The following is a 137,464-nucleotide window of genomic DNA, read 5'->3' on the forward strand; positions in this document are numbered from 1 at the left end:
AAAATTAGACATAGGTTAAGTTATCTGGATTTCATTTTGCCCAAAAGAATATAAAAATGTCTTCTTTTTCTAATGCATTTATGCAAGTGAGAGCTTTCGTTCTGATACAGTTTTCTGAAACAAATTATTTTATAAACTGTTTCAGATCAGAAGATTTTTAGTCTGTGAATGAGAGCATGAATGTGAAAGGAAGACGGGTTAGTACAAGCAGAATGTTGGGCTGAGGTCCTGACACTTTCTCTTCCCTTCTCTGAGCATTTGTTTCTCTTTGGGGCTGTCTCTATGTCATCTAGAAAGGTAGTGATTTGAAATCACAAATATTCGTTGACAATTCCATATAGGAGGCTGAAAAAAATAAAAGGATTTCATTGTTATGATGATTTTACAGAGAAGCATTCTATGAAGCAGTGATTCAAAGAAACGGCTGTATTCTCATATATGTGGTCGTTCAAATAATGTATCAGATTTCCTTTAAGTGAGGACATAGGCGGACAGGAATGCTAGTAAATTCCAGGGGAATAAACACTATTCGGTGATTTCTAATACTGCTGCTTTTATTTTTCAACATTTAACAAACACCAGTCTGGCTTAATTCTGGCATGATCCCAACCTTGAGAACGTCGAATTCAAATGAACACAGAATCGTCTCAGAGACATGGCTAAGCCATCTTCATACCCATGACATTTTGGACTGAAGATCTGTCAGAACACCTCCCAAACATTAACCGATAAAAATCGCAACCTCCTTCAGGAACCGGTTTCAGAAGAGAAAATTAAAACCTTTTGAGCTGTATCCACTTACTGTCTACTCTGAGAAAACAACCCATTGTTCTGCTGTACAAATGACTAATTTGACTAATTTTTTCCCCTGACTTGGCAGAATCTTTTATTGAACTGATTGAAATGACCAGATGTTTTGGCAGCTTATGTAGACATAATCTAAGAAACTCAGTAATTGACTTAAGTAAACGTATCAGGATGTGGACTGGCAATAGAATTGGGGATTCTCTGTTCTGTGATGACTTCAAATCCCTTTTTAAAAGGAAGGCTGCTTGTGTAGTTGAAATGCACAACAGAGATTGGCACCATCTCATTCATTTACTTTAGTAATTTATAGCCTATGTAGATCTGAGCAACTCTGTAACTTTCAGAAAAAAAGCAAGGAAAAGCTTCAGCATTAGAGAGCTATAAAAATTGTCTGTGAGGCTGTCTGCTCAAGTGAAATGAAATACTTCTCTGCATAAGAATCCCCAGATGAAAAGATTGAAGCAGAATTTCATTTGACTCAAATTATCTAGAAAATGATACAGTTGCTTGCCTTAAGTTTTTGAGTGTTTTTTTGAGAAACTATTTAATACCAGAATTTTCCATTTTATTTTTTGATTCTCCATTTTGCTTTGAGCACACTTCTGTGTTATAATCTCTACTGATAATTAAAAATATTCATCATAAATAACTCACTAAGGTCAACTTTCTCTTAAAAGCCTATAACCAAAAGAAATATTTTAAATTGTGGTTTATTCCTTAGAAAAGGAAACAGTCTAATGAAAAAAGAAAAAAAAAAGGAAACAGTCTACACGTCTTTCTGTGTCCAAAAGTCTGCCAACCTGGGAAGACCACAGGGCAGACAGAAAACAAATGTCAAACTTTGGGCTGGACAATTCACTTGGCCTCAGGTTTTTTGTTTTTTTTTTTAAGAGTGTTTTTTCCCCTCTCCTCTAAGATTAAGGATTCCTCCTGAATTTGTTTAGGAAACAAGGTTTTTTAATATCTCTTATTTCCCCCTTTTCCTGTTTTTTCCTACTCATTTATTCCTATATTCTAAAAAATGTATAGAACCTGGGCTCTGGCAACTGTGCACACTCACCTCCTCTACACTTAGAACTAAGTGGGTGATTAGCACCTGTGTCCAGGAGTCCAAGCAACTTCCTCTTCCTTACCAGCTTGGAGAGCAGAGGCCATTACGTTCTGATTGGCACTCTGCACCCAGTGTTCTTGGTAAATATTGTTCTGTAAGAGCATAATAACAAACCCGCCAGCAAGTTAATCATTTGAGCATTGTTTTCCCTTCATGTGGTCAGAGGCAGACTGGCTCCACAAGTCTTTCCCTGTGCTGGCTGACACAGGAACCTTCCTGTCCTTGATAACAGCCTATGCCAACAACCAAACGACTGATCGCTCTCTTTGAAATCTGGCCTCTCTGGGTTGGTTGCTGGCTGGCCCTTTATTAGGGCAGATTACAGAGAATTCACATGAAACCTAACTGAGGCCTGCTTGAGGCAGAGGAGAGAATAAAAATACTTTATGAGATGATTTGGGTAAGCTGTCACCCAGTGGGTGCAGGATCTTAGCATTGTTTTGTGCAGACGGAAAACAACAACGATCAATGAGCCAGTCTCTTGTGAAGTGCTGGTTAGGATGATTGACACCTACAGATGTGCTGAGTCTGGGCTGCAGGTGCCAGATGTTGAGTAGCACTCAGGGACGCTTGGTGGCCAGCGCCATTCCCCTCAGTTAACGACAGTCCCTTACTCTTATACCGGTCCCTCCCACTCTTCATTTCTTGGTTGATCCTAGGTTCTGAACATTGAACAAAAGCCCAAACCAGATGTATATGAAACTGCAGTGGCTCTGACTCTTTTTAAAATATGCAATTGTATTTTGTGATGGTTTTTTAGCCTAATCCTTGCTGTTTATCTATTAAAAAAATTTTTTTTTGGCTACTTCACAAGGCGTGTGGGATCTTAGTTCCCTGACCGGGGATCTAACTTGCACTCCCCCTGCATTGGAAGCTTGGAGTCTTAACCACTGAACTGCCAGGGAAATCCCTTTGTGATTTAAAATATATATATATATATATATTATATACTATATATATATATTAGTTCATTTATTTATTTTTGGTTGCACTGGGTCTTCACTGATGCACAAAAGCTTTAATCTCGTTGCAGTGCGTGGGGGCTACTGTTTCCTGGGGTGAGCGGGCTGCTTATTGCAGCGGCTTCTCTTGTTGCCAGCCACAAGCTGTAGGGTGCGTGGGCCTCAGTAGCTGCAGCTCCCAGGTTCTAGAGCACAGGTTCAACGTTTATGGCACATGGACTTAGTTGCCCCGAGGCCTGTGGTGTCTTCCCAGATCAGGGATCAAACCCATATCTCATATATTGGCAGGAGGATTCGTTACCACTCACTGAGCTTCCAGGGAAGCCCTGTGATGGTTTTTGAAAGCAAATTGCTTCCTAGGTTCTGGACATTGAACAAAAAACCAACCAAAGGCTCAGATGCTTTTTGAAAAATGCAGTTGTATTGTGTGATGGTTTTTGAAAGTGAATAGTGTATTTTATAGAACTCAGAGTAAAGGCAGTGGGAGCACCGACTTCTCATAAATTAGCACAGTGCCTACAGTCCTCCATGGAACCCTCCAGCAAAAGTGAGTTGGCTATCATCATCCCACGTTGCGGGTGCAGACCAGAGGTCAGGGAGATTACTAACTGATTGGGCTGTGAATGGAACACACATTTGCCTGACTCAAAAGTTCTTTCCACTTACCCCAGGCTCAGAGCACTGCTCCCTAACATATTGAAAAATGATTCTCCTCTCTTGTGGCAGCTTCCTCATGAGTGAGGGATATTATTTCCAAAAAAAGAACAAATCAAAAGCAGTGGTGTCCCAAACATCAATATCCATTTCTACAACATTATGAAAAACATAGGAGTGCTTAAATTTTATTTTCCTGGCTATATCCAATGGGATAATTGAGAAAAATAGGCAGAAACAAGACTGTTTAGCCTGGATGGAAGGGAAGGTTGGGGGAGAATGGATACATGTATATGTATGACTGGGTCCCTTTGCCGTCCACCTAAAATTATAACAACATTGCTAGGCAGATATATTCCAATATAAAATAAAAAGTTAAAAAAAAAGAAAAAGAAAGAAGACTGTTTAATGTTAGGATAGAGCAATTTAAAAAGGAAATAATCAACAAATGTTTTTTGAACTTTTTGTTTTATATTGGAGTATAGCTGATTCACAATGTTGTGATTGTTTCAGGTGGACAGCAAAGGGACCCAGCCATACACATATGTGCATCCATTCTCCCCCAAACTTCCCTCCCACCCAGGCTCCCACATAACATTGAGCAGAGTTCCCTGTGCTATACAGTAGGTCCTCAAAACAAGTGTGTGTGTGTGTGTGTGTGTGTGTGTGTGTGTGTGTGTTTTAATTTTTAAACCTGTATACCAAGCTTCTAAAAATTTGGAAACATTTGGATGATTCACTGCATTTTCACTTTTCACATAAATGTTAGGTGCCCTGTAGATACAGCAATCGTCTTTTTTTTTTTTTTCAGTTTAAAAACTTTTCCACCAGAAAGATGTTTCGAGAAAGAAGGACCTATTCAGACATTTCCAAGCCCATTTGTCAAGTGCATTGCATTTGTACCCTCTCTTAAAAAGATGCTTTACAGAGTATGAGAGCAGTTTTTGTAAATTAATATCATCATTAAAAATAAGCTGGCTTTCTTGTCTGCCTCCTTTGACTTCTTGTGCAAGACTGCTGGGCCGGGCTCTGCAGGCAGCAGTTTTGGCATGGCCCTGGAGCCCAGGGGAATATTAACTTACAAGGCTTTCCCTATTTTGCTTTTACATGTCTGAAACTATTTCAAAACTTAGCGACTGAAATACAAGTTATTAAACACACTTTACTGGAGTGTAAGGAGTGCTTTCGCTCCCCTCTCCCTACTTGGAGAAAAGACGATGGGGAATGAATTCGTTTACTCAGAAGGCTTATTTATGCACTGGCCACTTCGGTATCTACCTTGACACATTGCCCAAGGTTATAAAATGATAGTTACACAAAAAATGAAGCTGAGTTCATTTACCTAGGGTTAGCTCCTAGAGGCAATTTAAATGCCACCCTAGGATTTTTAAATACCATTTTGTTTTATTAAATTTTCATGTATTCTGGTTGAGTAGAGACACTGGGTGTCAGCTGAAATGGGAAAGAGCAGGTCTTTGGTTTCTAGTTGTCAAAACCTTAAACTTTACACAGGTGTCTTTGCCCCTTCTTTCTGGCTGGCCCTATCCCCAGGAATCAGGCGCCAGATGGGGGAGGGGAGCTGAGCTCCTGAAGCCTCCTGGGGGTGTGCATTATTATCCCCTTCCCTGCCTGCCTGAGCAAGAATGGCTGGGTACAGACGGGTCTGTTTCTCTCCGTGTGTGTTCCTCCCGGTAGAGGGGCAGACACCGCTGGGGCACCGTCGTCACAGGAGGCTGGGAAGTGTCTGTGGGTCTCCAGCAGCTGGAAAAGGTTTGAGGCTCTTTGGCAGATGTTTGCTGTTCCAGCCACTTCATTAATGTTGGAAACTAAACCCCGGACTATTTCTGACCAAAGCCCCACTTTGTGATTGACAGCTGGGGTGTGCTTCCTTCTACCGAAGCCCTTTACAATCTGAGATCAGGAGAAGGGGAGTGAAAAGAGAGAGATGAGAGCAAAATGGGAGCTGGGCTAGATGCCATTGCTGAAAAATCAAAACTACAAAGGAAAGAGAGATGGATTTAAGGAGAAAGACAAATTCAGTACAACCAGTGAAGATTCTGAAGTCCCACCAAGTTCTCGAGTCTTAGACACATTATACAATGATACAAACTTTCATGCATTAACTTATTCATGACATGTACTGAGAACCTACTATGTGCCAGGTGCTATGCTGGTCTTGGTGATATAAGATGAATTGTTCAGTGGGTGACACTAACACAGAGAAGACACTAATTCGGTAAAGAAACCCCTAAGATAGGAACAGCAACCCCAGTCTTGAGAAGTGGGGGATATTTTTCCAGAGGAGGTGACATATGAGATGGGCCCTGAATTACTTTTTCAGGCAGAGAACGAGGGAGGGGATGGGGTGCCTTGGGCATTCTCATTGAAGGCAAGAGCTGTAAAAAGGCACGGATCATGAAATGCCAACCTTGTGAAATAGATAGTATGATGGTCACGTACAAATGAAAAAACAGGCTTGTCTTTGATTATAAGTAACACAGAACTGCAGGCTCCAGACTCCAATATCCGGCATCCCTCTCCACTCTACTTGGAGACTTGTGCCCTCAGACCCCTTCTGAGATTTCTTGCGTCTGTGGTAGAAAATAGAAAAGACGGAAAGCCCAAGAATTATTACTTAATTTATTATGTAGCTATTTGAATACGCTGCAGATTTCCAATCGCAGGACCAGTTGCGGGAGAGTCTGGGCGAACGTTGTGCAGTGCTCGTGTGCACGCTGAGAGGAACGCGGGCTAGAGGGCGCGGAGGGCAGAGGCGAGGCCGGTTCCCCCCAGAACCGGCGGCTGGGGCTTTGGCGCAGTCCGGTCCCACGAGCCACCCGCAGCCGTCCGGGCGGCAGAGCGGCGATGCAGGAGCACAGGGAAGCGGCTTCAGATGCGTGTCTGAAGAGAGGGGGAGGGAGAGGACAAGAAGGAGCAAGGAAAGGAAGAGAGGAAAGAAAGAAAAAGAAATCAGGCTGGCAGATGGGGAGAAGGGGAAAAGCGGGAGTTCGATCGAGCAGAGGAGGCCCGAAGGCCTGGGAACAGTGGGGGAAGGAGAAATGGGCGCAAGCGGAGGAAAGGGACGGTGGCGGTGCAAGGGCCAGGAAGAGCCGGCGAGGGGAGGACCGGGCAAGAGGTGGAGGAAAAGACAGGGGCCAAAGGGCGCGCGCGTTCCGTGAAGGCCCAACAGAGGGTTCAAGTGGTTAACGCTCGATCCCTCTCCAGGGTCGCTGGGTGCGATGCAGAGGCCCACCCCACAGCACGCCGCGCCCTCCGCTCCCACCAAACAGTTTCTCGTCGCTGCAGACAACGCTGCACTTTCCAGCAGGAAATTTAGCTCCGCACCCAACAATGTCCTCTGCTTCAACGCCGTACCCCCTGGGACTGTCCCCAGCTCGTGGCGCAGCGTGTTCTGAAGGCGCCGGGCGGCGCTGCCCAGACTGAGCCCGGAGCATCCTCGGCCAGGCTTGGGGCAGAGGACAGGCCGCGGAACCCGCCACCACGGCCGGGGGCGCACCGGGGCCCAGCAGGGCGACCTCCAGGCCTTGCGGCGGGACGCGCGCCGCACCCGGACACATGGCTGCAGCTCCCGCGGGCCCTCGAGCTGTCTCTCCGGGGGAGAGAAGAATGAGCATAAGGAGATATGAGAATAAACGAAAATCGTACTAAATGCAGGGAAGGGGCGGAGGGGAGCCAGGGTGCACGCAAACACTTTGGGAATGAAGTTCCTCAAAGGCGCGTAGCGGGCCATGTCTAATGTAAGGCTATAATTCGGTTTATTACTACTTTTTTTCTAAGTGCCTCGTTATTAGTTCTCCAGGCGTGGCCCTTCCCTCGGAGTCGAACCACTCGCCCAGGCGCGCGCGTTCACTTGCTTTGCCGCGACTCCGGCTCCGGGACAAGCAGCTCCGCGGGGAGCCCGCCGCGATCGAGACCGCGAGATCTCACCAGCCCCAAACTCGGTCTCGGCGAAGGCCATTCGCATCTGTAATTCTTAATACTCCTTACGGCCCCGCGCAAACCCATTTCCAGACTAAATCGCGAGGAACTGGCAGCACCAACAGTTTCTGCCGAGCGCGGGCGCGCGGGGAGGATGCCGGCAGCACTGTCAGTCCGGGTGCCTAGGCTGGGTGGGGTCCCCTTGCCCAACAATTTCAACTGAAAGCAAAACTTCGTTCAGCTACTAATTGGAGCAGACTCGGAAGTTAGGCACCCAGGAGGCAAAAGACAAAACATTTCATGAACGCGTGTCCTCGAGAGTCCCCGAACCCTGCGCGTTGCCAGGGACCTGGGGGAGGAACGCTGCGGTGCCCGAGTATTCGGCGCCAGGAGCCACCGCCGGGCCGGCTGCCCGAGGACCGGCCGCACCGGCAGTCACTCTCCGCTGGCCCTCCTGGAGACGAAAAAAGGTTTATAAACAGAGTTAAAGAATAAAAATAAAAACACACACGCACACACATGTTTTTACTGATTTCTTTTTTTTTTTTTTAAGTTTACTGGTGGGATAACGGACAGCGCTAGGGTCATTGATGGCTTGGGATCTCCGTGGAACCATTAAGTTCGCGATCCCAGCGCACACTCCGGGTGCTGGAGCGCGCGGGCTGGGCGCGGGCTGCGAGCCTAAGGAACGCGAGGGGATGCCGTAGTCCTCGGGAAACGGCCTCCGGAAGTCCAGGTGGAGAGGGAAGAAGGCAACCAGATGCTGGGGGTCGCCGATTCTGGGGGTCGCCGATTCTGGGGTCCGCAGTCTCGGGAGCCACGGCGAGGTCTCCACTTCTTTCTAGTAACAGACCAGGAGGTGCCGGCCGGCTGGGTGCTGGCGATGGGAGCGGGACCGGGAGCGCAGCATGCCCAGAGCGTCGGGCTCGGCGGGGGCCGCGGCCAGCTGAGGCCTGGCCGGCAGGCGGGGGCGGCGCGCGCTCCCCTCACCGCGCGCACACACGGGCGCGCACACTGCACACACACCTGGAGCTCGTCCCGGGAAGGGGGTGGGGAGGAAAGCCAAAGCAAGTGTCTTAAAATAGGCAGGCAGAAGAGCGCTAGACGCTGAGAGGCGGGAGGAGGCGATCGCGAGCGGCAGGCACTAGGCGCGCAGGTCCGCGCCGGGTTGCACAGGAGGGCTGGGCGGGGTGGGCGCCGACGCCCCTCGGCGGCCAGCCCTCGGCGCAGCTCCGCACCCTGTCCCGCAGGAAGCGCGCGCTGATTGACAGCTGCGATGTCCCCAAAAGGCTCCGCGAAGATGCTGATCCGCGGGTGGGTCTAGACGCGCGGCCGGCGCGCCCGGTGCCGCCTCCCCTCCGCACGCCTCCTGAGCCCCGCCGCCTCCCGGCCGCGGAGGAGCCGGGCCGAGGCCCCCGCCGGCGTGCCAGCCCCACGGCCCCGGCTGGTGGGCGCTCGCCCGGGCTCACCATGCACTGCCACGCGGAGCTGAGGCTGAGCTCGCCCGGCCAACTCAAAGCAGCCAGGCGGCGCTACAAGACTTTCATGATCGACGAGATCCTCTCCAAGGAGACCTGCGATTACTTTGAGAAACTTTCCCTCTACTCCGTGTGCCCGTCACTGGTCGTGCGACCCAAGCCTCTGCATTCCTGTACCGGTAAGACGGCCTGCGGGGGCGCAGTGGGGTGCGGCAGCTTTGGCACCAGGGTCGGGCGCTTGACCACCTCTGTTCTCGCACCCGAGGGCGAGAGGAAGGAACCCGGGAATTCTGGGCCCCTGCAAGGGAACTAGGCTTCGCGGCTAGCATGGCAGAGGCCTCTGCAAGTTGGGGAAAGGCCCCGCAAGGTGTCGATGGCCAGGTTGGAAACGCAGTCACGGCAGCGCGCCCCCGAGAAACCGTGGCTCCGCAGCGCCCTGGGATCCGCCGGCAGGAGAACCTTCCTTCTTCCCAGCGCCGCTGTGGTTTTCCGGCAGAAAAGGCTTGTTTTCGGGCACAGAAGGCAACCCCCTGACCTGGTTCAGCGCCTAAATCACAGTTTCTCACCTGAGTTAACTCGTCCAACCCCCTCCTGTCTCCAGTGAGAATTTTACATGTAAATCAGTAGTATCCTGAGGTTCCCAGAAAAATCGTGAATCCGCTGAAGTTTGCTTTAAAGGATCGCCTTCTGGGAAAGTAGTACTTCTGGGGAAGAAGTGTGGCGTTGTGCGCCAAACACAACCCCCTGAGTTCTAAGCGAGTGAGAAACAATGCTCACAATAAAAACGGTCCTCAGGTCTGGTTTCCTTTCTCCATAAGAGCTAAGACCCTTGGGAAAGATAAAGAGCACTTAATAAATATATTTTAAAAGTCGTAGGTTTATATAGAAAATAAAACTTTACATTAAGAGAAGCTCCAAGTTTCATAGTACCCTGGTATTATAATTATAAAATCATTATAATTTGGATTTGGACTATCCAAACGTGGGTGTAGCAAAAAAAAATTTTTTTTAATCAAAAAAAAAACCTGTTGACTGTGCTTCAACTTAAGGTAAAAAGTTTAGTTTTTTCAAACTGGAAGACTCTTTGAAGTTATGTTTGTTGCATGGGTGATATGAAATAAATGAATTTAATTGTACTAACATTGAAAAAGTAAAGGGAAGTGTTAGCAGTGGTTTTCAAAGACAATTTTGTAATGTTCGGGCCAACTGCTGGTACACAATGCTTGGAATACTACATTTTCTGGTGGCTCCATTGACAGGCTCTTTAGGGAAATCAGTAAATCAGTGTGTGAATAGATAAAGTTCTTTCACAACCAAGTTGTTGCTACATGTGTTTGGTAATAAATGAATATTCTATTCAGTTACTCCTTTGTAAAATACAATTTGTCTGTAAGGTGAAGTTAGGTCTGATAGCCCAGAGCAAGACTTGAAATACTGAATTTCAAAAGCCAAGAAATTTATGAAACAAGAAATGAAGAAGAAATTTTAGAAACAAGACAGATATGGTTGATGTTGATGTTTTTACTTTTGTGTGTCTGCTGTGCGTTAGCCCTGGGATGACTCGTCCACATAGATCTTGAATGAAGAGAGGAGGTAGGCTGAACCTTATTTTGAGTATGAAGAATCATTTCCTGAAAAAACTCAAATCCCTTAAAGGAAAAAGAGAGGATCTGTTTTAATCATAAATCTCCATGAACCCTGCAAAGACATTGCATACCTGGGGGTCCCTAGGACAAAGCAGAACAGCTTCTCCTAAGCACCTTGGCATAGGCTGATGCCTGCAAACTTTTTAGTGACTTTGTACCATGAGTTGACTGGAAGGCAGCTTTTCCTGGCTTTTAGCAGTCACAGAGTTGGATCATAGAAGAAATCATGCCATAAAAAGAGTAATAAATAGCCTCCAAAAACAATGATCCAGTCATCAGTCAAGGCTGAGTAAGTTCTATGTTTTATTGAACCTTGTGCGGGACATAAATCAGAGGAAAATACAGTGATTCATATGTACTTTTGTGAGTGTTAAGAGTGAATTGCACATATTTCACAAACTAAACGTTTTGCTCAGTCTTGTGCTCTTGAAGTTCTTTGATGGTTTGTTGGGAAGCATGGTTGTTGGCACTGACATTCTTTCCCTATCGTTCCCGCGCTTGATTTCTTTAGGTTGTTCTTTTGAAACGTGTGTTATGATTTTGCTCTAGTTGAGATTTAAAATATAGAAACTGGGATTGGCCAGTGGAATTAAACTCAAGAAAACTGGCTACAATAGTCCATCCTTTCAGATCATAAGCTTTCAGTGGGTTTACGATTACAGTTAAAGCCTTACATGTATTAGATCATGGGAATACCATTAACGACTTCTCAAAGGCTTTGCAAATACCACGCTTTGAAAGTTTTGCTTTTAACAGTAATATTCAGGTTCACAAATCTTAAGATTGGATGAACTTAATTTTTTTTTGAACTTAATTTTTATTAATTGAAAAAAACAGCAATAAGTTGCTGGCATCCATAATGAAACTATATATACATATATATATGTATATATAGGATAGAAATAAGTACCTTAGCACTTTGGTGGAACCAATGAATAAAATATTCAAATCAAGTGAAAGGCATAATTTGGAATTAAAGTTACTGAACTGTCTCATCCTTTGGTTTTGCTGTTTTAAGGTTTAAATAACTAAGAGAAATGAGCTTTGTCAGATAAAATAATGAAAACTAAGATAGGAAAGTGACCACCCTCCACAATAAGTACATAAAATTGTAGAGAAAAAACTACAGTGTTTTAAAAGCCTCTACATAATTAAACAATCTGTGTTGTTTAGATTTAGCAATCCAAATGTCAGTTTATGATACCGATCTCCTTAGGCAGAAGAGCATGTATTCAAGTAAACTGAGAAATGGAAACATTTTTCATCAGGCAGATAATCGCCTGACAGTAATTTATTATTAGATACTTTAACCTTGATGGACTACTCATCTTCAAAAAAACTTATTTGTTTGAACAGGTCTTTTCTTATTAAAATATAGTAATTTTAGTTTTAGGACGCAATCTCTAAACGGATTTAAGTTTCCTAATGGATCTCTTACATCATATAATAGATATTGAGTGAAGCAATCCTTTTCTTAAAGCCAAAATAAAGGAATATTTGTCATTAAATTTAAAATGAAATAACTTAAAGAGAGTCTCCATTTGAAAAAAAATTGTTATTCTGACCATTGATGAATGTGGAACATGTTTAGAATTGAGTTTAGAACATGTTGTTCATATTTTAAAATCTGATAACAGTAATCTTTATTCAGAGGGGAACGATATTGTCGTTTAGAAGCCAGTGATGATCTCTCATAAGTATTAGAATGTTGACAGTGATTGAAGCGCAATATGACTTGTAGTGTATGATATCATGTTTAACTTTCTGGTGCCTTGTTTTATTTTTCTGGTTGTGATGACTGTTTCTTGGTGGGAGAGTTGCTTGAACTGGCTTCTCAGGACAGAACATTGCAGAGGTATCGTCACGGTTCCTTTGGAAGAATCTCTTTCAGTTTGATCTTTAGAAATGGGCAGGGTTTCTAAATTTGAGGAGTGTTTGGAAAAAATGAGTAACTTGAATCACAAAAACGAGTTGTTACAATTTACCCTAAGAGTTTTCATATGAGGATACTGAGAAACCAATGCACTGTGCATAATTACATATAGCATTATAATTATTGAGATTTATAACCTAGAATTACCCTAGGTCTTGGACATGCACATTTAGGGGGAGCTGACTATGATATTTGAACATTTTACAACCCGTGACCGCTACATGATTTTTAGTGATCTTACTGAAACCTATAGTTTAATTCCTTTTCTCTTCTCTGGGTTCTGTTGACTGTCTCCGGGACCTCCAGTGGCCAGTCTTATAGAGCTGACTGGTGAGTTTTAGAGCTGGAAGGAAACATACCAATCACAGACCAAGCTTCCCAAGTAGACATACTTTTATTTTTTGCAAAGTCCCCAAACTCCCCTCCCATCCAGGCTGCCACAATATGGAGAAGAGTTTCATGTAATGTATGGCTGAGACCCTTCACTTCACCCGAAGCTATCACAACATTGTCTGTTAATTGATTATACCCAGTACAAAATTAAAAGTTAAAAAAAAAGTGCTGTGGTCACATCATCAACATATGACAGCTTAGACGTACTTTCAGCCCGCACCAAACACTGCTGCCTTTCATATTAGGGTACTCAGAACTCAGGAAGATTTTTCCAATTCATTTACACACCCAGGATAAATCCACACAGTCACACCCAAGAGACAGTCAACCAGTCAATTAAAAGGGGCATGTGGGGAAGGGTGTTTATCTTAGGAGGTGGCTTTGAGAACATTTTATTCTTTGGTGGGTCTAAGAGAAACAAGTTCTTTTGGGTGGTGTCCTTGGGTTCATTTTTTTATCATAAAGATTGAGTGTCATCCTGGTTAAGAATGAAATGAGGTGTGGACATGTGTGATGACTTCTTTGGGACTTAGGGAGCTGGCCGCTGCTTCATGAGTTGGCTCCAGTGAGTCCCTAGATTGTAGCTCAGTTTTTTAAAATTAGAGCCCAAAACCCATTGGATATTGGGAGCCTGGCTCCTGGGCCCTGAAATGTTGATGGAAAAATGCAAACTGTGGGTTTGGAAAATGGTCTTTATCAACAGGCATTTGTATTTCTGCCAGAGGCAAATGGGCTTTTATTAGCAATTACTCATCTCTGTCTTTCCTGTTCCCATTCTCAGGGTAAATAAACTGAGGAATGCATGGGGTAGAGGACTCAGAGTCAGAATATATTTGGAGCGGAGCTCTTTTTGGATACTGAGTTTGGGATCCTCAGCTGTCGTCTCTTTCCTCTTTAAATTTTATAATGCCTCTGCAAAATAGAGAGGCTAAGGGGATTCCTTAGGAGTCAGTTTTAAGGAGTTTATTAGCAGTTTCTTCTCTGGTTCTGCTTTTTCTAATAGGAAATGGGAAAATGATTCCAAATTTAGCAAGTTAAAAATGCCTTTCCAAAAGTCTATAATCTTCAGTATCATTTAACTCAGTAATTTAATTCAACAAATATTTACACTTGGTTGGTGATGGCAGTCCCATTATTTTTAAGTTTATTTTAAGTCTTGACTAACAGTGGGGATATTTTAAACCTTTCTCTGAAGCACCTGTAGAGCCACTGCCTACTTTGTGGTCCTCTGAAGTCTGTTCGGGCAATTTAGAATTGTGGACATTAAGGGCATAGTAACCCACTCCAGTATTCTTGCCTGGAGAATCTCATGGACAGGGGAGACTGGCAGGGTTGCAGAGAGTCAGAGATGACTGAACTTCATGACTGAAGCAACTGAGCATGCATGCATGACAATTAAATCCTTTTGCTTACCATCTGGAATTTTCTTTTTGAAGTACACCTGAAGGGTATTATCAGCACCAAAATTGTCACATTAACCTCCTTAAATGCAACTCAACTGACACTGCATATATAATAAATCTTTTATGAAACCAGTTTCCTACAGTGTCAGTTGTACCTCTGGGTTGAAAATAGAATTTGTGATCCCAGCGTAGCCCGTATACAGTTGCTCGGCGGAAATCTAAATGAAAAGATTGTTACATTTTTACATCCAAGAAATCTATGTGGAAAGCAGTAAGGATGGTAAGATGTTGTTGAGATTGTAAAGAGAGATGAAAATGAAAGAAGAGATGGAATAGGGAAAAATAAAAAGAGTAGGTTTCTTTGAAACTCTTGAAGCCACTTGATTCCACCTTGTATGTAGCACAGTGTCCTTCAGGATGACCGTAGGGATGACACAAAGGTGGCTTCTAAGATTCTTCTGTCCCTGCGTGGAGAGGAAATGACCAACGCTGATTTTACTTAGACACCTCCCTGGGGTGTCTCCCTCAGGGGAGAGCCTGGCGCCAGTGCCCTGCCTGGCATTTAGGCCTCACGGTGCAGGACTGAGCCCGGGTGAACCCAGAGCATTTTTAGATGCTGTTTGCACTTTGTTTTGAGGTCAGAAGGAAGGGGTGGAAGTTAGGCAGGGCACGGACCAGAAGCGCCCTCCTTTGTAGGAGCCTGGGGACTTTGGTGTTGGAGCCTACAGGCTGCACTCACCACTCATCCATCCAGAGTGAAGACACTTTGGGTCCCCTGGCGACACCGTTGCTGACCTCTTAGCTGGAATATGATTAGAGGTCGTGGGGCTTTGGTTAGATGGATAGATAGAGGCCTCATTCTGCATTCTCTTGGGGAGTGTCAGTGTCCATTCTGATCTTGAGACGGTGGAGTTTTTCTCATGGACCCCTGACTCTGCTAGATTCACCCCCTTCTAACCCAGAACTTGCCAAAACCAACAGGTGCTCTCTGGCCTGCTGCGAATCACTGGGCTGCAGGTCTTTTGGGAACAGTACGACAAAGAGGAGGAAGGAGAGAAAGACAAATAGAGAACCTTTGGGTAGAGACTTCCCATGTGAGGCAAAGGCCCTCCGTCCCACCTGGCATGCCTGCCTCCGTTTCAGCTGCTGTGATGTTGGAATGGTTGTTTCTCCTTCCGTAACACAGATGACGGGATTAGAACTGGCCTTAGGATTGATCAAGAATGGGGTTCAGACCAGGACCGTGTACCAACTTAGTGATATTAATAAAATCAGAAATACTCTTGGTCCAGGAGGAGAGCTGTTTGTTTGTTTTTCACCAGAAATGCCTTGCAAACCCTCAGAATTTAATTTATTTTTATTGCAGTTTAATAACAGTTAGAAAAAGAAATGTCTTGTTAAAATGAATGCTCTAAATAAAAACAAGGTTAATTTTCCATTACAGTGTCTAATTACTTATCATCACCAGGGCATTTTTATATGGCGATTTAACTTCTTGGAAGCAGAAACTTGGCACACATTTAGGGAAGAAAGCAATACACCCAGATAGATATCAGAAGAGGGTCTAATTATATTTGGGCTGGAGTTGACACTTACACATGATTGCTCTGCCGAAGGCAGGAGGAGGGTCACTGAGGAAAGTCTCTGGTTTCTTGAGTGCTGGTGGAAACTGAATCTGGAGGGAGAGATGAGGTGCCAGTCACCTGTTGAAGCTGATGTCAGGACTTCTTGATCGGCCTGGAGGTCAGCTGTAAACGCTCCCTGACTCCCCTGGCAGAGTTCATGAGGATGAATGTGGCCCTTCTCCAAGGAGAAGCCAAGATGCAACTGAGCAGAAGCCAACCTGGGAGGCTCTTGGCACAAAATTAAATATGTTAAGAGTCTGAGCAGAGAGGCTTACGTGATTCCTTTTTATTGCATCTCTCTAGCTCACCACCATACCCTTAGAAACATGTGCTTCTGGATAGCAGGGATAGATAAGTATTTTCACAGAGTGCTTGCCACCGAGGTGATGTCAGTGTACTTTTGGTCACTATTATAAAAAACACTTCTCTGTTTGATATGTGATAGGATGATTGTCTTTTTGCTGTTCTTATGTGAGGGACGTCATGGAGGCATCTCATGAAGTCAAGGCTGTGCTTCCATCCCAGGAACACCAACAGGTCTCTAGCACTGACTTACCTGCTGGCTTCTACCACCACCTGCCCCCCTCCCTTTTCATGCAGGTACTTGAAATTCAGGATCATGGTCCTTCTGCAGACAAGATCACAGTCGCTTGTGGATTGGAGGATGTGTCACTTTGATGTTTCGTTTAAGCTGTCTGGGAGAATCAGCACTGCACACGTTCCTCATAGAAACTTGTAAACAACAGAATCTTATTATGTTCTTGTATCTAGGGGAAGTCGGAGTAAGAGATGCTCAGAGTCCCCTTCCTGGGTCCTGCAACATTTATCCCAAAGGAGTTGTGAACTGGGGAGGAAGGCTACAAATGCATACTCTAAACCTCATTCTTCATCTTCATCACAATAATGGAAATAGTGACTTGTTTTGAGGCTCTATGTGTAACAGGCACTGGACTCAGTGCTTTTTGATCTGCTTCCGATTGTTCCTAAGAGATGTTATCTCTACTTTTCTGATAGGAGGCTGAGAAATTAAGTCACTTTCCCAAAGTCACAGAATATATAAACATCTCTTCCAGACCAATTAAGAAAAAAAATGCAAGTAGGACTTCCCTGGTGGCGCAGTGGATGAGAATCTGCCTACCAATGCAGATAGGGGACTGGGTTCAATCCCTGGTCTGGGAAGATCCCACATGCCAGAGAACAGCTAAGCCCATGTGCCATGACTACTGAAGCCCAAGCTCTAGAGCCCATGCTCCGCAACAAGAGAAGCCACTGCAATGAGAAGCGCTTGCCCAGCTAGAGAGTAGCTCCTGCTCGCTGCTACCAGAGAAAAGCCCACAAAAAGTAACAAAGACCCAGCTCAGCCCAAAATAAATTTAAAAAGACAGCTTAAAAAAGGAAAAAATGCAAGTAGAAAAATTGGCAATTCATAGAAATGAAGATCTATGTCCAGTGAACATGAAAAGGACTTTCCTGGTAATCAAGAAAACACAAATGAAAACGAGGTACCGTTTCATACCCATCGGACAAGCGAGCATGAAAGAGTCTGATGCTATCGCTAGATGAGAAGGGTGCAGAACAATAGGCACTCTCATCCCCTGATGGTGGAAGTGTTGTTTGGTACAATTACTTTGGAAGCCATGTGGCAGCACCTGAAACTGCACATATGCACAGAAGCCCTTGATCTGGCACTTCCACCTCTGTTTACGCCCTAGATCACTGCATGTGGGCAACGGGATGCTGGGAGAGGAATGTTCATGTCTCTGTTGTTTATGCTAATGAAAAATCTCAAGCAGTTTAACTGCCTTCAGAGGAAAAAAATCATATGTATTGTATTCATGCAGTTAAATTCATGCAATAATGAAAATGAATGTGTGTGTGTGTGTGTGTGTTCGCGTATGCTCACTTGTGTCCAGCTCTTTACAACGCCATGGACTGTGGCCCGTCAGGCTCCTCTGTCCATGAAATTTTCCAGGCAAGAATACTGGAGTGGGTTGCCATTTCCTTCTCTGGGGTATCTTCCCGACCTAGGAATCGAAACCTCGTCTCCTGTCTCCTGCATTGCTGGGTGGATTCTTTCCTACTGTGCCACTAAGGAAACCCAAAAATGGATGACCCAGACCTAACTGTATGAAGATAGATAAGATTTAGAATTACAAGGCTGAGGAAGAACAAGCTGTAGGTTGACACCATGTATATAATGCTGGAAAATGTGTAGACTGATACTGTTATATTGTTTAGGAAAGCAGGTGCATGGGATTGGGAGGGCTACACACAGATTTTTTATTTTCCTGTGTAGTAATTTATTTATTAAGGAAAAGAAAAGGCCTAATGTCAGTATAGCCAGGCATAAATATTGGACAAAGTTGGTCACGGGCACAAAAATGTTCCTTACATTATTTTGTGGACTTTTCTGCATGTTTGAAAATTTTTATAGTATAAACTTTGAAAATGATAGTACAGAAGACTCCACATATTCATACACCTCTTGGTCTTGGGGACTTCTGATGGTTTTCTTCATTGCTTTCTATCCTGAAACAGAAACTTTTAAATACAAGCTTCCTGTATTCATACTCACAGTAGGGAAAGAACTTTATAATTAGACCTGTGTGTGTGCTCACCCTGAAACAACCAAAGCAGCTTCTGAAATTGGGTTTTGGATCTCACTTACCTACCCTGGCTGGATGGGGATGTCATTTATCACCAAGATAACTGCTGTTCCCCCAAGTAATGCTTTGGCATCTGAATAAATGGGCTGAGTTGGGCTTGGAGACAGGAGGGAATTGCTGATGAACTGTGTGTTTATTTTCCCTAAATACCCGTCAGTGATCATGAGAGCAAGAGTCGTGAGGTTCTTTTCCCCTCTTTCTTAATGATGTTTCAAAATCCAAGTAAATTGCCTTTGATTGCATCCTGCTTTGCTGTTTATCTGCTCAAATGATATGCCACCCTTAGCTTTTGACCAGTGGTCATTGCTATTAACAGTTTAACTTAAAATTTGTCTAGGGACATTGGTGAATATCAAATAATCAAAAACTGTTTTAAAAAACATAGCTTCTTGTATATTTTTGAGATTAGTTGTTTGTCAGTTGCTTCATTTGCTATTATTTTCTCCCATTCTGAAGGCTGTCTTTTCACCTTGCTGATAGTTTCCTTTGATGTGCAGAAGCTTTTAAGGTTAATTAGGTCCCATTTGTTTGTTTTTGCTTTTATTTCTGATATTCTGGGAGGTGGGTCATAGAGGATCCTGCTGTGATGTATGTCAGAGAGTGTTTTGCCTATGTTCTCCTCTAGGAGTTTTATAGTTTCTGGTCTTATGTTTAGATCTTTAATCCATTTTGAGTTTATTTTTGTGTATGGTGTTAGAAAGTGTTCTAGTTTCATTCTTTTACAAGTGGTTGACCAGTTTTCCCAGCACCACTTGTTAAAGAGATTGTCTTTAATCCATTGTATATTCTTGCCTCCTTTGTCAAAGATAAGGTGTCCATATGTGCGTGGATTTATCTCTGGGCTTTCTATTTTGTTCCATTGATCAATATTTCTGTCTTTGTGCCAGTACCATACTGTCTTGATAACTGTGGCTTTGTAGTAGAGCCTGAAGTCAGGTAGGTTGATTCCTCCAGTTCCATTCTTCTTTCTCAAGATCGCTTTGGCTATTCGAGGTTTTTTGTATTTCCATACAAATTGTGAAATTATTTGTTCTAGCTCTGTGAAGAATACTGTTGGTAGCTTGATAGGGATTGCATTGAATCTATAGATTGCTTTGGGTAGTATACTCATTTTCACTATATTGATTCTTCCAATCCATGAACATGGTATATTTCTCCATCTATTAGTGTCCTCTTTGATTTCTTTCACCAGTGTTTTATAGTTTTCTATATATAGGTCTTTAGTTTCTTTAGGTAGATATATTCCTAAGTATTTTATTCTTTCCGTTGCAATGGTGAATGGAATTGTTTCCTTAATTTCTCTTTCTGTTTTCTCATTATTAGTGTATAGGAATGCAAGGGATTTCTGTGTGTTGATTTTATATCCTGCAACTTTACTATAGTCATTGATTAGTTCTAGTAATTTTCTGGTGGAGTCTTTAGGGTTTTCTATGTAGAGGATCATGTCATCTGCAAATAGTGAGAGTTTTACTTCTTCTTTTCCAATTTGCAACTCCTACAGCTCAACTCCAGAAAAATAAATGACCCAATCAAAAAATGGGCCAAAGAACTAAATAGACATTTCTCCAAAGAAGACATACAGATGGCTAACAAACACATGAAAAGATGCTCAACATCACTCATTATCAGAGAAATGCAAATCAAGACCACTATGAGGTACCATTTCACACCAGTCAGAATGGCTGCGATCCAAAAGTCTACAAATAATAAATGTTGGAGAGGGTGTGGAGGAAAGGGAACCCTCTTACACTGTTGGTGGGAATGCAAACTAGTACAGCCACTATGGAGAACAGTGTGGAGATTCCTTAAAAAACTGGAAATAGAACTGCCTTATGATCTAGCAATCCCACTGCTGGGCATACACACTGAGGAAACCAGAAGGGAAAGAGACACGTGTACCCCAATGTTCATCGCAGCACTGTTTATAATAGCCAGGACATGGAAGCAACCTAGATGTCCATCAGCAGGTGAATGGATAAGAAAGCTGTGGTACATATACACAATGGAGTATTACTCAGCCATTAAAAAGAATACATTTGAATCAGTTCTAATGAGATGGATGAAACTGGAGCCTATTATACAGAGTGAAGTAAGCCAGAAGGAAAAACACCAATACAGTATACTAACACATATATATGGAATTTAGAAGGATGATAACAATAACCCTGTGTACGAAACAGCAAGGGTGACGCTGATGTATGGAACAGTCTTATGGACCCTGTGGGAGAGGGAGAGGGTGGGAAGATTTGGGAGAATGGCATTGAAACATGTAAAGTATCATGTATGAAACGAGATGCCAGTCCAGGTTCAATGAACGATACTGGATGCTTGGGGCTAGTGCACTGGGACGACCCAGAGGGATGGTGTGGGGAGGGAGGAGGGAGGAGGGTTCAGGATGGGGAGCACATGTATACCTGTGATGGATTCATTTTGATATTTGGCAAAACTAATACAATTATGTAAAGTTTAAAAATAAAATAAAATTAAAAAAAAAACAAAAACATAGCTTCTTAGCTGGGAACAATCCTGTGGATGTTGGCACATAAGCTGGTGAGTTCTCTTTATAGTCTATAACCATGATTTGATTTTAAAACTTTGATGTGTGGTGTCAGGGATTGTTAGGAAGGAATGAGAACTATTACCATGGTAATCACACAGAGAGCTGTCTGTTAGGGGTGATGGATGGTCGTATTGTGGTTTGGAGAGGTTAACCTGGACCACATTACTTTCCAGTGACAACTGTGATGGCAGGTGCTTTGTTCAGCCTCTCTTAACAGCCCACAAATTCTTCTTTTCTCTGCAGAATAGTTGCAATGTATAAATGTTGCTTTAAGGTACTGTGACAAAACCCTGACATTTTGGGAGCTCTATCTTTCTATGTCCCTTCAGAGGGAATGTACTCCTTGGTGTGAATGAAACAGTCTGTACAGTCAAGAGTTTGCCAAAGCATTTCTCCTTCCAAAACCACCCCTCTGTCCAAAGTAAGGTACAGAGTGCATGAGTGCTCAGTCATGTTTGACTCTTTGCTACCCCGTGGACTGTAGCTGGCCAGGCTCCTCTGTCCATGGGATTCTCCAGGCAATAATACTGGAGTGGGTTGCCATTTCCTCCTCCAGGAGATCTTCCAGCCCCAGGGATCATACCTGGGTTTCCCTACATATCCTCCATTGGCAGGCAGATTCTTTACCAACTGCACCAGCTGGGAAGCCTCTCTCCAAAATCCATATATAAATGGAGAAGCAAATAGATCAAAGCATCCAGAGCCCACATCTCATCCCTACCGTCCATAGCCAGGGTCGCTGTGCTGTCTTTGGTACTTGGCAGTGTGGCGAGGTCTGCAGGAATTAATGACCACATCTGGAGGGTGGTGGCCAAATTGCACATGACTGAAAGGCCGGTGGATCTAGCAGACCTGCTGCCAGTGGACAGACTTTCAGGGCTACAGGAGCGAGGCCTTCTGCATTTGATCTTATCTGTATGGAAGCACAGAATGGCTTCGGTGAGAAGAATAGATTGAAACTTCATTTTTGCCACACTCTGTCCCCTTCCTGGGTTTCTCTAGTGAAATCTTATTCCTTCAAGATGGACTTACCAGGCTTGAGGCTCTGAACGGAGTGAATACTATCGAGAAACACACTCCATGGGCTGTGTGCGGCTGTCCAAGGAAGATAAAATGCAAGTCTTGCTCCTGCTGCCCTGACTGCCCATTTACTGGCAGCAAATCTGACGGCTCCACCTTTGATCTTCTCTTTGGAATGACTTGGGAAAGGACAAGCAAGGATTTGGTGTATTTATGGTAACTTTGAACAAGTTTCACTGACAGAGGGGATATATCTCACTAAGGTTCCAACCCAAGTTCTTTCTTTGTCACCACTGAACATTTGATTGAAATAATTTGTAACTTTCCCCAGAGGAGATTTTTTTAGGGAGAGAATGTTGTTAATTTTGTTATCCCTGGATATCATGGCAACTCATTATTGCTCTTAGCATGTTAAGACAGCTGTGTGTCTTGGAAGCATGCTCTCAATCCTCAGTTGGGAGGACGGCAGAAAGGAATGTCCTACTGGAGGGCTGGATTTTTTTTTTTTTTTAACTGGGACATTGAGCCTGGGCAGTTAGCTGCATAAACAAAATGTGTTTCACTTTTCAGAGAACGGGAAAGTAAAAATAATAACAATTATAAATGGTAACTGTGAGCCATTTGTAGAGGAGCCAACTGTGCTCCTCTATACTGAGTAATTTAACCATAAGTGGATACTCTATAGGAAGTAGTTATGGTTATCACTGTTTTTCAGAGGAGGACAGTATTAGTAAAACTCAGAGAGGTGAAGAAAATCATAACACGATCCCGTGAGGAAGTGGCAGAGTTGAGACTGGAATTCAGGTCTGTCTCTTTCAATATCAAGTTCCATCCTGTGATAATATGTTGTTGTTGTTCAGTCACTAAGTCGTGTCTGCCTCTTTGAGACCCCATGGACTGCAGCATGCCAGGCTTGCCTGTTCTTCACTATTTCCTGGAGTTTGCTCGGTGATGCTATCTAACCATCTCATTGTCTGTCGCCCCCTTCCCCTTTTGCCTTCAATCTCTCTCAGCATCAGGGCCTTTTCCAATGAGTCTGCTCTTTGTATTAGGTGGCCAGCTTCAGCATCAGTCCTTCCAATGAATATTCAGGGTTGATTTCCTTTAGGACTGACCGTTTTGATCTCCTTGCAGTCCAAGGGATTCTCAAGAGTCTTCTCCAGTGCCACAATTCGAAAGCATCAGTTCTTTGGCACTCTGCCTTCTTTATGGTCCAACTCTCACATCCATACATGACTACTGGAAAAATCATAGCTTTGAATCTACAGACATTTGTCAGCATAATGATGTCTCTGCTTTTTAATATGCTGTCTAGGTGTGTCATAGCTTTCCTTCCAAGGAGCAAGCGTCTTTCAATTTCTTGGCTGCAGTCACCGTCTGCAGTGATTTTGGAGCCCAAGAAAATAAAACCCATCACCTTTTTTGAGATCATACAAAGGTGTGTCAATTAGGAGTCAAGTATATCTTCTTGCATGGAGGCACCATGCTCTGTGTAAGGAAAGGTCCAGTGAATGCCGGCTCCCTAAGGATTTATTTTGAATGTATTAACTCCTTTACACATGTATTATACAAATGTATTTATGATCATTTCACATGTTTCTGAACAATTCCAGATGAATCTTAAGCAGCAGTGCCTTCTTTGGAGGACGTGAGTGGTGGGCAGATTTTGGGCCTGCAGCCGTCTGGCTGGGTCACCCTGAACTCATGTCATTATTTCTGGACATTAGTGTTCCCTGCCCAGGGATCAAACTGACACCCCCTGCATCAAAAGTGCAGAGTCTTAACCACTGGACACCAGGGAAGCCCCTGGAAGCTTCTTCTTCTGGATAAAGCTTTTCTGTGGGAGTCCAGAGTAGAATTCCCAGGCATGCCTGTGTTCATTCATTTATTCATTCTTGTGAACCAGAGAGAAAGTACTGAACGATGGAATGCTAGCCAATTGCCTTGAGAGTTAAGATTTTGAGTATTTTTTGTGAAATATTCATTATTAAGTTCAATGGGGAAAAAAAAAATCTGGGACTTCCCTGCTAGTCCAGTGGCATCTGCCTTGAAATGCAGGCCTGGTTTGATCCCTGGTTGGGGAACTAACATCCCACATGCCGAGGGGCAACTAAGCCTGGGCAGTATTACTGAGCCAAGAGAAATTCAAAGTGAGAGAAAAAAATCTGGCCATTTTTTTGGCATCGCTTAAAACAAAAGAATAAAAGATTAATTTCTTTCATATTTTATCCAGTCGGGTTGGGGTGAGTTCTGGGAATCTCCATTTTGAAAAAGAGATTGTAATGAAAAGTCAAGTTTGGGAATCACTGTAGTAGATGGTAACTTAAGGATGAGATTGAGGTAATTTATATCCATGACTCAAATATATGAAGCTGTTGAGCAGAATGATCCTACTGGATGGATTTTGAGTCAGATGGTCCTGGATTTGTTTGTGTTTTATTATTGGTGTGACCTTAGGCAAGTCATTTAGTCTTTCTGACACTCAATTTCCTCATCTGTAAAAGGAAGATAGTAATAGCTACCTAATAGGGTTAGTCATATAGGTTAAATGAGATAATGTGTATAAAGCACTTAGCATTAGTTCCTGGCACGTAAGTACTTGGTAATTGATAGCTTCTATTACAACTAATTATCTTATAATAATAACCTCATCTTGGTTGGCTGAAGCACAGCCATTTAGAGAATGATTACTATTCCTGGTGAATGAAACTCAAGAAAAATTAAATATCCTTTAAAAACCACTTCACTCTAGGGCATTCTTGTGGGTTATGTCATTGTACTGGCTGCCTTGTAAGTCCTCTGCAACCTGGGTGGTCTGTGAGCTGTTGAAGTCTTCATGAGTAGGTATGTTTCATTCTCTCCACCATTCTGGTTTATAGTGTGAATTTAGAATTTTGTGAATTCATACATGAGTGGCACAAACAAGTCAAACACTACAGCATCACAAAATGTGCTTTGTTACTTTACTTTTTACAAGAATTGCTCGGGATTCATTTACACCTAGGAAATATTTCATCATACATCTATGCATCTCAAGAACTGTTTTAGAAAAGTGGCAGAATTTCTCAGCATGTTTTTTTTTTTCCTTTGAAGAATAGAGTTAGGAAAAGTCTTTTCTTTTGAAAGAGAATATGTGTTTTTATTTTCTTATCTCAAAGTACTAAGAGAAGGAAAGAAATGCAGTTGATATCTTTCTTTCTGATTGGTAGTGTGGAAAAAGGTGGCAGGTTGGGGGTAATCCTTGTCTTCCTATATTTTTGAATCTGTGATTCAGAGGGAGTTCTAAAGGAAACCCCTGTATTACAGCTTTCGGTTGCTCATGGGGGTCTTTTATGATTGCCTTCTGATCAGTAATGATGACCATTGTATAGAAGGGGCTCAATGCACAGGGTTTGCATGGATTTTTCCTGGAATTGTGTTTCTTAACTACTCACTGGTATCTTAGGAAGCCAAGTATCTGCCAATGAAACTAACTGGTGGATCCCCTTCATAGGGTGAGAAGATTCCCATGGGCTGAAGGAAGTTACAGTGACCAGGGCAGCAGCTCTGTCCAACTATTTATAGTGGCGGTTCCTGCAGACAGTTTCTAGTGACATCATCCAGGTTCAGAGGGGGTGGGGACTGGCTGGAAGCAGGTGGGATAGGAAGGAGGAGGTGCCTTGGGTGGTATTAATTTGTGGAGAGAATGCCAAAGTGGTCCCTTAAGCTCCTCAGAACCCTTGTAGAAATAGGACTCAGTTGGAGATAAGGATCTTTCTCCCCTCTCTTTATGTTTACTTTTGAAGACCATTATTTTTTTATTTATTTGGCGTGCTGTGCCTTACTTGTGGCATGTGGGATGTAGTTCCCCAACCAGGGATTGAACCTGTGCCCCCTGCTTTGGGAACGAGGAGTCTTAATCATTGGACGACCAGGGAAGTCCCTATTTTCATGATTTTTTTAAACCTTTTATTTTATATTGGAGGATAGCCGATCAACAATATTGTGATAGTTTCAGGTGGATAACAAAGAGATATGGATCTATGGCAGCCTGTTGAGAATACTCTGTTCCCGGTGAATTTGGAGAAGCAGTGTTTCTACTCTGGTGGGAGGGGAGCAGGCAGGGATAGGTCGGGGGTGAGAAAGAATGAGGGGGGTGGGGAGAGAGGAGTCAGCGGAAGGCTTAAACAGGCTATTCTCCTGACGTGTGGATCCTTATGTGCTTGTTCAGCACTTGTTGTCCAGATTTGAAAATGAGAATGGGACATTTCATTTGGGAAATTGCCCTGTGAGTACGTGCTGCTTCTCAGAGGCGTAACTCAGAACTGACAGCAGCGATGACTTGGGGTTGGGCCAGGACTTGCTCAGCCACATAGGTTGCCTCATTATCATATATATTATGATAATATATATTAATGATGCATTAAAGAGTTTCACCATCCTGGGTCATGGAAGATACTATTATCCCATTAGGATGCAGTAATAGTGCTCTTGCAGTGCTCTGCAGGAGATGTGTGTACTCGAGATGAGCAGGCAACGGGGGCACAGAGTTCAAGGTGGAATTGCTCTCAGAAAGCCTCCCCTAGGACTTCCCTGGTGGTTGAGTGGCTAAGCCTCCACACTCCCAATCAGGAGGCTGGGGTTTGATCCCTGGTCAGGAAACTAGATTCCAAATGCAGAAACTAAGAGTTCACGTGCCGCAACTACAAGATCCTGCATGCTGCAACAAAGACCAAAGAGCCTGCGTGCCATAACTAAGACCCAATAAACATAAAATTTTTTAAAAAAGAGAACCTCCTCTGGGGCCCCCTCTCTCTGGGTTCATTCTGGGTCGGCTCAGTGCTTCAGTTTCTGCATTGATAAGACAGACCTGCCTCCCCGGTGTGTGGGCAAGAGTGGTTGATTAAGGATTATTAACTTAATGCCCTGAGAAGATCAAGGTGCAATGAACAAGCACAGTCTCCACGTGAGGGCAGCTGTTCAGTGTCAGGATCATTCTGCTTTTCCTAAATGGCTGGACCCCAGAGAGGCCAAACCTGGACCAACACCTGTCTTCCTGTTGTCATGAGCTCATGATGGCTTTTACACCTGTGCACAAAAGTCAGAAGAACAATATTCCATGACGTGTGAAAGTTATATCAGGTCCAGGTATCAGTGTCTATGAAGTTTTACTGGGGACAGCCATTCCCCTTTGTATACATACGGAGTCCTTTTGACGGAGAAAGTGTGGTCCACAGGATCTAAAATATTTACTATCCTGGCCCTTCGCGGGAAGAGTTTGCAGACCCTTGAATGAGACTGTTGGAAACAGGGTCCCTCGGCTGTGAAATGAAGTTGTTACCGATCCACATATGGGATGTCCTTCTAGGCTACAGCCTGATGCCTCACACACCAGGCTTGTGTAGTCATCTTGAAATGTGTGGAGGCCAGAAAGTGGGAGCTTAGTGGGGAATTTTACACAGACTCTCTGAACTTGGGATCAGGCTCTTAGCTCTATGGAGACATTTCCATGCCTTTCTAGAAATAACACTAGATTATTTTCTGCACAGAGACAGGGGTCAAAAATACTTCCAGGAAAGTGGTTGGGATTCCACTGAACTGGGGAGACTTTTCTTTATAGTTCTAAAGAGGAAATCTTTAGATTTCCCAGAGGAAATATGAGAATGACGACTGATGAGAGGCTGGGAGCAGCAAAATTACTGGCCTTTTTCCGTTTGAGGTTTGAGTGACTTTTATATGCTTCTTCTCTGACTTTAATTTGTTGCCTGGCCCTTGAAGTAATAGTAATAATAATAAACATTGTGCAATCACGGTAGCACAACCCCACCTGGAAGGGTGTGTATCACTGGATGAAGTGCATAATTGCTGTGGTCCTTTCTGCTGTGGTTTCCACACACATCTGTGTGTGTCCATCGGAACCATCAGCTCACCAGGGTCAGGGCTGCCAGGCCTCTCTGGAGGGACCAAGCGTGATTCTCTCGGTGCCTTGTCCCATCCTTGTTTTGTCTGAGCACTTGAGTTCCAGTGAGGCTTCTGGGTTCCAAAGCAACCGTGAAGTGTTAGGGGAAGTGGGAGACTGAAATTAACCTGATGAGGCGCTAACTTCCTATTTGTGTTGGGTTGTTCCAGCCACCAGCCTGAGAATCCTTTAGGTTTAACCCTTGCCACTGGGATGGAGTGGAGAGTGTGAGGGCAAGTGGAAGGCAGAGTAACTTCAGAGGAGAAAGTGGTTGATGTTGCAGGTAAAATTCTACCTGGAAGAGAAGTATGTGTGGGAGCACTTCATCAGACTTTCTTACACCAAATCAGAGGTGAAGTCACAAAGCAACAATAATAACAATAATAAACAAAAGAACTGTAAAAACAAATACGCATGATAGCAGACACTTACGTAATTGTTCCTATATACCAGGCACTGCTCTGATGACTTATGTGAATTAACTTATTTAATTCCTAATGCAATCATATGAGACTTTTTTTTTTCTTTTTTTTGGAAGTAAAGTTGAATTACAGCATTGTTTTAATTACTGCTGTACAGCAAAGTGATCAGTTATATGTATACTGTTTTTCATAGTCTTTTACATTATGGTTTATCAGAGGATATTGAATGTAATTTCCTGTGCAGACTAGTTCTCTTATAATCCCTGTTTCACTTGCAGCTGAGAAATGAAGCCTAGAATGTGGGAGAGGGTAGAAGCAATGACTCTCCCTCCTAATTGCTATTTTCAGGCCTCATTGCATTTGAGACACTATTATTCTTCCTGTTTAATAGTCGTGTCTGACCCTTGGGACCCCGTGGACTGTAGCCCACCAGGCTTCTCTATGCATGGGATTTTCTAGGCAAGAGTACTGAAGTGGGCTGCCATTTCCTTCTCCAGCGGATCTTCCCAACCTGGGGATAGATCCCTTGTCTCCTGCATCACAGGCAGATTCTACCAACTGAGCCACAGAGAAAGCACCTAATAGAGGAGGAAGCAGATAGAACGAAGTAGGGAGATAGACCTCTTCCTGGGTGGGAGATTATGGGAGAGAAGAGGAGAAACAGCAGGATTCTAGGTTGTATAGAGAGTGACTACATTAAGGGATAATCTCTGAGATCTATGATGCTAATATAGAAAGACAAAAACTCTACTCAAAAAATATGTGAGAAAAAAAAAATATGTGAGGGAAGGCAGAGGAGAAATCAAAACCTGTCACGCATAGAGAACTGTGTTGCCTCATTTGGAGCTTAAACACCTGTGCTGGGTACAAAGTAGGTCTTCAGCAATATTTAAATTTATTTTTCTTTGATTACAACCAATTTGACTTTCCCTTACCTAGTTCTTTATTTCTAGGCAATAAAAACACCCCTAGAGTGATGAGGACATGTTTTTTTGCCCTCAAGGAGCAGTAAAGTTCTTACACAGCTGGAGCCCTAGGGAATGTCTGGATACCCAAATATGCCAGGTGTGCCAGTGATGGACGAAATTCACTATTTTATCCATTATGCTTCACTTCCTTAGGTATTGTTCCAGGGTGAGTACGATTTAAGTAAATTTCACCTGATTGTTGGATGCCAAGGTGGGAAAGGAGGGGTGGGATGGATTGGGAGATATATACACCACTATGGATAAAGTAGATAAGTAATGAGAAGCTACACTATAGCACAAGGAGCTCTACTCAGTGCTCTGTGGCGCCCTAAATGGGAAGGAAATCCCAAAAGGGGGATATATGTGTATGTATAACTGATTCACTTTACTGCACAGCAGAAAATAACACAACATTGTAAAGTGACTATACTCCAATAAAAACTTTAAATAAATAAATGTCACCTGATTATAAATATTGTTAATATAAATATCAGGTAGATAAAAATATTTATATAAGATATGTAGGATAGAAAAATAACAATACAGAGGGGTAGATGAGGGAGGGACTGCAAATTTGAGATTAACAGATGCAAATTATTATATAGAGAATGGATAAACAAGGTCCTACTGTATAGCATAGGGAACTCTATTTAGTATTTTGTGGTAAACCATCATGGAAAAGAATATGAAAAAAGAATATATATATATACACACACATAACTGAATCACTGTTGCACAGCATAAATTAATACAACATTTAAATCAACTACACTTCTATAAAAAAGAGTAATGGTGAATAGCTGTGTACCTGCCACTCGGTTTAAGACAAAGGGCATTTTGTCTTAGGCTGCCTATGCTCTGGCCTGACACTGTCCTCAGCGCTTTGCCCATTAAGGACCCCGTATCTCAGCTCGCTATGCACACCTTGTGGTTTTCTGCAGTCTTACCATGTATTTGATGGTTCAGCTAGTAAAGAACCAGCCTGCCAATTCAGGAGATGCAAGAGATGCAAGTTCGATTTCTGGATCTGGACAAAGTGAAAGTGAAGTCACTCAGTCGTGTCAGACTCTTTGCGACCCCATGGACTGTAGCCTACCAGGCTCCTCCGTCCATGGGATTTTCCAGGCAAGAGTACTGGAGTGGGTTGCCATTTCCTTCTCCAGGAGATCTTCCCAACCCAGGGATTGAACCCGGGTCTCCTGTATTGTAGGCAGACACTTTACCATCTATCTGGACATGGAAATGACAACTCGATCCAGTATTCTTGCTTGGAAAATCCCATAGACAGAGGAGCCTGGTGGGCTACAGACCATGGGATCTCAAGAGTTGGACACAACTGAGTGTGCACACACGCACATCATATATTTATATCTCTTAATCCCTTTAGTTTGACTGTATATTTATTTTTTTTTTCTTGGAAGAATTTCCTCTTCCCTTTTTATTTAAATGTAAACTGCAAAATAAAATCACCGAGTCAGTTGATTGATTATTCATCAGAGACTTGTGACAGGTCAAGAAATCAATTATTTATCATTTTAATTGTGAGAGAATGGTCCATGGAAAGAATAAAATAAAATTGTTAAGAGAAGTACTGTTGGGTTTCATACCCACCATTCCCTTTCAAATTACAAGTTTTACAGTTAAACCACAGTGCAATTAAAATGTGAATGGACTGATTGCACAAAGAGTCCATCATCTCTTAATCACATATTGATTAGCTCTGCTGGTTTTTGAACTTGTTATAAATGTATTTTTGTGACTTGTTTTCTCATATAACATCCAAGATTTGGAATCATGTAGATTCCAAGAATCACCTATGCTGTGTGTAGCTGCAGTTCACTCATGTTTGTTACTGTATAGAATCCAGTATATAAATATTATATGTTTATCCACTCCATTGACTTTTGCATTGTTTCCAGTTCTTATTACCAATATTGCTGCTTGAATATTATTGCTAAAGTCTTCTTTAAAAAACAATGACCAGGAAGACTCATTTAATTTTTTTTATTATTAAAAAAATAGTCTTAGAGCTTAATGAAAATTATAATGTTTGTTCTTTGCACAGATAAATGTAGTTTCCATTTGGGGGCACATATTACATATTACATGGGTTTATTTTTAGTTGCTTTTGGGGTTAATTTTTTTCCTGAATTGATAATGATCTGTGTATTTTATTTGATAAACAAATCGAAGCATTGACTGTAAAAAAAACTGCCCCATTTTACAGGAAAGGCTTTGTAAATATTTTGATAAACAAGTTTGAAAATAGTAGTTAAATTAGAATGTGAAGGACTTTCTTCTCTAAATTAAACAGGATATAAACTTTTGTCATCCAGAGCAACAAACAAACAATGTTTCATTATGTAGCTCAGAGGGTCATTGCCCCCTTCTTTTATTTGGAGACTAGAAAAGAAATTTTTAACGTTTTCCAACTTAAAAAGATAGGACTGAAAATACTTGTGAAATCACTGCTAGAATTGTGCACAGGCACAGAGATTTAACTGGAGAAGGATTTAGAGTTCACTCTGCTTTTTTTTTTGGACTAGAAGGAAAACCAAAGCCCCGAATAATTAGATGACTTCACCACCATCACAGCAAGGCTCTAGTCTTTTAGATAGGATTTCTCTAAAACAGTGTTGTGAGCTATAATTTCATTTTGAAATTAGAAGCCACAGCTTCTTTTCTTTTTAAATTTATTGACCATCTTCTGTGCTTTTTTTTTCTTTAAGCTTTTGGCTGTGCAGCAAGGCACGGGGGATCTTACTTCCCTCACCAGGGGTTGAACCTGCGTGCCTGAAAGTGAAAGTGCAGTCGCTCAGTCGTGTCCGATTCTTTCGGACCCCATGGACTGTAGCCTACCAGGCTCCTCTGTCCATGGGATTTTCCAGGCAATAGTACTGGAGTGGATTGCCCTTTCCTTCTCCAGGGGATCTTCCCAACCCAGGGATTGAACCGGGTTCTCCAGCATTGTAGACAGACGCTTTACCGTCTGAGCCATCAGGGAAGTCCTGTGCCGCGTGCATTGGCAGCAAGATCATTTGAATCAGGCTGCAATCGCAGGCAGTGGATACCGGGTGTTTGGGGCTGGGTGTGAGGCTTTTTTGTGTTTCTGGACTCGCCCCTGCCCTCCTGTCACTCCCTCCAGCGCCCCACGGAGCCCCACCCTCTGCCCCATCCTGAAATAGCCGTAATTCAGCGGGAGGGGGGCGGGAATTGCTGGTGAGCCCTGCATTTGCCCCGGGGTGGCTTTTGATTTCCTTTCCCTTTCTGGAGAATCTGAAAGCTTAAAATCTGTTTAAAGAACCTGGACTGGTAGGAATGTAACAGAGCCTGGCGGCCACCGTGGAGACTGAGGGTCCAGCCCGGCTCCGCTGTTGGTGACTCTGGACCAGCCACCGTCCTTTCCTGGGTCTCTCCTTTTCGAGTGTGAAGCAGGTATAATAGTACTAATACTGCTTTTTTGAGCTGAATCTCCATCATTTTATACAAATAATTTCACCTCTGAAATACATTTGAGGAAAAAAAAAAAAAAAAACAACAACCCCACATATTTCCTTATGTTTTTACATCAAAACCAGGAACACATTTGCAAGAGGCCAGAGTGCTAGTGGTTGGTTGCTGGGCTCACGACCTGTCCAGCCTGGTCACACACCAGTGCCCTCCTCTTGCACTCCAGCAGCACTGACACAGTGGGGATATTATACCGAAACTGTCACTGTCCCTCCTGTGGGGCTCTGAGCTTCCATCAGAGGCAAGGTTTGTGCTTCATTCTTCTTTGTGCTTCTGGCATCTAACATATTAGTGGCGCATGGTAGGTACTAAGCTTCCCAGCTAGTGAAAAAGAATTAGCCTGCCAGTGCAGGAGATGCAAGAGTCGAGGGTTAGATCCCTGGGTTGGGAAGATCCCCTGGAGAAGGAAATAGCAACCCATTCCAGTGTTCTTGCTTGGGGATTCCCATGGACAGAGGAGCTGGACCATGGGGTCGCAAAGAGTTGGACATGACTGGGCAACTGAACAACAGCACCAAACTGTTGAGAATTGTCTGTCCCTGGTGTTTCTTTACAGGAACTTGTTTTTTCCCTTATCATTTTCTTGTCCACACTTTCGGGCATGTGAGATCTTAGTTCCCTGGCCAAGGATTGAACCCATACTGCCTGCGTTGGAAGTGCAGAAGTCTTAACTTCTGAGCGGCCAGGGAAGCCCCTACAGAAATCTTTCTTACTATATTTAATGGGTTTCTCTCTCACTCAGCCTTCCCTGCTTCCTCCACACAATTGACTTTTTTACCCGGTCTGGGGACCACCCAGATCCTACACATGCAGTTTTCACACATTGCTGCTCCTCCGTACACCCCCTTTTTTTGGGGTGGGGTCTAAAAATTTATAATATGTAGCTTGCCACACTTAGCTAATAGGCTTTATTATCTGGAATGATCTGCTTCAGCGTGAGAATCCTTAAATTGAAGGCTTTATTTGTCTATTTTACTGTGTCTGCTGTTTTTTTTTTTTTTAATTCTCTTAGTTCACCCTAATTGTACTTCACCATGAGGGATAACGGTTCATTTCAAGTTAATCTACGAGACTAAAGTGTAGCCTATTTGATGGCAGACCGGAGTTAAATGGCAGCTGTTAAGCAGTGCATAGCAACTCCTCACAAGGGCTTAAACATGAAAAAGCAATCGGAGTAATAGAATATGCTGGAATTTGATGAGGACACTGAATGCTACAGGACAGGGGACATGAACTTGCAGTTGCAGACAATGACCATGCTTCCAAAGCGAGAGCTCCTGAGCCCTTCAGCCCCATGGTGCCCCCAAGAAGGGCTGCTGGGGTTACCAGCAAGTTTCCCGTGTAGCTCCCTGGACCTTTATGCTCTGTCGTCACACACCACCCGTTCCTTTCTTCCTTCAAGTTCCCTGTGATAGAGACATACAGACTTGCCCCCTTCATGAAACCATAAGGCTGATGATCAAACCAATTGCAAAACCTTTTAAAACTTTCAGAGATGAAAAGTGGTAAGAAATGGAAAGAAGTCACCCAGTGCACGTAACTGGCATTCAACATTTTTTTCATGAAAGAATCTAGTCTAAGTTAGTGGCTATCAAAAAATGCCCTAGTTGAAAGTATTTTAAGAGTGTGGACGCCCTAGGCGGGTGGGAGGGAGACCCAAGAAGGAGGGGATATATGTATACTTATAGCTGATTCACATTGTTGTACAGCAGAAACTAACAGCATTGTAAAGCAGTTATACTCCAATTTAAAAATAAATTTAAATAAAGAGTGTGGGTCCATTTGGAAATAAAAATTATTAATAAGCTCTCTTGCCTTTTTTTTGTGCACAGGAAATTTTGTCGATGGTTGTTATTTTTTGGATTTTATATAAACTTAGATTCCGAACAAGTTTATCAAAAACTTAGTGTCTCCATTGAAAACCTTAGTGAATTCAATCTAACCCTTAATTGATGGAGTGATCCATACTTAACTTTCTGGCTAAAACAAAAAAATCTAATAGCACTTATTGTTTCAAGTAGAGTTCATTAAAAACAAAACAGGTGTTGTGCTAAGACCGTGGTTATGATGGGGACAGAGCCTCAGAGCTCTGCCCCTGTGGTTGTGGGAGAAATATGCAGAGGAATAAATGTGGAGTCACCAGCGCAACGAGACATGGCACGTTCCATGATGGGGAAGGTCTGTGTGCGGAGGGGCGTCTAACCCAGGCTGGGATGGCGTAGCAGTTACGGAAGGCAGCATTAAGATGAAACTGCGGGATGAAGGAGCAGGCTGAAAGCGGTGCCCCAGCAGAGGCAGGACATTGCTAAACTGAGTTCGTGTTCCTGAATGCTGTAATAAATGTAGTTGAGCTTTTTTTTTTTTTTTGATGGTTGAAGATCTTATGACCTTCAGGGTAATTATTATTTTTTTTTAGTATTTTTAAAATTGAAGTATAGTTGATTTATAATGCTGTGTTAATTTCTGCTGTATAGTCAAGTGATTCGGTTACACATGTTTATACATTCTCTTTTATATTCTTTTTTGTTACAGTTTATCACATGATATTGAATATAATTTCCTGTGTTGTACAGTAAAACCTTGTTGTTTATCTGTCTAAATATACTTGTTTGCATCTGCTAAACCCAAGAATAATATTTTAATCATCAGTGTTTATATAATATTGCAGATGAAATTGTATCAAATGTAGTAATATTAATGACAACATGGTCTGAAATGCATCTTGAGAAGCTGTATTTTAAAAATAAAACTCAATACTACTGTGGTAAGACTATGAAAACCATTAGGGTGAATTGTGTGTTCTTGAATCATGACTTATTGTTGCTTCATAAATCTATTTTTTCCCCCCTTTTCATCATTTTCCCCTTGGAAGGTCAGAATATTTTTCATGTTTCTTGATGAAGTTAGGACTTTGTGTTTTACCAGGAATGGAGGTTCACTGATGTACTGGGTTTACTTTTAATTTTATAATGAGCCCCTGGAGTGACAGGGGTAAGCTGTTTCACTTCTTTTGAACTCTTTTTCCTTTAGAACAGAAACAGTATGCTCATTAGTCAAGTGCTTGGAGATTCTTAAATATCAAATAGGAAACTTAGGAAAATGTAAAGTATGATTCTCTACATATAAATGTGTTTGCCTGTTCTAAGCAGATGTATGATAAATGTGTCCTGAAGTAAGTCTGATTGAGAATTTAACCATTTATAGTTCATTGTAAAGCATTGGAATCCTAGTTGCAGCAGGTGAAAAGAAAAAAACTCGCTGATAATTCTATTGGACTTTGAGAGAGTCGTGTGAGAGTATTCCTTGGGCAAACCACGCAGCTGTGGGATCTTAGTTCCCTGACTGGGGATTGAACCCCGGCCCTTGGCAGTGAAAGCATAGGTGTGTGAATATTTTTGATTCTGCTCCACTCATCATTTGGTTAGCTCAGTTCATCAGAATCTGCATGGGAGTTCAGGAGATATGTTAGCTTGGTTTGTGCAGGATACAGCTCAGCACCATTTGCAAAAGCTGAGTCTGAGTTCTAATACTTGCTTTACAGAACCTCAAGAGAGCCCAGTGACCATGCTGGGGTTTGTGAGAGAAGGGGCTGTGTAGCTATGAGTTTCCTTATCCTCAGAGGCTTAGGATAACTGTGTTTTGTTCCTTGATAATATAGTGGCTCGGAGAAAACCATTTCTGACTACTTTACCTCCCTAACTTATTTTGGGATTACAGTTCAACTCTAGGGATATTTTCAGAAAGAGAAAAAAAATGTAGCCACTTTTTCCCATAGCTCTTCTTTTTTTTTTTAAATCATTTAGAAAGTATAGTTACATTTCCTCATACTCATTTCAAGCTATTACCAACTTCTTTCTCTTTCTATTCTATCTTCTTTAAAAAATTTATCTTTAATTGAAGTACAGTTGCTTTACAATGTTCAGTAGCTCTTCAAGGAACATCATACAGACCACTTGGCAGTCCGTGGATCAGCTCATGTCCACCTAGTAGAGTGGTCCATCAGTATTGCATTTATAGGGGCTTCCCTGGCAGCTCAGACGGTAAAGAATCTGCCTGCAATTCGGGAGACTTAGGTTCAATCCCAGGGTCAAAGATCCCCTGGAGAAGGGAATGACTACCCACTCTAATATTCTTGCCTGGAGAATTCCAGGGACAGAAGAGCCTGGTGGGCTACCATCCCTGGGGTCACAAAAGAGTCGGATGCGACTGAGTGACTGCCACTTTCTCGTTTTTCTTGATTGCATTCATAACACTTAGGGGTTTGGCGCTGTAGGCTCTCCTGAAGTAGAGTTAATTAGGCAGCTTAGTTTTGAGATTATGGTTCTCATGGGAAGACTTGCAGATCGACTGGAGCGGCAGAGTGGGAGGACCAGTGGTTCTAGAGAGCCACGAGAACAGATTAGACTGTAAGCCAGCTGCTGCTTGTCCCAAGCCTGGAGAGTCTTTGATTAGAACTGTAGGCCTATAGACCTGAAAGGTACTGAGGCTGCTCATCTTAAGGACCTTTGTTTGGCGTAGGAGAAACAGGTGTGTGTCAGCTCAGACAACATTCTTGGAGCACCCACTCTTTGCCAGGTTGAGGGAGCAGCTACAATGATGAATTATCCCCTCAAAGAGCTTACTGAGCAGTAAAGGGCTGCAAACATAAGTCAATTTAAATACTCCGTGGAGGCACCGTGGGAGCACAAAGGAAGAGATTCAGCCCTGTCCCTGTAGGAGGCAGCAGGAAGGGCTGGGGAAGGCTTTATGGATGAGAAAACCTAAACTGAATCTTAAAGGATGAAAAGAATTAGCCAGGGGAATGAGAAACCTGGGGTGAGGCTAACAGCATCCTGGGAAGAGGGGAAATAGAACCAAAGATGAGGCAGCTTGGGATAGCATGTGTCTGGGAGCTGCGGGCAGCTCAACAGTAATAGGAGGTAAAGTGCAGAGAGCAAGTGCTGAGAGGTGGGGTGGGAAAGGACCACACCATAGAGGTTTTGTTCTGTACACTCTGGAGAGTCCCTACCTGGCTCTAAGCAGGAGAAGAGCAATCGAGTTTGGGTTTGGGGAGAATCACTATGGGGGATGGCTTTGCAGGAACAAGACTGAACACAGGAGGACCAGTTAGGAGGTTCTTGCCATCACCAGGGAAAAGATGATGGACTAGGACAGTTCCCATTGTCAGGCGGCTCAAGTGGTAAGAAATCTGCCTGCCAATGCAGGAGACGCAGGTTCAATTCCTTGGTTGGAAAGATCCCCTGGAGGAGAAAATGGCAACCCACTAGTATTCTTACCTGGAGAATTCCATGGACAGAGGAGCCTGGGGGGCTGCAGTCCATGGGGTCGCAAAGAGTCGGACACGACTGAGCACACGTGAACGCACACGGGACAGTGGTAGGATTGGACCAAGGATGGAGCCTTAATGGGCAGGAGAAAATTAGGAACCTAAGCAAAACCCCAAAGAGAGAAAAGAAAAAATCAGCAAAGAGTGTCAAGAAGAGGATTTCAGAAGCAATGGGTGATGGAAGCTACTAAATGTAGCTGAGGGATCCAGTTGGCTAAAGACTGAGAAGTGTCCAAAGTGGTGGTCTGTGACACAGCAGTACCAGTAGTATCTGGGGGCTGGCTACAAGAGCAAACTCATGGCCCACACGAGAGACATGGATGTAGAGATGGCTGTTGACGATCTGGACAGATCATCTTTATTGGAGTGGCTGGGACAGGATCAACACTGCAGACAATTTGGGAGTTAATATAAAATGAGAAAGTGGAGCTAATATTGTCTTGAAAGAAACTTGACCGAGACAGAAAAGTGAGTTTGTTAGAGACAGGTGTAAGTCAACAAGGCACATTTCTGGAGCTTCCCTGGTGGTCCAGTGGTCACAACTCTGTGCTTTCAGTGCAGGGGGAACGGGTTTGATACCTGGTCAGGGAACTAAGATCCCGCATGCCACACAGCATGGCCAAAATAAAATAAAATAAAATTATATGTTAAAAAAAAGAAGACACATTTCTTAGCATGGCTAAGACTTGAGCACCTGTTTTTGTTTTGTTGTTTTTCCTGTCTAAAGGAAAGTAGGAAGATTGAGGTTTATGATAAGGAGGTGGCTAAAGAAAAAAAAAATATGTAGAAGACTTACATATCCTTTCATAACCGTGTAAGAACAAATGTAAATTACTGTATAGTGGGATTGAAAGAAATGGCTGTTGCCTTGGGGTTGTGAGGCATGGGGTTTAATTCTGGCTCTGTTTTTCAAGGTTTCTTTGAGAAATCTTGTGTATGAATAATAATACATTGTAGGAGCCTCCCTGGCAGTCTAGTGGCTAAGACTGTGAGCTCCCAATTTGTGGGGCCTGAGTTCAATCCCTGGTCAGGGAACTAGATCCCACATGCTGCAGCTAAGAGTTCAAATGCTGCAGCTAAGACCTGGTGCAGTCAAAGGAATAAACAGATAAAAATAAATATTTAAAAATCCCATATGTTTAAAAAATAGTACATTGTGTATTAATAATAGCCCACAGCTATTTATGGCAGGGACCTGGTTAGAATTCCAAGTCCCTTACCATTAAGTGTGTAAACATGAGCAAATCATCTAGACATTCTTAGCGTTTGTTTCCTCGTTTCTAGAAAAGGCAAAATAATATCCACTATTGTGAGTTAATGTGGTGATTAAATGAGAAAGTGTGTATGTAAACTCTACGGTGTCCCCTATTAGCATAGACAGGATAAGTACTCAACAACTGTTTGAAGGAATGACTAAGAGAATTGATGTAAAAATCAGCACGTGACTAGGCAGGCTGTTTAATATTGGAATGTTGCAATTTCCCCATCTGTGGAAAAGGGCTAATAATAGCACCCTTTCATTTATAGAATTTTATTAAGAGAAAAAGGAGCCATTTATGAAACAGTTGTATGAAATTTAATGCTTCAGAAGTTAAAGGAAACATTTCACAGTACTGACGATTAACTGATTGGCTATCTTTTTCTGTGTCAGTTTCCTTGTAAATCCTCTAAAGGAGAAATTAGTCAAGTAATCAGTCAATCAGCGATCATTCATGCGTATGTGCATAGTCGCTAAGTCGTGTCTGACTCTTTGCAGCCCCATGGACTGTAGCCCGCCAGGCTCCTCTGTCCTCCAGGCAGAAATACTGGAGTGGGTTGGCATTTCCTTCTCCAGGCAGCAATGACTCATTGAATGTCTAATGTATGTAAGAGAACATTCTAGACACTGAAGGAGAGCCACAATAAACCAACAACAAAAGTCCAGGAGGAGCTTCAAGTCTAACAAAAGACATGATGTTCCAGGGTAGAAGTGATTCTAGCCGTGTCAGGAGCTCAAACAGTTCACGGTCAGGAACTTGTTCAGAAGAGGAGAGCATTTGCAAGTCACTTCTTTTTGTGGATGCACTATGTTTGGAGAAATGGCAGCTGCTAAGACCAGTGGTGCCCTTGGAATAATCCCATTCCTTGAGCTGCAGTAGTCTCCCTGGCAGCTTTGCGACTTCAAGGAACTCTGACCCCAGCGGCTTCCTTGGCCTCTACATTTCTTACTCGGGAACGAGCTCATTTGGAATGGTGGTCACTGATTACTCTGAAATTTCTTCCTTTCCACTGCTTTTTATATACAGACTAGGTGGTGGGAGAAATAGAAGAGGACGTACAAGGCAGGGTTGTGAACTTCGTGTTCATCATGGAAACTGGGTGACTGCTGCTTTGTCTTCTTGGACATCCTTGAAGGCTGTGTGAAATTTGCATCTGCCTGGAGATGTTATGGCCAGTTCATCTGTGAGGCTGCTTCTGCTTTCTCAAGCTTTGGCTTCCCGGTGGCAGCCTCCACTCTTGGACCACCATTTCTCAGTATACTCCCCACCCTGAACCTTTGGTCACAGTGCTCACTCAGCATGAGTATTTCCCAAGCTGCTGGTGACTGTGGAGGGCACAGTACTACTAGCACATGAGGTTCCATCTTATGTTTCCTGTATGACCAGTTGGCATGTTGTGTTGTAGAGCTGATGTGGAGTGGTGGGTGCCGGGAGGTGAAAGCAGTAATAGAGCCTCCACCCGTTTCTTGCTGAGATCTATCTCGATTGCTTCCATTGCAAGTGGATTTGGATGCAATGGAAATTTGTACTTTTCTGTAGGCAAAGAAAGGTCAGTAGGAGCAAGGACTGCATCAGAACAAGCAATGGGATGCTGAACCAAGGATCATTTCTTTTTTTGAGGTTTCCCTGGTGGCTGAGTGGTAAAGAATCCACCTGCAATGCAGGAGACCCGGGTTCGATCCCTGGGTCCTGAAGATCCCCTGGAGAAGGGAATGGTAACCCACTCCAGTATTCTTGCCTGGGAAATCCCATGGACAGAAGAGCCTGGCGGGCTGCAGTCCATGGGGTTGCGAAGAGTCAGACACGACTAAGTGACAAACACTGATTTACAATGTGTTAATTTCTGCTGTACAGCAAAGTGACTCAGTTATGCACATATATACATTATTTTTCAAATTCTTTTCCATTATGATTTATCCCAAGATATTGAATATAGTTCCCTGTACTATATAGTAGGACTTTGTTGTTTATCCATCCTACATATACTAGTTTGCACCTGCTAATCCCAAACTCCCACTCCATCCTTGGCAGCTACGTATCTGCAGGAACCCATTCTAAATAAGGATTTGATCAAAACTTCTGTGAGAGAGAATCCAGTGTCCATTTCACCCTGAGATTTTCCAGAAGGAGCATTATTGAGACCCAAAGGCACACCTGCCGACACAGCCATTTTTGTTACAGTTCTGTCTGCTATTGCCACATCCTTATGTAAACCCAGATCGGAGAGGTCATCGTGGGAGGCTGCAGGCTGACATGGGGGAACAATGCCCCCATTCACAGGGTACAAGGGCGGGCCTGTCTCCTGTGCCAAGCAAAATGGTGCCCAGGATAGATGTCACTCTTCTAATCTTGTTTCAGGTGATTAGAACCAATTAAGAGGGTGACACATAGCAGAGACGGAGAAGGAAAACACAGAGGGTGTCAGTTGGTTTCTCTTGGCCCAAGAGAGAGAGCAAGCATTTGCATCTGCCTGCTTCACAAGTGCCCTTGTAAACTGTTGGACACCTTTAGCTTGTCTGCTGACCTTTCCGGGCTCTTCTCCCCCTTGGTTCCTGAAACAGCAGAGTTGCTACCTGCTCAGTGAGAGTCATTTAGTCTTAAAGAATCTGGTGGGAAATGCTTTTCTCTTTGGAGAGCCTACTGTTATTGCATGCTTCCTTCCCAGGAGCACACAGAGCCTGTCCATTTGGTGCAAACCGTGGAGGGAGGAGGCCAACAGGTGCCATTGGGGGAGCATTCTGGTCCATTCGGGGGGCACCAGGCTTGTTTTGATCTTCACTCAGATGGGAGGCTTTAGCGGGATCCCCTCTTGGGCTAGGAAGGGGACTCTTTGATCTTGCTTTGCCTAATAGGCAGAACCCTCTTCTCTGTTTCCTCTAAGGACAAAAATAAACAGAGAAGCTGAGTTTGTGGACAGCTGCATAAACATGCAATTTGGAAGTATGCAAAAAATATGTGGGTTATATATACATTCGTACACATATCCTCTTGATCTGGTCTTGCATCCTTGTGACCATCGCTGGATCTGAGATTTTCATCGGATGCAGTAAAATCCAGTCCCTTAATGCTTCGAGGAGTTTAAGGACTCAGAGCACTTGGGAAGAAGCATTTCTCTCCCTTGGACATGCAGCAGTTCTAAGACATTCCAACTGTAATCATTTCAAGTGTAATAAGACAGCCCTCCTTAACATGTCAAAAGCAGGCTACTCACACTGTAGACGGCAGGTAACTTGATTGTGTAGTAGAGGCAATAAGTTTACACTTAGACAACAGAGTCTGCAAGTCTGAGGCCAAATTCATCTTCTTTTCTGTGCCCCTCCCTCCCAAAGAGGTCTTTCTTCTGACACTTATCACTTATTTAATGGGACCACCATTTGCCTGCTCACAGGCACAAAACCCTGGAGTGACCTAGTCTCCTTTGCTCTCAACCTCCAATCAGTCTCCATAAACGTTCTCTATTAGTCTGTCTCTTCATTGACAGAGTTCAGGTCATTGACCTGATCAGAACTAATGCAACAGTTTCCTAACTGATAGTATAGCTTTACATTTAATGACATACATAAAATATTTCGGATAATAATATGATAAGATGTGGAAAGCTCATACACTTTAGATGCTTGGGAGAACAGAGAAGAGACATTGACATTCAAGAGACGGCAGTGATTAAATGTTTAGAAACGTTTCACTATTTAGTGCTGGTCTCTAGTTATTTTCCATGGCTTTTCCTCCCTGACCAGTCCTGCAAGTTTTTGTCTTTGTACCCGTGTCACAATGCTCCCTCTGCCTAGAATGCTGGCGTTCATTTTTTCCTTCTGCCGATCAAAATCCTCTCTGTTAATCAGAGTGGCTCATAGCTATGTCCTTCCTGAACATTCCAGGCAGAAATCTTCACTCCCTTGACTGGATTTCCAGAATTCTTATATGCTTTATTCCACTTTTAATTGAATACCTTGCTTTCTAGTTTCCTGTGTATATTTCTTACCTGTCTCCTTACTAGATTATGGATTCCTGGACCAAAGTGGGGTTTATTTTATTTACTGTGTTTTTTCTTAATTGAAGTCTAGTTGATTTGCAATATTGTATTAGTTTCAGATGTAGGGCAAAGTAATTTGATATTTTTTCAAATTATTTTCCATTATAGGCTATTATACTGAATATAGTTCCCTGTGCTATATAGTATATCCTTGTTGCTTATCTGGTTTATGTATAGCAGTGTGTATTAGTGGTCTTCCATATTCCTAATACACACCTCCTCTCCCTCCCTTTTCCCTTTGGTAACTATGTTTGTTTTGGATGTCTGTGAGTCCCTTTCTGTTTCATATAATGTATGAAAGTGAGTGAAGTCTCTCAGTCATGTCCGACTCTTTGGGACCTCAGGGACTATAGCCTACCAGGCTCCTCCATCCATCCATGGGATTTACTAGGCAAGAATACTGGAGTGGGTTGCCATTTCCTTCTCCAGGGGAATCTTCCCAATCCAGGGATTGAACCTGGGTCTCCCACATTGTAGGCAGACGCTTTTACTGTCTGAGCCACCAGGGAAGTCCATATAATATATAATGTATAGGGTAATTTATGTTATTTTTTTTAGATTCCACATGTAAGTGATATTATATAATATTTATCTTTCTCTTTCTGACTTCCTTCACTTAGTATGATAATCTCTAGGTCCATCCATTTGCTGCAGATGGCATTACTTCATTCTTTCTATAGCTCAGTAATATCCCACTGTATATATGTACCACACCTTAAACTAGTCATCTGTTGTGGGATGTTTTTTCCCCTCAAACATATTTGTTACCTGCAGAGCATAGCATGGTGCCCTGCATAAGGTAACCCCTAAACAAATACTTTAAAAAGCAGATGGATGGTACCAACCATGATATCCACACATTTATCTAATATTCCTTGGGTGGGGGGAAGGGATAAATTAGGAGACTGGGGTTGACATATACACAGTTCTATATATAAAATAGATAACTGTTAATAATAGGACCTGAATACTGTATTCACAGAAAACTCTGCTCAGTATTCTGTAATGACCTATGTGGAAAAAGAATCTAAAAAAGAATGGTTATATGTATAACTGATTCACTTTTCTGTACAGCAGAAACTAACACAAAGTTGTAAACCAATTATAATCCAATAAGAATTAATTTAAAATTAAAATAAAAAATAATATTTTTATGCCCATCATTTTGTGCCTTTGTGCCCATGATTTCTTTTCCTAACCTTATTGAGACCAGGCTTTTTCTCCAGGAACTCATAGCCTGATTCAATTAGCAATTCTTGACAGAACATTATTTCTAATTACCCTGATCCCATCACCCTCTCCTGGAGAGTCAAATCTCACTTAAAGGATGCTTTCAACAATTGGGCCCAGTGCTCTGTGAGATTGGTCTTTAGCGATTCAAACTGTAATCAACTCACATCCCCCCTTTCACCCATACCTGCTCCACAGACAGCTGTTAAATCATGTTTTCCATGTTATATCTGTTTAATTAATTTATTCATTCGGTAAACTTTGCTCCTGCTCAGTTGCTTCAGTTGTGTCCAACTCTTTGCGACCTCGTGGACTGTAGCCTACCTCTGTCCATGGGATTCTCCAGGCAAGAATACTGGAGTGGGTTGCCATGCCCTCCTCCAGGAGATCTTCCCAACCCAGGGATCGAACCCTCGACTGTGTCTCCTGAACTGGTACGTGGATTCTTTACCCGCTGAGCCACTGGGAAGCCCAGTAAACTTTGAGTATCTATTAAATGCTCAGTACTCTACCAGATGCTGTCTCTAAGATTTAATTCTGGACTTAGACGCAGTTTTGAAATTGAGCTCAGGGACTTCCCTGTGTGGTCCAGAGATGAAGAATCCACCTCCCAATGCAGGGGACACAGGTTCGATCCCTGGTCTGAGAAGAGCTCACATGCTGCAAAACATTAAGCCCATGTGCCACAATTACTGAAGCCCTCGCTCTAGATCCCGTGCTCTGCAACAGGAGAAACCACGGCAACAAGAAGCCTGTGCATTGCAGCTAGAGAGTAGCCCCCTTCACCACAACTAGGGAAAGAAAGCCTACGTGCAGCAGTGAAGACCTGGAGCAGCCAAAAATACAAAATAAAAATACTGATAAATAAATAAAATTTCTTTGAAAAGAAATTGAACTCAGTCTAGTAGGAAAGACATACATAAATAGAAATTACCCACAGAGTGTGACAGTGCTGTGACAGAAATGTGTTTTTGTTATATAGTCACAAGCCTCTTCCCTGGTGGCTCAGTGGTAAAGACTCTGCCTGCAGTGCAGGAATCTTGGGTTCAATCCCTGAGTTGGGCAGATCCCCTGGAGGAGGGCATGGAGACCCACTCCAGTATTTTTGCCTGGAGAATTCCATGGACAGGGCAGCCTGGTGGGCTACAGTCCATGGAGTCACAAAGAGTCGGACACGACTGAATGACTAACACATACACATACAGTCACAGAGGAGGGATATTCCCTGGAAGGGAAGAAGGTGGGGAGAGGGCAGAGAAGGATTCCTGGGGATTTGGTAATTCTGTGAAAGCTTGGAGCAGTAAAAAAGAAAAAAAAAAGTAACTTAACCAGGGGAAGGAGAACAGGGCAAATAGGACAACCTTTGCGAGTGTGTGTGTGTGCAGGGGCGGGGGGTGGCTGAGAATGCCTGAGAGTATTCGGAGGACCGACCAGAACAGGGTCTGTGATGAGTGAGGAAGCTGCAGAGGTGGGCAGGTTTTGCATGCCTTGCTAGAGAGATTGGATTTTGTCTGAAAAGCTACTGAAGGATTTATTTATGTCTGTGGAATTTAGCCCATGCCAAGCTTTACAAATTCTGATAACATCATGCAGCGCGTTACTTTTTTGTGGCATGAGAGGACGGTTTGGTAAGAATACTTTTTCTGTTTCCAGATAAATTTTGGATAAAAACATTGGAAAAGGCATACTAACACATGGACAGAGGCCCCTGACATGAAGGTAGCCATTCAACAGCATTGAGTATGGGTGGTCAGCGAACAGCTGCAGGGCTTACAAAACCTGCTCACTGTCCTGACCTGGCCCTTCCTGTCTCCCCAGACTCCTGCTCTGCTTCGTGCACGTCCTCTCAGCTGTCCCTGGGATGCGCTAAGCTTTTCCCTGTTCTGGTCCTTTGCCTCAGCCATTCTGCATCCTGATACACTCATTCTTTCTATGGCTGGTTCTCCTCAACCTTGAGATTTCTTCTAAAAGGTCTTTTCAGAGGCTATATCTCAGACTTCTTAATCCCAAACCCCACCTGGATATTTTCCATCATTCCATCTGAACACTTCTTGCATATACTTAATACAAGTATGCTTATATATTTGTTAACTTTCTACCATATTATTTATTCATCTTCTGTCTCTTTCTCTAGACTGTAAGCTTTCTTTTTTAATTTATTTATTTTTGATGGAAGGATAATTGCTTTACAATATTGTGTTGGTTTCTGCCATTCATCAACATGAATCAGACATAGGTATACATGTGTCCCCTCCCTCTTGAGCCTCCTTCCCACCTCCCACGCCTTCCCACCCCTCTAGGTTGTTACAGAGCCCCAGTTTGAGTTCCCTGAGTCATATAGCAAATAGGCTGTAATCTTTCTGAGAGGAGAGACCAGGTCTCTCTGTCTACCACAGGTGCTCAGGAAATATTTAGGTGCTATTAAATGTGGAGGTTTCTGTGTGAACACCCATCAAATATGGTGGAACATGAACCCTAGGATATGGGCAATGACCTTTGCTGACCTCAGGCTGACCAAAGGGGAATCTAATCACTATCCAAAATCCACGGTGATGGCCATATTATAGATGAGGCTAAATTATAGCAAGATTCTTTCCAAGTATATTCTTGGACAGTCTCAAAGTAGGTCTGTGATTCAGGGGATGTCACAACCTTTCTGCTTATGCTATGGTGACCCTCCCTGTAAAAGTGAGTCTATAAAGAAAGTCGGGGGGACTTCCCTAGTGGTTCAGTGGTAAAGAATCCTTCTGCCAATGCAGGAGACAAGGGTTCAATCCCTGATCTGGGAAGATCCCACATGCTACTGGAGCAACTAAGCCCATGTGCTACAACTATTCAGCCTGTGCTCTGGAGTACATGAGTTGCAACTACAGAAGCCTGTGCACCCTAAAGCCCATGCTTCATAACAAAGAGAAGCCACTGCAGTAAGCCCACATGCCACAAGTAGAGAATAGCCACTGCTCACTGCAACTAGAGAAAGCCAGTGCAAAGCAAAAAGCCAGTGCAAAGCCAGTGCAGCCAAAATAAATAAATATGATTTTAAAAAAGGCAGTGAGTAGATATAAATGAGAATAATATGGACATGATGAAGTTATGCTCAATAACTTGCCTTTTAAATATGGCAGAGCCATGTTGACATGGAGATTCAGTAATGGAATTCTGGGATGATGAGCTACATGAAATCAGGAGTAGAATTGCCATGAGGCTCCTATAAGGCAGAGTTCAGAGAAAAGAGGTTTATTCACTTAGAGACAGGAAGACTGGGAGGCTTCATGATAGTTTGTGAGCGTGTCAATCAGTAAATCAACAAGCATTTGTTGACTTACAGTTTGAACTTGGTGATAAGTTGCTTTTCAACCCTGGCTGCGCAACAGACTCCTCACAGCCCACCTCAGGCCATTTAAATCAGAACCTCTAGGGGTGGGGCCTGGGAATGAATATTTTTAAAAGCTCCCAAGATCATTTTAATTTGCAACTGGGATTGAGATTTACAGGCATGGAGTCTCTTTGGAAGATAATCAGATGTGTAATACGACTCCTGTCCTTAAGGGGCTTGATTGGAGCTTGAAATTTAACAATGACAACTCAAGTGATAACACAAAGCCTGTGCCAAGTGAGTAGTTTGTAACATGTGTAGATGAGGTTAGAGTAGGGACATATTTTTGTACTTGGGATACTTCAGTTCAGTTCAGTTCAGTCGCTCAGTCGTGTCCGACTCTTTGCAACCCCATGAATCGCAGCACACCAGGCCTCCCTGTCCATCACCAACTCCCAGAGTTCACTCAGACTCACGTCCATCGAGTCAGTGATGCCATCCAGCCATCTCATCCTCTGTCATCCACTTCTCCTCCTGCCCCCAATCCCTCCCAGCATCAGAGTCTTTTCCAATGAGTCAACTCTTCGCGTGAGGTGGCCAAAGTGTTGGAGTTTCAGCTTTAGCATCAGTCCTTCCAAAGAAATCCCAGGGCTGATCTCCTTCAGAATGGACTGTTGGATCTCCTTGCAGTCCAAGAGATTCTCAAGAGTCTTCTCTAACACCACAGTTCAAAAGCATCAATTCTTCAGCACTCAGCTTTCTTCACAGTCCAACTCTCACATCCATACATGACCACAGGAAAAGCCATAGCCTTGACTAGACGGACCTTTGTTGGCAAAGTAATGTCTCTGCTTTTGAATATGCTATCTAGGTTGGTCATAACTTTCCTTTCAAGGAATAAACGTCTTTTAATTTCACGGCTGCAGTCAGGGACAATTAATTAAATATCAGTTATGTACCCAGCCTTGGAATAAATTCTGAAGGCGATACAGAGGAGAATAACACACAAGAAACATCTGTTTCATATAGAGGAAAACAGAATTAACAACTTTGAAAAAACCAGAATGGTATTTGCTATGGTAAATTATGATTGGGAATTTAAGTGCATTAAGATATTGAAAAGGAATTCCCTGGTGGTTCAGTGGTTAGGACTTGGTGCCTTCACTGTGTGATGCAGGTTCAATCCCTGGTCAGGGAACTAAGATCCTGCAAGCTGTGCATTGTACCCCCGCTGCACCTCCCTCACCTCCCCCACCAAGAAAAGTATTGAAGAGATACAATTAAACATATTTGGAGAAAGTTTCTAGTTGGAGGTAGAATTTGAGTTTTGCCTTAGAGAACTGCAAATAATTTAATTCTACAATTTAAAGAGGACATACTTCTTCTTCCCAGGCAGCATGGTATGCACTTTGCAGGAATTATCTCATTCAGTGATCACAGTATACTTCTGAACTATGTTATTATTATCTCTCTTTTGCAGGTGGCAAAACTAAGGCTTATTGAAGAAGACATTTGTCAAAGGCCACACAAGGTATAAAGTGGTAGAGTTAAATTCAAAACCAGGGCTGTGTGGCCCTTGGACTGGGCTTGAACTCATGTCTATAAGACCAGCATGAGCAGAGAGGGAAGGCCAGGGTAGGCAAAGTACATTTCTTGCATGTTGAGTAAGTAGCAGGTGAGGTTGAGTAGACCTTTGATTGAAAAAGTGAGTTGGGGCCCAGTTCAGTTTATCAGAGATTTTGATGTCCATTTCATGGAATGTAACTTTATATAGATCTCTCAGCAGGTGAATAGATAAAGAAGATGAGGTACATTTACACAATGGAGTACTACTCAGTCATAAAAAAGAATGAAATAGGAATTTCCCTGGCAAGCCAGTGGTTAAGACTCTGCCTCCCAATATAGGGTGTGTGTGTTCAAGCCCTGGTCGGGGAGCCACATGCCTCATGGCCAAAAAACCAAAACCATAAATCAGAAGCAATACCGTAACAAATTCAATAAAGATTTTAAAAATGGTCCATGTCAAAAAATATCTTGAAAAAAAAAAAAAGAATGAAATAATTCCACTTGCAACAACATGGTTGAACCTAGAGATGATCATACCAAGTGAAGTAAGTCAGAAGGAGAAAGGCAAATACCATATGATAAAACTTATATGTAGAATCTAAAATATGATACAGATGAACTGTTTTACCAAACAGAAACTGACTCACAGACATAGAAAACTGACTTGTGGTTGTCTGGGAGAAGGGGGCAGGAGAGGGTTGGATTGGGAATTTGAGGTCAGCAGATGCAACTATTATATACAGGATGGATAAAAATCAATGTCCCGCTATACAACAGGGGGAGCTATTTTCAGTATTTTATATATTATATATATATAACTATTTTCATATATTATATATATATATATATATATATATATCTGAATCGCTTTGCTATACAACAGAAATTAACACAACATTTTAAGTCAACTATACTTCAGTAAGGGCTTCCCAGGTGGCACAGTGGTAAAGAATCCACCTGCCAATGCAGGAGACACAAGAGATGCTAGTTCAATTCCTGGATAGGGAATATTCCCTAGAGTAGGAAATGGCAACCCACTCCAATATTCTTATCTGGGAAATCCCGTGGACAGAGGAGCCTGGTAATCTACAGTCCATGGGGTTGCAATAGAGTTGGACATGACTGAGCTACTGAGCACACACACACATACATACTTCAATAAAATAAATTTTAAAAAATGTCTCAGAAGTCAAGGCATGAAGGCCGAAGGGCCTGAACAAGGTCAGTGACAGAGGGACAAGGAAGCATTCGATTTGGGGCACCTTAGAGAGGAATATCTGTTCTTCATGTCCAAAGATGGCAGAGCATGTGGGATTGGACAATAAGTACCTTGGGGCTTATTTTGGCTTGATTTGAGTTTGAATTTCCTTACATTACATTAAAGAAAGGTAGGGAGACGTTCAAGGTCAGGAGGGGCGGCGGTGAGGAGATACCGCTTCTCCAAGGTAAGGAGCAACGGCTGCACTTTGCTGGAGCAGCCGTGAAGAGATACCCCATGCCCAAGGTAAGAGAAACCCAAGTCAGACGGTAGGTGTTGCAAGAGGGCATCATAGGGCAGACACACTGAAACCATACTCACAGAAAACTAGTCAATCTAATCACACAGACGACAGCTTTGTCCTGATGGAACGTGGTCCACTGGAGAAGGGAATGGCAAAAAACTTCAGTATTCTTGCCTTGAGAACCCCATGAACAGTACGAAAAGGCAAAATGATAGGATACTGAAAGAGGAACTCCCCAGGTCAGTAGGTGCCCAATTTGCTACTGGAAATCAGTGGAGAAACAACTCCAGAAAGAATGACGGGATGGAGCCAAAGCAAAAACAGTACCCAGCTGTGGATGTGACTGGTGATAGAAGCAAGGTCTGATGCTGTAAAGAGCAATATTGCATCAGATCAGATCAGATCAGTCGCTCAGTCGTGTCCGACTCTTTGCGACCCCATGAATCGCAGCATGCCAGGCCTCCCTGTCCATCACCTGGAATGTTAGGTCCATGGATCAAGGCGAATTGGAAGTGGTCAAACAGGAGATGGCAAGAGTGAACGTCGACATTCTAGGAATCAGCAAACTAAAATGGACTGGAATGGGTGAATTTAACTCAGATGACCATTATATCTACTACTGTGGGCAGGAATCCCTTAGAAGAAATGGAGTAGCCATCATGGTCAACAAAAGAGTCCAAAATGCAGTACTTGGATGCAATCTCAAAAATGACAGAATGATCTCTGTTCGTTTCCAAGGCGAACCATTCAATATCACAGTAATCCAAGTCTATGTCCCAACCAGTAACGCTGAAGAAGCTGAAGTTGAATGGTTCTATGAAGACCTACAAGACCTTTTAGAACTAACACCCCAAAAAGATGTCCTTTTCATTATAGGGGACTGGAATGCAAAAGTAGGAAGTCGAGAAACACCTGAAGTAACAGGCAAATTTGGTCTTGGAATATGGAATGAAGCAGGGCAAAGGCTAATAGAGTTTTGCCGAGACAACGCACTGGTCATAGCATACACCCTCTTCCAATAACATGAGAAGACTCTACACATGGACATCACCAGATAGTCAATACCGAAATCAGATTGATTATATTCTTTGCAGCCAAAAATGGAGAAGCTCTATACAGTCAGCAAAAATAAGACTGGGAGCTGACTGTGGCTCAGATCATGAACTCCTTATTGCCAAATTCAGACTGAAATTGAAGAAAGTAGGGAAAACCACCAGACCATTCAGGTATGACCTAAATCAAATCCCTTATGATTATACAGTGGAAGTGAGAAATAGATTTAAGGGCCTAGATCTGATAGATAGAGTGCCTGATGGATGGAGGTTCGTGACATTGTACAGGAGACAGGGATCAAGACCCCCATGGAAAAGAAATGCAAAAAGCAAAATGGCTGTCTGGGGAGGCCTTACAAATAGCTGTGAAAAGAAGAGAAGCAAAAAGCAAAGGAGAAAAGGAAAGATATAAGCATCTGAATGCAGAGTTCCAATGAATAGCAAGGAGAGATAAGAAAGCCTTCCTCAGTGATAAATGCAAAGAAATAGAGGAAAACAACAGAATGGGAAAGACTAGAGATCTCTTCAAGAAAATTAGAGATACCAAGGGAACATTTCATGCAAAGATGGGCTCGATAAAGGACAGAAATGGTATGGACCTAACAGAAGCAGAAGATATTAAGAAGAGGTGGCAAGAATACACAGAAGAACTGTACAAAAAGATCTTCATGACCCAGATAATCATGATGGTGTAATCACTGACCTAGAGCCAGACATCCTGGAATGTGAAGTCAAGTGGGCCTTAGAAAGCATCACTACGAACAATGCTAGTGGAGGTGATGGAATTTCAGTTGAGCTATTTCAAATCCTGAAAGATGATGCTGTGAAAGTGCTGCACTCAATATGTCAGCAAATTTGGAAAACTCAGCAGTGGCCACAGGACTGGAAAAGGTCAGTTTTCATTCCAATCCCTAAGAAAGGCAGTGCCAAAGAATGCTCAAACTACCGCACAATTGCACTCATCTCACACGCTAGTAAAGTGATGCTCAAAATTCTGCAAGTCAGGCTTCAGCAGTACGTGAACCATGAACTTTTCCAGATGTTCAAGCTGATTTTAGAAAAGGCAGAGGACCCAGAGATCAAATTGCCAACATCCGCTGGATCATGGAAAGAGCAAGAGAATTCCAGAAAAACATCTGTTTCTGCTTTATTGACTATACCAAAGCCTTTGACTGTGTGGATCACAATAAACTGTGGAAAATTCTGAAAGAGATGGGAATCCCAGACCACATGACCTGCCTCTTGAGAAATCTATATGCAGGTCAGGAAGCAACAGTTAGAACTGGACATGGAACAACAGACTGGTTCCAAATAGGAAAAGGAGAATGTCAAGGCTGTATATTGTCACCCTGCTTATTTAACTTATATGCAGAGTACATTATGAGAAACGCTGGGCTGGAAGAAGCACGAGCTGGAATCAAGATTGCCAGGAGAAATATCAATCATCTCAGATATGCAGATGACACCACCCTTATGGCAGAAAGTGAAGAGGAACTAAAAAGCCTCTTGATGAAGGTGAAAGAGGAGAGTGAAAAAGTTGGCTTAAAGCTCAACATTCAGAAAACGAAGATCATGGCCTCTGGTCCCATCACTTCATGGGAAATAGATGGGGAAACAGTGGAAACAGTGTCAGACTTTATTTTTGGGGGCTCCAAAATCACTGCAGATGGTGATTGCAGCCATGAAATTAAAAGATGCTTACTTCTTGGAAGGAAAGTTATGACCAACCTAGATAGCACATTCAAAAGCAGAGACATTACTTTGCCAACAAAGGTCTGTCTAGTCAGGGCTATGGTTTTTCCAGTGGTCATGTATGGATGTGAGAGTTGGACTGTGAAGAAAGCTGAGTGCTGAAGAATTGATGCTTTTGAGGTGTGGTGTTGGAAAAGACTCTTGAGCGTCCCTTGGACTGCAAGGAGAACCAACCAGTCCATTTTAAAGATCAATCCTGGGATTTCTTTGGATGGAATGATGCTAAAGCTGAAACTCCAGTACTTTGGCCACCTCATGCGAAGAGTTGACTCATTGGAAAAGACTCTGACGCTGGGAGGGATTGGGGGCAGGAGGAGAAGGGGACGACAGAGGATGAGATAGCTGGATGGCATCATTGATTCGATGGACGTGAGTCTGAGTGAACTCCGGGAGCTGGTGGTGGACAAGGAGGCCTGGTGTGCTGCGATTCATGGGGTCCCAAAGAGTTGGACACGACTGAGCGATTGAACTGAACTGAACTGAGGGAGATTTTGGAGTTGAGCATGTCTCTCCTTCTTTTAAGAAAGAGGCCAATGGCAATTTTTCTGAAATTGTTTAACTTTTATCTAAATTAGCTGTAGCCTGTAAGGATTGAATGACCTTTGATTCAGTTCAGCCCTGGATATTATTTAATGTAGGCCCTGAGACTAAGGACTAAGCTACTTCACGTGGCTTATCTTAGAGCTTCTGAGATAAAGGAATTACGTAAGTTCAACCTTTCCTTCTGATGTAGAACTGGTAATATTTTCTCAGTGAGCCAGTAAGCCTTAGTTCTCATTTCCCCTGTTTTCTTTAGTATTAATTACAGGTCCCGGGTTGTATAAGATCTTTCCTTAATAACCCAAGAGTTTACCAAATGAGATCTTCTCCAAGTCTTGGATGGGAAGCCTTTCCAGATCTTATCTTGGGCTTCCCTGATGCTGTACTGACACCTGTGTCTTCAAGTGCTGTGCTTGCACTGCCTGGGGTGACAGCAGGGAGAAGCAGGGGACAGTTCCGAGTCTGCCTGGAGCTCTCTGCTCTTGCTGTCCTGTGCTAGCGTAGGAAAGACTCTATGCCTTGATGACTGGGATCCTGGTTGTGAGAAAATACTAGGTGAGCCAGGAGCGTTATTACTAATGATTTTCACAAGGGCCGAAGTGTTTGGGCCAAAAATAATTAGAGTGAGCAATAGAGCTACCAGAAGAGCAACCAAATAATGAGATGGCAATTAATGAACCGGCTCATTGTTCTTTTTGGCTCCAGGACATTAAGCCTTTCATTTTGTCATGATGACTAGTAGTAATATTGTTCATTTATACCTTTATTTAATAGTTATTGTATCCCTTTATTTGATAGTTATTTTACTTTTCATTTCTTTTAGTTTTAATCTTAATTTAATATCAAATCTTTTATTTTATTAATTTATTTGGCCGCACCGGGTCTTAGTCACAGTATTCGGACTCTTACTTGGACCATGTGGGATTGAGTTCCCTGACCAGGGATCGAACCCAGGTCCCCTGCGTTGGGAGCGTGGAGTCTTAACCACTGGACTACCAGGGAAGTCCCAAGTCTTTTATTTTAATTAAAAAATTAGATTCCATCCCTCATACCCACCCCAACATAAACCTTATGAGCAAGAATGCTTTTGGTGCTTTGTAACTTTCTGATTTCCTTCCCTGTGATAGGCCCCATAATAAAGGTCCCCAGTAAGTGTTTTGGTGTGTCGATAATGATCCACTCCAGTATTCTTGCCTGGGCAAGAGATCCCATGGGCAGAGAAGCCTGGCGGGCTACAGTCCATGGAGTTGCAAACGAGTCAGGCACAACTGAGCAACTGAGCATGCTGTACACTGGACCTCCCTTTAGGTATCCATTTCCTCCTCCCTTTAGATCCAGAAGTATCGGGAAAAGCCTTTCACCTTACTTTCATAGCCAGGCCTCCAGGATGCCATGGAAACTGCCAGCACACAACTGACCCAGGCATCAAGCTTCCCCTCCTACGACTGCCTGCCCAGAGATTCCAGACAAGCAATGCTAGGTGCTCCCCGGAGCCCATTTGTCCTAATTTGTATATTAAGTGCTTCTCCTATCACCTTCGGTGTTTCTCCCTTCTCCTCCAGAAAGACCAGATTGCTTGCAAACCATTTCTCAGACCACAGAACACTGAGTCGTGGAAACTTTGGGCTTCTTTCCATAACTAAAGTGTTCAAAGAGTTGTAAGCCGAGGACTGATCCTGTCCTTTATTGCACAAGTTATGTTTGCACAAGACATTTATCAAGATTTGGTTGAACAAATTCCTCTCCCCCAACCCTAACTTTTCTTTGTTCTCCTCCTTCTGAAGAAAAGAGGTCAATAGGCCACTTTAGATCTTCTCTGAAGCCTTAGCTGACCCTTGCTGGTTCTGAAGTAAAAGTGTGGCTTAAGACCCACTAATTTCCCTGAATCTTTCAAAGATTCTGTTTCTGGAGGCCCCTTCTTCCAAGGTCCAAACTCCCCTGTGCTCTTCTCTCCCTTTTTTGGCTTCTCAGAGTTCACACCCAGAGAGACCCATTGGTTTCAGAGATGTGGATTTTTAAGAAATCTTCTGGTCCCTCCCCCTTTAAAAAAAGATTTATTTATTTAGCTAGATCCTCTAGAGGAGGGCATGACAACCCACTCCAGTATTCTTGCCTAGAGAATCCAATGGAAAGAAGAGTCTGGCGGGCTATAGTTCATGGGGTTGCAAAGAACTGGACACCATTGAGCGACTAAGCACACACACATCTATTTATTTATTGGCTGTGCTGGGTCTTCGTTGCTGTGCAGGCTTTTCTCTAGTTGCAGATAGTAGGGGCTACTCTTTGTGGTGGTTTCTTTTGTTGCAGATGAGCTTTAGGGCATGTGGGCTTCAGTAGTTGTGGCTCCCCGCTCTAGAGCACAGGCTCAATAACTGGCACATGGGCTTAGTTCCCAAGGCATGTGGGATCTTCCTGGACCCAGGGATTGAACGTGTGTCCCCTACATTGACAGGCAGATTCTTTACCACTGAGTCACCAGGGAAGCCCAGAAATCTCCTGTCCTTTGTTTCATCTTTGTCTTGTGTGGGAAAGGTTGGATTAGATGGGCTGGCTGACCTCCATGTAGACACTCTGTTGGGTCTGCAGGTGGGTTCAGGGCTGAGGCTGCCATGGAGGGTAAGGCTAGGGTGTGCTTTTTTGAAATTTCATTTGTTTTTTATTTTTTGGCCATACCTCTCATCGTGTGGGAATCTTAGTTCCCCTACCAGGGATCAAACCCTCGTCCCCTATGTTGGAAGTGCAGAGCCTTAACCACTGGACCACCAGGAAAGTCCTGGAGGTGCTTTTTTGATCCTTATGCCTGACTCTGAGTTGGGTCTCTTGTATGTCATACTTGGGATCCATGCTGTGTGTGGATTCTGAGATTGTTTACCGGCCTTGACAAGAGGTGACATTGATAGTGGCTGTGGGGAGAGTAGGGTGTGGCTGGGGTGGAGGTGGGAACGCTGGTTATGAAAGACTAGCAAACATTAGTGTGTGGACAGTGGGAGGAGCCACGTGGGGGATGGAAAAGTTTGGCAGGACAGGCTCTTCCTACATGAACTTTCTCAGAAATTCCTTAGCAGAAACGAGCTGGCTTGGTGCTTCTGAAGGAAGCTATAATGGCTGTGTATCTCTGACTGTAATGCCCAAAGAGTTTTGAAACTCAGGATTATAGAGATTCTTGCTGGTTAAGAATAAGAAGAAATTGTGTTGCCCATGACCTGTACTTGGAGTTGGTGTGTTCGTGCTGATTATTTCCCATTTGAACTCTGATGAGCCAGGTGCCCTCATCAGTTAAGTGAGCAGGATAACAGGTGTCACCACGAGTCTGTATTTAATTGCTACCTTAGAAAAGTGACAGCCTGAGCGTGACTCTAATAACTTCACTATAGGCCTAAAAATATAAAAGACTAACTGCGGTTCTTCATCTTCTCTGTGAATGGATGTTTGCCACTGAGATCCTGGTGCGGTGTAGATTGGTATGAGGCTATTTTGGGAGGCTTTTGCAGTGTCCAGGGAGTTCATCCAACCAGGGTCTTTATCTGTACTTTAAATGACATGACCACACTCCTGCCTCTGCCAGCCCTCTAATGAGCTGTGGGGTAGTGATGTGGATGCAACAGACCAGCGAGGGACCCCGCTGTCTTCCGACTCTCTCAGCTCCGCTCCCAGGCCTGAGAAGATGCTTCCTGGGGCAGCTCTCAGCTTAGCTCTCAGATGTGTGATGAGAGAGGGAAGGTGGGTTCTGGCCTGAAATAAGGACCCAGGGATGCTGGGCACAGGGCCTGCGGGGTTGGACCGTTGGAAGAGAGCTCGTGCCTACAGGACACACTGTGTGTTCAGCTCTTCTCACTGGGGCCCGAGTTGCTTTGGTCAAAAACTCTCTTTTCTGTGCTGAATCTAAAGAGTGGAGATGAATCTTTTTTTGACTGTTGAAGCTACTGCAGAGTCCCGTTGAGTCTGAGCTAGTAGTTAGTTATGCTTCATGTGGGAACTGGTTTCTGTCATGTTGAAGGCAGGAAGGGGAGAAGTTCTGGGAAGGACTGTGCTTGTCTGGGGGTCCCTGTCCGATGATAACTCTTAGTCTATAGGTGTATTGCCCTTTTCAGTTTAGCATAGTATATATATAGTGGTATAATAGTATAAAATAGTATATGTAAGTGAAGTACATCAATGATTACATTGACATTTGTATAATTTTTCATTTTCTGATTAAATTTCAAAATCTTATTCTAGTATTCATCTCATAGGCAGAAGAGACCCTAAATTAGTATATATATAGCCTTATTTTATTTATTAATTTATTTTGTTGAAATATAGTGGATTTGCAATGTTGTATTAATTTCTGCTATACAACAAAGTGATTCAGTTATACATATATATCCATTCTTTTTAAAAAATATTCTTTTCCATTATGGTTTGTCTCGGGGTATTGAATTATATATCTTTATTTTAAAAATTTGTCCCTTTGTAAATCAACTCTACTTCAATTGAAAAAATTCTGTGCTTTGAGATATCTTGGTAGAATTCTACACTGCAGTTTATTGACCTTATTTTTTTTCTGTTAATAATTGACAATTTTTGAACCAGTAGTCCTGAGCTTAGAATCTAGTGAGAAGTAGGGTTTATCTGTGCTTGTACAACTTTTCTACAGCAATTGTTAACACATTCCCAGCTCTGGAAATAAATTTGACTAATTGGGAGAAGCAGTGTTGATGTATATCTCTAGAAATAAGAGTTGCAAGTTCTATAAAAATGCCTCTCTGCTTCTCACATGGTCAGTAGGGAAATGGCTCATGGAAAATGAGAAAATACCTGGGTATCTGGCTACAAATCTGAGTTTCTTGCCATGTGTGTGGCTTGGCTCAGTTCTTTGGTCTTGGTAATAGGCTCATTATTGCCATGTTAGATGGATTTCAGTATGTCATACTTTGTTTCCATCCAAGCTGTTCCCCAGGAAACACAACTGTTTGTCCTCTTTTTCTTGTTGGACTAAAACCATGGCACCATCTTTCTTCCAGGCAGACCAGTCTATCCAAATAGGACCTCCTATGTCTTTCAGAAATCTGTGAGCTTTGCTGGTTTTTCTGTATGTGGAATGTACACAGCTTTTTTTTGGTGTCTGTGTTTCTGTAGATTTAAATTTTCTACACTGAAACATGTTGCTTCCTACTGGGAAAAAAAATTAATGTGATTTAAGAAGAAACAAAAGATGATATCCTTTTTTTTCTTTTGGAGAGGGGGAATGGGGCACTGAGTCATGAAAATTATGGAGCCTTGAGATAAGAATTAACTATTTGGATGTCATGTGAGCCAACATGTATGCCCCATGCTAAGTCACTTTGGTTGTTTCTGACCCTTTGAGACCTAATGGACTGTAGCCTTCCAGGCTCCTCTGACCGTGCAGTTCTCCAGGCAAGAATACTTGAGTGGGTGGCCATGCCCTTCTCCTGGGGATTTTCCCCGTCCAGGGATCGAACCCACGTCTCTTACATCTTCTGCATTGGCAGGTGTATTCTTTACCATAGTGTTACCTGGGAAGCCCATGTGAGTCAATATTAGTGCCTAATTCACAAGCACACCCTGGAAGAGGCAGAGGTTTAACTGTGCTTGAATGTGCATCAACTGTCTGGAACAATAGAATGCCATAAGGGAAAGTCCCTGGTAAGGTGTATTTTAGGATTTTGAAAGGTAGCATGATATAATAACGAGCATGGCCATGAATCAAATTTCTGTACAGATTCCAGATATTTGCCCTCATCATCAGATAATCTTTGTGAGGAGTAAAAGAGATATGCGTGTGCGAAGTTTAGCCCGTGGTGGTGCCAATAAACTCTCCTCCCTTTGTCCCCTCCATCTGCCCATCACCTTGAGGTTATGGGTGGAATTTAAGGGATGTGAGGTTGACTTAGCATCTGTTAAGCATCTCTTCTTTTGGAGAGATTGGGTTATTATTTTTTTCTTATGAACAAATCGATGTCAATGTTTCGGGCCATTGAGCTTTAATATAGTCAGAGATCTACACTTATTTCCACCTTTCTCTTAAATATCTACTAGGATGTTTAGGAAAAATTTCCAAGCAGAAGTCTTTCAGACTGGCTGTTAAAAATATCAGATTATTAGCTGTTAATCTCTAATATGTTCAAACTTCCTAAAAACTGGACCACATGATTACAGCCATTCCAGAAAACAGTATGGAAGTTCCTAAAAAATGAAAGATAGATCATATGATGTGATAATTTCACTTCTGGATATGTATCCAAAGAAAGTAAAATCACTGTCTTAAAGAGACACCTGTGCCCTCGTGCTCAGTGCCACGTTATTCATGACGGTCAAGACATGGAGACAGCCTAAGTATTCGTTGACATATAAATAAAGAAAATACGAGATAAACATTCTCTATGCAGTGAAATATTACTCAGTCTTGAAAAAGGAGGAAAGCCTGCCACTGTGACAACATAGATGAACCTGGAGGACATCACGCTGAGTGAAATGTCAGACAAAGACAAATACAGCATGAACTCCTTTAGAGGTGAAGTCTAAAATAGTAGGACTGAGAATTCCCTGGTGGTCCAGTGGTTAGTTTCCACTGCAGGGGTACAGTTTCCATCCCTGGTCTGGGAGCTAAGATCCACCCACATGCTACACTGTGTGGCAAAAAAAAACAAAAACAAAAAACAACTATATAACTCATAGAATAGAAACAGAGAAAAGATTTTTAGGGAGCTAGATTGCAGAATAAAAGCATTAACCATTAAAATAAATAGACTATATGAACGAGGAAGAATTAGTGTCTGAAGCCAAAAGTACTCAGCACTCTGGCAGGCTCTTGCCTAGAAAGGCAATACATGACGTGAAAAAAGTGACGTTAAAAGAACATTTGTCTCTTCAATGGACATGAGTCTGAGCAAACTCCGGGAGATAGTGAAGGACAGGGAAGCCTGGCGTGCTACAGTCCATGGACTCACATAGAGTCAGACACGACTTAGCGACTAGACAACAATAACAAACTGGAGGTCTGGGCTCTGGTCCTAGTTCAGACATCGACTTTGTGTGACTTTATCCCGTCAAAGGCTGGGTTAGGAAAAACTACTCTCTGTGTTTTGTTATTCAATGTGTCATTCCCTATAAATCAAATAGCGTCGAAGTCTTAATTGTGCGTGGTGAGATTAATTCAAAGATAGTCTTTTGCCTTTATAGTTAAAATCTGGATCACCTATGAGGCTATCAGATGAGTAAATAATTCATCAGTCCACTCCCTTGTGAACGGACAAGATTTAGTGGTTCTGGGGAAGTTTACGTGAGGGCATTAATACTCTTGCTCTTAGCTCACTCATTAACTGCAGCTAATATTTATTTAGTTGATGCCATTTGCGAAGCATGGGAAGTACATCGTGGGAAAGGAAGTATAAGACAAAGACTTCACAATCGAGTTGACGAATGTAAGAGACTCCGTATGTCCGAGTGTGGTTATTGCTCGTAAAGTCGTTGTATCTTGGTACTCAAAAGGACCCTAGAAACCACCCAACTCCCCTAACTACTGATGAGGAAAACTCAGAGAAAGAGAGACCTCATCGTGGACTGAGGCCAAGGCGAGGGGAATGGCGTTGTTGAGTAGAGTTGGATCTTAGACAGGATGGGGCTCAGTGCAGGGAGCATCTTGCTGTAGGAACAACTCTCTTTGGTCCAGTTGACCAGTTAGTTACCATGGTCCACATGATTCACATTCAGTGTGTTGCAGGATTTTATTGCTGTTTTCTCTTATTACCTACAAGAGCAAGACTCAAGCATGAGTAAATATTGATATCTGTTGTATAATTTTCTCACTACTGTTTGGGGGTACGCTGGCTGCCATTTGATCTTAACTCCTTGAACAAAAGAGAAAAGGAGAGGAATTGTTTCATTCTAACAAGAGCCTTCCACCAAACAACAGAGTTCTGTCCCTCTCTTTTCAATTAGTAGATTCCTCTCAAGTTTGAGTGCATTTTGCAACACAGTTATGTATCTGCATAAGCTTCAAAAGTACACTTTTATCAGAAAATAATGGGGCACCAGGAAGAGGAGATTTAACCATTGAAATCACATGACTATCTGCATGACATCAAGGAATCTTGATGGAGATGCCTGCATTATGCTGGTTATCACAGTAGAGAGAGATGTGCTAGTCATTGACTGTACTGGGGGCTTACCGGGCACTGGTTTGAGAGGCCTCCAGTTTAATGTTTTGCCTTCATGTTCCAGGGTATCCCAGGTGAGTAATGCTTTACAGTGGTAAAGCATTCACCTGCCAATGCAGAAGACATGGGTTTGATCCTTGGGTTGGGAAGATCCCTTGGCGTAGGAAATGGCAACCCGCTCCAATATTCTTACCTGGAGAATCCCATGGATAGAGGAGCCTAGTAGGCTACAGTCCAGGGGGTGGAAAAGAGTCAGACATGACTGAGTACACACACAGAGAATGCATAGGGAGAGGAGGAAAACTAAATTGGACTTAGAAAATTACATTTTGGCATGAGATGCTCAGTGTTTGGTGGCTGCTTCTCCTCCTGGGTAGTCAAGAGCTTGCCTGGGCCCCACAGGACCACTGACAGAAAGCAATCTTCAGTGGCTTCTCCTTGGCACTGCCCAGGGTCCTAGCACAATATGTATTTTCCCAGTCTGCCTGGTGGAGATTCCTATACCATGAAGATAGGTCTGGAATATCAGAGAAGGGGAGAAATTTTCAAAACTTACGTCAAGAGATTTCCTAGTGACTAAGCTTATTGAAAGTGGATCCTTCTTGAAATTCTCTGGTCATTTCCACTGACCCTGTATTCCTACTTGTGCTGCTTGCTTCTTACACTGCAGTGTCTCTGGTTTATTGGTCCTATTTCCTTTCCCAGCTCCATTGATGAAGATGTACCCCAAGGCCCAGTCCTTCATCCCCTGATGGTCTTAAATCTTTGTTCTTGGGAGATGAATTCTACTTTCAACCCTTCAGTTATGTGCTGACCAAAGGTTAGTGCCTTGTTGAGGAAAAAACTCTATGAGAAACTGACTGAAAGCTAGTGAGACCAAAGCACAGGAGTGAGAAGACTGTCCCACGATTCAGAAAGCGGGCAAGGTCCAGATCCTGCAGGGCCCTCACGGGCCTTGGTGAATAGTTTGGGTTTAGTTTTAAATTCAGTGGAGATCTGAGGAACAGTTTTATCCATGAAAGTAACATGTTTAAATTTGCATTTTAATTCATTCTGGCAGTTGCTATCACAATGACCCACGTACAGCAGCTTGGGTTATAGCTTGGTAATAACAGAGGTGGAAAGAGTTGCTGTCATTCACTTGCTAAGTCATGCCTGACTCTTTGCGACCCCACGGACTGCAACCTTCCAGGCTTCCCTGTCCTTTACTATCTCCTGGAGTTTGCTCAGATTCATGTCCGTTGTGTTGGTGATGCTATCTAAACCATTCCATCCTCTGCCACTCCGTTCTCCTTTTGCCTTCATTGTTTCACAGCATCAGGGTCTTTTCCAGTGAGTCAGCTCTTCAACTCTTATTCTATGTAAAATCCATAGACTCATCTCCGAGTCCTGCAGCAAAAATGAGTTTATGACCATGCATGCCTGCCAGGAATCATATGTCAAAATCAGTGTATGATTTTACCTCAAACTAAATAAGCCTCTGCAAGCCATGTCTCTTCTAATGAAACACTGTCACGGGACAGAGGCAGAGGCTCTCTGCTCCCAGCAGTTCTGCTGCAGTATTGAATCTTCCAGCATCTTCTCTGTTTGCCCTCCTCTCTCTTCCCAATCTAGTGCTTCTCCAGATCCTGTGGGTTCTTCCTAGACAGTGATTCTGAAATCTGTTCCTTCCTTCCCTCTCAGAACCCAAGCTCCTCCTTTTTTCATGACCAGCCACTGTACACTCTAGAGTGCAGAAATCCATCCTGAATTCCCATGAGTCTTCTGCCATCCAGCATTTGCCATACGCTTCTTTGTCTACTTATTAACTTTTATTGTAATGCCTCATGTCTCCAGTGAGATAATTAGCTTCGATAGGCTTCACAGATGATGGTGACAGTGAACCAGAGGGCCCCTCCTGGTCAGTTTTGTGTAGCCTCTATCCCTGTGACAACAGAACCTTAACTGGAAATGACAGTGTACAAGAGACAAGACAAAGGGGGATTAGGTTAGCACAGAAAGCAGGATTAATGTTTGTTTTTTCGATTGTTTTCTTGGCCGTGTCACAAGGCCTGTGGGATTCTAGTTCCTTTACCAGGGATTGAACCCGTGCTCCCTGCAGTGGAAGCACGAAGTCTTAACCACTGGACTGCCTGTGAAGTCCCAGGATTATGATTTCTTTGGAAATAGAAGCATCTCTGAAATTTGGAAAGGTAGTACTTTTTTGACTGTTGGAAAAAAAAAAAGACTACCTTTTTTTGGTATAGTTCTTCATTTTTTACAAAATTGTTTTATACTCATTATCCATTGCTATCTTTCAACAAGCTTGGGAGAAGTATTATTAGTGTCATTTTTAGGAAAGAAAGCTGAAGGTTGGAAGGATGGTTTGACCAAGACCACAGACCCCAAATGTGTCAGAACAATGTCTCCAGTCTTCTAATACCAGGTAAAATCAGTTCAGGTCAGGCATGGCATTTTCACTGGGAAGATGCACTTAAAATTTTTTTTTAATTTTTATTTGAAGGATAATTTCTGTACAATATTGCTTTGGTTTTTGCCATACATCAACCTGAATTAGCCATAGGTATACCTATGTCCCCACCCTCTTGATCCTCCCTCCTACCTCTCACCCTTTCCCACTCCCCTCGTTTGTTACGGAACCTCAGTTTGAGTTCCCTGAGTGCATTTCCATTGGCTGTCTATTTTACATATAGTAGTGTATGTGCTTCCACGCTCCTGTCTCCATTCATCTCACCCTCTCCTTCCTTCCTCCGCCCCAACCCGTATCCATAAAACGATGCACTTTTTAATTCTGTCCTGAAGAAGTTTGCAATCTAGTGAGCAATAGATGGGTAAACACATTAACTCTTGCTCCAAGGTTCGAATTAAGTAAGGGTGAATAAGGACACGTACAAAAAGCTGGGGTGGGGGTGCCTGGAGGTAGGGGTGATGAATTCAATCTCTGTACTAAACAACAGCTGCTCTGGGAAGCTTTCCATCCATGAGTGGTTACAAGGAATGGCTAAAAGCAGGTGTGGGTGTATGGAGACAGCAGAATGGCCAGGAGGAGAAAGACAATGTCATTTCTTATGTATGCTTTGGTGCCAGAGGACATGGAGCAGTGACAGCTAGAGGGTGGTTGATGACCACATCTGGGTGGGTCACTTTAGGCAGGATGGGAAGGTTCACACACCTATCTTCCAGCTTAACTGATTTCACGGAGCTCCCGGTGAAGCCCTGTGTTTTTGTGGGCGTCTGTCATTTTGATGATGCTGCAGGTTGAATGTGGTAAGACCGAGCTTGTTTCTTTGCGAAATCACGAGACTGAAAAGATGGCGTGATGCAGTCCAGCCTTCTGGGGTTGCTCTCATGTCTCCTCTTTGTTTCCCAAATCTTCATTGCTCTAAATACCCAAAATGTCTTCTCTCCATCCCTTTGTGAACCTTCTTCAGTTTTTAATTTCACTAGATGCTTATTCCAGAATCTACATTATGGCAGTCGCATATGGATGCTGGAATAAATTTATTCCACATGTTTCTAATTCATTTACACTTAACTCATCAAAATGCCCACCCACTTTTTTTTTTTATGAGGTAGTTGATGGCTAAGATGTTTTGTTAGCCTTTGAGTTGGCCTCTTAAAACATTTTCTTTTTTCTTTAGTAATACAAAGCCATAACCTGTAAAGGGAGCATGTATTCCATTAACTCTTACTGGGCTAGAAACTTAGTATGTCACAGAGTTAAATGGCCATTCAGCCTCATTATATCCTCTTTCTTCCCTTCCTTGCCTTTCTTTCTCTACAGCCAAAGAAATAGATACACAAATATTTAAATAAAATTCACATGCTGTTTGGTCCAGAAACTGACATTTAAAAATGTACCCAGCAGGGATAGATGTTCATTGCAGCATTATGTGTCGTAGCAAAAACATAACTATCCTAAATGTCCACAAAGGGAGGAATGACTGAATAAGCATCAGGTGCAATCACAGTGTAGACCGCTGTATTTAAAATGTTTATGTAAGTGTATGTTTAGGTATTGGGATGAATTACATCAATTATCAACAGAAACAGAGAACAATTTTTAACATATGATACAATTTTAATAAATATAAACTCACTTTCACCCGCTGTAAACAATTTGAAAGTCTTCTTTCTTTATGTGTGTTTTTATAAAAAAATTAATTAAAAAATTACTTATTTATTGGCTGCACGGGCTTTTCTCTAGTTGCAGTGAGCAGGGGCTACTCTTTAGTTGAGGTGCATGGGATTCTTATGGCAGTGGCTTCTCTTGTGGAGCACAGGCCCTACGGGCTTCAGTTGTTGTGGTGCATGGGCTCAGTTGCCCCATAGCATGTGGGATCCTCTTGGACCAGGGATCTAACTGGTGTGCCCTGTGATGTCAGGCAGACTCATAACCACTGGAACACCAAGGAAGTCCCTATATGGATAATCTTCAAGAATGGTAAGGGAGGAGGCTTCCCTGGTGGTCCAGTGGTTAAGACTTTACCTTCCAACACAGGGGGTTTGGGTTTGATCCCTGGTCAGGGAGCTAAGATCCCATATGCCTCAGGGCCAAAAAGCTAAAGCATGAAACAGAAGCAATATTGTAAAAAATTCAGTAAAGACTTTAAATAATGGTCCATGTTAAAAAGAATCTTAAAAAAAAGATTATTCTTATAGACAAACAAGCACTGAACTTTGATGTCTGGTTGCCACTTACCCTCAGCTTAGCCTTTTCTTAGTCCACCTTCAACACAAGATGAGGCACGTTAATTTTAACCATGCATCTCTGTTTGCCCTGCAATTTTTAGAGATTGACTTTGGTACGGTCCTGTGTGCCACCACCTTCATCCTTCTTCACCTGCAACTAACCTTGGGAAGGGCTATGAATTGTTTATCCAGGTGTGCAAAACCACAGTAGTTATTTCTTCATGGTTTTAGGGGGACGTCACTGGTACTAGTGGTAAAACCCACCTGCCAATGCAAGAGACATAAGAGACGTGGGTTCAGTCTCTGAGTTGGGAAGATCCCCTGGAGGAGGGAATGGCAACCTGCTCCAGTATCCTTGCTTGGAGATCGCATGGGCAGAGGAGCCTGGTGGGCTGTGGTCCACGGGGTCGCAAAGAGTCAGACATGACTGAAGCGACTTAGCACACATGCACTGGCTAGATTAGCCCTCTCACCGATTTACTCTAGCTGTCTTGTTTTGCTGTTAGGGCATGTAAAGACCCCCACTTGGCAAAGAGAAGCTGGCATATTCTAGTGTTGCTGAATCTTGCTTTTCATGCATATGTGCAGAGGATAAGAAGAGAACGCATGCGTAGCTCACAATTAAGTCTGCTTTCTTGCTAAGTCCAACTTCCACTGAGCTCATTCACGGAGCATCAAACCATTGAAGTGAAAAGAGGAAAGAAAGAGAGCTAACGGCAATTAAATGCATTTCATCTGTATAGTAATCTACATGGGGAAATTATTATTACTCCTGCTTTACAGAACAGGAAATTGAAACTAAGAAAGTTTTGCTAACCTGCTCAAGGTCCCTCCAGGAGTCAGTGAGGTCCCGTTCTTTCCATTGTCCTAGCTTACCAGCCAATGTGTAGGGATGTGAGTCCATGGGAGCCATTTGGTGTGGGTGGTTTTATGATTTTCCCCAGGAAACTCATCCAGAGCTCCCCAGTTGTTCCACCAAGTCTGTCTTTTAGGTTAACTGAATACATCTCTACCCATGTCTCTGTGTATGCTGCCTCTGTTCCTCAGAAGCTTTCTGCGGGTATATAGGTCACACATTCCCAGGACATAAATCAGTCAAGCAGGCAGCTTAGAGATCCTTATCCACTCAGACCTTTGACCTTCGCTTGTGTCAACCAGAATGTGGGTGTAGAGAGCCAATGTAGGGACTTGGTGTCTTGGAGGAATGGAAGAGGAACCCCCAGGAGGTGTATGGGTGCCGACACGGTGCTCTGGGGTTCAAGTCCTGCTGTAGCTAGGGGTAGACTGGTGTCTACCAGTGGGGAGGAGGAATTATGTTGGGGAGCTGTGCCTGAAATTGGCCACTCTGGACTGTGCCCATACTCGGCCCAGTTGCATTCACGTGTGTCATTTCCACTCAGTTTGCAGAATCCACTTGGGCTTCCCAGGTGGCTCAGCAGTAAATAATCCAACTGCCAATGCAGGAGACGAGGGTTTGATTCCTGGGTGGAGAAGATCCTCTGGAGGAGGAAATGGCAACCCACTGCAGTATTCTTGCCTGGGCAATCCCAAAGACAGAGAAGCCTGGCCAGCTACAGTCTATGGGGTCACAAAAGAGTTGGACAAGACTGAGCAGCTAAACAACTTGCGGAATCCACGCGATGGAACATTCTGTTTAGCCTCCTGAATGTTTCACTTCTTCCCAGGCTGCCCGGGATGTCCCTGAGCATCAGCCTATCACAAATGTGCTCAGGTTTTCTAATCCCAAAACAGTTTCTCAAAACTGTCCCACATTTGGCAGGCAGCTATTTCTAGGTTGACGGTACATGCAGTTACGTGATACCCATCTTACAGCCTTATTGGTCTGGGGGCTGGGTTAAAGAAAACAGCTATTAGAAGATGCATTCACTGTGGTCATGTTTATATTCCTTTTGTCAACTAAAATGTGTTTGTTTAAACAAAGTCTTTGGTTTATGACAGTCATTACTCCCTCTCAGTAGCAGATAATGTGCTCAAATTTCCTAAGTGTATGTAAATGATCCAGGGTGGCTGGGCAGCTGTCTTCAGTCAACATTTTCACATAGTGATAATTCTCAGGAAAAGGAAAAGGCATACTTAATACATAGTGTTATACATTATCTGCCTTCTCAGTAACCCAAGTGGCCCCCCTCCATTGTATGTGATCATTTATCATTTCCCCTCTATTTTTAAAACCTAAATTCGATTTTTTAGCCAAAATGTAAATAGGGGGCTAGATGATTTCATAGGACTTCTGTGAGAATGTGAAATGGGAGTGTGTAAGTGCTTGGTGGAATGAAAGCTCTGGGTACTGTTTTGTTGGAAATCAGGTCATATATTAAAACAAGGAAAGACAGGGAGCAGCTGGCTGGAGTATATTTGGTCTCACTTTTCTGCTCTCTGGTTTGCCTCTCAGGAGATGCCCCGCTTTGCTGCACACACAGAACCCACCCTGTGTCCTGGTGCAGCCATGCTGTTCTTTCCTTAGGGACACACATCAAATACTAAAAACACAATATGGTGTCTCACTGCGATTGTGTTTATTTACGATGATGGCCTCCCTGAACTCTCCAAACATTTATCAGCATCCCAGAGGCCTCATGGGTATCTCCAACATCAGAAGGTGCTCTTTTCACTGAGTGAAGTTGCTCAGTCATGTCTGACTCTTTGCAACCTCATGGACTGTAGCCCCTCCAGGCTTCTTTGTCCATGGGATTCTCCAGGCAAGAATCCTGGAGTGGGTAGCCATTCCCTTCTCCAGGGGATCTTCCCAACCCAGGGATCGAACCTGCATCTCCTGTGTCTCCTGCATTGGCAAGAGGGTTCTTTACTGTCTGAGCCACCAGGGAAACCTACTGGGGGAGTACAATTTTGTTACTGAACCTGCATCAGAGTATTGGGTAAAGATTTCTGAAATTATAAACTTCGGTGAATAGAATGTTGCCTTAAATCACTACCATTCTTCCGAAGTTTTTTATTTTGTTTGCGTTTTTTTAATGTGAGGTTTTCATTGGGTTTAAACTTTGTGGAATCAAATATTATAAATCTCCAAAAGCCATTTTTAAATACCCATAATTGCTTTCAGCCTATAGAGACCAGGATTGTCAAAAGAATAATTTTTCCCAATGGCACCCCACTCCAGTACTCTTGCCTGGAAAATCCCATGGACGGAGGAGCCTGGTAGGCTGCCCATGGGGTCGCTACGAGTTGGACATGACTGACTTCACTTTCACTTTTCACTTTCATGCATTGGAGAAGGAAATGGCAACCCACTCCAGTGTTCTTGCCTGGAGAATCCCAGGGACAGAGGAGCCTGGTGGGCTGCCGTCTATGGGGTCGCACAGAGTCGGACACGACTGAAGTTACTTAGCAGTAGCAGCAGTAATCTGTAAGGTCAGGGGAAGTCTAATACATTTTTAGTAGGATTTGCTTTTTTAGAGACTAACAAGTTGATTCTAAAATTCAACTGAAAAAATTAATTAATGACAATAGCCAAAAAAGTTTTGTAGAAAGAATAAAAAGGGAAAATTTGTTCTATAATAAAACTCCCCAATACCCCACAATAATAAAAGTGGAATGGTCTTATAACAGGATCATATATTAGTTCAGTAGAGTCCAGAAACAGATACATGTATATATAAAGTAATCCATCTATTTCTAAGGCCCCATAGGACCCAGTGTATCTGTAGAATTCTACTCAATGACAACTGAAATCTGATTACAGAAGCCTTGAGCATGAAGATCTTTAGTATTTTTTAAAGGAATATATTCAAGGATTTTACCCAGTACACCCCTAAAATGTTTTTCAGAAATCCTCTCAAAGTAGTCTTCACTCTCCCCAAAGTGCAGACTCTCGGCAGCCCCCTCAAAATCTGCCCCTTTCTGTTCCACCCGGTTTCCTAACTCTAGCCTCCCCAACCCCACCTCCTCCTGCACACCCACCGCCCTCCTGTAGCAGCTCTACACCTGTTTATAACCATACTAATAGAGGGCAGCCCTTGAGAAGGGTGGTTCTTGTCCTAGTTTGGCTGCTTGTCTACAAAGCAGGAAGCTCTCATACTTATGGTGACTAAAATTCCCCAGTAGACTCTCAGAATTCTGATAAACAGAAATTCCCAACTTCATTTCTTTAGGAACTTAATGTCTCAAAGCTGATACTTTAAGTAATGGACTAGTCAGATTTGGAGAATTGTTGGCTATTTGTTTAGAAAAAATAAAGTGACACGTCTATATTTTACCAAATAAACACTTTGTAACTATGGGTTTCAGTAGATTAGAATATACATTATTAGATTTAGAACTTATGTGTATTTGTGAATATGTGCATGCTAAGCCACTTCAGTCATGACTGACTCTGTGCAGCCCTAATCTATGGACTGTAGCCTGCCAGGCTTCTCTGTCCATGGAATTCTCCAGGCAAGAATAATGGAGTGGGCAAGAATAATGGAGTGCCAGGCCTTCCTTCAGGGGATCTTCCTGACTCAGGTATGGAACCCGTGTCTCTTAAGTCTCCTGAATTGGCAGGCGGGTCTTTACCACCAGCGCCACCTGGGAAGTCCATGTTTGTGTATACACAGGGGCAGTTATGGAAGTTTACCTCTAAGATTTGGGGTTGAAAACTGAGAGGGGAGACCTTTATTTTATATATTTCCGATTATTTTAAAGTTCTTTTATAACAAATTGTGTTACATTGGTAATGAGAAACAAAGTAGTGAATTTTGCTGGTGGTCCAGTGGTGAAGAATCCTCTTGCCAATTCAGGGGACACAGGTTTGATCCCTGGTCCAGGAAGATTCCACATGCCTCAAAGCAACTAAGCCCGTGTGCCACAGCTGTTGAAGCCCGTGCATCTAGAGCTTTTGCCTAGCAATAGGAGGAGCCACTGCAATGAGAAGCCTGCCTGCTACCAGGAAAAGCAACCCCTGCTCACTGCAACGAGAGAAAGTCTTCATAGTAACAAAGACTCAGTGCAGCCATAAATAAATAAACAATTTTTAAAAAATAGTAGTATAAGAAGCTTTTAGATTGTTTCTTTTTGAAGAAGCAGCATTTCATAATGTATACAGATACAAAACCACTGTACAAGGTATCCTACTTTTTCTTATTATAAAATATCATTCCCAGATTCTTTTCTTTAAAAGAAAGAAGAAAACCTTAAGTGTTAGCCTTGTCTGGATAGTTATTGGAAATAGTAGCCCTTGATGATTTATTGTTTAACAACTTTGTGGTTTCTACTGGGTCTTATCAGACATGTGGTCAAAGAACAGGAGAAGTTACCTGTTTTCGTGGTTGTGACTGGGGTCTAAAAACAGAAGCATGGAGATGAGTAAGAAGAGAAATGCCAGCCTAGAGGAGAGAGCATACACACAGCACGCAGGAGCTTTTGTGAACACTAAACAAGTGTGAGTGTTATCTGGCTCAGATATTCGCCTTGCTCTTGTAGTGAGTTGTCGGGGCTGGGCTGAGTCCCAAAGGGCACCCCAGAACTTCCTGTTTTCGTCATATATCAAGATGGGCTCGGGATGAAAGGTGCTTTCATGACATTAGTATGAAAGTGAACAAGTGAACGTGTTAGTGGCTCAGTCTTGTATCCTCTATCCATGGGATTCTCCAGGCAAGAATACTGGAGTGGGTAACCATTCCCTTCTCCAGAGGATCTTCCCAACCCAGAGATTGAACCTGGGTCTCCAGCATTGCAGGCAGATTTTTTTTTTTTACCATCTGAGCCGCTGAGGAAGCCCCATATAAGAGCTTGAAGAATTCTTCGAAATTATCTCCTTGTACTCACTTTACAGCTGATAAAACTGAGGCCCAGAGGGATAAAATGATTTCCATAGGCAGTGATAGTGACATGTTAAACACAGTTCTATGGAATAATGGAAAGGAAGGACTTTTTCACTTGAGCCTTAAAAGTATCAGCAAATAAGAAATGGTGCAGCCCTCAAGCCACTCAGCCCTCAGCCACTACCCCCGCCCCTTGGTGAGCCTGAGGGAACTCAGGAGGGAGACCAACAGGCTGCAGGCTGCTCACTACCCTTGACCACTGCAGCTGCCCCCAGCGGTGCACCCCGAGGGGGCTCAGGAGAAGAAGGAAGGGCTCAGCTATACTGGCCCCAGATAGCTGAGGTGCATATCAAAGGAATGACTTTAGTGAGTCCAGATTTGTTCTTCTCTTGTGCGGAAAAGTGCTACATCCATTAACTTGGGATGTCTGTGTTTTCTCTCTCCTTCTCTTTTTAAAACTTTTATTGGAGTATAGTTGCTTTACAATGTTGTGTTAGTTTTGGCTGTACAGCAAAAAGAATCACCCATATGTATACATATATCCGCTCTTTTTTGGATTTCCTTCCCATTTAGGTCATCATAAAGGACTGAGTGGAGCTCCTTGTACTATACAGCCGGTTCTCATTAGTTATGTATTTTATACATAGTAGTGTATGTATATCAATCCCAATATCCCAGTTCATCCCACCAACCCTTCCCCCTTGTTGTCCACGCATTTATTCTCTACGTCTGTGTCTCTATTCATACTCTGGAAATTTAAGTTCATCTGTACCATTTTTCAAGATTCCACATATAAGTGATCTTATAGGATATTTGTTTCTCTCTTTCTGACTTACTTCACACTGTACGACAGTCTCTAGGTCTGTCCATGGTTTTCTTTAGTTAATAGTAATCCTTTGATGTTGTGACCACCTAGTCTTTGTTGCAAATATTCCTATATATCCTGGCTCCTCCCTTACCTCTTCAGAGCAGTCCCTTGGAGCTATCTGCAAAGATGCTCCTGGGCTTCATGTCTTAAGAAAGTCCCTAAAATATAAAACATAACTCTCAACTTTTAGGTTGTACAATTCTTTTCAGTCAACAAAAGAGAAAACATATTTTTGGACAGGAAAGATCTCCTCTCTTAAAATTCAGAAGAGGCACAGAACTGTCTGGGAACTACCACGCCTCACGACCCCAGCACATGCTGGGGCAGACATTGCTAATCAACCCCAGCTCTCTTCCATCAGCTGGACTCTGACCCAGCCTGAGAATCCTCCTTAACATAGAGCTGGAGGCAGCCACTATAACAGATCTGAATTTTCATGTGGATTAAAATCTTTTGGGCCCCTCTTTTCTAAATGATGCATCTATGTGATTCATGGTGTGGTAACTGCCCCGTAGTTCAAGCCAGAAGAACCTAGTTTGACTCCTAAATGTGCTTGTTTCTAGCTCTGTGACACCGTCTAAGTCCTTTAGCCTTTCTGGCCAGAACTGTTTTCTTGTCTCTGAAATGAGGGAGTTGAAGTAACTTTTAAGCATCTTTCTACCTCCGAAAAATGTTTTGATTCAGTGTTTGTAGACTTCCCAGGAAGAATTTATACTTAGAACCATGTATTTTTTATAAAGACCGGAGGTGGTTCTCAGGTACTTTGTATATTACGAATCTATTTCAGATTCCTTAAGTCTTCAGTTCCTTGCTTTATCTGACTACTTCCTTCTATCTGCTGTGTCATTGACCCATATCTGTGAAACCAGAATTTAAAGATTCTAAAGGAAGAGATGAGGAAAGAGTCATTTAAAACCAGAGGGATTTTGGGACCCTCTTCTTTGTCCTGTAAGACTTGAATGTTCTCACCCATTAGGCTGATCTAACCTGCATGTGTTCTGTCCGCCCAGCCTTCCCCATTTATACCCGGTTGTGAACAGGAGGCCCTGCCAGGCAGACGGGTCTCACTGTGGGGTCCTCTGGGATCTCTGGCCCCCTTTCTCTCCCTGCCCCTGCCCCGCCCCATGTGACTCGCCTCCCTGTTTGTCTTCCAGGCCCCACTTCCCTCCGGGCATATCCTCTCCTCTCGGTGATCACCCGACAGCCCACGGTCATCTCCCATCTGGTCCCCACCACCCCGGGAATCGCCCAGGTTCTGTCCCGCCACCCGGCCACTGAAGCTGCCTCTGCGGAGGCCCCAGGCGAGAACCACGGGAGCAGCGAGTCTGAGACGGAACAGCCCACGCCCCGGCAGAAAAAGCCCCGCCGGAGCCGCACCATCTTCACCGAGCTGCAGCTCATGGGCCTGGAGAAGAAATTCCAGAAGCAGAAGTACTTGTCCACCCCAGACAGGTGAGGACACGGGGAAGGGACTGTTCCAGGAAAGGCCCTTGAGAAGGGAGACTCCTTTTGCTCTCAATGTGGCATGGAGGGCCACAAGGACTGTTCTAGGGTTTGTGCAGGACACTAGGGAAGGAGTCTGTCCATGGCTCAGCTCAAGTAATCTCAGCCTTGGTTAAACAAAAGCCAGCCCACCTGAGTGCTTCCTAGGTGGTGCAGTGGTAAAGAATCTGTCTGCCAGTGCAGGAGATGCAAGAGACCCAGGTTTGATCCCTGGGTGGGGAAAATCCCCTGGAGTAGGAAATGGTCAACTCACTCCAGTATCATTGCCTGGAAAATTCCACAGACAGAGGAGCCTGGTGGGCTAATTATAGTCCATGGGGTTGCAGAAGAGTCAGACACGACTGAGCCATTAAGCACACACATAGCTCACCTGAATTCATCATACTTAGTCCCAGAAGCCTGCCTGATGCTGAATTTTTACTCCTCACTGCATCTCTGTATGTTAACTACTGCAGTACAACAAGCATGGTGAAAGTGAAAGTTGTGTCCGACTCTTTGTGACCCCATGGACTATACAGTCCATGGAATTCTCCAGCAGAATACTGGAGTAGGTAGTCCTTCCCTTCTCCAGGGGATCTTCCCAACCCAGGGATTGAACCCAGGTCTCCCGCATTGCAGGCAGATTATTTACCAGCTGAGCCACAAGGGAAGCCCAGCAAGCTTGTTTACCATACAACAAGCATGGTAAAGCTTAGCAAATGGTTGCCCAGGCGCTCAGCTGGGAAACAGGTTTGGTGTTTAAAACCACTGACACTTAGGATCAGATGCACTGGGACTAGACCTGGAGTTGAGGTCCATGATCTTCCCAGGCTTCTGCCTACCCTCCAACCCCCAACTGGCTTAGCAGGCACACCTGGCTTCTGCATGGCAGCCTGGATTAATGGGGCCGTGGAGCTGTCAGATGTCCTGATGAACTTGACAGGTACCAAGTCAGAACCATTTGGCTGAGACCAAGGAGGACCTGGATGAAGGTCTCTTCTTTAAACCCTTTTGAGATCTCAGTGAGGGTGGCTATGACCCCTGCTTTACTCAGAGGCTTCAGTACCTCCCCACTTTCTTTAATTTAGCATCTTAGCAAAGAAATATGCCGCAAGAGTGTATGTTCTACCTTGTTCTTTCAAACTCACTCTGGAATGACTGGCCTAATGTGTGACCCTGTTTATTGGAAGGATTTTCAAGGTACTTTTGCTCTTTCTTTGCTTACTGCCTTGTCCATTTCAGGTCTGACCCTATTAAAGAGAAGGAAAGGAAACTCAAATGCATTTCAAGCTGTTTATTAGCTGCTCGATAAAAATTTGAGAGAGGAGCTTGCAAGTCATTGATTAAAAGGGAATTTGTTTACTGATTCAGTTAGTTGAGCTCCCAGCAGCTGTGTGCAAGGCATTGTGGCAGGGATTATGGGTCCAGAAGATAGCAGACAAGAGACTTGCTCTAGAGGAGGTCACGGGGAAGGATGTGGCTGCAGTAACCACATCACGACTTGGGGTGTGGATGCCAACATGTTCCTGAGGGCTCCAGGAGCACAAAAGTATTGCTGAGTGTATCTGGTGGCAGCTGGGAAGCCTTCTCAGAGGAGGTAGCACTTCAGAAGCACTTTGATCCCAGGAGGGAGATCCCACAGAGGGAATAACGTGCGAAAGGCACAGATGTGCTGCTGGGCATGCTGAGTGCTCTGCAGGTGATAGATGTCTCCAGCTCCAGGAGTTGGGGGGTGGTGTGTGGGGGGAGTGAGGCTGCAGAGATGAGAAGGACCCTGTATGTCTGACCAAAAGATGTGGACTTTGTTGTGCAGGCTGTGTGTCGGTAGCTGTGAAGAGCTGCGAGTGTTGTGGCCAGATTTACGTTTTATTTTTTTCATTTTTTATTTATTAAAAAAAACTTAGGCCATGCCCTATAGCATGTGGGATTTTAGCTCCTTGATCGGGAATCAAACTTGGGCCCCCTGCATGGGGAGCATGGAGTTTTAACCACTGGACTAGCAGGGAAGTCCCGAGATTTACATATCGGAATCTTCATATTGGTAGCACCATACGTAACAGAGAGGGAAGAGTGAGAAGAGATCGAGCAGGGAAAGCAGGTGGACAGAGTCCAGGGAAGGTCATTGAAAAGAATTAAGGTGGAGACAGTGGGAACAGAGACGAGAGAATAGATCTGAGACCTGTTGTGAAGCCAGAACAACAGAATTTCCATTGGCGTGAGGCAGACAGCTGAGAATTCTGTGGCTCCTGCCTGGGCCACCAGGGAAAGAGGGACAAGCATTAACTGAAGCTGGAAGGCAGAGGGCAGAGTGAGTTTGGTGAGGAAAGAGTGCATTCTGTTTTGGACATGTGCAATTTGGGGCACCTTCAGGCAGAGGATGGAGGCAGGTCTGTGGTTTGGGGATTAATAGATGAGATCTCTGGGGCTTCCCTGGTGGCTCAGATGGTAAAGAATCTGCCTGCAATTAAGGAGACCTGGATTCGATCCCTGGGTCGAGAAGATGCCCTGGAGAAGGGAATGGGTACCCACTCCAGTATTCTTGCCTGGAAAATCCCATGGACAGGGGAGCCTGGCTGGCTACAGTCCATAGGGTCGCAAAGTGTTGAATACAATTAAGTGACTAAGCACACTCACGCGCGCGCGCGCACACACACACACACACACACACGGTGTTCTGCTATTCTGATGCTCCCTGGTGTAACGAAGCACCTCCTGCACTCAACACACGTGGAGTACAGGAGGTGGAGTGGGCATCTGGATTTATGAATCAGCACACTCAAGATGACATTCTAGGCTTATTTTAGAAGTTAGAATTTTTTTTTTAGCAGAAATGTTAGTTCCAAATCAACCTCCTGGGGCTTCCTGCTACCTGCCCAGGCACCTCTCAGGTGAGCTTGATTCACTTGCCTGCAGAAGAGGACCATCTGGCTGGCGTGGAGGCTGCCGCCCAAGCTGCCCCACCAGCTGTTCCTCACCTCGTACGTGACCGGGGCCATGAGCACGCCTCCTCCCACGGCGCACACCCTCTTCCCCTGTGTTTGTTTCTCCAGTCTCCTAGGTGACCCCATTGAAGCGAATTTGCACAGGGAAGTGAGAATCTGTAACGGCGGCAGGTAATGAGAGAGAGCTGATGACAGCGAAGTGTGTTTCTGGGGCCAGCATGAGTCAGGAGTGCATTTTTCCCAAGTGAGCTCATCCTGGTTTGCCAATGCTGTGGCAGAGCTGTGAACTGATCCTTCCATTCACTGATGCACCTGACGGCCTTAGGTGAACTGGCCAGGAAGGCTATGGAGAGGGGGGAAGCCCTCTGCCTCCAGGGAGGTCTGGGAGACCCGTGGGATGGCCCCCCTGGGCTCTTGGTGTTTAAATGAATAGCTACCTGGGATGCCAAATTGTGGCCAGAAAGGCTACGATGCAAAATTTACCTATGCCCCCCAAAAAGCTATCCAGAGATACTGTAAACTGCTATATGGTTGTTAATAACACTTGTTTATAGTGTACCCGCTGGGTGACAGGCATTGTTAGGTGCTTTGCATTAGCAGTTCTCAAAGGGTTTGGTCTTGGGACCCTTTTACATTCCTAAAAATTTTTGAGCCCCACCCCCCAGAAAACTTTTGTTGGTTAAACTATTGATATTTACCAAATTGAGTATTAAAGTTGAGAAAGTTTAAAAATATTTAGTTACTCATTACAGGATAACAATATTAGACCTATCACATTAACATAAATAACAGTTTTTAAATTTAAAAATTTTCCAAAAAAGTGAGAAAAACTGATCTTGTTTTCACTTATGCAAATTTATGTCTACCTTAATAAAAAAAGTTTAGATTCTCATATGTGCTTCTTGGGCTTCCCAAGTGGTGCCAGTGGTAAAGAATCCACCTGCTAATGCAGGAGATGCAAAAGGCGCAGATTCAATCCCTGGATCGGGAAGATCCCCTGGAGAAGGAAATGGCAACCCACTCCAGTATTCTTGCCTGGAAAATTCTATGGACAGAGGAGCTTGGTGGGCTACAGTCCATGGGGTCACTGAGTCGGACACGATTGAACGCACACACACCTGGGCTGCAGGGCTTCATTAGTGGGGAGGCTAAGGACTGCTAGCACAAGGAATTTACTGGCTTCAGTCTGTTAATGACTTTCAATAAAACTGTCAGCTTACAGTAGCCCTTTTACTGGGCAAGCAGATAGGTGTGAATGGGGATTGAAGCCAGGAGCTGAAGTCCTTGAAGGAAAATGGTTTTTCTTATTGGAGATTGAATTGGGCACTCTGGTCCAAGCAGGGGGTCTGAGAAGGGTACCTGGCATGCCAGGAGCCACACCTGGAGCCTTCACTCCTGTACCACTGGTCTTCCTGATGGTGAGGTGTCGCTTGTTACTCCTCAAGTAGAGAAAGTTGAAGCTGAGGTGCTGTGCTTAGTCGCTCAGTCGTGTCCTATTCTTTGTGACCCCATGGACTGTAGCTGGCCAGGCTCCTCTGTCCATGGGGCAAGAATACTGGAGTGGATTGCCATGCCCTCCTCTGTGGGATCTTCCAACCCAGGGATCGAACCCAGGTCTCCTGCATTGCAGGCGGATTCTTTACCAGATGAGCTACCAAGGAAGCCCCAGGGAAGCTTGGGTGCAGCTGAGGCTGTGTACCCAAGTCCCTTGGCCCAGGCTGGTGGCTCTGCAGGCTACAGAGAAATGTAGGACCACGCTTGGCCATGGAATGGGGAGCAGGAAGGGGACGGATGTAATGTTCCTTTTGGAATCCGTAACAGTTGAGGGCAGGGATGAAAGATGAGTCAACCTGTCAAAACGTATTTTTGAGCCCTCATTCTTGATTTAGAATGCGGTAAGCACGTTTGTGATTATGAAGGAAGCAGTGGAGTAAGGGAGGCAGAAATAACTCATGAGAAGCAGAGACCAGCGAGAACTCAGAGCTCCCTGGTTGAGACGTGACCTGTGCAGAGGAAGCAACCTTCAAGGGGGTTTGTAGAGATAGCAGGGGTCGGGGGTGGGGGTGGCAGGAGGCTTACCACCCGGAAAAATGGGACTTTACCTTTCCTCCCCAGTTTGGATTTGGGGTCAGAGCCTTCATTTTATACAGGATCAGAGTAAAGAGTCTGTCGGGTCAGGGAGAGGACTTTGCAGTGAAGGTTCAGAAATTCCTTTCAGGTTCCACGTAGACAGTTCTTAGGCTTGGGCATCTATTTTTTAGCTTCACAGTTTCCTCCATAGGATTCTGGGAAGGGAAGCAGAGCTCTTTGGGAGGAACTGGTTTAATGGGGAGGTCCACGTGTTGGTAACAGGCCTTCCCCTCTTCCTCATCATCCCCCTGTCTCTCGTGCCTTCTAGGTTGGACTTGGCCCAGTCTCTGGGACTCACTCAACTGCAGGTGAAGACCTGGTACCAGAACCGCAGGATGAAATGGAAAAAAATGGTAAGAAAGAGAATAAGTCTTAACCATGGGCCCATCATGATCGGAAGAATTCTTACTACAGGGCTGGCAAGAAGGCAGGAAGGACCCTTTGGTGGATTGAGCTCCAGAGACTGGAAGGCCTTTTACCGTGCTGGCTGGGAGGGAGGCCGTTTGAACAAAAGGATGAGCAATTCTTTCTGACCTGGATTTCCTGACCAGAGGGATATTCTTTTTCACAGTTTCATTGGAAATAAAAAGGAAGCCTCCAGACTTGTCTGTTGCTGCTTTTAACCCCACCTAAAATCCCACGGACGGAGGAGCCTGGTAGGCTGCAGTCCATGGGGTCGCTAAGAGTCGGACACGACTGAGCGACTTCACTTTCCCTTTTCACTTTCATGCATTGGAGGAGGAAATGGCAACCCATTCCAGTGTTCTTGCCTGGAGAATCCCAGGGACGGCAGGGCCTGGTGGGCTGCTGTCTCTGGGGTCGCTCAGAGTCGGACATGACTAAAGTGACTTAGCAGCAGCAGCAGCTAGCCTTTTCAAAGAACTTCCTTCCCACTCCCACCAATAGCTAAGAATAGAAGTCAGTCCTCTCTGTTTTTTAGAGGACATGTAGGGTGCACCTGCTCTTGTAGAATTCTCAACTCTAGTGGGCATCAGAGGAACCTGGGTGGCAGGTATGAATGCAGAACTCAAGGCCCTTCCTAAGATTCTGCTTTGCTGGCCCAAGGCAGGGAGTGTTAACTAGCACCCAGGTTCCTCTGATGCATATGGTATAGTGACTCTGATTTCCCAAATACCACTCTAGTGCCTTACAGATGAGTTGTTCCCTATTTGGTTTTTAAATGAATTTATATAGCAATAGAAGGGGAAAATGTGGAAGCAGTGACAGATTTTATTTTCTTGGGCTCCAAAATCACTGTGGACAGTGGCTGTAGCCATGAAATTAAAAGACGCTTGCTCCTTGGAAGGAAAGCTATGAAAAACCTGCTGCTGCTGCTGCTAAGTCAGTTCAGTCGTGTCCGACTCTGTGCGACCCCATAGACGGCAGCCCACCAGGCTCCCCTGTCCCTGGGATTCTCCAGGCAAGAACACTGGAGTGGGTTGCCATTTCCTTCTCCAATGCATGAAAGTGAAAAGTGAAAGTGAAGTCACTCAGTCATGTCCGACTCTCAGCCACCCCATGGACTGCAGCTTGCCAGGATCCTCTGTCCATGGGATTTTCCAGGCAAGAGTACTGGAGTGGGGTGCCATTGCCTTCTCCCTAGACAGCATATTAAAAAGCAGAGATAACACTTTGCCGACAAAGGTCCACATAGTCAAAGCTATCGTTTTTTCAGTAGCCATGTACAGATATAAGAGCTGGACCATAAAGAAGGCAGAGCGCCAAAGAACTGAGGCTTTAGAATTGTGGTGCTGGAGAAGACTCTTGAGAGTCCCTTGGACTGCAAGGGGATCAAACCAGTCAGTCCTAAAGGAAATCAGTCTTGAATATTCACTGGAATGACTGATGCTAAAGCTGAAACTCCAATACTTTGGCCACCTGATGTGAAGAGCTGGCTCTTTGGAAAAGACCCTGATGCTGGGAAAGACTGAAGGCAAATGGAGAAAGGGCAGCTGAAGATGAGATAGTTACATAGCATCACTGACTCAATGGATATGAATTTGATCAAACTCTGGGAGATGCTGAAGGAAAGGGAAGCCTGGAGTGCTGCAATCCATGGAGTTGCACAAAGTTGGACATGACTTAGTGACTGAACAACAACAAATTAGTGTAAACAGCTCTTTAAAAAAGAAACATCTCTACATTTTAAGGACCTCATTTCATAATGGCTTAGCCCTCTCTTTTTCTTATTCAAAAAAAAGCAACAGTTAAATCCAGATTTTCCAAAGCAGTTGTCTCACTTCCAGTTTTGAAAATTCCAAGGGTCAAAGCCCAGAGAAAACAGGAGAGTTGGGAAGAGAGTGGGAAGAAACCTCTGACCCAGGCCTTTCCATGTTCTCGCTGGGTCTCTGGCCCCCTCTCCTATCCTGTGGACCGAGCATCTCAGGCCTGCCTGCATGATGTCCTAATTGCTAGGCCATCTGGTCACAAGCCTTGGTGTCTCAAGGGCTGGAGTATGAATTTTCTACAATGACCAAATAACTAAGACCTCCTTCCCCTGCACCAGCTACCTAGTTTTCAGAAACAAAAAGAGTTAATAGGCACTTTTTGATAATGGGTAATAGATTTGAGTTTTCTCCATTTTGTGTTTTTATCCAATATATGTATTTTTTTCTCTGAAAACTTTGGTTCTTGCTATTGCCTGCTAACAGGCTTCCAGATGGTGCTAGTGGTAAAGAACGAGCCTGCCAGTGCAGGAGACATAAGAGATGTAGGTTTGATCCCAGGGTCAGGAAGATACCCTGGAGGAAGAAATGGCAACCAAGTCCAGTGTTCTTTCCTGGAAAATTCCATGGGCAGAGGAGCCTGGTGGGCTACGGTCCATGGGGTCACAAAGAGTCAGACATGACTGAGCACACACAAGCAAGAGTCCAGAGGAGAAGTGAAATATTGGGACAGCTTGCAGGGAGAAATTGAAATGGAAAGATAAATAAGATTCGATTAAACATGTTGTTGCTCCTCAACTTCTAGAATGCTCAGACACCCATGGAGCCTTTTAGGGGACTGATCTCTAAGGGAACCAGATCTGGGACCTGGAAACACTGGGCTGTGTTTCCCGGCGTGCCCCTCCCTGGTTGGTTTTGGGCAAGTCTCTTCACTGCTTTTTGTGCAAGTTCCACCACCCACCTCCTTCCCCGTCCCATCATCGTCATCAAAATTGATGTCTCCTGAGTGGCAGAGGCATTGTTTGAGTTGGTTATCAGCGATCTTTTCGTGACTCAAACGATGGAGGCACTGACAGCCCGCCAGCCCTGCCAGCACCGCCCAGTGCCCGTGGGGAACACGTGTGCCCCTGCCACTGACGTCAGCTGTTTTCCACCAGCCTCTGCACGGCTGGCACCGCTGCAGGCCGTGTGTCGATAGTTATCAATGTCGTAGAAAACAAAATGGAAGTAACTGCACAGATTTAAATCTCTGAGCAGTCCACAAGCCAACCGAAGGCAGGCCCCTTCCAGAAATTTCACCTTATGAGCAGTGACTTTTCACCAGGCAGTAGAGATGTGGCTATAAGACACCAGTTGTTGTTGTTGTTGAGTTGCTAAGTTGTGTCCTACTCTTTGCGACCCTGTGGACTGCAGCACACCAGGCTTCCCTGTCCTTCACTATCTCCCATAGTTTGCTCAAATTCACGCCCATTATGTTGGTGACACCATTCAACCATATCATCTGCTCTTGCCCCCTTCTCCTCCTACCTTCACTCTTTCCCAGCATCAAGGTCTTTTCCAATGAGTAAGATACCAGGCCATCCATTAAAAAAAAATTCAAAAAAGGTACTCAGTCAGTGGAGGTAGCTGACCTGTAAGTCGCTCATTATTCAGAGTGATCAGGGCAACACTGGAAGGAAATAAAAGGTTCAGCATCAGTAGGAGAAGGGAGGGCTTCCTGGAAGGGGTGCCATCTAAGCTGGGTTTAATGGATGAATAGACACCTGCCAAATGAAGTTTGGAAGGGTGTCAAAGGCTGAAGGAAGGAACAGAAGTACACAGGGGCACTGCAGGGACCTCAGAACAGCTGGAGTGAAGAGGAGAACAAGGTGGCTCAGGTGTGGGTCACGTTCTGACTTTCTCAAAACAGCAAGGCATTGTTGGGATCCTGATTGCTTCATAGTTTCCCCTGGTAAAACTTTCAAGGCTGCCTCTTCAAGGACTGGGAAAGAAAAGAATAATTGAGTAATAAAGATGTCTCAAGGCAAGTAATCTCACTGGAACTGGAAAAAGAGCATTCGCTTCTCAGTGTTACTCGCATACTGCCAGAACCGAGATAGCATCTCTGACTAGTTTTTACCGGTCAGCGTGTAGAACCTGTGGCGGGTTGGGTAAATGTGGTCTCCCACGTTTGGTGGGATCTGCACCCTCCCTTCCGTTTCTGCTTGGCTTGGGTTCCAGTAGGGCCCAGCAGGCTTCGTAGCGGGCCAGAAGTACCTCATCATTCAGGGGTACTTTTCATCTCCAAAGTAGGGTTCTGTTCTGTGAGAGGGTCCAGATGGGTGGTCCCTTCCTCTCCCAGTCACAGAGCTGGGTGGGCCACGTACCATGCCCAGTGGTCATCTTGTGCACCAAAAGTCTCCAGCTGGTCAACAATTCTGTGTAACTGCTACCGGTTTCTACCTATGTAATCGTGGGCAAGCGCCTGTTTCCTCATCAGTAAATGCCTGATGTCCACCTTACAGGGATGCAGATGAGGTCAGTGAGCTAATCTGAGCCAATCCCTGTAGGACCCAGAACAGTGTCTGCCCCATAGGATACAGTCAAGAAGTGTTAGCTGCTGTTCGTCTCAGTGTTTTTTTTTTGTTTTTAATTCTTTACCCATCCACAAAATTCATGTCTATAGAAAATCTCAACTTTTGGAGGCCAGGAGAGATAACCTGAAAATGAATTCTGCAAGTTTCCGGGATGCTGGTTAAGACAGTCAGGTGTTTTTCTGCATCCTCCCCACCTGCAAGCCTTCCCCGGTCAGTTGGTGCTTTAGCATTCAGGATTGAGTTGAGTGGAACATCCCATCTTCTGGCAGAAAATCTGCTAAACAGTGAGCTGGGGGAACATCTGTGCTGGAGATGGTGAATGTCTCAGCTTCAGAGAAATAGCATCAGTTACATGGCTCTCTGGACTTCCCTGGTGGCTCCATGGTAAAGAATTTACCTGCCAATGCAGAAGATGCGGGTTCAATCCCTGGTTCAGGAAGACCCCCTGGAGAAGGAAATGGCAACCCACACCAGTATTCTTGCCTGGGAAATCCCATGGACAGAGGAGCCTGGTGGGCTACAATCCATGGGGTCGCAAAGAGTCAGACATGACTGAAGCAACGAGACAACAGCATGGCTCTCATTCCCATAGAGCAGCAGATAGAGAAAGGGAACAAAAAGGCAATGGGATAATGAGTCCATGGCCTAGGATCTGCTGGGAGGTTAGGAGGTCGGTAAGATAAATGTGGTAGAAATATCAGTTGAATCCTTCCCTTGCACATTACGTGCAATGAAATACCAATAAGAGTGTTAGATTCAGGCAATCGAGGTTTTGTATTCAAATCCCAGCTCTGCCTTGGGTTGCTTTTCCACCATGACAAGCCACTTCTGCCTGAAAAGTGAGGGAGGTAGAAGGTTTCTCTCTGCGCTGACAGCCGGGCCCTCCCATCAATGTGCCCGTCCCCCGCCCACCTGTGCAGGTGGAGAAGGAAGGTCCTGACATCCCCAGCAGGAGGGCACAGGAGAGTCTAGTTTTAGAGTTTGGAGGAAGGCTGCCAGCGGGCCAGGTTAATAAAAGTAGGTGGTGTGCTGGGTGTTTTTCCCAGAGGCGTGTGACCTCACGTGCAATGGGTTGCCTGGCCTCTCTGGACGAAGGAAAGTAAATTGGCTCCAGGGATGCCTAGGGAGGAGGGGTCCTGAGAGAAGGGCCGCAGAGTGCACGTGAGTGTGTAGTCTTAGCATGGGGTGGTTGCGAGATAATTGCATGTCTCAGGTGTGCTGGGAGGCAGAGGCCAGAGGTCAGGTGCAGAAAGCAGCCAAGAGTGTAGTTATGTCCTAATTATTGCTTGTGCTGGAATGTTTTATTCCATTTAGAAAATGGTCTGATTGTTTTGATTTTTTTTTTTTTTTTTCATGCTGTAGGAAAACAGCCAGGTGGGGTCTAGCCAAGCTGTGTGGGTGGTGTTCCCTAATTGCTGGGCTGGACTTTCTTTTGCCAATTAGGTGGCTTCCTTAGACCTGCTCTTTTATAACTTGATTACTACGTGGGGCAACTCGATTTTGTATAACCTCTTTCATACTGAGTGGAGCTGCTTTCAACACGTCAATTTCATCTTGGCACATTTGGGTGCTTTCAACAGCCTGCGCTCACAGTGAAACCAAAATCAGATACTGACATATGAAAAGGAATATAGAGACCTCTTTTCCCCAGAGGTTGATTCTGTCAGCATCTCTATCTTGTTAGAAGTCCCCTTCATATCTCTGTGTTAGCTGTTTGGATTGAAAGTACAGTGGCTGAGTAGATGCCCAGCTAAATGGAGGTGTTTAGTGCAAATTTATGGTTTTCCTTATACCATAAGCAAAAGTTAACTCAAAAGGAATCATAAACCTAACTAAACATTAAAACTATGAAACTCCTATGGCTGATTCATGATGAGGTTTGACAGAAAACAACAAAATTCTATAAAGCAATTATCCTTCAATAAAAAATTAAATTTAAAAAAAGTTATGAAACTCAGAGGGAGGGGACATACATATATCTGTTGCTGATTTATGCTGATATATGGCAGAAATAACACAATATTTTAAAGCAATTTTCCTCCAATTAAATTTACATATTAAAAAAGGAAAAAAGAACTATGAAATTCTTAGAAGAAAACATTTTCTTTTGGAGTAAATGCTTATGACCCTAGGTTAGGCAAAACCTTTTTAGATAAGACACCAAAAGCACAAGCAATAGCAACAAAAATTGCACTTCATGAAAATTAAAAACTTTTGTTCTGCTGAAGGACATCATCAACAAAGTGCAAAGGTGGGACTTCCCTTCTTAATTTGCCAGGGGTTAAGAATCTGCCATGCAATGTAGGGGATATGGGTTCAATCCTTGATCAGGGAACTGATAATATCCCCCATGCCAAGGAGCAATGAAGCCAATAAATAAATAAACATTTTTAGAAATGACTTGAAAAGGCAACACAGAATAGAAGAATATATTTGTAAATCTTCTATCTGATAAGGGGCTTTCATCCAATGTATTAGTATTAATAGAGAACTCATAACTCAGTAATTAAAAAGGACAACCGCATTTTTAAATGGGCAAAGGATTTGAATAGACACTTCTGCAAGGAAGATATACAACTGGCCCATAAGCACATGAAAAGATGATGAACTTCAATAATTATCAGGGTTGTACAAATCAAAACCACAATGAAAAGCAACTTCACAACAGCTAGGATGGCTGGAATGAAAAAGACAGGTAGTAACAAGTACTGGGACTTCCCTCTGGTCCAGTGGTTAAGATTTAACCTTCCGATGCAAGGAATACAGGTTTGATCCCTGGCTGGGGAACTAAGATCCTACATACTTTGAGGCTAAAACAAAACAAAACATAAAACAGAAGCAATATTGTAACAAATTCAATAAAGGCTCTAAAAATGGTTCACATCAAAACAGCCCTTAAAAAAATGAGTTTTGCAGAGGATGTGGAGCACTGGAGCCCTCACATACTGCTGATTGGAATATAACATGGTGCTCTTGCCTTAAGAGAACAGTCTGGAAATTCCTCAGTCTTGGACTTCCCCTGTGGCTCAGATGCTAAAGAATCTGCCAGCAACGCGGGAGACCCAGGTTCTATCCCTGGGTCGGGAAGATCCCCTGGAGGACAACACAGCAACCCACTCCAGTATTCTTGCCTGGAGAATCTCAAGGACAGAGGAGTTGCTGGGCTACAGTCCATAGGGTTGCAAAGAGTTGGACACAACTAAAGTGACTTACCACGCACGCATGCATCGCTCTTTCACAGAATAGGAAACTGAGGCCCAGAGTCTTTAAAGGACTCTCCCAAAAACAAAGTAGACAAGGGGCACAGTTGGTGTTTAATCTAGTTATTCTACTTTCAAAACAAGAACACACTCTCTCCTATGTGTTACTGCTTCTTCAAACAACATAAAACCATATGTTTCATATTTCCTTTTCTGATTACAGAAATACATGATCATTGTTGAAAAATTTAAAAAGACATTAAAAAAAGAATTGAAATTATCCTTGATCTTGAGACTACAAGCAGGGTAATGTGTAGTTGTCTAGCCACCAAATTAAATTATGCTGGTTTAGAACCCATTTTCACAAAACTATATGAATATTTCCCATGTTATTATATGTTCGCCTATATAATGATTGTAATGGTTGTTAAGTTTTCTCTCTTTGCCATATACTATAATTATGTACTCAATTATATGGTGGAAACTGTAGAGTATTTTTCTGGCTGTTGTTGCCATTTTTGTGATGAACATTTTTGCACATCAGTCATTGTCCCAATCTTTGATGACTTCCTTAGGCTAAATTGTTAGAAGTAGAATTTCTGTGTCAAACATTATGCACATTTTTTTTTAAGACTTTTGATTTGCATCCTCAGGTTGTCTTTTGAAAAAGCTGTACCAATTACACTTTTATACAGACATATGAGTGTTTATTTTCCTGTTTGTGACACTGTTTTTTTCTTTTAACTTATCAACTTGCTGTCACACTCATATTTTAATTTTCACTTGTTTCCCTATTTTTGAAGTTGGATTTTTAATGTATTTATGATCATTGTATTTAATAGAAATGATCCTGACTAAAAGTACGTTGAACCTTTCATGAATGAAGCTGTCTTTGTAGACTGCAGGTGACTCCTGGAGAATATTTTTTGCCAAACTTTGCAACTTCATTGCCGGGAAGGAATGGTTTAGAGCAGGGGTGCCCAACCTGGGATCTAATGCCTGATGATCTGAAGTGGAGCTGATGCAATAAAAATAGAAATAAAGTGCACAATAAAATGTAATGTGCCTTTTTCATCCTGAAACCATCCCCTCCCCAGTCTGTGGAAAAACCGTCTTCCACGAAACCAATCCCTGGTGCCAAAATGTTGGGGACCGCTGGTTCAGAGGTGGGGGAGTGGGAAAGTGGAGGGAAGAAGTTATTTCTTAGATTTGATCTCATTTGTCTCCTATGTAGGTTCTTAAAGGTGGACAGGAAGCACCCACAAAACCCAAAGGTCGTCCCAAGAAGAACTCCATCCCCACATCAGAAGAGATAGAAGCTGAAGAGAAGCTGAACAGTCAGGTTCACAGCCAGGAGCTCCTGGAGCCCTCCCAGAGCCTGGAGGGGCTCTGTGATATGCAGAAACCAAAGGCACGCGTTGTCCCTGTGGAGGTGGCTGAGTCCCCAGGCCAGGCCCAGGAGTTGCCAGTAGCCTCTCCGGAACCCCCACCATCAAGCTAAAATAAAACTCTTGGTCGAGGGGAAGGGGGAGACTGGGAAGAAGGGAAAGAGAGAGGGCAGGGAGGCCAGGGAGAAGAAAGCTGCCAAGAGCCTGAGACCTGGGGGAGAAGACCACGGCCGGCTCCCTCCCTCCTGCCCACGGCTCTCAGCTCCAGCTTTTGAGGAAGACTTGCTAGCCTTGGCCTGCTCTTCCTGAAAGGCTGCCTAAGCCACACAAGCCCTTGACTAAGGGACACAGTGCCTTGGAACTGCCAGCCCCAGTTGGGGTGACGCCGTGGAGCTGTCCAGGTCCAAGCTCCCCCTGGCATGATGGGGGACACTCCGACCAGCCTCGGAGCAGCTAGCCATCAAAGCAGAGATGGAGGAGTGGGCAGCATGCCCAGGTTCCTTGCTGACTCAGCACTTATTTCTGTAGCTTTAAAAGAAAATTTAATGTTTTTGATTGTTGTTTTTTTTGGGGGGGACGGGTGGTCGGTGAGGGTGGGCAGATAAGAGTTGGGGGAAGGGAGTTTTGAGTTAATAGAATAAAGTTTGTTTGAAGACACGTGTGCCTTTGTACCCATTATAAGGTAGTCAGGTGACCCAGGAACTGATAAACCTTGTTTTTCTCGCTTGATTCAGTTGCCATCCCTGAAGCTGCAATGCAGATATGTTAAGATAACTTTTATTTTTTAATTAAAAATAAATCTTTCAAAAAAGATGGGATGTGTTGTTTCTTCCAGGGAGTGTATTTAGATCTTCTAGAATATGTCCTATGGAAAGAGGGTGGTGCTAGTGGTAAAGAACCCGCCTGCCAATGCAGGAGACACAAGAGACCCGGGTTCGACCCCAGGTCTGGGAAGATCCCACATGCCATGGGACAACTAAGCCTGTGTGCCCGTGTGCTGAGCCTGAGCTCCCTATAGCCTGTGCTTCATAACAAGAGAAGCCACTGGAGTGAGAAGCCCATGTATCACAACTAGAGAAAGCCCACACACAGCATCAGAGACTCAGCACAGCCAAAGATAAAATTAAGAAAAAACAAAAAACCAAAACTCGTAAGCCTGTGAGCTTGTAATATACAACTCCTTCGACAGGACTGGATTCAAGTATCGTGACTGCCACTTCAACTTTGCTAAGGCCGTGCCTTCCCTTGGCCGTTGAGATCAACAAAGAGAAAGCAGTCTCTCTCTTAACGCAAGGACTTGGCTTCTGCGAACCAGTTTGTGCAGCCCACACCCAGCTGTCGGCCACTGCCTCTCTCAGCTGAGCCCACCCCACCCAGGGCTTTAGGATCTGCCCACCAGGCAGAGTCACCACGGCCAAAGTAAGCAGGTGAGTCCTGCCAGCTGGGTCTCCCTTCTGTCCTGTTCTCCTGCCCCAGGAAGGCCCTCATTAGGATGCAGCTTTCTTAGGCTGGTTTGTCTCTGGTCTGGGCTCTCATGCTGTCCTTCTCCTAGGCGTCTGACAGTGGCCACCACGGCTCAGGGAGAGGTGTGTGCACACATCTGGGTTTCCCTCAGCTGGGCTCTGGGCACTGTTTCTGACTTCCAGCCCTGGGTTCTTGGCCCATCATCTTTGGTATTGTTTCTTGGCCCTATGTAAGAGACAGGGGTTTGATCCCTGTATCGGGAAGTTCCCCTGGAGGAGGAAATGGCAACCCACTCCAGTATTCTTGCCTGGAGAATCCCATGAACAGAGGAGCCTGGTGGGCTACAGTCCATGGAATCACAGAGTCGGACACAACTGAAGCCACTTAGCACAGCACAGCACTTGGTTGGTGGGGTGAGTGCAGAGTCTTAAGAGCTTGGGGTATCTTGCCTCCTGTTTTCGAAGCCCCAAGCTCAATGTCACCTCCACTGACCAGCTTTGAGCTTGTCCTCCAGCCTCAGCTCTGTGGAGTTCAGCCCCATGGCTCAGAGGTGGGTCTGGGCTGGGCCTTTCCAAAGCCGATGGGTGCAGATTCAGGGGCCAAGTCAAGCTCCTTCTCCACCTCCATCCTTCCCTTTTCCTTCCAGGTCTCAAGCCTCGTGACCAGTACCCAGAAACCAGCTCCACAAGTCCCTGTGGGGGACCGCCTCCTTTATCAGCAGCCACTGGATGTCTACCTTTGAGGACCCTGCTGAACAAAAGCATTCTCTTCTCCAGCATCCAGGGTGGTGACCCCTGTGGGTTCAGGGTCTTATTTTGGGATCTGCTCACCTGCTGCCTTTTGTTTTTCAAAGGATGGAAGAGGGCGGAGGCAAACTGACCACGGAGGGAAGGTGACCACGTGAGATTCCTGCATCCCTGTGAGGATGGAGGAGTCTCTTACAAGCACTATAGCTGATGCTGCCCCTTGGGCTGCGATGTGGACTGTTTTTCCCAGTTTTACAGGAAGCTTACTCATTGGAGTGAAGTTGATCATCTAACCCTGGTCGTGCAGCTGGCGGGGAGCCATGCCGAGAACTAAACCTGGTGGCCTTTGTCCTTGCCGAAGGTCTCCATGACTGGCCTGCCCTCTGTCCCCACTTGCAAACCACCTGGGCCTTCTTGGGGTGGTGGTGGGGAAGTTGCTTCCAGCAGCAGTCTGCTCCCTGCACACAGCTTCAACCAGATTGCAAGGTGGCCTCCCTGCCTCCACTCCCACCACCTGGACTCCCAGGGCAGGTCCCAGCCTCCCAGGGTGCCCAGGCCTGCTTGCCGAGCTCTACATTCATGTTCTGGGGCATGGCACCCCCTGAATGACTTCTCCATGGTCTGCAAAGGTCTCACCCAGCTTGACTCACACAATCTCCCAGTGGGTCATGCTGTGAGCTTCGAGCCCTCACATTAGCCCAGGCAGATCTATCAGAAACCAACCTTAACTGGGCTGGTTTCCAGTCAGTCTCAGAGATTGATCAGTCCTAGAGCCATCTTAGAGAAGGGGGCCTGCGGACCTCAGTGATCTGCCGTTTGAGCTGTGTATAGATTCCCCTGCACTTCTCAACACCTTTCAACTTCATCACCCAGCCTTGCCCCACGGCCTGAGAAGGGCCAGGGCTGGAACTGGACTGCAGGGCAGGAAGCTCTTTCCTCAGGAAGCTGTGCTCTGTCAGCCTGCTTGCATATTGTCCACTCAGCAGAAAATGACCAGGGACCTAACAGGACCGGGTTAAAGGCTGTCCTGGGGACTCACCCCAAGAGCTCCTGCCTGGGTCACCCGCTGGATGATTGCCTGAGCCCCTGGCGATTTTCTGTAGGTGCGACAGAAATCTTACCCCATCCAGTATTTGAAGACCAGGAAGTACTGGGATTAGACAGCTGAAATGTGCTTACAGCTGAAATGTGTTTACACACACACACACACACACACACACACACACACCCCACACCTGTTTCTCAGGATTTCTATACACTGAATGCCTGTTTGTCTAAAGTTTGTGGGGGGCTGCTGCTCTGTGTCCACATAGACTCCCTGGTGGTCCCCTCTCTGCTGTCCTCGTGGAGGGAGGAGCTGAATCTTCCAGGCTTCTCCAGAGGCTTCTCCCTCCTCTTTGGACCCTTGTAGTCCCGCTCCACGAGGCTGCGTCCCTCCCTACCCAGGAGACAATGTCCTCCTCCCCACTGGCTCCCTCTCCCTTCCCCTTCTCCAGCATGAGTTTGAAGCCACGTCTTCCCCTTCTTTCATTAAGCTCACCTCTACGCCAGTCTAACCTGTTCCTTTCTCCCTGCTTCCTCTTAATGCATCTTTTGTCATCATCGTTGTGGTCCTGCCATTCTTCCAAAGAGCACACGGATTTGTTTGGTTTCCCTGTTAGAGCATGAATTCCTTCAGGCTGTTTTCCAGTTGATACGTTCCGAGTTTCTGCACAGAGGCTCCCAAGAACCACACACAGGCACTGGAAGATCAGGACCTGCTGACACCGCTCCTGGCCCAGGGGTTCTGTGTTCTCAGCAGGAGGGTCGGTCTGGCTTTGAGCCATGCACCGCCTCTCCCATCACTGACCCCTGTTAGCACCTTGCTTGCTGGCGGCAGGGCAGGGGGCTGCCAGCACTTTTCAGAGAGGAGAGAGAAGGCTGAGCAAAACATCTGTTGTCCGCAGAAAGAGTCCCACCAGCCAAGGGACGCTATGCCAGGCTTCTTCCCCAGGGACAGAGGCACTGGGGAGGGTGATGGGGAGCCCCCACTTGCTGGCCTGCAGGGACAAGGGTCAGCTCACCTCTATCTGGCTAACCCTTTGAGGGGAAAGGCATTGAAGCGGCTTCGAAGAAGAAACCCTTGGAACATTCTCCAGATCACAGGCTGGGATGCAGCCGGCAGCCTGGGAAAAAGATGCATACAGAGGTGTTTGTCTAAAACAGAATTAAAATCTTATGTAGGGCTTTCCGGGTGGCTCAGTGCTAAAGAATCTGTCTGCCAGTCCTGGAGACACAGGTTCGATCCCTAGTTGGGGAAGATCACACAGGCTGAGAAGCAACTAAGTCTGTGTGCCACAAATATGGAGCCCACGTGCTGCCAACTACTGAAGCCCGCACGCCCTGGAGCCTGTGCTCCACAAGAGAAGCCACTGCAATGAGAAGCTGAAGCACTGTACCTGGAGAGTAGCCCCCATTCAGCACAACTTGAGAAAAGCCCATGCAGCATAGAAGACCCAGCACAGCCAAAAATAAATAAATAAAAAATTTTAAAATCTCCTATTTAGACGCAAATCCTATTTGTAGCTGGTGGCGGGTGGGTGAGGCGGTCTGCTCTGGCTCCTGAGGTGATGTGGGAGGTGGCTGAAGGGAAGGCATCGGTCCTGGAGGACTGGGGGGACAGGGAAGGAGGAGGTGGCAGCTGCGCCTAGGGCTCACATCTAAAGCCTTGGGGCTGGCAGCACTTGCAGGTTGTGGGGAGGGAGGGCTGGGGGAGACAGCAGAGAGAGGCCTGACACTCAGGCAGGAAGCCAGCAGTGACCTCTGCCCTCAGAAAGTGGGGTGTCCCGGCCTCTGGGCCCAGCAGCAGTGTCAGCCCCATTGGAGTCAGCAGGCGCTTCCCGTGCCTGCCCAGGGCTGGTGCCAAGGGCAGGGGAGCTGCGAGGGGGCCAAGGAACATGTCTCTGTCCTCAGTAAGCTTGCCGGAGACACACCTGAGTGAGTGTTGGAGCAAAGGCGGGGATTCCAGCTAGATCTCTATGTTTCTACCCTGCCCCTACCCAGGAGCTGGTGTTCTTTGTGGGCAAGGAAGGTGATTCATGGAGGGCGCATCCCCACCATGTCCTTACCAGGCTAGGCCACTAAGGTAGCATTGAGTCCTTATGTTGGACCCTTGTACACCCGGGAGGGTGATTAACACTGGAACAACAGGTGTGCGATAAGTCACCTGAACCTGCCTCTAATCCCAGATTGTTGCCCCAATCCTGGGCGGAGGGTGGTTTGGGAGGCAGAAAGGTCCTGGTAACACCGCCTCTAATCCAGGTGCAGATGCTGAAAAGAACGGAGCTCTGCACCAGCCTGCTTCGGCCTCCCTGCCTCCTTTTGCTCTTGCCCCTCCTGTGGACAGGGGATGCGTGGTCCTCCCCGCCTCCTCCCCCATCCAGCTGTGTGTGCCCGTCCAGGTGTGTGTGCTCATCCAGCCATGCGCACTGTCGGCCCCTGGCTGCTCCAGGTCAGTGGTGGCCGGGAGGGTGCGGGCAGACGCTGTGGTTGCTGAGGGCTGGTAAGTCACCGTGACAGGCCCCTTTCATACTGACCTCCTTTCCTTCCAAAACCCTCTTCCCTCTGTTTACTCTGGTGCTGATTTATTAGATATGCAGTTAAGTGCCCATTTAGCTCTGCAAACTGTCAGCACCCCTGCTTTATGAATAAGATTATTCACTGACAAAACCTTTGAAACATTTTTTTTAACAAGAGGGTGGGGAGGAATGGGGGAGAGGAGAGGACCAGGAAGTAGCGCCCCGGGTCAGTGAGGAGGCCAGGAGGGACCGAAACCAGAGCGTGGCCTCTCAGCTCAAGAATGCAGCCAGCGCCTGGAGCCGCCTCACACTCACCCTGTCCATCAAGACAGGTGTCATTGCGTCCATGGGACTGTGGGGTCTAGAGTTCACTCCTTTGTCTCAGCTGCGTGTGCCTGCTCTGAGTGGTTCTGAGAATCTCAAGGCCTGCTGGGTGAGTCGGTGCCCCTTGGGCGTCCTCGGTTGATGGGCCGGTTCTGCCAGGGCTCCCCTCCTCCATCCAGGTGGCATCTCTTCCCAAGCACCCACTGCTTAAACACACAGAGGGTAGCTGACCCTGGTCCGTGTCTCTCTATACCCTCTGACCAGATGCCAGGCCCTGCAATGAGGACCACTTACATCATCACACCTAACACCTCAGCAGCCCTGTGATGGCAGCATAATTAGCATCTTGGCTCAGAGATGGGGAAGCGAGGCCAACATGGTGAGGTCTCCCCAACACAGCTATGGGTCTGTCTCCCCCACAAACCATGCCTGGGCTTACTTCTAAGAAGGCTGAGGTGACCAAGTCTGATCTGAGGTCAGTAGCACCCTGCAGGTGCCCTCACCCACCTCCCACACAGCTGTCACTGGGGTCCCCATCATGGCATGCTCTTACAGTGCGGGGTACAGAGAACAGAGCGCAGTCTTCCCCTCAGGTGTGAATGATCAAGTCCTCCAACTACCCACCTGTGATGGTGAATACCTGGTTCCCCCTCCCACTTCTATTGTGTTTTCAGAGGCTTGGAAAGAGTCGGAGTTTGGGGGTGTGTTGTCCTTGGCAGTGACCTTGGAAAGGGGTGCTGGCATCTGGAGGAAGCTTGATGGGAGGGGTCACGTCTGAAGCACAGAGACAGCATAGATCCTCGCTACCAAGTGGCAGGCAGTGCCAGGGGATACCGGCTTCCACCCCGAAATGGGAGGGGCACAGAGAAGCTGGGAGACCCCCAATAGGATCTGTGTGGAGTCATGAGACTTCTATTCTGGCTCTGGACATGGATGCTGTGCCTTCTTGGCAGTCTTGGGTGCCCTCTGAGGTCTAGGCCAGCCTTGGAGCTTGCCTTCTGGACCCAGAGGTCCCAAAGCTAGTGTTCCTTTTCCTGCTCCTCCCTGTCCTCCTCTTGATTTCTCCCTCAGCCATTTATTTCTCTCTATTTGTAGTATGTGTTCAGTGCAAACAAATTCCCTAATACGAGAAAGTCACTGTGAATCCGAGCATCGTTAACACAGATACAAGGATGATCCAAGCAGATGTTCCACACACAAATAGAAAGCAACAAGGAGTATTCATGAGATATACAAAAGCTTGAGATGTGTTGGAGATGCTTGTTTTATACTGTTTTCTAAGAATGGCAAATATTTGCTTTTGTTATCAAGACTATACTCCTGTTTGGACCCTGGAACACCAGAGTATGGTCATGGTAATCAAAGAATACAATGAGTGCATATTTCTAAACATAGGTTTCTGCACACACAGACAGTTGTATAAGATGTACTTTCCAGAATCAAGCTGTTTTTAGACCAGGTGTCTGGTTCTAACCATTTAAAACACTGGCTGACAGAGTGTGCTTCAATGCTAGCCTTATTCATATAGGTGCAAAAAGTATTTATAAAAATAGCATAAAAGAATTTTTATGAGCTCAATTCAGGTTAAGTTTCCAATGTTCAATTTACCTCAGTTTTTTTTTTTTTAATTTCTTTCAAGATTTACAAAAAATGTTCACTGGATGTTTTAAATTTTTACATATACTGAAAAAAAGGCACTAATTTAAAGTTATTTGGGACGTCCCTGGTGGTCCATTGGTAAAGACTTCACTTTCAGTGCGAGGGGTGTGGGTTTGATTCCTGGTCAGGGAGCTAAGCTCCCACAAGCCTCAGGGCCAAAAGACATAAAACAGAAACAATATTGTAACAAATTCAATAAAGTCTTTAAAAATAGTCAAAAAATTCTTAAAAATAAATAAATTTATTTGGGGTCATATTCTCTCAGCCAAAAGAATCTGACTCTTTTGGTGAATGGGAATATGTGAAGGGAAATGCCCAGTTTTCAACCTTTCTGGCTTATAAGCAACATTTAGTAATTATCTTCCATTTTGGGTAGTTTCCAATCTATAACTACTCTGGCACACGCCAGTTACTTTCAGCAAGTCAAGTGCAAAACCCTGGAGGAAACAATTTAGTTCCCAAGAGAACAGTGAAGGCTTATCAATGGAAACCTTTATCCAGAATAAGTCAGCATTAAATCAGTGCTGCTGAAATAATACAAAGAAGCTTCAAGGTAGAACCTGCAGGTTCCCTCCACTGTACACATTGATAGGAACCTGGAAATTTTCATACTATCTAGTTACTTTACATCTGTATAGATTTAACCAAAGTGAAAACTTTGTAGAATGAAAACTCCATTCTACATTCTGTTTTTTTATTCTAGATCAAGGTACAGTCTTTTCATTTCCAAAGTGGGGTTTTAGGTATCCACATTTCCTAAGCCATATTATTTTTATACTTGCATCTCTCTTTGATTTTGTATCAGAAATCTCATTTTCCAGGTTTTTAACATTGGCATCTACCATAAAATTAAATCCCTCAGATGTTCTTCAAACCAATCACATTTAGGAGTCTCAATAACTAAGCCACTGCTGTACAGCAGAAATTTTTACAACATTGTAAATCAATTATTCTCAATAAATTTTTTTAAAAGCCCCCAAACACCCCCACCCCACCCTCCAAAAAAGAAAGTAAGTGCTAAATAATTGTTTGATATGAGGGACATGGACAACAGTTAGACCCTGTAATGATTAACTTTATGTGTCAAAATTAGCTAAACTATGTTGTTTGGTCAAACATCAGTTTAAATGCTGCTGCGCAGATAGATATGATTGCCATTTATATCACTGGAAAACTGTATGAAGTTTCCTCAAAAAAAAAAAAAAAATTAGAACTACCATAGGATCCAGAAACTCCACTTCTGGTATTTATCTGAAGAAACCAAAACAACAAAAATGATAGCTACACCCCCATATTCATTGCAGCATTATACATGCTAACCAAGATATAGAAGCAACCTAAGTGAATACCGACAGATGAATGAATAAAGAAAATGTGGTATGTATATATATGTATAATATATATCAGATCAGATCAGTCGCTCAGTCGTGTCCAACTCTTTGAGACCCCATGAATCGCAGCATGCCAGGCCTCTCTGTCCATCACCAACTCCCAGAGTTCACTGAGACTCACATCCTTCGAATCAGTGATGCCATCCAGCCATCCTAATGAAATATTATTCAACCATAAAAAAGAATGAGATATTGCCATTTGTGACAACATGGATGAACCTTGAGAGCATTGCATTAAGTGAAATAAATCAGACAAAAATCAAGTATCATATAACCTCACTTATGTATTAAATCTAAAAAAAAGAAAAACCACACATACACCCCCCTCAAAAAAAAAAAAAGAACAAACTGAGCTCATAGATACAAAGAACAAATTGGTGGTTTCCAGAGGTAGGAGTGAGCAAGATGGGTGAAGGTGACCACAAGGTACAAACATCCAGTTAGAAGATAAATAAGTCCTGGGGGTTAGTATGCAGCATGGTGACTACAGTTAACAATTTTTTGTTGAATATTTCAAAGTTGCTATATGCAGAGTACATCATGAGAAAAGCTGGGCTGGAGGAAACACAAGCTGGAATCAAGATTGCCAGGAGAAATATCAATAACCTCAGATATGCAGATGACATCACCCCTATGTCAGAAAATGAAGAACTAAAGAGCCTCTTGATGAAAGTGAAAAAGTTGGCTTAAAGTTCAACATTCAGAAAACTAAGATCATGGCATCCAGTCCCAACACTTCATGGCAAATAGATGGGGAAATGGTGGCTGACTTTATTTTTGGGGGCTTCAAAATCACTGCAGATGGTGACTGCAGCCATGAAATTAAAAGATGCTTACCCCTTGGAAGGAAAGTTATGACCAACCTAGATAGCATATTCAAAAGCAAAGACATTACTTTGTCAACAAAGGTCCAAAACCAAGGCTATGGTTTTTCCAGTGGTCATGTATGGATGCGAGAGTTGGACTGTGAAGAAAGCTGTGCGCCGAAGAATTGATGCTTTTGAACTGTGGTGTTGGAGAAGACTCTTGAGAGTCCCTTGGACTGCAAGGAGATCCAACCAGTCCATCCTAAAGGAGATCAGTCCTGGGTGTTCTTTGGAAGGAATGATGCTAAAGCTGAAACTCCAGTACTTTGGCCACCTCATGCGAAGAGTCGACTCATTGGAAAAGACTCTGATGCTGGGAGGGATTGCGGGCAGGAGGAGAAGGGGACGACAGAGGATGAGATGGCTGGATGGCATCACCGACTCGATGGATGTGAGTTTGAGTGAACTCCGGGAGTTGGTGATGGACAGGGAGGCCTGGCGTGCTGCGATTCATGGGGTCGCAAAGAGTCGGACATGACTGAACGACTGAACTGAACTGATGCTGTACATCTGAAACCAATACAATGTTACATGTCAGTTCTATCTGAAAAAAAATTGTAAAAATTGTCAAACTAAAGAAAGTTTTACAATGAGCAGCAGACTTTGAGTGAGTCAGATAATATTCCATAATATGGGTGGGCTTCTTTCAATCAGTTGAAAGTTGCAAGTAAAAACATTGAGGCTGCCAAAAGGAAGAAATTCTGCTTCCATGCTTCCTTCAGACTCAAAACTGCATCAACTCCTGCTGGAATTTTCATCCCACCAGTCTGCCTCACATATTTAGGACTTGCCAGTCCCACAATTGCATAAGCCAATACATATCTATCTTTTTCTTTATCATGTCTATCCATAGATGATCTATATCTTCCACTGGCTCTGTTTCCTTGGAGATCCTTGAGTAACTCCCATCCCAAGTCCCAAGTACAGCTCCTAATTCAGATGCTCCAGAGGAAGAACTTTCTTTCCTGCCCCGTACTGTCTCTTCCCTCTGCCTTCTTTTCTTTGATTTTTCTGTCTTTCATATGGCAGCTTTTCTTATCCATGATCCTTGCCCAACTATATAAATGATGCATGAGGTAGTTGATGGAGACTTCAGATAGAATTATCAATTGGTGGGCTTTATTTACCATAGGGCTTTCAGGCTTGGACCTGGCCTCTTTGGGGGGCAGGGGGTACCTATGTTTGTAAGTTGTTTGCAGTGAAGGCATTTATCAAAGAAATAAGTGTGATAATAGTTCCAAGAATTTGAGTGTGTTCATTTCTAGATGAAGAAAGTCTACTTTATGCTTAGTGTGAATGAGAAAAGACCCACATCAAGGCAACTGTCATGAAAATTTGGAACACGAGGAATATGAGAAAGATGCTTATATACATCTCCTGGGGCATGTTTGCAAGCATCTCTAGAATAGACACCTAACTCTTCTAGCGTCTGCTAGGGTGTACATGGCCAGCATAATAGATGTTGCCAAATCACTCTCCTACATGTCCCAACTGAAAGCAGTGAATGACAGTGTGACCAGACTTCAGGTTTTGCAATCTAATTAGGGTGAAATGGTATTTAATTATCATTTTAATTTGCATTTTCTCTTTATTAGAGAGGTGTGGCATATTTTCACATATTTATTGTTCAGATATATTCCTCTGTTTATTGTATATAAATATCCTTCATTCATTTTTCTTACTTGAGTAGTTGTTTATGTATTATAGATATTAATTCTTTTTCAGTTATAAAGTGTTACAAAAATCTTTTCCCATTTGTACTTTTCACTTTGTGTTTTTAATGTTTTGTTCTATAAATTTAGAATGCTTCTTTTAAAAAAATTAACATCTTTGGACTATATCTTTTTTATATATCATGTAGGGTATTGTTATTTTTGTCATTATTATTTATATTTATTATCTTTTTTATATATCATGTAGGGTGTTGTTATCTTAGTCGTTAAGTCATGTCCGACTCTTTGTGATGCCACGGACTGTAGTCTGCCAGGCTCCTCTGTCCATGGGATTCTCCAGGCAAGAGTACTGGAGTGGGTTGCCATTTCCTTCTCCAAGAGATCTTCCCGACCAGGGATTAAACTTGAGTCTTCTGCATTGCAGGCAGATTCTTTTACTGCTGAGTCACTGTAGGGTAGGGACATATTTTTCCTCCCATAGGGACAGGTATCATGCCTTAAATAGCCATCTTCCACTGACTTGTAATGACACCAAACTTATGGATATATTGATATATTTTTAGATCTGTGTCTAGGGGGTCTCTGCTCTCTCAATTTGCCTTTTGTCTATCCATGTTATAATACCATGCTCACTTTATTTTATTTTCTAGTGAGTTCCTTTAATTTCTAGTGAGTCTTACTGTAAGTTTAATTCATCTCCATAGACTCTTCATGTACACAATTGTTTTGCCTATTTTTAAATGTTAAATTTAGAATTAGATGATCAACTAGGTGGGAAAAAACTCTGCCAGTAATTTTATATTTTTCACTGAATTTGTACTTTAATTTGGAAGATATACTGTCTATTTAAAGTTGTTTTTAAGCTCTTTAAGTTCCTTTTCATAATTAAAAAATAATTTTCTCCACAAAAGTCTTATGCATTATTGTTAGAATTATTCCTAGGTACTTTATAGTTTTTGTTGGTATTGCAAATGGTGTGTCTGTGTTAGTCACTCAGTCGTGTCCAACTCTTTGTGATTCCATGGACTGTAGCCTGTCAGGCTCCTCTGTCCATGGAATTCTCCAGGCAAGAATACTGGAGTGGGTAGCCATTCCCTTCTCCGGGGGATCTTCCCGACCCAGGGTTCAAACCCAGGTCTCCCAAATTGCAGACAGATTCTTTACTGTCTGAGCCACTAAGGAAGCCCCGTTGCAAATGATATCATTTTTCAAAATTTATATTTTCCATTTGATAACTGTTTGTCTGTAAGAACACTGATGATTTTATATACTGATTTTATGTAGAACTTTGTTAAAATTCTAATATTAGGATTATAGACATTCTCAAGTATTCTAAATAATTATATCCTCTGAGAACAATAGCAGTTTTGTTTTATACTTTTCAATCTCCTTTCTTCCTAATCAATCAATTTTAATGACTCTAGGTTGATTCATGTTCTCTTTTTTCTTGAATTAGTTTTAAAAATTATTTTCCTGGAAAATTGCCCATTTGGCCAACCTTTTAAAATTATTTCATTTTTGTTTATTTATTTAGGTATAGTTGACATACAGTATATTGGTTTCAGGTGTACAACATAATGATTAGGTATGTGTTGCTGCTGCTGCTGCTGCTGCTAAGTCACTTCAGTCATGTCCGACTCTGTGTGACCCCATAGACGGCAGCCTACGTGGCTTCCCCGTCCCTGGGACTCTCCAGGCTGGAATCTCCAGGCTGGAGAACACTGGAGTGGGTTGCCATTTCCTTCTCCAATGCAGGAAAGTGAAAAGTGAAAGTGAAGTCGCTCAGTCATGTCCTACCCTCAGCGACCCCATGGACTGCAGCCTTCCAGGCTCCTCTGTCCATGGGATTTTCCAGGCAAGAGTACTGGAGTGGGATGCCATTGTCTTCTCCATTAGATATGTGTCTACACTTCCAAATGATCACCCCATAAGTCTTGTTAACGACATTCATCACCATACATAGTTAACAGATTTTTTTCTTATTATGAGAACTTTTAAGATCAACTTTCTTAACAGCTTTCAAATGTGCAATATAGTATTGTTAACTATAGTCACCATGTTATACATTATGTTGCCAGGACTTATTTATTTTATAACTGGGAGTTTGTACATTTTGACCATTTTCACCTATTTTGCCCCTCCCCCCACCTCCCCACTCTGGGAATCAGCAATCTGTCTCCCGTATTTGTCAATATTTATAAGGTTGTTTGTTGTATGATTTTGTTTTGTTGGCTATTACTTATGAGATCATATGGCATTTGTCTTTGTCTGACTTATTCCACTTTAGCCTGATGCCCTCGAGTCATATGACAAGACTTCATTCTGTTTTATTGCTGGATAATATTTCATTGCATATATATAAACCACACCTTATTTATCCATTCATCCATCAACAGGCACCTAAGCTGTTTTCATATCTTGGTTATTGTAAAGAATGCTGCAATGAACAGAGTGACACATATATCTTTTTTTCCCCTTACCACAGTAATCTACTGTAATCTACCTTTTTTACTTTTTATTTTTATTTTTTTTTAATTTTTTACTTTTTAACTTTAAAAAGCATATATCTTTTGGAGTTAGTGTTTTCATTTTCTTTGGATAAATATCCAAAAATGGAATTTCTGGTTCACATACTAGCTCTATTTTTAATTTTTTGAGGACCCTCCATACTGTTTTCCATAGTAGCTGAGCCAATTGACATTCCTATCAGTACTGCACAGAGTTCTCTTTTCTCCAGATCCTCAACAGTTCTTGTTATTTCTTGTCTTTTTGGTAGTAACAGGTATGAGGTGATATTTCATGGAGACTTTGACTTGCATTTCCCTGATGATTAGTGATGCTGAGCATCTTTTTTAGTACCAGCAGGTCACCTGTATATCTTCTCTAGAAAAAAAGTGTCTGTTTAGATACTTTGTCCATATTTTATTTGGATTGCTTTTTTTTGCTATTGAGTTGTATTGTTCTTTATATATTTTGTATATTAACTCCTTGTCAGATAGATGATTTGCAAACATAGCCTCCCATCAGTAGGTTGCCTTTTCATTTCATCGCTGGTTTCCTTTGCCTTTTAGCTTGATGTAGTTTCATTTGTTTAGGCTTCCTTTTTGTTGCCTTTAGTTTTGATGTCAGATCCCACAAGTCTTCACCAATGTCAAGAATGACTATGCCTTTTAAAAAACTGGTTGCCAGAGAACTGAGAAGATGGCGGAGGAGTAGGATGGGGAGAACACTTTCTCCCCCACAAATTCATCAAAAGAACATTTAAACGCCGAGTAAATTCCACAAAACAACTTCTGAATGCCGGCAGAGGACATCAGGCACCCAGAAAAGCAACCCAAGTCTTCGAAAGGAGGTAGGAAAAAATATAAAAGACAAAAAAAGAGACAAAAGAGGGAGGGACGGAGTTCCGTCCCAGGAAGGGAGTCTTAAAAAGAGAGAAGTTTCCAAACACCAGGAAACCTTCTCACTGCCGAATCTGTGCCGAGCCTTGGAAGCACAGAGGGCAACATAACAGGGAGGAAAAATAAATAAACAATTAAAACCCGCACATTGCAAGCCCTACAGTAACTCCCCCAGCGGAGAAGCAGCGCAGACGCCTGCATCCGCCGTTAGCAAGTGGGGGCTGGGAGGGACGCGCTGCACGGGCTGCATCGCAAGGATCTATCCTGAATACCCGGAGCGCCATCTGAACGAAATAATTTGGACTAGCAAACCAGACTGTGGGATATCTACCACGCAAAAAGTCAGCCCTAACCTAAGACACCGCCAGACCTGCGCACGGAACAAAGGACTGAACAGGGATAGCCGGCGGCAGACCATTCCCCTCCGGTGATAGGAAGCCAGAGCCGGAAGGGGACAATCGCAGCCCCAGAAAGACATTATCTATAAAACTGTAAGCAGGTTTCTTTGCTAACTAAAACTTCTTGGGGGTCTGGACGGTCAACATCTGCCTGAGAAGGTGTGCCAGTGCACACCTAGATAACCGAGCGGCAGGGAGGCGATAAGTCATAGCAATCGCATGCGCCAAACACCTCATCACCTGAGCTGCTCGGATCTGGGAAGGGCACAAAACGTAGGCCCAACCGAGAGTCTGCGCCTCTGAGGACTACCCGAGTGCCTGAACCTGAGCGGCTTGGACCTGGGAAGTGCAGGCAGCCCAGGGCCAGCCACAGATGGTTCCCGGTGGAGCAACCCAGAGCCTGAGCAGCGTGGGCAGAGAGGCTACACACACCGTGAACGGGGGGGCAGACCCAGTGTGGCTGAGGCACTGCAAGCACACGCCAGTGTTATTTGTTTGCAGCATCCCTCCCTATCTCCCCTCAGCGCGACTGAACAAGTGAGCCTAAAAAAAAAAAAAAAAAAAGTGTCCTCCACCATCCCCTTTGTGTCAGGGCGGAAACCAGACACTGAAGAGACCAGTAAACAGAAGAAGCTATAACAGAGGGAACTGCCTTGGAAGCTACAGGCAATAGATTAAAACCCTGTGGTTACTACCAACTACATAGGAAGGGGCCTATAGATCTTGAGAAATATTAGTCGGACCAAGGAACTAGCCAAAAATGAACTGAACCCACAATACTCACAACAAAACTGGAGAAAGTCCTAGATATATTTTTACTATTTGTAGGATCATTCTTTCTTTCTTTTTTTTTTTTAATTGTTTCTTTTTAATTAAAAAAAAATTTTTAAGTCCTCTATTATTCCTTTAATTTTCACTTTTATAACTGATTACTTTGCAAAAAAAAAAAGAAGACCCTATTTTTTTAAAGCAAATTTCATATATATATTTTTTATAATTTTTTTGACCTTGTTTTTTTTCCCCCTTCTTTTCTTTAACATATTATTTTTGAAATTCCAAACTCTATTCTAGATTTTTAATTTAATTTTAGCTTTTTGGTATTTGTTATCAATTTTGTACCTATAGTTGTTTGTTTTTTTTTTTTTATAATTTCTGTGACCCTTTTTTCTTTTTTCTTTTTCTTTTTCTCTGTTTCTTTCTCTTCTCCTTTTAAATAAAATTGTATATCTGAAATTCCAAACTCTACTCTAGATTTTTAATTTATGCTTTTTGGTACTTGTTATCAATTTTGTACCTGTATTTTTTAAAAATAATTTATGTGACTTTGTTCTTGTTTGTTTTTTTTTTCTCTCTCTTTCTTTTTCTTCTTCTTTTTTTAACATTGTATTTTTGAAATTCCAAACTCTATTCTAGATTTTTAACTTTTGCTTTTTGGTATTAGTTATCATTTTCGCGACCTTGTTTGTTTTTGTTTGTTCATTTTTTCTCTCTTTCTTTTCCTTCTTCTTTTCTTTAACATCATATTTTTGAAATTCCAAACTCTACTCCAGATTTTTAATTTTTGCTTTTATGTATTTGTTACCAATTTTGTACCTTTAAGAACCCAATCTTCAGTACCCGTTTTTCACTAGGGAGTGAGATTACTGGCTTAACTGCTCTCTCTCCCTTTGGACTCTCCTTTTTCTCCACCAGGTCGCCTGTGTCTCCTCCCTAACCCCTCTCTACTCTACCCAACTCTGTGAATTTCTGTGTGTTCCAGACGGTGGAGAACACTTAGGGAACTGATTACTGGCTGGATCTGTCTCCCTCCTTTTCATTCCCCCCATTTATCCTCCTGGCCACCTCTGTCACCTTCCTCCTTCTTCTCTTCTCTGTATAACTCTGTGAATGACTCTGAGCCGTCCAGTTGTGGAGTGCACATAAGGAAGAGCTTACTGAATAGCCCACTCTCTCCTCTATTGATTCCACCTCATCTCATTCGGGTCACCTCTAACTCCCTCCTCCCTCTTCTCTTCTCCATATAATGCTGTAAACCTCTCTGGGTGACCCTCACAGTAGAGAAACTTTTCATCTTTAACGTAGATGTTTTATCAATAGTGCTGTATAGAAGGAGAAGCTTTGAAACTACTGTGAAATAAGACCGATAACTGGAAGCAGGAGGCTTAAGTCCAAACCCTGACTCCAGGGAGCTCCTGACTCCAAGGAACATTAATTGACAGGAGCTCATCAAATGCCTCCATACCTGCACTGAAACAAAGCACCACACAAGGGCCAACAAGTTTCAGGGCAAGACATACCAAGCAAATTCTCCAGCAACAAGGAACACAGCCCTGAGCTCCAAGATACAGGTAGCCCAAAGTCACCCCAAAACCATAGACATCCCATAACTCATTACTGGACTTTTCATTGCACTCCAGAGAGAAGAAATACAGCTCCACCCACCAGAACACCGACACAAGCTTCCCTAACGAAGAAACCTTGACAAGCCACCTGTACAAACCCACACAGAGTGAGAAAACGCCACAATAAAGAGAACTCCACAAACTGCCAGAATACAGAAAGGACACCCCAAACTCAGCAATTTAAACAAGATGAAGAGACAGAGGAATACCCAGCAGATAAATGCCCACCAAACCAAACAAAAGAGGAAGAGATAGGGAATCTACCTGATAAAGAATTCTGAATAATGATAGTGAAATTGATCTAAAATCTCAAAATCAAAATGGAATCACAGATAAATAGCCTGGAAACAAAGATTGAGAAGATGCAAGAAAGGTTTAACAAAGACCTAGAAGAAATAAAAGAGAGTCAATATATAATGAATAATGCAATAAATGAAATTAAAAACACTCTGGAGGCAACAAATAGTAGAATAACAGAGGCAGAAGATAGGATTAGTGAATTAGAATATAGAATGGTAGAAATAAATGAATCAGAGAGGATAAAAGAAAAACAAATTAAAAGAAATGAGGACAATCTCAGAGACCTCCAGGACAATATTAAATGCTAAAACATTCAAATCATAGGGGTCCCAGAAGAAGAAGACAAAAAGAAAGACCATGAGAAAATACTTGAAGAGATAATAGTTGAAAACTTCCCTAAAATGGGGAAGGAAATAATCACCCAATTCCAAGAAACCCAGAGAGTCCCAAACAGGATAAACCCAAGGCAAAACACCCCAAGACACATATTAATCAAATTAACAAAGATCAAACACAAAGAACAAATATTAAAAGCAGCAAGGGAAAAACAACAAATAACACACAAGGGAATTCCCATAAGGATAACTGCTGATCTTTCAATAGAAACTCTTCAAGCCAGGAGGGAATGGCAAGACATACTTAAAGTGATGAAAGAAAACAACCTACAGCCCAGATTATTGTACCCAGCAAGGATCTCATTCAAATATGAAGGAGAAATCAAAAGCTTCTCAGACAAGCAAAAGCTGAGAGAATTCAGCACCACCAAACCAGCTCTCCAACAAATACTAAAAGATATTCTCTAGACAGGAAACACAAAAATGGTGTATAAAATCGAACCCAGAACAATAGAGTAAATGGCAATGGGATCATACTTATCAGTAATTACCTTAAACATAAATGGGTTGAATGCCCCAACCAAAAGACAAAGACTGGCTGAATGGATACAAAAACAAGACCCCTACATATGTTGTCTACAAGAGACCCACCTCAAAACAGGGGACACATACAGACTGAAAGTGAAGGGCTGGAAAAAGATTTTCCATGCAAATAGGGACCAAAAGAAAGCAGGAGTAGCAATACTTATATCAGATAAAATAGACTTTAAAACAAAGGCTGTGAAAAGAGACAAAGATGGTCACTACATAATGATCAAAGGATCAATCCAAGAAGATATAACAATTATAAATATATATGCACCCAACATGGGAGCGCCGCAATATGTAAGACAAATGCTAACAAGTATGAAAGGAGAAATTAACAATAACACAATAATAGTGGGAGACTTTAATACCCTACTCACACCTATGGATAGATCAACTAAACAGAAAACTAACAAGGAAACACAAACTTTAAACGATACAATAGACCAGTTAGACCTAATTGATATCTATAGGACATTTCATCCCAAAACAATGAATTTCACCTTTTTCTCAAGTGCACATGGAACCTTCTCCAGGATAGATCACATCCTGGGCCATAAAGCTAGCCTTGGTAAATTCAAAAAAATAGAAATCATTCCAAGCATCTTTTCTGACCACAATGCAGTAAGATTAGATCTCAATTACAGGAGAAAAACTATTAAAAATTCCAACATATGGAGGCTGAACAACACCCTGCTGAATAATCAACAAATCACAGAAGAAATCAAAAAAGAAATCAAAATTTGCATAGAAACTAATGAAAATGAAAACACAACAACCCAAAACCTGTGGGACACTTTAAAAGCAGTCCTAAGGGGAAAGTTCATAGCAATACAGGCATACCTCAAGAAACAAGAAAAAAGTCAAATAAATAACTTAACTCTACACCTAAAGCAACTAGAAAAGGAAGAAATGAAGAACCCCAGGGTTAGTAGAAGGAAATAAATCTTAAAAATTAGGGCAGAAATAAATGCAAAAGAAACAATAGAGACCATAGCAAAAATCAACAAAGCCAAAAGCTGGTTCTTTGAAAGGATAAATATAATTGACAAACCATTAGCCAGACTCATCAAGAAACAAAGGGAGAAAAATCAAATCAATAAAATTAGAAATGAAAATGGAGAGATCACAACAGACAACACAGAAATACAAAGGATCATAAGAGACTGCTATCAACAATTATATGCCAAAAAAATGGGCAACGTGGAAGAAATGGACAAATTCTTAAAAAAGTACAACTTTCCAAAACTGGACCAGGAAGAAATAGAAAATCTTAACAGACCCATCACAAGCATGGAAATTGAAACTGTAATCAAAAATCTTCCAGCAAACAAAAGCCCAGGTCCAGACGGCTTCACAGCTGAATTCTACCAAAAATTTAGAGAAGAGCTAACACCTATCCTGCTCAAACTCTTCCAAAAAATTGCAGAGGAAGGTAAACTTCCAAACTCATTCTATGAGGCCACCATCACCTTCATACCAAAACCTGACAAAGATCCCACAAAAAAAGAAAACTACAGGCCAATATCACTGATGAACATAGATGCAAAAATCCTTCACAAAATTCTAGCAATCAGAATCCAACAACACATTAAAAAGATCATACACCATGACCAAGTGGGCTTTATCCCAGGGATGCAAGCATTCCTCAATATCTGCAAATCAATCAATGTAATACACCACATTAACAAATTGAAAAATAAAAACCATATGATTATCTCAATAGATGCAGAGAAAGCCTTTGACAAAATTCAACATCCATTTATGATAAGAACTCTCCAGAAAGCAGGAATAGAAGGAACATACCTCAACATAATAAAAGCTATATATGACAAACCCTCAGCAAACATTATCCTCAATGGTGAAAAATTGAAAGCATTTCCTCTAAAGTCAGGAACAAGACAAGGGTGCCCACTTTCACCATTACTATTCAACATAGTTTTGGAAGTTTTGGCCTCAGCAATCAGAGCAGAAAAAGAAATAAAAGGAATCCAAATTGGAAAAGAAGAAGTAAAACTCTCACTGTTTGCAGATGACATGATCCTCTACATAGAAAACCCTAAAGACTCCACCAGAAAATTACTAGAACTAATCAATGATTATAGTAAAGTTGCAGGATATAAAACCAACACAAAGAAATCCCTTGCATTCCTATACACTAATAATGAGAAAACAGAAAGAGAAATTAAGGAAACAATTCCATTCACCGTTGCAACGGAAAGAATAAAATACTTAGGAATATATCTACCTAAAGAAACTAAAGACCTATATATAGAAAACTATAAAACACTGGTGAAAGAAATCAAAGAGGACACTAATAGATGGAGAAATATACCATGTTCATGGATTGGAAGAATCAATATAGTGAAAATGAGTATACTACCCAAAGCAATTTATGGATTCAATGCAATCCCTATCAAGCTACCAATGGTATTCTTCACAGAGCTAGAACAAATAATTTCACAATTTGTATGGAAATACAAAAAACCTCGAATAGCCAAAGCTATCTTGAGAAAGAAGAATGGAACTGGAGGAATCAACCTGCCTGACTTCAGGCTCTATTACAAAGCCACAGTTATCAAGACAGTATGGTACTGGCACAAAGACAGAAATATTGATCAATGGAACAAAATAGAAAGCCCAGAGATAAATCCACGCACATATGGACACCTTATCTTTGACAAAGGAAGCAAGAATACACAATGGATTAAAGACAATCTCTTTAACAAGTGGTGCTGGGAAAACTGGTCAACCACTTGTAAAAGAATGAAACTAGAACACTTTCTAACACCATACACAAAAATAAACTCAAAATGGATTAAAGATCTAAACATAAGACCAGAAACTATAAAACTCCTAGAGGAGAACATAGGCAAAACACTCTCTGACATACATCACAGCAGGAACCTCTATGACCCACCTCCCAGAATATTGGAAATAAAAGGAAAAATAAACAAATGGGACCTAATTAAACTTAAAAGCTTCTGCACAACAAAGGAAACTATTAGCAAGGTGAAAAGGCAGCCTTCAGAATGGGAGAAAATAATAGCAAATGAAGCAACTGACAAACAACTAATCTCAAAAATATACAAGCAAGAGCTACAGCTCAACTCCAGAAAAATAAATGACCCAATCAAAAAATGGGCCAAAGAACTAAATAGACATTTCTCCAAAGAAGACATACAGATGGCTAACAAACACATGAAAAGATGCTCAACATCACTCATTATCAGAGAAATGCAAATCAAAACCACTATGAGGTACCATTTCACGCCAGTCAGAATAGCTGCGATCCAAAAGTCTACAAGCAATAAATGCTGGAGAGGGTGTGGAGAAAAGGGAACCCTCTTACACTGTTGGTGGGAATGCAAACTAGTACAGCCACTATGGAGAACAGTGTGGAGATTCCTTAAAAAACTGGAAATAGAACTGCCTTATGATCCAGCAATCCCACTGCTGTGCATACACACTGAGGAAACCAGAAGGGAAAGAGACACGTGTACCCCAATGTTCATCACAGCACTGTTTATAATAGCCAGGACATGGAAGCAACCTAGATGCCCATCAGCCGATGAATGGATAAGAGAGCTGTGGTACATATACACAATGGAGTATTACTCAGCCATTAAAAAGAATACATTTGAATCAGTTCTAATGAGGTGGATGAAACTGGAACCTATTATACAGACTGAAGTAAGCCAGAAAGAAAAACACCAATACAGTATACTAATGCATATATATGGAATTTAGAAAGATGGTAACAATATCCCTGTGTACGAGACAGCAAAAGAGACACTGATGTATAGATCAGTCTTATGGACTCTGTGGGAGAGGGAGAGGATGGGGAGATTTGGGAGAATGGCATTGAAACATGTATAATATCATGTATGAAACGAGTCGCCAGTCCAGGTTCAATGCACGATACTGGATGCTTGGGGCTAGTGCACTGGGACAACCCAGAGGGATGGTATGGGGAGGGAGGAGGGAGGAGGGTTCAGGATGGGGAACGCGGGTATACCTGTGGCGGATTCATTTCGATATTTGGCAAAACTAATACAATACTGTAAAGTTAAAAAAAAAAAAAAAAACTGGTTGCCCTATTCTTTCCATAGAATTTTCCTAAATTTAAAGAGAAATCTTATTTTATTTGTATTTATTTCACTTTTTAAATTCCTGGTGTTACTGTATTTAAACTTTTTCTCATCTGGTTTTGCTCTTTTATTATACTTTCTTCTTTCTTCCCCTCTATATGCCTATGTGTGTATGTTTAGTCCTCTGCATTATTTCTAACTTCTTATTTGTCTATTTATCTTATTAATGTTTAGACTATCTTTCACTACTTTATACACACATGTATACACACCTATATGTTAGGTAATGGAATTTACTGTTCTTATCCTGTTTTTCTTATGATTTAGTTTTAATTATTTTATACTTTCAATCTTTCCTTTTTCTTTGACATGTGAAACAAGAACATATTTTAAATATTAAGAAATACTTTTACTACTGTCGGAGAACATGGTTTGTGATAGCAATTCTCTTGATATTGGTTAAGATTTGTTCAGGAATACAGAAGTAGTCAATTTTTATAAATATTATATGTGTAATTAATAAAGTATTTGTCTAATATGGATTTTCCAGTCAAATGTTAATTTCACTTTTTTGTGTCCTTATGATTCTAGTGTGTTTTTATGAAGACTATATAATAACTTAAATGATTATATATATATAATTTAAAAAGCATAATTTAGTGGTTCTTCTTTAACATCAATATATCTCTGATTCTCAAACTAATTTAAGAAGTTCCCCTGGGAAGAATATGCTTTATTTTTTATCTGATGCTAGAACTTCAGGTTGATATTATTCAACAGAACACAATTAGAGCAGTGTGAGAAAATGTCGAATTTTTCATTCGATAAAACAAAGCTGGTTATTTCTGTGGGCTTGGAATTCTAAAGATGTTTATGACTGCACCATAAAGTCAGTTTAAAATTTTGAGCATAAATAGTTAAATATGAGAGCTTCTATAATTGTATGTTAGATATTATTCATTTCTTATGATATTTATTTTTATGATAGGCTTTACGTTATTGCATCTAAAGTAGGAATACTTGCTCTATGTACTGCAGAAATGCTTTTGGAGGGTAGTTAGCAAGTAGATGTGGTGTTTTGGTCATTAATATCATCTAACTGAATAAATTGGACTATTAATGTTCAAGAACAGTTTTCTAGGTAGCAGAAGTATAGACCATGAACTTCTAGATGTTCTAGCTGGTTTTAGAAAAGGCAGAGAAACCAGTGACCAAACTGCCAACATCTGTTGGCTTATCAAAAAAGCAAGAGAGTTCCAGAAAAACATCTATTTCTGCTATATTGACTATGCCAAAGCATTTGACTGTGTTCAGTTCAGTTCAGTTGCTCAGTCGTGTCTAACTCTTTGTGACCCCATGAACCGCAGCACGCCAGGCCTCCTCGTCAATCACCAACTCCCGGAGTTCACTCAGACTCATGTCCATTGAGTCAGTGATGCCATCCAGCCATCTCATCCTCTGTCATCCCCTTGTCCTCCTGCATCACGTCCTCCCAGCATCACGATCTTTTCCAACGAGTCAACTCTTCGTTTGAGGTGGCCAAAGTTTTGGAGTTTCAGCTTCAGCATCAGTCCTTCCAATGAACACCCAGGACTGATCTCCTTTAGGGTGGACTGGTTGGATCTCCTTGCAGTCCAAGGGACTCTCAAGAGTCTTCTCCAACACCACAGCTCAAAAGCATCAATTCTTTGGTGCTCAGCTTTCTTCACAGTCCAACTCTCACATCCATACATGACTACTGGAAAAACCATAGCCTTAACTAGACAGAACTTTGTTGGCAAAGTAATGTCTCTGCTTTTTAATATGCTAGCTAGGTTGGTCATAATTTTCCTTCCAAGGAGTAAGCATCTTTTAATTTCATGGCTTCCATCACCATCTGCAGTGATTTTGGAGCCTCCAAAAATAAAGTCTGACACTGCTTCCTCTGTTTCCCCATCTATTTCCCATGAAGTGATGGGACCAGATGCCATGATCTTGGTTTTTCTGAGTGTTGAGCTTTAAGCCAACCTTTTCACTCTCCTCTTTCACTTTCATCAAGAGGCTCTTTAGCTTCTCTTTACTTTCTGCCATAAGAGTGGTGTCATCTGCATATCTGAGGTGATTGATATTTCTCCCACAATCTTGATTCCAGCTTGTGTTTCCTCCAGCCCAGCGTTTCTCATGATGTACTCTGCATATAAGTTAAATAAGCAGGGTGACAATATACAGCCTTGACGTACTCCTTTTCCTATTTGGAACCAGTCTGTTGTTCCATGTCCAGTTCTAACTGTTGCTTCCTGACCTGCATATAGGTTTCTCAAGAGGCAGGTCAGGTGGTCTGGTATGCCCACCTCTTGAAGAATTTTCCACAGTTTATTGTGATCCGCATAGTCAATAAAGCAGAAATAGAGGTTTTTCTGGCACTCTCTTGCTTTTTCCATGATCCAGCAGATGTTGGCAATTTGATCTCTGGTTCCTCTGCCTTTTCTAAAACCAGCTTGAACATCAGGAATTTCACGGTTCACGTATTGCTGAAGCCTGACTTGGAGAATTTTGAGCATTACTTTACTAGCGTGTGAGATGAGTGCAATTGTGTGGTAGTTTGAGCGTTCTTTGGCATTGCCTTTCTTTGGGTTTGGAATGAAAACTGACCTTTTCCAGTCTTATGGCCACTGCTGAGTTTTCCAAATTTGCTGGCATATTGAGTGCAGCACTTTGTGGATCACGACAAACTATGGAAAATTCTTAAAGAGATGGGAATGCCAGACCACCTGACCTGCCTCTTGAGAAATCTGTTTGCAGGTCAGGAAGCAACAGTTAGAACTGGACATGGAACAACAGACTGGTTCCAAATCCAGAAAGGAGTATGTTAAGGCTGTATATTGTCACCCTGCTTATTTAACTTATATGCAGAGTACATCATGAGAAACTGATGGGCTGGATGAAGCACAAGCTGGAATTACAATTGCCAGGAGAAGTATCAGTAACCTCAGATATGCAGATGACACCACCCTTATGGCAGAAAGTGAAGAATTAAAGAGCCTCTTAATGAAAATGAAAGAAGGGAGTGAAAAAGTTGGCTTAAAACTCAACATTCAGAAAACTAAGATCATGGCATCTTGTCCCATTACTTTATGGCAAATAGATGGGGAAACAACAGAAACAGTGAGAGACTTCATTTTTGGGGGCTCCAAAATCACTGCAGATGGTGACTGAAGCCATGAAATTAAAAGATGCTTGCTCCTTGGAAGAAAAGTTATGACCAGCCTAGGCCCATATTAAAAAGCAGAGATATTACTTTGCCAACAAAGGTCTGTTCTAGTTGAGGCTATGGTTTTTCCAGTAGTCATGTATAGGTGTGAGAGTTGGACTACAAAGAAAGCTGAGTGCTGAAGAATTGATGCTTTTGAACTGTGGTGTTAGAGAAGACTCTTGAGAATCCCTTGGACAGCAAGGAGATCCAACCAGTCTATCCTAAAGGAAATCAGTCCTGAATATTCATTGAAAGGACTGATGCTGAAGCTGAAACTCCAATACTTTGGCCACCTGATATGAAGAACGGACTCATTGGAAAAGACCCTGATGCTGGGAAAGACTAAAGGCAGGAGGAGAAGGGGATGACAGAAGATGAGATGGTTGGATGGCATCACTGACTCAGTGGACATGAGTTTGAGTAAAGTCTGGGAGTTGGTGATGGGCAGGGAGACCTGGCATGCTGCAGTCCATGGAGTTGCAGAGGGTCGGACATGACCGAGTAACTGAACTGAACTCAAATAATAGATACACAGCAGAGTTAGCACCCAGCTTTGGAATTCAGCTTATACTTGTCTTTAGTTCCCTCCTTACTGAGTTGGTTCTTTGGGGAGACAGCTAGTTAAGTTCACTCTTGAGGAGACAGGCCCTTGGGGCTGGTGATGCTTGTCCAGGCTGCTTCCTTAATCTTATATCGCCCTCTCCTCCCAGCTCTGGGGTTCCCATTCAGGAGCTTCAGCTGTGAAGTCCTGCTCTGTGGTACTGGCTTGGCAGAGCCTCTTCCTGCTATGACCTTCTCTGTCACTGAAGCAGACATGAATTGTTCTTTAGTCAATGACTCTTACCCTGTGCCCTCCTCCTTTCCCAGGCTGTTAGCCTCTTCAACAGGGATCATCTTGCAGTGCCCATCACCCCCAGAACCTGGGCTAGGGCTGAGCCCACACTCAGGGCTCCACTAAGTAACACTGATGGATGGGGTGATAGCTTCATCCAAGAGAAGGAAATGACAATGTCCTTTTCTCCTGAGGTTTTATAATATCCTTATTGAGCAAAATATATATGGCACCAACACTGAGTCCCTTGACTGTGTGTATACCTATGTAAACCTTGTTGGTCTGTGAAATCCAAAAGTCTTGGATCCGTAGCTCTAGTGGATGGACCCTAAGTCTGCGGGACTTAGGAATCATTTAGGACAATAAAAAATAGATTCCTGGACCTTGTCCCAGGCCCAAGGAACTGAAAAATGAGAGCCCAGGAAAGCTGTTTTAAAAAAAGACATGCAGATTATTCTGATGTGGGTGGTATTTAAATTAGGCCTCAAACACTGGGGAGAGTTTGGACATGGGGTGTTGGAGGTGGGTACTGGCAGGAAGAAGCCTCCAGAGCGAATGTGTGAACAAAGGTGGAAAAGAGGAGAAGCAAGTTTTGGAGTTGTCAGTGGACCACACGGACCAGATAGATGGCCTGTACAAGGGAGCAGATGAGGTGCTGACCAAAAGGTAGGTGGTGGTTCAATTGTGACAAACTGAACCTTTACCAAGAATACTAGAACCTCCTCCAAGGGAGAAGAAAGAAAATTACTGAATTCCTTACATGCAAAAATCATTGTCTTTGGGCAGAACAGATAATGTCCCATATATTATATTATTTTATTTTTTTATGGATTTATCTATTTTAAATGCATATTGTTTGGATTAACACAACATAACATTAATATATAGAAAAGCTTTCCTGAATTCTAGGTAGTGTTTGGTTATTTTTAGCAGATCTTAGAGTACAATTTTCATGATGTGAGACGCTATGAGTTATTTTAACCAAAAGATTGAGACGGGCTTGTGGATTCAGGGGGACCCCCGTTTGTTTGGGTAGTGGTGGTTGTTCAGTCAGTAAGTTGTGTTTGACTCTTTTGTGACCCCATGGTCAGGCTCACCAGGCTCCTCTGTCCATGGGATTTCCCAGGAAAAAATACTGGAGTGAGTTGCCATTTCCTTCTCCACTGTTTGGATGGCATCATTCTTTTATTACTTTTTCTATTGAAATATGTTTTACATATAAATATGTGCAACATGTTGACTTGATACATTTTTATGCTGTAATGTGACTGCCGTTTTCCAATAATTAACACCTCCATCAATTTACATAATTATCGTTTCTTTTGGTGGTTGGAATAATGCAGTTCTACTTTCTTAGCAAGTTTGATGATTATAGTACATTATTATTGTCTATGTTAACTATACTGTGCATTTGATCTCTAGGACTTATTTCCTAACTTGTTGCGGATTTGTACTCTTAACCTCTATCATATCCCTTCACCTCCTATCTATTGGTAACCATAATCTTACTCTCTGCTTTACAAGTTTGGCTTTTTTAGATTCTACATGTAGTGATATCATACAGTTCTTATCTTTCTCTAACTAATCTCACTTAGCATAATGTGAGCCCAGGAAAGCTGTTTTTAAAAAAGACATGCAGATTATTCTGATGTGGGTGGTATTTAAATTAGGCCTCAAACACTGGGGAGAATTTGGACATGGTGTGTTGGAGGTCCATTCATGTGGTTGCAAGTGGCAGGATGTCCTTTCTCAGACTGAGTAGTATTCTGTTATATGTACCAGAATATACAATACACAATCAAGGAACTCAATGAAGATGCTTATAGGACATTTAGGTTGTTTCCATGTTTTAGCTATTATAAATAATATAGCTATTAATTTAATATAAATAATATGGGATGTATAGGTACCTCCTTAAAAACCAAAGAAACCCTGAGAAAAAAGAACAAAACTTGAGGAATCCTATTTCTTGATATCAAACTATACACCAAAGCTATAATAATAAAAACAGTAAGTGCTGACATTAAAAACAGACACAGAGACCAATGGAACAGAAAGAGCCCTCAAATTAAACTTCTATATATACAGTCAGCTAATATTCACCAAGAGAACCAAAACCCAGTAGGGAAAGTATAGTCTCTTCAACAAATGGTGTTAGGAAAACTGGATAACCACATGTAGAGCATTGAACTTGGACCCCTATCTTATGCCACTCACAAAGAGTAACTCAAAATAGATAAAAGACTTAAAACCTAAGACCTGATAACTTAAAACTCCTAGAAGGAAACATAGGGAAGAAACTCCTTGCCATTGGTCTTAGCAATGACTTTTTGGCGATGAGACCAAAAGCATAAACAAGAAAAGTGAAAAACAACAAATGGGACATCAAACTTAAAGCTTTGGCACAACAGAAACAACTAACAATATGAAAAGGCAACCCTGGGAGTTTGAGCAGAAGACTAATGGATGCTCAGGGTGAACTGAGGAAGGGAACTACTGAAGATGGAGACACCAGGGAGAAGGCCACTCAGATAGCTCCAGAATGAAGTAATGAGGACCCGCAGGAGGCAAACAGCAGTGGGTTTGAGGACAGCATCATATCTTGTGGCCTGGCTAGGAGTCAGCTGCTCTCTTGTTTGTTTGTTTGTTTGTTTAAGATTTTTTTGATGTGGACCTTTTTTTTTTTAGTTTTTATTTAATTTGTTACAATACTGCTTCTTCTATTTTTTTTAATGTTTCTTTTTGGCCATGGGGCATGTGGGCTCTTATCTCCCGAACCAGGGATCGAACCTGCACCCCCAGCATTGGCAGAACTCTTCTACACTGGACCAGCAGGGAAGTTCCTCCCTACTCTTCTTCATCACATGTCTGTCCTTTACAGACCTGCCCAAACCCCCATGTCTGCACCAAGCTATATGTTCTTGAGGCAGGAGATGTACCTTATTCTTCTCTGTGTGCAGAGTCCTGGCAGACCAACTAGTAATAAGTAATTATTTATCTTGCTAATGATGATCATTGCACATAATGCTTCTGGCTTGAAAAGACCCTCCTGAACCCAGAAATGTATTTCTCAGGATCAAAGTATAGTCCTGGGTGAATGAGGGTAGGAGAAAATGGACCAGAGAACAGTCTACTAATAACTCAAAGAGATCAGATTTAAAGAAGCAGCAATCCTTTAATCCCAGGCGATATTGCTTCTGCTGCAAACCCTGGAGTCCACATCACCATGCAGATGAGCCCTGGCTGCAGTCTCCAGCCACCTGATCCTCAGAAGGGGCAGAGAACATTAGCTGTTCCATAAGTGGGCACAATGGGCTGTTTGGGTGGGGCAGGACACTGTCATTTAAGCCACAGCATGCCTCTGTCTCTCTTGGAGCAATTGATGTGATGGAGATGTAGAGAACCTTAACCCTAGCTTGGCACAGAGGCAGCCTGATATTCCCCAAGGCTCTTCTACCCAGAAATTCTGCATTATAGACAGAGGAACCAGTATGCAAACCTGCGGTGAGGAAGGACCACTGAGGCATGTGGCATGGTGACAGAGCAATGGAATTTCCTGGAGGAGGGACATTTTTGGCATCATATCTAGACTTCCTGTCTCAGGCAAGACTACACTGTGGTCTTCTTTCTCCTCTTTATGTCACCTGTATTTCCATTTTTCTGGAGGAAAGTAATTCGTGCATGTTCAGTTGCTCAGTCACATCCGACTCTTTGTGACCCCCCTGGACTCCAGCCAGTCAGGATCCTCTGTCCATGCAGTGTTTCAGGTAAGAATACTGAAGTGGGTCACAGTTTCCTCCTCCAAGAGATCTTCCCAACCCAGGGATCAAACCTGAGTCTCCTGTGATGCCTGCAGTGGCAGGCAGATTCTTTACCGCTGAGCCACCTGGGCATCCCATACCTAGAAAAGTGCTAAATTCCTTAACTTGGGATATCTGGTTTTCTTTAATTAACAATAATCTTTTGACATTCATACACCTCCCCTTTGTTAAAAAACTTCTGTATAACCTGGTTCCTCCCCTCACCTCCTCGGAGCCATTCTTTCAGAGTTACTTGAGATGCTGTCTCCTGGGCTTAAAGTCCTAAAAATTTGTACCAAATAAAACACAACTTAACCTTTAGGTTGTGAATATTTTTTATGTTGACACAGGGGTAAAGAAGTAACATGAATGATCATTAGCAGAGACTAATTGACCATAGGTTCTCAAGAACTGAAATAGTCAGTTCATCCATGTTCTATTTGAACTCCTAAAGAGAAAACACATCCTAGGTCTGATGAAAAGAGGTGTGTCTTTAGCAATTACCATAAAGTTTTATGGGACCTTAACAAATTCCCTGTTTTCAAAGAAGCACAAGCAATTCTTCAGCTCCAAGGACATCACGAAAATTTGTGTCTCCTGGGTGTTCTTTGGAAGGAATGATGCTAAAGCTGAAGCTCCAGTACTTTGGCCACCTCATGTGAAGAGTTGACTCATTGGAAAAGACTCTGATGCTGGAAGGGATTGGGGGCAGGAGGAGAAGAGGATGACAGAGGATGAGATGGCTGGATGGCATCACTGACTCAATGGACGTGAGTGTGAGTGAACTCCGAGAATTGGTGATGGACAGGGAGGCCTGGCATGCTGCGATCCATGGGGTCAAAAAGAGTTGGACATGACTGAGCGACTGAACTGAACTGATTCTAAGGAAGAAGCCAACTAAGGTGCCTGGAGGAATGTAATCCAGATTCTACCAACCAGCTGCACACTGCTGGGGCTTGAATTCAGAAGTGAATCCCATGAGGAGGCAGCTACATGTAAGGGGATGCTTATCTGAACTGCAAACTTGGTGAAGGCAGGGGATTCTTCACATGGGCAGTTGTAACCTTTCCATCATTTGGTTCCAGGGATTACAGGGGCCATGTAGCATTTGGTTGTGATGGTTTTGCTAGAGAAGCTGTTGAGTGTGGCTGCTGCAGCACTCAGATTCTGTCTTTCCAGCTTTCCTGGAAATTTGCTGAGCTCCCTAACATTCTTTGCTGGGAGAAACACCAACAACCTGAGATATACAGATGATACACTGTAATGGCAGAAAGTGAAGAAGAACTAAAGAGTCTCTTGATGAGGGTGAAAGAGGAGAGTGAAAAGTTGGCTTAAAACTCAACATTCATAAAACTAAGTTCATGGCATCCAGTCCTATCACTTCACAGCAAATAGAAGGGGAAAAAGTAGAAGCAGTGACAGATTTTATTTTCTTGGGTGCCAAAATCACTGCTGACAGTGACTGCAACCATGAAATTAAAGATCTTGCTCTTTGGAAGGAAAGCTATAATAAACCTAGACGGCATATTAAAAAGCAGAGATATCATTTTGCTGACAAAGGTAATATTGTCAAAGCTATGGTTTTTTCCAGTAGTCACATACAGATGTGAAAGTTGGACCATAAAGAAGGCTGAGTGCCGAAGAACTGATGCTATAGAATTGTGGTGCTGGAGAAGACTCTTGAGAGTCCCTTGGACTGCAAGGAGATCCAACCAGTCAATCCTAAAGGAATTCAAGCCTGAATATTCACTGGAATGACTGATGCTGAAGCTCCAACACTTTGGCCACCTGATGCAAAGAGCCAACTCACTGGAAAAGACTCTCATGTTGGGAAAGATTGAAGGCAAACGGAGAAAGGGCAGCTGAGGTTGAGATAGTTACATAGCACCAACTCAATGGATATGAATTTGAGCAAACTCTGGGAGATATCAGAGGACAGAGTAGCCTGGCATTTTGCAGTCAATGGGATCTCAGAGTCAGACACGGCTTAGCAACTGAACAATAACAATTTATGACAAGATAGCTCTGTCCATGGGGTCACAAAGATTCGGACATGGCTGAGCCACTAAGCACAGTCTAAAGCATACGATGGTGAAGGATAGTCTCTTCAATAAATGATGTTGGGAAAACTGGACAAACACATGCAAAAGAATAAAACTGGACTCCTGTCTCACACTATCCACAAAAATAAACTCAAAATAGATTAAAACCCTTAATGTAAAACCTGAAACCATAAGAAAGCCGTGTTTCTTCCTAGAAGGAAACATAATGAGTAAAATTCCTAAACATCAGTTTTGGAAAAGATTTTTTTAATTTGACACCAAAAGCAAAGACAACACTAACAAAAAGCAAGCATAAACAAGTGGGACTATATCAAACCAAACATTTTCTGCCCAACAAAATGAAGACAACCTATGGAATGAAAATATTTTCAAATCATATATCTGATAAGGGGTTAATATCCAAAATGCAGAAAGAATTCAAACAACCCAATAGCAAAAAAACAAAACAAAACAAATGAACAACCTGTTAAAAAGCGGGCTGAGAATCTGAACAGACATTTTCCCCCAAAGAACACAAAAATGGCCAAGTTCATCAGTAATCATCAGGGAAGTGCAGATCAAAAGCACAGTGAGATATCCCCTCATACAGGTTAGAATGGCTGTCATCACAAAGACAAGAGAAAGGTGTTGGTGAGGATTTGGTGTATGCCCCCTGATTTCAGTTCATGCTCTAGCATGCCCCTCTGAGCAGCTCCTCTCCCCCAGCTGCCCCTCTGTCACCTCTGACAGTGAGAGCTTTGAGTGATGGGGAACACATGTGGTGACGTAAGTGTCCTGTCTCAATGCCTTTCACGGGGCTGGCTGTTTTGTACCCTAACCCGAATGTTACTATGTCAGAGGTCCTCGACAGTGCCTTCTGGGAAAAGCAGAGTGTGCCATGGCGTAGAGCAATGAGGAAAGCAGTGTTAGTCGCTCAGTCATGTCCAACCCTTTGTGACCTCATGGGCTGTAGCCCACCAGGCTCCTCTGTCCATGGAATTCTCCAGGCAAGAATACTGGAATGGGTTGCCATTTCCTTTTGCAGGGGATCTTCCTGACCCAGGGATTGAACCAAGGATTCCTGCATTGCAGGTAGATTCTTGACCATCTGAGCTACCAGGGAAGCCCTAGAACAATGAAGGCCTCCATTCAAATATTCCAAAATACCCCAGGCTTCCAGAAAGACAGAATTCTGAGTGAACACTGCACCTGGGGCATCTGAAACTGAGGTAATTGATCCCAGAGTATTGTGTGGACCAGAGAGCTGGGTGTGGCAGAAAGAGTACAGGATTTAGCTGAATCTTGGCTTTGAATTTGTTTCTGCCCCAAGCACGTGTCTTTTCCCCTCCCTTTCAATGGTCTCAAGTTTCCCTTTCAATGGTGCCAAGTGTGTCGAGAGGCATTACATGCACAGCAGCCCAAGAGGAGACTCAGTGCAGACACAATCAGAGCAGAAGTAAGAGTAATCTTGGAGACAGAAACGCCAACCCACTCCAGTATTCTCGCCGTGGGAAATCCATGGGCGGGGGAGCTATAGTCCAGAGGATTGCAAAGAGTCAGACGTGACTGAAGCAACTTAACAGGCAAGCATAGGAGTAATCTGGGAGGGCTTCCTTTAGGAGGTGAGTCTTACCAAGGACTTTGAATGTGCTAGACCACAGTCACCCTGGAAAACACACAGATGCCAAGGTTACCCCAGGGGCCACCGGCAAGTCCCCATCCTCCACTTCATCTGGGCTTGGCCTCCTTGGCTCCCACTTCAGGCCTTTGGGGAGAGGTTGACATTCACTAACAAAGGGATCCTTTGAGAATCCTGGGAGCCCAGAAAGAAAAGCACGATCTGGACTCTCCATCTGCCTGCCTGGCTGTTGTGTAAGAGCTGCAAGGGGAAGAGGAGCAGTCGGCCCAGGGTGGCTCACAGTGGCTGCAGTCAGTCCCCAGCCGCAGAGAAGCCAACTCCGCTGGCTGACAGGCTAGGCCTCTCCCACAGGCCTTCCCTGGGACTAGACAAAGGAGGAATAGAGAACAGGAAAAGGGCGGAGGGTGCAAATAAAAATTAATTAACACTATTTTTCTTTCCCTTTCTGAAGGTAATCCATTAATCCTAAGAATTGGGATGCATGCCTGCCCCTTGGTCCATAACAAAAAGGGAAGGTCAGGAAGAATCCATCATATTCAAGATTCTCACCTGTTAGATTTACTTTTGTCAATGGCTCTTTGTGTGGCAAACTCCTGTGGAGTGAAATGGGCCTTCTTGGCTTGGACTAAGATGGGACAGTCATGGCCAAGGATGGCCATCACCAGGGAAGTTTTGACTTGGACAAATTGGCAGCTGCAGGAAAACTGCATGTCAGGACTTGAGTTACTGAGGGAAAAAGAGGGAGTATGATTGTTTCTCAAGTGCTTTCCAAATAAATCTTTATTCCATCAACAGGTTTTTCTCTATAGCCCATTACACTCCACTTTTTCACTGCTTCCATCCAGGGACCTTGTTAGGGATTAAAAAAGGTTCTTTTTGAGGTCTTTGTCTCTAGGCTCCAACATAATCAATATAGGAAAGCGTTTACCATCCTGGTCTCCACAATTTGGAAATGGGCAGAAGGAGGAAGAAAAGGGATGACTGGAAAGGAAATACGAAAAGTAATTTGGAACCAATCAGAAAAACCGGGAAGCTACTCTCATGCTTAACCTAAGTAAATGGACCACCATTCCCTTGGTTGTTCAAGTCAGACACTTGTGTGAGCATCACTGGTCCCTTCCCCCACCCCCTCTGCATCCATAGTGAGGGATCAAGCCATTGTGGCCTCTTGTCTGGGTTATTGGAATGGTCTTAAATGATCTCCTGATCTAACATATCATTGTCCTTCAATCTAACTTGCAAATCACGACCAGAATTTTTTGTTCAACTACACAACTCGATCATATTTCTTCCCTGGTCTAATGGCTCCCTACTGCTTTCAGAATAATTTCCAAACTCCTAAGTACGGCAATACTTTGGTTACCTGATACGAAGAGCCAACTCATTGGAAAAGACCCTGATTCTGGAAAACAGTAAAGGCAGGAGGAGAAGGGGATGACAGAGTACAAGATGGATGGATGGCGACACCGAGGACATGAGTTTGAGCAAACTCTGGGAGATGGTAAAGGACAGGGAAGCCTGGCTTGCTGCACTCCATGGGGTCACAAAGAGTTAGACATGACCTAGTGACTGAACAACAACGAAGTATGGCAATGTCTTCGACTCCAGGGTCCAAGCTCACCAATCATCTGCTCTAATCCCTTCTTATAATAGATGAAGACAATGAAGCTTTGGAAAATGTAGTGACTTGCCTTTGCCCAAGGATACCAAGATATTCCAGCAAAACTAATCCTAGAAGCACAAAAACCGAGTCAAATACTCCTTCCACGCCGTTCATGGCTTCCTGTCACCATCAGAGAGGAAGTGGGGGGAGGGACTGAAACCCTGCAAGGCTCTGAAAAAGCCCTTTCTCTCATCTGTGTCTGTCATCTCTTTGGCAAACTAGGGAGGACACCAGTGAGCTGTCACAGGGCATGTGAAGCCTTTGGAAAATACAAATCCCTCAGTTAGGAGAGTCTAAGCAATTATTTACTTGTCATCTTGGGAGGGTAAGGCAGGATTAATCTGAGCTCAAAGAATCAGGGTAAAAACAAAGGTGTCATTATTACTTTAATAATGATAATCATTTACTAATCTGCAGACTCTATACAGGTATTACTCCACCCTCGAGTAGTTTACCTGTTACAATTGGGGCTAAGCCAGTGGTGAAGGTGGAGAAGAGAAGGAGCCAGGTGATGGACACCATGAGGGTCAGAAGGTAGGAAAACAAACTGGAGAAAGAAAGGGTGCTGATGTGCTGCTGATGGACGGAGAGTGCGGATGGTCCGGCAGGCAAGACATTTTACAGTCGTAAAAGTCATAAGCTGTTTCTCTTAGGGAATACTTTATAGTGGAACTCACATTTCTCATTTTTCTTTAAAAAGACTATAAAAAAACACATCGGGTCTTAGTTATGACTTGCAGGATCCTTCGTTGTGGCGCATGGACTCTAGTTGTGGCATGCAGGGGGCTCACAGACTCAGTACCTGTGGCTCACAGGCTTTGTTGCCCTGTGGCGTATGGGATCTTAGTTTCCTGACCAAAGATTGAACCAGCGTCCCCTGCCTTGCAAGGCAGATTCTTAACTACTGGATTACTAGGGAAGTCCCTCTCATTTCTCTTGTTGTTGTTTAGTAGCTAAGTCTTGTCTGACTCTTTGTGACCCCATGGACTATAGCCCACCAGGTTCCTCTGTCCAAGGGATCTGCCAGGCAAGAATACTAGACTGGGTTGCCATTTCCTTCTCCAGGGGATCTTCCCAACCCAGGGATCGAACCTACATCTCCAACATTGGCAGGGCGATTCTTCACCACAGAGCCACCTGGGAAGCCCCTCATTTTTTCTTATTAGGAACCAAAAACAAGAATGTTAAGTGAACTGCCTAAGATCCCACAACTTGTCAATGACAGAATTTGAACTAGAACTTGAGTCTTTTTATAGTTAGTTGTGTGCTGGTCCAAGAAGAGCCTACATGGGTGCTGGACAATGTAGCACTTTGGGGAAGAGAAGGGCCAGAAGATAAGGTGTTAGGATGTAGGTCTAGGGGCTAGTTCACCACCTTCCCCCTCTCCCCCAGTGCATTTCAAAAAATATAAAAGGGCCCAAGTGTGAGGAATGGGCTTCCCTAATAGCTCAGTTGGTAAAGAATCCACCTGCAATGCAGGAGACCCTGCTTTGATTCCTGGGTAGGGAAGATCCACTGGAGAAGGAAGAGGCTACCCACTCCAGTATTCTTGGGCTTCCCTGGTGGTTCAGCTGGTAAAGAATCTGCCTGCAATGGGGGAGACCTGGGTTCAATTCCTGGCCGGGGAAGATCCCCTGGAGAAGAGAAAGGCTACCCACTCCAGTATTCTGGCCTGGAGAATTCCATGAACTGTATAGTCCATGGGGTCAAAAAGAGTCGGACACGACTGAGCGACCTTCACTTTCACAGGTGTGAGGAATAGCCAGAATCCTCACTTCTGGGGCTGTCCAAATCAAACTGGCATCTAAAAGTGGGAGAGAAATTGTCGGCTCTCAATAAGAGAGTGTGTTGCTTCCTCTGGAGCTTTTCAATTTTTCCAGGAGTGAGAACTCATATAAAGGAGGAAGAAAATAAAAGACATCATGAAAAACTGCCTTCTAGCAATTGTCCTCTTTTCTTGAATCAAGCATCCTCAGGTCTACATATTCTCTCGGTAGTGTGCACTTCTTCTTGGCAGCACCTACCACTGAGGTGACTTTACCTGGAGTCGTGGGGCTACTTGAGTGACACCTGCTTCCCTTGCTGGACTGCAAGTGTGGTTGGGGCAGAAACGCCCTTGGCCTTTTCTTTGCTGCCTAGTATGGAGTTTGGCACTCTGCTGTAGTTAAGATGTGCCACCCAGGGTGCCACCCAGATCCACTTCAGCGAAGAACTTGCTGCCCACCTGTGGGGAACTCAGTCAGCACAGAGCCTCCTGCTGTCAGCATCTTTAGGGTCTGGTTCCGCTGCACAACAGCATCTCTGAAGGTCATACCTCCCAGGTGGGGGGCACTCTACAGTGGTGAGCGAGTGGAGCAGGGGGTAGTGAACTGAATGGTGACCCCCCAAAAGATACGTCTGGTCCTAACCCCCAGACACCTTGTAAATGACACCTTATTTGGAGAAAGGGTCTTTGCAGATGGATTTAAGTTAAGGTTCTCAAAATGAGGTCATTTGGGGTTTAGAGTAGAACCTAAATCCAGTGACAGATGTCCTTATAAGAAAAAGGCAGGGCTTCCCTGGTGGCCCGGTGAAAAAGAATCCGCCTGCCAGCGCAGGATACATGGGTTCGATCCCTGAGCTAGGAAGATCCCACATGCTGAGGAGCAGCTAAGTCCATGTGCCACAACTACTGAGCCTGTGCTTTAGAGCCCGTGCTCTGCAACAAGAGAAGTCACAGCAATGAGAAGCCCATACACCGCAACTAGAGACTGGCCTGCACTTGCTGCAATTAGAGAAAAGCCCTCGCAGCAAGAAGACCCAGCACAGCCAGAAATAAAAACAAAAAAAAAAACAGGCAGAGACTGGAAGGACACTGTTCAGGGATACCTGGAGTCACTAAAAGTTGGAAGAGGCAAAGAAGGTTACTCCCCATGAGCCTTAAGAGGGAGCACGCCGGCCTTGCTGACACCTCATGCTGGACTTCCAGCCTGCAGAACTGGAAGGAAAGATATTTCCGATGTTGCCATTGGTTATGCATCCCTAAGAAACCAACACACGGGCATAAAGGACTGCATCTGGGCCACCGATGACCGGTTCATGCTCTGGTCACTGCTGGGTCCCCGAGGTTCTGTCAGGCCTGAATCATGTGCAGCTTCTTTTTTTGCCCAATCTGCTTTCTTCCTTCCTCCTTTCACAGATTTTGATCCCTAATAAACAACTCACACTCCAAAGTTGGTCTCACTGACGGTTTCTGGAGCACTCAGCATGGCACACTATACTAAGATATTTGTTAAATGAGTAAATTAAGTAGAGAGTGTGTTCCTGCGAAGCAAGCAGAACGGAATGTTGTGCTCAGTCAAGCCCGACTCTTTGAGACACCATGCATTGTAGCCCACCAGGCTCCTCTGTCCATGGAATTCTCCAGGCAAGACTACTGGAATGGATTGCCATGTCCTCCTCTAGGGGATTTTCCCGACCCAGGGAATCAAACCCAGGTCTCCTGAATTGCAGGCAGATTCTTTACCAACTGAGTCACCTGGGAAGCCCTTATCTGGGAGGCGAGAACTATGTCTTATTCATGCTGACAACCTTAAAGTTTAGGACAGTTTAACACAGAATATGTGTTCAATTACAACGTCTTAAAGAAAGAATGCATGAACATATAGATAGTTTGAATTGAATTGATAGATTCAAATGAATTTTGGTAAAAATACTTTTGTATATTTCATGTGAGTCTCCACTGAAGAAGTAGGAAGGAGAGAAAAGAGGGAGGAGGGAGAGAAAGAAGAGAAGAGGGAAGGAGGGTGATCATGGCTCCCTGTGCCCTGAACTCAGCCAAGTATTGTCTTCAGGCTCCTGTGAGGGTAAGAACAGAGGACACAACCTCTGTGAAGGACAGCTTTCCCCCTTGAGGGCAACATTTTTGTTCCTGTAGCGCCAAGACTCTCCCTATCAACATGCAGAAATCATTTCACCATTATGCCCCTAGACACTCTGACATAAATCCTTATGGATAAACATTTTTAGTGTAAAGAGCAAAAATAAAACAGAAGGGACATGTTCCAACAAGGCGGTGGAATGCAGGTAAGGGAGAAAGAATTGCCACTATTTTCAACAGTCGGAAAGTCTCCGTGGAGGAAATGGGATTTCAGAATGACTTTCTATCTCAGCAGTTCTCAGAGAATTAGGGCCTCAGAGGTCATGGACCGCGGCACCTTCTTTTAGAGATGAAGACACTACAGCCCAGAGACAGCAGGGGTTCTGCTACCAGGTGCCCGGAGAAACGAGGCTAGAACCTCAGAGTGCTTCCCGCCAACTCTGAATGGGGCAGAAGGAAGGAAGGAAGAAGCACAGGAGGAAGTGGAGGAGAGAAGGGGTACTGGCAAAATGAACAAGGTTTTAGCACATGTAGGGCTTTCCATGTGGCTCAGTGGTAAAGAATCCACCTACCAATGCAGGAGACACAGGAGACCTGGGTTCGAGCTCTAGGTCAGGAAAATCCCCTGGAGAAGGAAATGGCAACCCACTCCAGTATTCTTGCCTGGAGAATTCCACGGACAGAGGAGCCTGGCAGGCTACAGTCCATAGGGTTCAAAGAGTCAGACACGACTGAAGTGACTTAGCACACATGCAAGGGAAGGTAATCACCCGATTCTGGCTTGGGGCTTCAGACAGACTATAGCATTCATTCCCTGTAACAAGGATGTGCTCTCTTCATTTCATCATCCAGGAAGTGAACTCAGAAACATTGGGTGAGTTTCCCAAGTAAAGTGTAAAGTTAGGATTCAAAGTCTAGTCTGACCCCTAAAACTGTGCTTTCCTAGAACAGCATGTTATAAGGGAGAAGGTGAGAATAAAGTGGAAATGAAGGATTGGCTGCGATAGATGGGTTACCTCGGGGAAGCCAAGGAAGGAGAACAGGAGTGGGGATCGAGGAACTCAGGAACCCCCAGAAAAGAGTCTTAAAGCTCAGAGTGATAGGAAAAGGGCACTAGGAGCCGTCTTCTTATCTGCAAATGTCTAAGGAGAGAGGAGATACGGCGGTAGTGTCTGTGTCTGGAGTTGGAGCTAAAAGCTGGTGTTGAAGGTGGAACACTGGGTGGGCAGAGGGGCCGTGATTATCCCCGTGGGGGAGATGCTACTGCCCATCAGTACAGAGGGCATGACTCTGCAAGTGGCAAGAAACAAGTTTCTCGGACCTTTGGAAAACAATAGACAGGAAATGGAGAGGGTCAGAAATAGGAGCTTTCTTAGGAGTAAGGGAGGCCCAGGGGAAATAAGAAGCTATCCTACCAACCTTCACTGGGGGCTCTTGTTTTAATGTCCATCTTCCTCAGTAGACTGAATCTCTGGAAGAGAGTATCTGTTTCCCAGTCCTAGTGGAGTAGACACTCAAGAAACAAACCCTTGGGTGCCTTTCAGCTCCAACAGCCTACACTATTCTGCTATTCTGTTAGCACCATTTTCACTCTAGAAGGAAAAGTGCGCTAGTTGGCCATAATTTTGTCTCTAAAGATGCTCGAAGTAAATAAAAAGTCCTTTCTCTCACCCAGAGAGCTTGTGTCAGGGTAGATAAATAAACACAGATACAAAAATTTCACAAAAGTTACCTGCCCTAAACCCCTATTGTCTGTTTTTCTGGAGTTGTCTGCAACAGTAACAATGTTTTTGTATTGTTGGGACTTCCCTGGTGGTCCAGGGGTTAAGACTCTGCACTTCCACTGCAGGGGGCATGGGTTTGATCCCTGGTCAGGGAACTTAAGATCCGGCATGCCTCTTGGTGTGGCCAAAATAAAAAGTATCGATAACTTTCACAGCCACATTTACTGAATGCTTGCTGTCCTTCAGGCGCAGGACTAAAGGCTGTAATCTGCCCAAGTTCACATATCTGGCCAGCAGTGGAGTCAAGGAGAATGGGTGCCTTTGGAAGGGTGATGCGGCATTCAGTTGCCTGCTTCACATGGAGCAAGGCAGTCAGGGCTATCATGGACAAAGTACAGGTGAGCAGGCTTCTCAGTGGAAGGCAGAGGTGCCAAGTCACAGATGGAGGAAGTCTGAAGAAATGGGAGCTTTCTCTGTGGGACTTGACTCCCCACTAGCTGAGCTGATGGCTTTCCTACTTTCTTGCCATGGGTTTTCCTGTAATGAGACTAATTACTGTATTAATCCTCTCTTTGCCAGCAGATGAAGATGCCAAGCCTGCCAGACGGGCTCCTGCAGCTTCCCCTGCTGCTCCAGGCCAGTCGCAGGTTAAAGCCCTGTTGGCAAGAGCTACCTATGGAGCTGGACTCCCAGTGTGGGGCCGCAGGGTGGGGGAGTCAGGTGTGATAGAAAGAATGGAGACTGAACGGAGCACCTTCCCCCATCTGCTGTTTCTATGCTTCCAACTCCTTCCAACTCCTCTTAATGACATCGAGGAAACATTTCCAAGCTGAGCTCAGAAAGCACGGGTTAAGCCCAAAGCCCTGTGCTGGGCAGTGGCTGTTCCAGCACAGAGAGAATCACACTGGCTTCTGTATGTCTGCCTCCCTCATTCCCCAGGAGGAGGTGGAACTTCAGTTGCTAAGACATGTCTGACTCTTTGTGACCCTATGGACTGTGGCCCACCATTTTCCTCTGAACACGGAATTCTCCAGGCAAGAATACTGGAGTGGGTTGCCATGCCCTCCTCCAGGGCGACTTCCTGACCCAGGGATCGAACGTGCATGTCCTGCATTGCAGGCAGATTCTTTACCTTCTGAGCCACCAGGGAAGACCCCTCACCTTTCTCAACTCCATCGCCAATCATACAGGACTCTCTGACATCTCAGCATCTCTGGGCAGCCCTTCCTTCTCTGAATTCTCTAACAATACACCTCTGGCACAGGGTCTAGCAGAGGTTACACTTCACACTTGAGAATCAATCTGTCTGTTCAATGTGTGCAGGACTGAGCGAGCACCTGATCACAACTGTAGTGGGTGTTGGAGACAGGGCAGGAGGGAAGACCCAGCTCCTGCCCTAGCAGGAAGACAGATTAACAAATGGCAAGTGGAGTGTTAAGACAGGGCAGGTAAGGACTTCTGGGGTGCAAAGAACAAAGGAACTTATTTGAACCAAAGGATTCAAGGGAAGCTAGCCATTTCTGAATTTTCTTTAAAAAAAATTATTGGAGTATAGTTGCTTTATAGTGTTATTTTCTGCTAGACAGCAAAGTGAATTAGCTATATGTATACATATATCCCCTCTTTTTTGGATTTCCTTTCCCATCTAGGTCACTCCAGAGCGCTGAGTACAGTTCCCTGTGCTACATGGTAGGTTCTCATTAGTTATCTATTTTATACACAGTACAGTATCAATCAATCTATATATGTCAGTCCCAATCTCATCCCACCCTCCTCCTTGGTATCCCTGTTGTTCTCTGTGTCTGTGTCTCTATTTCTGCTTTGCAAATATGTCCACCTGTTCCATTTTTCTATTTTCTGACTCTTTAGTCATTTGTGCCTGGAAATGTGTCTTCCCTGTAAACTGTATGTGCTTCAAGACGAAGAATCACACATGATTTAGCCCGAATGTCCTTTGTGATTGTTAGTCCATGCAAAATCATTTGAAAACACTGGTGGGTTGCAACATGGTTAATATGCTTATTAATAAGCATATTAAGATATTAACATGGTTAATATCCCTGGGTTGGGAAAATCTCCTGGAGGAGGAAATGGCAACCTACTCCAGCACTCTTGCCTGGAGAATGCCATGGACAGAAGAGCCTGGCGGGTAGAGTCCATGGGGTCTTAAAGAGTCAGAAATGAATAACTAAGTGCCTAATACTTTCATGTGTTGGATTTACAGATTACTTAGGGAATTACTGCCATCTTAACAGTATTAAGTCTTCCAATCTATGAATATAGGATGTCTTTCCATGCTTCATTTCTTTTTATTGATGAATAATATTCCATTGCATGGATATATAACATGTTATTTATCCATTTGGATATCAGGGGTTTTTTTCCCCTACCTTTTTGCTATTATGAGTAACATTGCTGTGGGTATTCATGTACATGTTTTTGTGGGGATTATGTTTTCATTTCTTGCATTATATACACAGGGTGAAAATGCAGGGCCATATAGTAATCCTATATGTAACATGTTGAGCAACCACCAGATTGTTTTCCAAAGTGGCTGAATTATTTTACACTTATCATTTACATTCTCAACAATGTATAAATTCCAATTTCTCCACATCTTAACTAGCATTTGTTATCATCTAATTTAGGCATCCTGGTGGGTGTGAAGTGGAATCTCATTGTGGTTTTGATCTACATTTTCTTGTTGGCTAACGACATTGAACAGCTTTTCATGTATTTATGGGCTATTCTTTATCCTTGCTTCAAGGGTTTTAAAATTAATGAAGAGCTGCAGGCAACTCAGGTGGTTGACTGGTCATGACTGGCTTGAGCTATGGGCATTCAAACACAGTGAGCAGGGCCCACCACCCCTCTGGTCAGTTATGAAAGGTGTGGTATGATATGGTATGGTATGGTGTGTAGTGTGGCATGATGTGGTGTGGTATGGTGTGGTGTGTGTGATATGATATGATGTGGTGTGGTATGATATGGATAGTGTGTGGTATGGTGTGGTGTGCTATGGTGTGGTATGATGGGGTGTAGTGTGGTGTGGTGTGGCGTGATATGGCGTGGTATGGTGTGGTATGATGGAATGTAGTGTGGTGTGGTGTGGTATGCTATGGTGTGGTGTGATATAGATAGTGTGTGGTGTGGTGTGGTATGCTATGGATAGTGTGGTGTGGTGTGATATGATATGGTGTGGTATGATATGGATAGTGTGGTGTGGTGTGGTATGCTATGGTGTGGTATGATGGGGTGTAGTGTGGTGTGGTGTGGCGTGATATGGCGTGGTATGGTGTGGTATGATGGAATGTAGTGTGGTGTGGTGTGGTATGCTATGGTGTGGTGTGATATAGATAGTGTGTGGTGTGGTGTGGTATGCTATGGATAGTGTGGTGTGGTGTGATATGATATGGTGTGGTATGATATGGATAGTGTGGTGTGGTGTGGTATGATATGGTGTGGTATGGTGTGGTATGATGGGGTGTAGTGTGGTGTGGTGTGGCGTGATATGGCGTGGTATGGTGTGGTATGATGGGATGTAGTGTGGTGTGGTGTGGTATGCTATGGTGTGGTGTGATATAGATAGTGTGTGGTGTGGTGTGGTGTGGTATGCTATGGATAGTGTGGTGTGGTGTGATATGATATGGTGTGGTATTATATGGATAGTGTGGTGTGGTGTGGTATGATATGGATAGTGTGGTGTGGTGTGGTATGATATGGTGTGGTATGGTGTGGTATGATGGGTTGTCTGTGGTGTGGTATGATATGGTGTGGTATGGTGTGGTATGTTGTGGTGTAGTGTGGTATGATATGGATAGTGTGGTGCGGTATGGGTATGATATGGTGTGGTGTGGTGTGGTATGAATATGGTGTGGTATGGTGTGGTATGATGGGATGTAGTGTGGTGTGGTGTGGTATGATAATGGTGTGGTATGTTGTGGTATGATGTGGTGTATTATGGTGTGGTATGTGTGATTTGATATTATGTGGTGTGATATGGTATGGTATGATATGGTGTGGTATGATATGGATAGTGTGGTGTGGTGTGGTATGATGGGGTGTAGTGTGGTGTGGTATGATATGGTGTGGTATGGCATGGTGTGGTATGATGGGGTGTAGTGTGGTGTGGTATGATATGGTGTGGTATGGCATGGTGTGGTATGATGGGGTGTAGTGTGGTGTGGTATGATATGGTGTGGTATGGCATGGTGTGGTATGATGGGGTGTAGTGTGGTGTGGTATGATATGGTGTGGTATGGCATGGTGTGGTATGATGGGGTGTAGTGTGGTGTGGTATGATATGGTGTGGTATGGCATGGTGTGGTATGATGGGGTGTAGTGTGGTGTGGTATGATATGGTATGGTATGGTGTGGTGTGGTATGATGGGGTGTAGTGTGGTGTGGTATGATGGGGTGTAGTGTGGTGTGGTGTGGTATGGTGTGGTGTGGTATGATGGGGTGTAGTGTGGTGTGGTGTGTGTGGTATGATATGGTGTGGTATGGTGTGGTGTGGTATGATGGAGTGTAGTGTGGCGTGGTGCGGTGTGGTATGATGGGGTGTCTTGTGGTGTGGTGTGGTATGATGTGGTGTAGTGTGGTGTGGTATGATGTGGTGTGGTATGATATGGTGTGGTATGGTGTGGTATGATAATGGATAGTGTGGTGTGGTGTGGTATGATATGGTGTGGTGTGGTATGGTATGATGGGGTGTGGTATGATATGGATAGTGTGGTGTGGTGTGGTGTGCTATGGTGTGGTATGATATGGATAGTGTGGTATAGTGTGGTATGATATGGTGTGGTATGGTGTGGTATGATGGGGTGTAGTGTGGTGTGGTGTGGTACGGTGTGGTGTAGTGTGGTATGGTATGTCCAGCACAGTTCCCTGCAGCCCAGGGCAGCTGGTCATCCCAGCACAGTAGGCAGAAATGTTCTAATTTAGGAAGTAGTTCATTCTGAGACCAGCTAGTCACTGAACTGCTTCCAAAGGAATCTGCCTATTTCTTCCAATCTAAGACAGATAACACACAGAACCACACAGATCCTGGAAACCTGACAAAGACAAACAAGTGACAAAATGCGGCATCCCGGGAGATCCTGAGAGCAGTAGCAGCCCATCTGATACAGGCTTTGTCAGAAAAAGCGCGGGGGGGGGGGGGTGGGGTGGTCCCAGAGAAATGATACTGCCTCCTGAGCATTAGGGGAGCACAGCAGGGAGGCATCTGAATATGTGGGTGCTTGCTGGGCCCCCTGGGGCCTAATGACGAGGTCTGCTAATAAAGAGGTCCAGCTCCTTTCTCAGGGCCCCACGATGTGGCAACTCTGAGAAAGTTCCAGTCTTGAAGCCCCTCAATTATCATTGATCAGCACTGCATCCCAGTCAAAACCAGCTGTGGGAGGAGGTTCAGAATGAAAATCTAGCTGTGACCATCTCTGCCTTGGAACACTGTGAGGCTCAGAGGGAAGCTAGACTTGGGTTGCCACAA

General features: G+C 43.6%; 1 protein-coding gene across 1 annotated transcript; it reads left to right on the plus strand.

Annotated features, from left to right (window-relative positions):
- Positions 1-8,399: 8,399 nt before the first annotated feature.
- BARX2 (BARX homeobox 2) lies at positions 8,400-90,806 on the plus strand. Its single transcript, XM_070783129.1, has 4 exons — positions 8,400-9,130; positions 75,265-75,562; positions 80,933-81,017; positions 89,840-90,806. Exons 1-4 carry the CDS (start codon positions 8,944-8,946, stop codon positions 90,104-90,106), a joined length of 837 nt encoding a protein of 278 aa, XP_070639230.1. The 5' UTR covers positions 8,400-8,943; the 3' UTR covers positions 90,107-90,806.
- The last annotated feature ends 46,658 nt before the right edge of the window (positions 90,807-137,464 follow it).

This window comes from Bos indicus, chromosome 29, assembly GCF_029378745.1.
Source record: "Bos indicus isolate NIAB-ARS_2022 breed Sahiwal x Tharparkar chromosome 29, NIAB-ARS_B.indTharparkar_mat_pri_1.0, whole genome shotgun sequence".
NCBI classification, from domain to species: domain Eukaryota; kingdom Metazoa; phylum Chordata; class Mammalia; order Artiodactyla; family Bovidae; genus Bos; species Bos indicus.

Coding starts and splice junctions, on each gene's coding strand:
- BARX2 (XM_070783129.1), top strand. CDS start 8,944: ATGCACTGCCACGCGGAGCTGAGGCTGAGCTCGCCCGGCCAACTCAAA. Junction 9,131..75,264: donor GCCTCTGCATTCCTGTACCG/GTAAGACGGCCT, acceptor TTTGTCTTCCAG/GCCCCACTTCCCTCCGGGCA. Junction 81,018..89,839: donor GGATGAAATGGAAAAAAATG/GTAAGAAAGAGA, acceptor TCTCCTATGTAG/GTTCTTAAAGGTGGACAGGA.